The sequence below is a fragment of the Rana temporaria genome, chromosome 7, assembly GCF_905171775.1.
Source record: "Rana temporaria chromosome 7, aRanTem1.1, whole genome shotgun sequence".
NCBI lineage: Eukaryota > Metazoa > Chordata > Amphibia > Anura > Ranidae > Rana > Rana temporaria.
In genome coordinates, this window is record NC_053495.1 from 122,796,770 (window position 1) to 122,940,948 (window position 144,179).

The following is a 144,179-nucleotide window of genomic DNA, read 5'->3' on the forward strand; positions in this document are numbered from 1 at the left end:
CAAATTGGGTAGATACGCTGATTCAGAAACGTACGTGGGCCCGGCGCATTTCTTTACGTCATTTGCGTAAGGCTTTTTCCGGCGTATAGTTACCCCTGCTCTATGAGGCGTACGCAATGTTAAGTATGGACGTCGGGCCAGCGTAAAATTTTTTTGGTTTACGTCGTTTGCATAAGTCATTCGCGAATAGGGTTTTGCGTAAGTTACGTTCACGTCGAAAGCATTGACTATTTGCGGCGTAATTTGGAGCATGCGCACTGGGATACTATCACGGACGGCGCATGCGCCGTTCGTTAAAAACGTCAAAGACGTGGGGTCACGATTAGTTAGCATACAACACGTCCCCTAACAGACAGTTTTGAATTAGGCGGGCTTACGCCGGCCCGTATACGCTACGCCGCAACTTCGGGCGTAAATTGTTTCTGAATACGGGACTTTTCTGTCAAAGTTACGGTGGCGTAGCGTATAGGAGATACACTACGCCCGCCTAAAGGTATCTGAATCTGGCCCCAGAGGTCTTTTTACAATTTGGTACTGCGCTGCTTTATCTGGTAATTGCACGGTCATGCAATGTTGTACCCAAACTAAATTCCACAAATAGAGCTTTCTTTTGATGGTATTTGATTGCCTGCAATTATTTTTTGTGATATAAACGGAAAAAGACCGAAGATTTTGAAAAAAATATATTATATATTATATATATATTTTCTACTTATTGTTATGAGAAAAATATAATAAACTCAATTTTAGTCATACATTTAGGCCAAAATGTATTCAGCCACATGTCTTATGTTAAAAAAAAAAGGTCAATAAGCGTATATTTATTTTTTTGTGCAAAAGTTATAGCGGTACATTTTCTGGAATTTACACAGCTTTTAGTTTATGGCCTTGTACTCACGAGAAGACATGTCCGATGAAACCGGTCCACGGACCGCTTTCATCGGACATGTCTGCCCGGGGACTTCTGTTCGATGGCTGTACACACCATCGAACAGAAGTCCGCGCGTAAACAATACGCGGGGCGTGTCCGCGGTGTCGCCGCGTCGATGACGCGGTGTCGCCGCGACAATGACGTGGTGACGTGGGCGGCCTGCCTTTAAAATGCTTCCACGCATGCGTCGAAGTCATTCGACGCATGCGAGGGATGGCGGGCAGCCGGACATGTACGGTAGGTCTGTACAGACGACCGTACATGTCGGGGGGACAGGTTTCCAGCGGACTGTTTTAAAGCAAGTCCAGGAAACAGTTGTCCGCTGGAAACCTGTCCGATCCGCCCGAAAATGGTCCGCTCGTGCCTACACACGGCCAAACATGTCTGCTGAAACTGGTCCGCGGACCAGTTTCAGTAGACATGTTTGGTCGTGAGTACAGGGCCTAAGACTGCCTATTTAATTTCTTGAGTAAGGATGAGTTGAATACCCCCCCCCCCCGGTTCGGTTCGCACCAGAACATGCGAACAGGCAAGAAATTTGTTCGAACACCAAACAGTTTGGGGTGTTGGCGGCAAATTCGAAAAGCCGCTGAACACCCTTCAAAAGTCTATGGGAGAAATCAAAAGTGCTAATTTTAAAGGTTAATATGCTTGTCACAGCAAAAGTTTTTTCGGGAGTAGTGATTTTAATAATGCAACCCTTCCCGCCGAGCGTACCCACATATGCGTCCTCAGCTTTAGGGGGTTATACCGAGATGTTGCCCGCACCTGCAGACATCATCCCAGTATTATTTTGCAGAGCCAGCGAATGGGCTTTCCAGGGATAACAACCGATGCGGCTAAAAGCCGCTCCGGTTGTTATCCTGGAGGAGCAGGAGGGGACATCCTCCCTCCCGCCACCTCTGCCGCTCTTACTGGGCTTCTCGTCCCACTGGGAGACCCGATGCACGATCTGCTGCCCCCAGTGCCTAGCGAGAGACTGAAATGAAGCCGCGAATGGCTTCGATCCAGTCTCTTCAGTGTAAACACAACGTCACTTCCTGTTTACTCGGCTGCCAATGGCGCTTGTTTTAAAAAAAATACACAGTAATCAGAATCGCTGTTTTCAGCGATCTGAATACTTTGAAGTGCAAAGGAGGGATCGGGGGTCTTTTAGACCCCCGATCCCTCCATAAAGAGTACCTGTCACCACCTATGTTTACATTCCTTGTGACAGCAATAAAAGTGATGCATTTTTTTTTTAACACAATTTTATTTTACAAAATAAATAAAGTAAATAAGAAAATATTTTTTTAAAGTGCCCCCGTCTCCGCGAGCTCGCGCAGTAATTGCATACTGCATATGTAAACAGTGTTCAAATCACACATGTGAGGGAGCACCACGATCATCAGAGCGAGAGCAATAATTCTAGCTGTAGACCTCCTCTGTAACTCTAACCTCGTAACCGTAAAAAAAATTGAAATCGTCGCCTATGGAGATTTTCAGGTACCGTAGTTTGTCACCATTCCACAAGTGCGTGCAATTAGAAAGCGTGACATGTTTGGTATCTATTTACTCAGCATAACTTCATCTTTCACATTATACAAAAAAATTGGGCTAACTTTACTTTTTTTTATTTTTTTTTATTTATGAAAGTGTCTTTTTCCCAAAACACCGCTGCACAAAGACCGTGTGACATAAAATATTGCAACATTCGCCATTTTATTCTCTAGGTTCTCTGCTAATATATATATATATATATATATATATATATATATATATATATATATATATATATATATACAGGAGGGGGCACTCTCTCATCCCCCCTCTTTTCCTGTGGCCTGCCAGGTTGCGTGCTCGGATAAAGGTCTGGTATGGATTTTTGGGGGAACCCCGTGCCATTTTTCTTTTATTTTGGTGCAGGGTTCCTCTTAAAATCCATACCAGACCTGGAGGGCCTGATATGGAATTTGGGGGGACCCCCACGCTTTTTTTTTTGGTTCGGGGTTCCCCCTTAATATTCATACCAGGCCTGGTCTGGACTGCCGTTTTTTGATCTGTATCGCCGGGACCCGACAATTCATGAATAGCCGCAAGTAGTTTTAAATGACTTTTTTTCCTTTAGAAATTACATTTTGTGCAGGGACAGTTCTAAACACGGGAAACGTGCGCCACTTTACAGGCATACTATACACACCCCCAGGTACGGAATTTAAAGAAATATTTAACTTTTATTGTTTCACTTTAAGCATTATTAAAATCACTGCTCCCCAAAAAAATGCCCTTTTTTTAAAACTTTATTTTTGCATTGATACATGTCCCCTGGGGCAGGACCCAGGTCCCCAAACACTTTTTATGACAATAACTTGCATATTAACCTTTAAAATTAACACTTTTGATTTCTCCCATAGACTTTTAAGATGCGTGATGCAGATGCGTGCACCAGGTTGTCCCCGCAATCCTCAGACGCATGTCCCACCACATCATCAAACCTACCCAGGAGCATCTGGGGAATAAGGCAATGGCAGATTTCTATCAAATAACAGGATTCCCACGCACCGTGGGGGCCATTGATTGCACACATGTGGCACTACGGCCCCTCCGTGCCACTGGGGAACATATACTGCAATCGGAAGCACTGGGATTCCATCAACGTACAGGTGATAGCCGATGCCCATTGCCTCATATGGCACGTCCGTGCCAAACACCCAGGGGCCAGCCACGACAGCTACATATACCGTCAAAGCCACATCTCCACACAATTTGAACAGAACGTGTACAGGGACAGCTGGCTGGTTGGTGAGTGACATGGGAGTCAGGCATGACTGTCCGACCCCATGATGCAGACATCACAAGGGCCTCATGCATGACTAACATCCTCCTGTCTTTTCCCTTCCAGGTGACGCGGCATATGCACTTGGGCCCCAAACCACAGGAGAGCAAAACTACAATGATGCACACATACGTACCCGTGCAGTGGTGGAACGCACATTTGGCCTCCTGAAGTCCAGTTTCCAATGCCTGGATAAGTCCGGGGGGACCCTGTTGTATTCCCCAAACTTTGTGTGCCAGATCATCAGAGCATGTTGCATTCTGCACAACTACGCCATGAGAAAGGGCCTGGAGATTGACATATGTGAGGACCTGACCCCCCCAACCACACAGTCCCCCCCAAACCGAGGCTACCCGGTCTACTGAGGGAAGAACAGTCAAGAGTTGCCTCGTGGAACTTATCTTTGCACGTTAAACACACACATTAATCATGGCACAAGGAGAATGCACGCATGCACACCACTGTGGTATCTAGCTCACACACCCCACATCCACATCATATTGGATTAGCCCAAGTCCACCAAGCAGGACTTGGGAGCAGCAACGCCACGGCAAGGCTCCAATTATGTTGCTGACCATTCATACCACATTCACACAACCGAGGGTGACACCCCTTTGCCGTCAGGAGTGTCAACCCCCCCACATTCACACACCAGTCACACTGTAGTTTACACTCCTCACCGTGTGTAGGAACTACAACTTAAAAAATAAAGCTCATACTCTGAGCAGACAAAAAATAATAATAAAGCTCATACTGGATGGAGTTACCCTGGATGGGGTTACCCTGGATGGGGTAGACCGGATGGTCGGGGAGGTGGTTGAGGGTCCAGGGATGGTGGAAACCTCCTCTAAATAGATGGAGTCCTCCGGGTGGAGATCAATGGACTCCTCCACAACAACCTCAAGAGCTGAGGTGTGGGCACTCCCCTCCATCAACATGCCCAGGCTTCCCAGGGGGGCCGACTGAGCCACAGTATGTTCCGGAGATGGTGTGGGTCTAACAACAGCCGACGACGGCCCAGCTCCATCCAGCACATCTGCGGATGACACAAAAAAAACACATGTTGTTGGACCGACACACTTGTCACATGTTCCCTTCCACCCCCTCACATGCTACACACCGAATGGAGGATAAAACACACTTACCTCTCCTCAAATCACGATCAGTGGAGTCGTATCCCTGAACGCCCTCCACCTGCTCCTGCGAAAGACACCTGGCAATGATCTCCTCCTCAGGTGTCAATCGCAAGCAACAGGCTGGTCCTCCTCCCGTGCCACTGGCATGTTTTTTGATTAGGGCCGACTTGTCCCGGACCCGACATCGCATGTCATTCAACTTCTTCTGAATGTCATCCCAACTCCGGGTCTCGTTGCCAATGGCATTAACATCCAGGGCGATCTTTTCCAGAATTTCCCTCCTCTGTGCCTTGGTGGTATTTTTACGTTGGGCACCATGCAGGGAGGCATCGTATTGAGTCAGTGCCGCCAACATAATCTCCATCTCAGCAGGGTTGAAGTTGTGCTTCCTCTTTTTCTCCTTGCCCACTTGAGGAGGTGCCATCTCCAGACCAGACAAAATTACCTTGCTCAGGGGGGAAAAAGCAGATGTAATTTTGCGCCGGACGGGCGCATGTCTGGGCGTATTCATGCGCTCGGCGTAAGCCGGTGGGCCGGCGTATCCCAGGAAGTTGGGCCGGCGTAGTTGTGAGCACAGGGAAGCGATCATACGTCCACGTGACTGCGCATGCTCAATCTATGATACGCCGGGCGTAATCCACTGCTCCACGTTCAGCCCATCATTTGCATAAGGGCACACCCACTTACACTTAGCGGCTTGCGCCTTCAAATTTACGGTACGCCGGCGCAACGTAACGAGCAAGTGCTTGGTGAATACTTTACTAACCTCACAAAATTACATCGGCGTAGCGCATATGAGATACGTTACGCCGGAATAAGGATGCGCCCATCTACCTGAATCTAGCCCAGTATATTATAAGTGTATTACACCCCTATATACTGCACACCAAACAATAGTACACCTATACCAGTCCTTAAAATGACTTTTGGGGACCTGTTAGGTAATGATTTGTGTCACTACAGTCTGTCCCTGCTCCACACAGCACAGCAACCTCTCCCTACACTGACAAACAGCAGAATGTAAAATGGCCACCAGATCAGGTCTATTTATAAGGTAGGGGGTATGTCCATGTGCTGAAATGTCTCAATTGGCTGTCCTGTACCACCTGATGGATGTGTCATGGGTCATAGTTCTTCTCAATGTAAAATGGCGGACCGCCGCAAATATTGCCAGATGTCCGCCTGTTTGGCGAACCGCGAACGAGCAGAGGCGAACTGCCAGGTCATCTCTACTCTTCACTATCTGTCATGCTCAGAAACGTGTAGGCCTCTTCAGTAGTGTACCTTCGATTTGCCATTTTGGGCTCTAAAATTGCTGGTACAACTAGTCAGATTCACAGGTAAAAAAGCACCTACGCTGTCAGCATCTGAGTCAAACGCTACCAAAAAAACTGTTAGCGATCGCAGGGATCAGGCCTGACTCTGCGAACGCTGCAGTTATGTGTTTAGCGTTTTGTAAGTGACAGTGATCGATCGATACTGCACTTGGGTGGGCTGGGGTGGGCTGGGCTGGGCGGAGGGGCAAAACGCAGGTGCTGGCAGGTATCTGGGCTGATCCCGCAAACACTGCATTTTTGGGAACCCTAAACTGCTGGAGACGCTAGTATAGATCTGATCAGATCAGATATTGATCTGTTCAGATACTATACCACTAAGAGCGGTGTATGCTGCGTGCATATGTGTTAGTGCTACTGGCACTAATCTGGCGCTGCCTGGGGAGACGCAGACCCTTTCTGACACTAACACCTTACTGATATCACTCACCGGGCGTTCAGGGGGCTAAACCTTTATTGGGTAATAAACGGCGAGTGCCCTGACACTATAAAAAGCAAACTAACTAACCAGTGTCACCCATAACACTTATACAGTGATCACTGGTGAAAGGGTTAACTAGGGGGTAATCAGGGGGTTAAAACCTTTATTAGGTAATATATGGGGGTAACAAAGAAAGAGTTATTGCACATACCCCAATACCTAACCAAACTAGCTGCGTCTCAAAGATGTCATACAACATCAAACAAATATGGAACAGAAGGGAGTCGCGCTTCTAAGATTGTGAAAAGACATACATTAAGTGTCTAAAAAAATAAATGACACCCTTTAAATGAATTAAAGTGATAACATAAATGTTCACGGCACTATTAATATGACATAATTAACACCAGTGCAGAAAAATGTAATGTAAAGAAATAAAATATGAAAAAATATGATGAAAAGCAAAAAGGTTTAAATAGTCCCAAAATATATTGATGAAAACAGCAGTAAATCCCAAGGTGCAAAAAGAAATCCACAGGCGTAGTGATCAGTAAAGACAGGAGACCTCCACCCACGGGTAACACTGACTCTTACCGCAGGTCAGATTAAAATCAGCATAACATAGATATCCAATTTCCACTGCAGGGCTAGATTCAATCCTTTCCTCTCCCAATGAAGTTTCAATGAAGTATATCCCCACTCAGTAATGGCCCAATAAGGAGTTCATCAATCTCTTTAAAATGTACATGTATCGAGCATAAAAACACAGCCGGCCGGACTGTGGAAAAGCGTGCGTCCCGAACTTCCGGGTCCTCACACGTGCAAACGTAGTGATGTCAGAGCGACTCCTCCCGACGTTTCGTTTCAACAAAGACGTGTTTACGGGGGTACCTGACACTATACCTGACACTATATAAAAACCTGGCAGTGAACCTAAATAATAGCTATCTGGATAACTAGCGTCACCAGTGACACTTATACAGTGATCACTGGTAAAAGTGTTAACTAGGGGACAATAAGGGGGTTAAAACCTTTATTAGGTAGTATATGGGGGTACCTGATGCTATAAAAATGGTGAACCTAAATAACAGGCTAACTAGCGTCACCCGTGACACTAATACGTAGTATTTATTGGAAAATCAAACAATTAAATCAATTACAAAATTTGGCATGATCGGAAACAGGCATGATGTGTTGGTACATATAAATACAGAGTTGCAATTGAGCTTTGGATGGTGTAGTTCGCAGGGCTGTCTCAATGTTTCCGAGAGAATTAACTCTCCTTCTTCAGGGGTATACTGCGACGTTACCATTTACTATATAATGTGTATAAAAAGTGATGAGAATACACTTTATATAAATTGTATATAAACAACAAATTGTGTGTGGAGTAATATATTACGCATACTTACAGCTACAGTGGGCTGTATACTGTACAGGTCTTTCTTGATCATGCAAATTAAAATTAAAAACATGGGTTGACTGCTGGTCCAGGGTGTATCGATGTGGTCAAAACCATAAAGGGATAGTGATGTTGAAAAAAGCCTGAAGAATCAAGCCTGAAGAATTACTCTACACACAATTTGTTGTTTATATACAAATCATATACAGTGTATTCTCATCACTTTTTATACACATTATAGAGTAAATGGTAACGTCGCAGTATTTCCCTGAAGAAGGAGAGTTAATTCTCTCGGAAACGTTGGGACAGCCCTGCGAACTACACCATCCAAAGCTCAATTGCAACTCTGTATTTATATGTACCAACACATCATGCCTGTTTCCGATCATGCCAAATTATGTAATTGATTTAATTGTTTGATTTTCCAATAAATACTACTAGAAATATTATACATTGCTTATTATCTGTGCCTTAAAAGTCCAATCAGGGGTTCTGTTCTCTATTTTTGACTTTGTATGTGGATGTGGCACCTTATAAGACAGACACCGGTAACTTTTCCCTTGTGACACTAATACGGCGATCAGAAAAAAGATTGCTTAGTGACACTGGCGACAGGGGGTTAAACCTTAATTAGGAGGGTACCCTACACCTAGAGGGGCCTAACACTACCTGTCCTGACACTTTTTACAGTCACATACTGTATGACACTGCATGCAGTGATCAGTAAAAAAAATGACCACTGCAATCAGTGACACTGTGACTGGGGGTGCAGGGGGTGATCCGGGGGGTGGGATTTATGTGCCTACGTGTACTGGTGTCAGTGTAGTGTTGGTGCACTTACTATTAGATGTCTTCTTTCCTCTGCGCCGGACGAAAAGACCGCCACGAGGAGAGTGGCATCACTTTCTCTGCTTCTGTTTATATTTACAGAAGCAGAGGAAGAAGCTGATTCGACAGGAGTGATCGCGTGGGGGTGGTCATGAAACGATGGCCGCCCCCTCATCACAGATCACTCCTGGAGGGATACCGAGCGCTGCGGGCACCGTGGGGTCTCGATTATGCCCCCCACCTGCTGGGAGGCAGGGACGTACATATATGCCCTTTTGCCTGCCCGTGCCATTCTATCGATGTATATCGTCATGCGGCGGTCGGCAACTGGTTAAAATGCCCTTTTTATACCCAATTATGTTTCTGACTAGGGATGAGCCAAACACCCCCGGTTTGGTTCGCAGCAGAACATGTGAACAGGCAAAACATTTTTTGAACGCGCAAACACTGTTAAAGTCTATGGGACACTAACATGAAAAATCAAAAGTGCTCATTTTAAAGGTTAATATGCAAGTTATTGTCATAAAAAATTGTTTGGGGACCTGGGGTCCTGCCCCAGGGGACATGTATCAATGCAAATTTTTTTTTTTAAACTGACATTTTTTTGGGAGCAGTGATTTTAATAATGCTTAAAGTAAAACAATAAAAGTGAAATATTCCTTCAAATTTTGTACATGGGAGGTGTCTATAGTATGCCTGTAAAGTAGCGCATGTTTCCAGTGCTAAGAAAAGTCCCTGTACAAAATGACATTTCTAAAGTAAAAAAGTCATTTAAAACTACTCACTGCTATAATGAATTGTCGGGTCCCAGCAATACAGATAAAAGTCATTGAAAAAAATTACATGGATTCCCCCCCAGCCCATTACCAGGCCCTTTGGGTCTGATATGAATATTAAGGGGAACCCCGAACCAAAACAAACAAAAATGCATAGGGATCAGCCCAAATTCCATTACCAGGCCCTGCAGGTCTGGTATGGATTTTAAGGGGAACCCCGCGCCCCAAAAAAATATGGCATGTGGTCCCCCCCCCCCCGAGATGACGCCCCCCTCCTGAACCGTATCAGGCCACATGCCCTCAACATGGGGAGGATGTCCCCATGTTGATGGGGACAAGGGCCTCATCCCCACAACCCTTGCCCGGTGGTTGTGGGGGTCTGCGGGCGGGGGGCTTATCAGAATCTGGAAGCCCCCTTTAACAAAGGGGACCCCCAGATGCAGCCCTCCCCTATGTGAATTGGTAATGGGGTACCCCTACCATTTCACCCAAAAAAGTGCCAAAAAAGGTAAAAACACACACACAGCTTGGGACAAGTCTTTTAATAAAAAAATATATAAATTCCAGCGCTGTAATCCATCTACGACCCGCCGCCACAAACAATACAGCCTCCATAGGAGGCGCCCGGCTGAATGATGCGTCACCCGTCTGACAGGGTTCCCCTTAATTTTCATACCAGACCCAAAGGACATGGTAATGGACTGGGGGGGGGACCAATGTCGTTTTTTTGATGACTTTTATCTGTATTGCCATGAACCGACAATTCATTATAGCCGCGAGTAGTTTTAAAAAAATTTTTTTACCTTTAGAAATGTAATTTTGTGCAGGGACTTTTCTAAGCACGGGAAACATGCGCTACTTTACAAGCGTACTATAGACACCGACCCCCAGGTACAAAATTTAAAGGAATATTTCACTTTTATTGTTGACCCCCTGGACACATTATTCAGCACAGACCAGAGACAGACCATTTGGGCGGGGGGGGACATTAGAACACCTGTCACTGTGGAGACAGCAGAAGAGGAATTTCATCTAACTACACTGTGCCTGTGGTGACTCAAACACCCCCCCCCCACACAAAATCACCAGTGCCATGTGGTAAGAGAATCGGGATGCAGAGATCACTGTAATTACTGTTGGGATGGCCACTGTTCACACTACATGCAGGGAGACTGGGTGAGTTTTTTTGTGACAAAAGTCTCCATGGGTGGAAAGCTGTAAACTTTCAGGAGGATTTGTTTTGCTGATGCAGTGAAGGGTTATGGTGGTATTAGAATCGGAAGAGATGGTGAGTGGGGGTGGGGAGTCTGCAGCCCCATCACAGCTGACAGAAACTCCCAAGCCTGAACACTTGTCTGTCTGTACAAACATCCCCAAATCCTCAGTCCAAATGAAGTCATTTATGACCATTCATGTAACCCTGTGTGTATGTGGTAGAGCTTGGACAACACAGTGTTACATGAATGGTTATCCATTAACTTCACATCATCCAGGTATACAGAGTGCTAGGAGCTGGCTTACAGTATATATATTTATGTACTTTTTATAGCAGATTGTTTTCATTGAGCAGTATTGTTGTATATAGTAGTGGATGAGCTTTATTTGGTTATAGACATCGCTATCTGACCACTTCTAAGCCCTCCACTCCCCCCCCCCCCAGCTTGTATCACCCCCAGACCACTTCATGCAGACTCAGAGCTGCTTCCTTCCCTCAGCTGAGGGACATCATTCCATGGTCACTTTCCTTCCCTTCTCTTCCCAACATCGCTCCCTGGTAACCCCATAAACACTGCAAGAAATCCTTCCCCATACTGCCACCATCATATCCTCCACACCCCTCTTCTGTACATACTGCCCGCATCATACCCACCACAGTCCTCTCCTGTACATACCGCCCCCATCATAACCTCCACACTCCTCTCCTATACATATTGCTCTCATCATACCCTCCACACTCCTCTCCTGTACATACTGCCCCCATCATACCCATCGCACTCCTCTCCTGTACATACTGCCCCCATCATATCCTCCACACTCCTCTCCTTTACATACTGCCCCCATCAAACCCTGTGCATTTAGATGTAGAAGGGAAACTATGTTGACTGTGATGTAAAGGGGAACTTTTGTAATTAACTCCATATGATTAGAAATGTTATTTAATCACAAAATTGCTGTGCATTGCTTTGTACTGTGTGCATTGCATTGTGCATTGTGCTCATACCTAAAGCTAGCCATACATGAATCACAATTTGTCTGGTTCATCAGAAACCAGCTGAATTTTGATCCATGTGTTGCCACTGTGGTTTAACAGAACAAAAGCTGCTTGATCAGTGCTGCAGCGCTGATCTGTGTATTCTGACAGGGAGAGAGCCTACCCACTGTCAGAATATAATGACTCAGCGAGAGGATTCCCCCATCTACAATCAAATGTGTAGACAAGGGAATGGGGTCAGTTTTTTTCTGCCCACTTGAATGGAAAAAAAAAACAAAAAAAACAGATGTATGTATGGCCATCTTAAACCTTAATGCATTTTACATGCATATGCAGTGACAGCAACACTATCTGGTGAGGAGATTCCTAGCAGCAGCTAGGAGTGTACATATGCTGTGGTTTCAACTGGAAGTATACCCCCAGGTGAATCAGTGATGATGTTGCATTTTGGGGTTAAAACAGGTAGTGAGGAGGCAACATATTGGCCGGAATTCACGTAGAGCGGCGTATATTTGAGCGGGCGTAGCGCATCTTATATGCGTTACGTCGACGTAACATAGAGAGGCAAGAACAGTATTCACAAAGCACTTGCTCCCTAAGTTACGGCGGCGTAGCATAAATGGGCCGCCGTAAGCCCGCCTAATTCAAAGTAGCAAGGTAGTGGGCGTGCTGTATTAAAATGAAGCGTGACCCCATGTAAATGAATGGCCGAACGAATGGCGCATGCGCGCGCATGCTCAGAATCACTTTGCATATACTCCCTAAGATACGACGGCTCAATGCCTTTGACGTGAACGTAACCTACGCCCAGCCCCATTCACGTACGACTTACGTAAACGACGTAAAATACGATGCTATTCCCGTGCCCATACCTTAATATGACTTACCCCTGCTTTATGAGGGGTAAACTTTACGCCGGACGTACGCCTTACGTAAACGGCGTAGATTACTGCGACGGGCGTAAGTACGTTCGTGAATTGGCGTATCTTGCTCATTTACATATTCGACGCGTAAATCAATGGAAGTGCCTCTTGCGGCCAGCGTAAATATGCGCCCAAGATACGACGGCGTAGGAGACTTACGTCAGTCGGATGGAGCCAGAATTCAGAAGAAATGGAAGATGGCGGATTCAGGGCTAACTGGTTTCTGGAAACAGTCCTGCTTCCAACGACAACTTTCTTCGCCACTCTGGCCAGAGTGGGTACAGTGTACCTGGATAGGCCTCTCTCACCAGCCTAGCAGCCAGGGTGTCACTCGGAGCTTTAGCAAAGTCCCTGCCACAGACTTTGCCAAAGAGTGGAGATATTCTCGGTCCGAAATCCTTCTCAAACTGCATTTAGCACCCGGATCTCCTTCAAGTAGCTTTAAAAAACAAAGACAGGAAAAGCGCCTCTAAGTCATCTGGTTTAATTGTGATAACAGGTGCAGATATCCAACACTTACATTTAAAATAGCTGGAACCGGGAGAGCCGAGTCTTGCAGCTGTGTATGAGCGCTGTTTAGACAAGCCGCTCGTCTGCTGGATGGTGACGCCAGAGGGACGGTGGCTGACAAGGGTCAAAAAGCTACACAACGCGTTTCAGAGCGTGCGCTGGTCTGTAGAGAGTCCTGCGCGCTCCTTTCTCAAGTTGACACTTGAGAAAGGAGCGCGCAGGACTCTCTACAGACCAGCGCATCGAGTTCTTTTCACAGACTGCAGGCACAGCCCGGCTCCACTTGAAATACCTTCACTTCTACCCTTGTTCCAGCTATTTTAAATGTAAGTGTTGGATATCTGCACCTGTTATCACAATTGAACCAGATGACTTAGGCCCCGTACACACGATAGAATCCATCCGCAGATAAATCCCAGCAAATGGGTTTCTGCGGATAGATCCTATGGTGTGTACACGCCAGCGGATCTGTTTCCGCGGAGAAATCTCCTCTGGGATGGATTCCAGCAGATCGGATATTTGCTGTGCTGCACAACAAATCCATCTGCTGGAATCCATTCCAACGGATGGATCCGCTCGTCTGTACAGACTTACCGGATCCATTCGTCCAAAGGGATTCCCCGCACGCGTCGTAATGATTTGACGCATGCGTGGAATTCCTTATATGACAGCGTTGCGCCCGTCGCCGCGTCATAATCGCGGCGACGGTGCGACACGTCATCGGCAGAGGATTTCCGCGCGGATTTCAATGCGATGGTGTGTACACTCCATCCCATCGAAATCAGCGGAAATCTTTGAGAGGATTTATCCGTGGAAACGGTCCGCTGGACCGTATCTGCGGATAAATCCTCTCGTGTGTACGGGGCCTTAGAGGCGCTTTTCCTGTCTTTGTTTTTTCATGTATGCTCGAGTTGACTTCACTCTTGGAGAGCAGCCCATGGTTATCTGATGAACTTTGCCCAGTGAATACATTTTATTAGCATGGACTCTTGTATTCACATTTATGGACTTTAATATTTAATTTATTAAATGCTGCTGTCATTATATCGTTGTTTTTATTTCTCATGCTGATTATCCTCAATGAACTCCCTGAGCGCTGTAATCCTGTGTTATTCAAGTAGCTTTGGTGACTGATAGGCGACATCATTCTGCCTCTCAGTAATGATGTGTCCCTCGATAAAACAACAGGCCTCTCCTGAGATACCAGCCTTGTGCTTCCCCAGACAGGTTCTTCATCGGTCAGCTTCCTCCCTCGGGATGGACAGCACAGGACCCTTTGCAGGTTGCAGACCCAGTCTACCCCTCCGGGCCCACAATGGTAAATCAGTTGCTCCGGACCAACGTGGTCCCAGAACCAGGAACACTCTAACACACACCCCGACCAGGAGGGCCACACATGGGGGTGGTGGGACGACTGCCCAGGCGGATGGCGGCGGGGACGACAACCCTGAACCAATGGCGTCTGCCCCCTAAATACCTCTTCCCAGCATGCACAGCGAGGCGATCAACCCTCCTGATTGGCTGCCGAGGAGAAGCATCCACATGACCCAGACCCTACTGCTGCCACCTGTTGTCTGGGGGGGTGAGGTTCCCCAGACAACAACCATGGGCACACAGTACAGCCAGAGCTGGAGCAGAGGCCCTACATTTAGCCAAAATAAACATGGTCAGAGGCAACTAACTCTCTGACCCCCCTCTAAATTTACAGCAGCACCTGCTATGAAAGTAGCCAGGCGCTACACATACAATTCTTAAAAAAACTGTTCTGATCCTACAGGAACAGGGGATTAGGATTAAAAGTAATGTACATTATTGCACATATAAATATGCATGTACGTACATACACTCCTGTACACACATATAAACACACATATATACAGTATAAACATACAAACACACACATACAGTACATACAGTGCACACACACACAGTATGCACACACACACACATACATTGTGACAGAGCCGGGCTCTGTGCCTATGGAAAGAAGTTGGAAGAGTTCAGAGTTTGCAAATCTGCTGACAGCAAGACTAGCGAGTATAGATTTTTAAATGGCGAAAACTGCTCTGGCACACAGCCCATATAAAGAGGGGCTGGTGAGAGCAGTGGGTGGTGGAAGGCGGAGTGTGAGCAGCATGCTGCTGCTGCTGTTTGAGGAGGGAAGCTGTCTGCCCTGTGGGAGATGGCAGCCCGTGAAAGGGGGATTCTATGCCCAGGGACTGGGAAAGGCTGGCCAGCGTTGAGAGTCTGGGAGACTAAGGAAGCCAGTGATTCCAGGGGGCTGGAAGGAGTTGAGAAGTCAGTTGGGAGCAAGCACAGGTACTGCTGACAAGAGAGAGCCAGGTGGCTTGGTATGTTTTCATTTATGTCTGAATGAAATTTAAACCCCTGAGTGGGATTCTTGGAAGGACTATTGTTTTGGCCCTTAACTATAATGCCTGTCTGACGTGGACTTACTGCACAAAAATGCATCTATCACTAGTGCTAAGACATCCCCAATATCACAACATACACACACATATAAACACACACAAATAGCCTTTTAAAAATCAGCAGTACTATACATTTCTTCTAACTGCCAGGTACTGCACTGTAGGGGGAGCAAAGAACACACGCTCAAGACAGCTCTCCCTTGCTTTTGCTTTCCTACAGTATGTGAAATCAGTCTAACGGAGCTCTCCAGTGCTGATTTTCAGTTTTGCTGGGATCGGAGAGCTCGGTCTCATACGACCCAGTGTACCGCTGAACCCCTTTGAAAAAGGATGGTGTAAATTGTAATAATATGTTTATTGAGTTGGAATTGGTTCAAATTTATAAAAATAACATTAGTTATTAAAATGTTGGTTGATTTCACGCATTAAAATATAGCAGTTTTATGAAATGGAATGTGGAATTTGGAATCACACTTGGTTTGGAGACCTTAAGACAAGATCAGCAATAATCGGGAGATCCTCCAGTCATTGTACAACCAGCCTGGAATGCAGCTTCTCACAATAAAAAACGGTGGTGTTGTACTGGAACTCATTAGCCTATCTACTCTGCATCCTAGTCCCTAGACAATTCTAATCTGCTATGCAACCTCCAAGTAGCTGTTAGATGCCTAACCTGGCTCTAGGCTATGCTGGTTACTGAGTCATAGGCTAGCTATAGAATCCCAGACCAGAAAGGACTGGCTTAACTTAAACAACAAGAGCTGCAAATAAACTCTATTGCAATAAACAGGTTCACCCACTTACACAAACACAAGGTGACCACTACACATGTTTTCAGGCTTTCCATTTTTTTGCACAGGTGATGTGATCAGTTTTACTGCCTTAGTAATTACCACAGCCTTTTCATCTGAGGGAAATCCTGAAAACATGACCTGTTGAGGCGCCTTGAGGACTGGAGTTGAGAAACACTGGCATAGAGACTTACTACAGATCACATTGACCAACACATCAACACAGACGTAAAAAAAAAATTTTGCAGACTTGGTAATTTCTCTTGTTTACATGCTGAATTGTTTCTGAACCTTATGCCTTTGCTAGAACTACTCCAAGATCCATATTTGAGATGTCCCGACCACCAACTCTTTATAGCATTCCTGTAATGAAACTCCTGACTTAAAAAGGGATCTAATATGAACCAAATACTACAAGTGCTGAATAGAAAAACAAGTACATTTAAAGCTTATGTGATGCCAAAAAGGAAAAAAACAAAACATCATTTTCTACAAAGATACTTATTCATGAACAAATAGGAAGAAAGAATAAACACAAACATGCTGTATTAAGTATGTTACAGTTTGTTTATTAGAAGTATAAAGCATTGTTATAACTTGGCATTGATGTGGATGGCAACAAAGGGATCTTCAGCTAAACTTTTAATTTTGAAATTGGCCAAGCCAGTGTTGCCTACACTGATGCTTATACCCGTGCAACGGTTGTCTTCTTTTTGGCCAGAAATTATGTCACAGTATGTGCCAGATGGAAGTCCAGTGTATAGAGTAACATCCATATCCCTAAAAAAAAATACGATATTAATTGGTTTTAAATAAAATATAACAATTGTATCTATATATACAAGATACGGCCATCACTAAATACATAAAGAAAACACTGTAATACATGTAGAATTTTCTGAAATGCGTTGAAGGGTTGGGAAGAAGAGTTACTCACCAATCGTCATTGTTGAACACAATAAAGCCAGCACTTCCACGTCCGAAAGCAACTTGATTTTGTTCATTATCCCACCAGTTAATAAGAGCTTGGCCATTAACCACATTACGGAAGATGACCATGTTCCTACAGAAAAGGAGATATGTTAATAAATGCTACCAGGTTCTTTAAGGTTTTCCATCCAGTGTCTTGGCATGTTTAAGACTCCTCTAAGCTGTAGAGGAACTTAGGCTATTTGGGTGCCAACTCTAACTTCGGTTTTCTCATTTCCATTTCTTTTTTCTGTTTCCATTTAAAACATTTAGCCAGATTCAGTAAGACTGGCTTAAGTTTGTGCGTGTGTAGCGTATCTCAGATACACTACACCGACCTAACATAGTGAGGCAAGTATATAAAATAATTGAAGCTCCTGCGCTGTATAGGATAAGGGGAAAGGGAAGTGGGAAAAAAAGGGGGAGTGGGCCAAAGGGATGAGTGCAATAATGGTGAACACTGCAGCAAACAAAAGGGGAGTCTGTCCTTTAAAGACAAAAATGGTATATGTAGCAAGTGATGACTGTCTGCGCTGTAATATGGCTTGGCCAAGTGAGTGGATAAAAGGAAAGTGAATGAGAGGGCTGATTGGGCCTGGGGAGTGACAGGTGATGCAGACACAAATAAAATAACCTCGAACGGTATTTGAATAGGTTCAGTCCTAGCTGGACTGTAAAATATGACACAATGTGAGTCTTACAGTGAATAACAAAACACGTGTATGTGAAAATCAAAGCTAAAATTTGCACGTAAAATCCTGGGTAAGTGCAAAACAAAAAGAAAAAGACCACAGTTCCACACTAGAGCTAATGCAGCAGTGAGACAATGGTTAAAGGTGGTAAAAAATTCCACATAAATGGAGATGTGCAGTCCAGACAGATCCAAGAAAACACATGCAGCCCACACCTCAGTGACTCGTGCAGCTTACCTTTCATCTGACATTTAGGCTCAAACACATTACCAGTTTTCCTATTGGGTAGGTGTCTTGCTGCCAGTTCTCAATGGTTGGTTATACATAAGAAAAAAGAGTGATAAAAAAGTTGTAGCCTTTTCCTCCTATTACTCATATAGCTATAGAGAAAGGGGTTCAGTTTGCAAAGTAGCAGGTTAAGTATCCACTTACACAACTTACACAGTGTGTAGGGAAAAAGTGCATATCTCCACGAGTGCCGAACTCGTTTCCTAGTCCTTCTCAATGCCAATGCTTTGCCTCTTTAGCTTGTGTGAAGCCGTCCACTCGTGTCAGGGTGAAGGAGGCAGGGGAAGGAGGGAGGAGAAAATGCACATAGCATAAAACTGTACAGCAACTTTAATAAAAACTAAAAACAGTAAATAAAAAACTCACATGGAGCAGTGAGATGGCGATCGTGTATCCACGAGCACCGCGCTCGTCTGCCGTACGTTCGGTACTGCTCTCGGTTAGTGCTCTGGGACTCAGAGCATTAACCGGGAGCTCCTTCACCCTGACACGAGTGGACGGCTTCACACAAGCTAAAGAGGCAAAGCATTGGCATTGAGAAGGACTAGGAAACGAGTTCGGCACTCGTGGAGATATGCACTTTTTCCCTACACACTGTGTAAGTTGTGTAAGTGGATACTTAACCTGCTACTTTGCAAACTGAACCCCTTTCTCTATAGCTATATGAGTAATAGGAGGATAAGGCTACAACTTTTTTATCACTCTTTTTTCTTATGTATAACCAACCATTGAGAACTGGCAGCAAGACACCTACCCAATAGGAAAACTGGTAATGTGTTTGAGCCTAAATGTCAGCTGAAAGGTAAGCTGCACGAGTCACTGAGGTGTGGGCTGCATGTGTTTTCTTGGATCTGTCTGGACTGCACATCTCCATTTATGCGGATTTTTTTACCACCTTTAACCATTGTCTCACTGCTGCATTAGCTCTAGTGTGGAACTGTGGTCTTTTTCTTTTTGTTTTGCACTTACCCAGGATTTTACGTGCAAATTTTAGCTTTGATTTTCACATACACGTGTTTTGTTATTCACTGTAAGACTCACATTGTGTCATATTTTACAGTCCAGCTAGGACTGAACCTATTCAAATACCGTTCGAGGTTATTTTATTTGTGTCTGCATCACCTGTCACTCCCCAGGCCCAATCAGCCCTCTCATTCACTTTCCTTTTATCCACTCACTTGGCCAAGCCATATTACAGCGCAGACAATCATCACTTGCTACATAGTGAGGCAAGTACTGTATTTACAAAGCACTTGCCTCCTAAGTAACGTTGGCGTAGCGCAAATGGCCCAGCGTAACCCCGCCTAATTCAAAATAGGCAGGTAGGGGGCGTGTTGTATGTTAATGATTCGTGACCCCATGTAAATGAGGGCCGTTGGTAGCATTTGCGCGCATGCTCAGAATCACGTCGCAAATACTTCTTGCTTTCGGCGTGAACGTAACCTACGCCCAGCCCCATTCACGTACGCTTACGCAAACAGCGTAAAATACGACGGCTGTTCCGTCATCTATACCTTGCATGGGCTGCGCCATCTTTTTGGTGGTTTATCTTTACGCCGGAAAAACACCTTACGTAAACAGCGTATCGGGCGCAAGTACATTCGTGAATAGGCGTATCTTGCTCATTTGCATATTCTTGGCGTAAATCCACATACACGCCCCTAGCGGCCAGCGTAAATATGCAGCTAAGATACGACGGCGTAGGAGACTTACGCCGGTCGTATCTTAGCAACATTTAAGCGTATCTCAGTTTGAGAATACGCTTAAAGATACGACGGCGCAGATTCAGACTTACGACGGCGTATCTACTGAATCTGGCTAATTGTTTTCAGTGCAGCTTGTTCACTTTGCAAAGTGAAAATTCACATATTTTTGTGAATATGAATTGTCACTAAGTATGCCACGTGGTTTTGGTATCCTATCTGAGACAAGAATAAAGGGAAACTTTTTTTTCAATTAACCCTTTGCATACTGCTTTACACATATTAAAATACATATATAAGCTGGCAAACTTACATAAAACAAAGAAGCCTATTTCTTCAAATATGACTATTTCCCAAGTTTGTCCGTAGAGGGAATTACCTGTGAGTGATTGGCCGTGGAGGAAGACTGTCTACATCCAGCGGCAATCATTTGCAGGTAAATCGCTCCATGACCAATTATGTGTGATTGGGCATGATTAGCTGTGGGAGTTTTCAGCCTCCCATAACATTCAATAGGGTTGCCTCCCACAGCTAATCACCGGGAACCCCCACTGCGGTCCCTGCATTTAATGACACACAGCCCCATTTTCAATGTGACTGGGACCTCAATCTCATGTCAGTATAAATTTAGATTAGCTTATGATGGCAGACACAGACAGGGGAGTCAGACATAGACAGAGTCCATCTCTGCATGAGTACAGGGCCCCCCAACCCTCTCGTGTGCTATTTGAAATTCCAGCTTTGTCTGTAACAAGCTCACCTCCATCCATTACGTTTTCATTTTCAGGAAACAGTCTTTGCCACCTCAGCTGCCCTCCCCATGGTGCCCTCCACTGGACTCACTCATCCAAACCCAGTGAACAAAAGCAAGGTTTACTTCTATCCTTACAAAGCAATTTTTAAAGTTCATCCTATACCTCCCTTCGTATCCCTCTCCTCTTTTCTTTTTTGTCTATTTTTTCTGAGAAGTGTGGTTTTTTATTGGCATCTTGGGTAGGTGTCACATTTCCTTGATCACTTCTCTGTCTGTCTACCATATTTTCTTTCCAAAGATCTACTATCATCCTTTGTCCTAATGCAATGATCACACACTTCTACTCCGCCATGAAGAAAGTTACCGCTCCAGGCGATGATCCCAACATTCACACCATCCTTGCTTGAGAGATGAAGGGTGCTGGCTCAGCACAGACAATTAATAGAAGAAAAGAGTGGTGGGTGGGCGGGCGCACTCCAGTACAACACCTGTATCCATATTTAGCACTGGTCTCCCAATGAGTGGGCTCTAATATAAATTTAGGGGGTGTCTGAGCCAGTAGTTTGGCTCAGACTTTACTAATTCCATGTAAATTAGCCTCTGGCTGTGGTTATGCTCGGTATACATTTTCCCTTGTTGCCTGTAGGTGGCATTACCACCTCAGGCCCATCTTGGAACTCGGGTAAACCATGGTGTTAAGTGACCCTTGTCGGCAGAAGCCCAGTGCGAGTGGTGCCCCGCTGTGCATGCTGGGAGGGGATACTTAAGGGGCAGATGCTGTTTTTCGGGGTCCTTCGCCTCATGGCCCTCCTGGCGCGAGGTATGTGTGTGTGATTTTAGCCCCGGGACCACGTTGGTCCGAGGCTGTGCTCCTATCGTGTAGGCCCAGCTATGCTGGCTGGGGCCTAAGGCTCTAGAAGGAATCCCAAGCTGTCCATCCAAGTGGGGGAAGCTCTTAACGAAGGAAACCGGGGAGCACCTGCCCTGGAGGAGACCAGGCAAGGCAAGCTGATGTCTCGGGATAGGCCTGGTGATCTTGTTATCTAAAGGGATCCAATAACCAATTTGTCTTACGGTCCGCCGTATCAGCTTAAAGGCTCTTTTGCTGTAAGACAGGAAGTTTGGGACTTAAATCCTGTGGCAGAGGATTCCTGGCTATCCATCTTTTTTTCTTAGACGGTCTGTGGCAGAGACTGTTTCTATACTGTCAGTGCATCATTCCGGCTGCTAGGTCATGTGAGGGGTTCTATCCGGGTGAGCAATACCCACTCAGGAGTGAGTGGCGAACATTGGAACTTTGAATACTTTTTGTGCATTCTGTACCGCGTACCTGAACCTTCCCCTTCTCTCTATACTCTCTACTTCCTTCACATGTTTTATGCAGCAAAAATAAAACAGTTGAAGGTTTTACATCTTGTGTGGACATTGCTACAGACTTTCTTCCCTGGACAACAAACTTAGAGGGAACATGTAAAAAAACCCAAAATCTAAACCAGCAGCTCCTTTAGGGGTAGTTCTACACATGTAAATCGTGATCCATACACCAATAGAGGTACAGGTTACAGATGCAAATAGCTAACACGTTTCATACCCTTAGTGGTGCTTAATCATAGCTGTCTACTCACTCTGATGGCAACACCCTTAAGCTTTTTATCTTCCATTGCACTCCTTGCAACCCATAAAACACCTATTTTCCTCTTTCTAACCACAACCATACCAGTTTCTCGCTCTCCCCATCTTTAACCCTCACCACACACATAAATAGTTGCAGCTACAACCTTGGCAAACAGTAGACATCATAAATCTCAAAAATACATAGTTGTGCTGTTCAGTGGCTGTGGCATAACACTAAATTCCTACAAAATTGCTACATAACTTCCCCCTATATAAATATGCCCTCCAAAAATAGACCTATTTGATCAATCTGTCTCTTTCTGCCAAAACCCTCTCATCCACTCCATACCAACTCTTCTCTACCTTTAATTCTCCACTTCATCCTCATTGTTTCTACCAACTAACTAACTCACTCACTGCCCAGGAGATTGACAATCCTTGCAAAAACAAGATTGATGCAATTCGTGATGGGATCTCCACTGCCAGATATATTTCCCACTTAACATACTATGTTTACCAACACATTTACCACCTTGCTCCTATGTTGTTCTATAATTTGTATTAACCATGAATAGGGATGAGCTTCGACTTAAACATTGGCTGTTCGCCCGTTCGCCGAACAGCGAACAATTTGGGGTGTTCACGGCAAATTCGAAAAGCCGCGGAACACCCTTTAAAAGTCTATGGGAGAAATCTAAAGTGCTAATTTTAAAGGTTAATATGCAAGTTATTGTCTTAAAAAGTGTTTGGGGACCTGGGTTCTGCCCCAGGGGACATCAATGCAAAAAAAGTTTTAAAAGTTGAATTTTTTTCGGGAGCGATGATTTTAATCATGCTTAAAGTGAAACAATAAAAGTGAAATTTTCCTTAAAATTTCATACCTGGGGGGTGTCTATAGTATGCCTGTAAAGTAGCGCATGTTTCCCGTGTTTATAACAGTCTCTGCACAAAATGAAATTTTAAAACGACTTGCGGCTATAATGAATTGTCGGGTCCCAGCAATACAGATAAAAGTAATTGAAAGTCATTGAAAAAAAAAATGTGTGGGGGTCCCCCCGAAATTCCATTACCAGGCCCTTCAGGTCTGGTATAGATATTAAGGGGAACCCTGTGCCAAATTTAAAAAAAGGTGTGGGGTTCCCCCCAAAAATCCATACCAGACCCTTATCCGAGCACGCAACCTGGCAGGCTGCAGGAAAAGAGGGGGGTGGACGAGAGAGCGCCCCCCCACCTGAACTGTTCCAGGCCACATGCCCTCAACATGGAAAGGATGTCCTCATGTTGATGGGGACAAGGGCCTCATCCCCACAACCCTTGCCCGGTGGTTGTGGGGGTTTGTGTGCGAGGAGCTTATCGCAATCTGGAACCGCCTTTAACAAAGGGGACCCCCAGATCCTGGCCCCCCTATGTGGATTGGTAACGGGGTACAGTGCAGCGGGTCTGGGACTGGGATCATAGAAGGATAACGGCGATGGAGTATTTTTTTAATTAAAGGACTTGTCAATACTTGGTGTGTGTTTTTTTTAAATTGTTGACACTTTTTTTGTGAAATGATAGGGGTACAATGTACCCCATTACCAATTCACATGGGGGGCCGGGATCTGGGGGTCCCCTTTGTTAAAGGGGGCTTCCAGATTCCGATAAGCCCACCAGCCGCAGACCCCCACAACCACCGGGCAAGGGTTGTGGAGATGAGGTCCTTGTCCCCATCAACATGGGGACATCCTCCCCATGTTGTGGGCATGTGGCCTGGTACGGTTCAGGAAGGGGGGTGCTCTCTCCTCCCCCCTCTTTTCCTGCGGCCTGTTTAGGTAGAGGTTAGGATTTTGTTGAAGAGCATCATGATAATAGTAATACTAAAATATGTCTAAGTTTGTATTTTTAGTTTTCTTTACTTTTTTTCTGTCAAAAAATTCCATTTCCTGTTTCTATGCTGATGTAAGCTATTTTTGTTAATTTTATATATGTTTCATTTATTTTATATATATATATATATATATATATATATATATATTTATTTTTTTTCATTATGTTGTGTGTTTGTAAGATTTTTAATAAACAAAAAATTTAGGCGGGGGAGTACAATGGTGGGGATTACGCTAGGGGAGTTTACACTGTAGGCGGAAAACACTGGGGGGGGGTTACACTGTTACATTGGGGGAGATTTAAACTGGGGGTGATTATATTGCAGGGAACTAAAATGGGGGGATTTATATGGGGGGAGAATGCTGGGCACTCTTAAAGTCTACCACCCTGCAGGCAACAAAATAATGTAAGGCAAATTAGTAAGAGCAAAAAGAAGTAAAAAAAATACAATTCACTAAAATCTGCATATAGGAGATTCAAGAAAATAGACAGGTACATGTATAAAAATAGACAAAAGGAGGCCAGACACATTATGAGTGCTGCCAAAGTACAGAAAGAGGAAGAAATTGCTAAATATATCAAAGATGGAGACACAACCTTTTTTTAGGTACATCAATGATGGAAGGAAAAAATACAATGGGACCACTAGAATGAAAACTGGTCACAACACCTATATTGAGGGAAACCTGTAAACAATTACTTTGGTTCAGCCTTCACAGAAATAAAATATAATACCGAATAAAAAGTTGGAGGATCATAATAGTTCTAGTAATGACGGTTCACTTTCAGAATTCCTGGAGGCAGCAGAGGAACTCTCGTTGAAAGCGTAATAAAGCATTGGACCCTGATGGTATTCATCCAAGAGTTCTGAGAGAACTTTGAAGTATAGTTGTTGGAACATTAAGGGATGTTTTTATTCAATTTCTTCTAACAGGTTCCTAAAGACTAGGGATGAGCTTCGAGTTCGAGTTGATGTTCGACTCGAACATTGCCTGTTCGCTGAACAGCGAACAATTTGGGGTGTTCGCAGCAAATGCGAAAAGCCGCAGAACACCCTGGAAAAGTCTATGGGAGAAATCTAAAGTGCTAATTTTAAAGGATTTTATGCAAGTTATTGTCATAAAAAGTGTTTGGGGACCTGGGTCCTGCCCCAGGGGACATGTATCAATGCAAAAAAGTTTTTTCGGGAGCAGTGATTTTAATAATGCTTAAAGTGAAACAATAAAAGTGAAATAATTCTTTAAATTCTGTACCTAGGGGAGTGTGTAAAGTATGCCTGTAAAGCGGCGCTTGTTTCCCGTGCTTAGAACTGTCCCTGCACAGAGTGTCATTTCTGGAGGATAAAAAGTCATTTAAAATCACTGCTCCCGAAAAAACTGCAGTTTTTAATACTTTTTTTGCATTGATACATGTCCCCAGGGGCAGGACCCGGTCCCCAAACACTTTTTTGGACAATAACTTGCATATTAGCCTTTAAAATTAGCACTAACGTTCGAGTCCCATAGACTTTAATGGGGTTCTAAGGTTCACACAAACTTTTGGTCTGTTCGCAGGTTCTGGTGCGAACCGAACGGGGGGGGGGGGGGGGTTCGGCTCATCCCTTCTAAAGACTGAAAGATAGCTAATATTGTACCTATCCAAGAAGGGTAGCAGGGTAGAAGCTGGCAATTACAGGCCAGTGAGTTTAAAATCTGTTGTAGTCAAGTTAATGGAATCACTCCTGAAAAAAAGGATTTCACTGAAGACACACAACTTGTTGGACCCAAAGCAGCATAGCATTATTGAGGACAGATTATGTTAGACTAATCTGAATGAATTTTTGACTATAATCACTAATATTGGACATAGCCTTAATTTCAGCAAAGTATTTGATACAGTTCCACATAATCTAATAAAAACATTGTACAATCTAGGTTCAGTGGATATGCAGTTGGCTAAAGGATAGATACCAGAGAGTAGTTGTAAATGGGGTTGATTCAGAACAGAGACCAGATACAAGTCATGTACCACAAGGCTCTGTACAAGGTCCTGTTCTTTTAATCTAAATGTAAGTGATATAACTAAAGGGTTGGTGGGTAACAGTGGTGGCTGGTGCTCAAAATTTTCGGGGGGCGCAAACGAAAAAGATTGCAGCCTCACTGTGCCCATCAAATGCAGCCACTGTGCCATCAATTGTCACCACTGTGCCATGCCATCAAATGCAGTCACTGTGCCATGCCACCAAACTCAGCCACTGTGCCATAAATTGTCACCACTGTGCCATGCCATCAAACGCAGCCACTGTGCCATCAATTATCACCACTGTGCCATACCATCAAATGCAGTCACTATGCCATCAATTCGCAACACTGTGCCATGCCATCAAACGCAGTAACTGTGCCATGCCATCAAACACAGTTACTGTGCCATTCCATCAAACACAGTTACTGTGCCATCAATTGTCACCACTGTGCCATGCCATCAAAAGCAGCCACTGTGCCCCTCAATTGTCGCCATTGTGCCCTTTAATTGTCGCCACTGTGCCATTGTTGCCACTGTGCATGTCACTGTGCCCTTTAATTGTCGCCACTGTGCCCATTGTCGCCACTGTGCCCTTTGTCTCCACTGTGCCCATTGATGCCACTGTGCCCTTTGTCGCCTCTGTGCCCATTGTCGCCGCTGTGCCCTGTAAAATGCACTTACCTTTCTCCTTCCACGTCCCTCTATGTCTTCTCCCGCCTTGGTGACGCTTCAGCCAATCAGGTTACCGATAACCAGAATCGATGAACCTGATTGGCTGAGATGGCCGTCAGTCTTATCCAAGGAACGCACCCCCCATGCGTTCCGAGGATAAGCATCCGGGAGACGAGGGCTGTACTCGGAAAACCTATCAGAGCCGCTGGCTCTGATAGGCACTTCCGCACAGCCAACCAGCTGCCGTTATTCAGGTGGTCGGCACTCAAGGTCTGGCCATCTTAATAGACCAGCGGCAGCTGGCAACAATAACATACATTCATGCAATGCATTATTGTATATTATTTCAGTGGCGATGCGGAGCCAGAGGGGGCGGCGCTCCAGCGCCCTCTATAGACAGACCGCCACTGGTGGGTAAGGTATGTCTTTTTTTGCTGATGACACAAAAGGGAGCAATAGGGTTGATATCCCTGGAGGTGTCTGCAACATGAAACATGATTTTGCACTGCTGGTATAGGTTAAAACAGTGGAAACTGCAGTTCATTGTTTTTAAATGTAAAATAATGCACCTAGGGGAAAAAAATCCTTTAACAGAGTACAATATTGGGGGTGCAGTTTTGGCTATCACTACTGAGGAAAAGGATTTCAGATGACTGAAAAATGTTCAAACAGTGTGGCCAGGTAGAGGGAAAAGAAAATAAAGTTCTAGGATTCATCACTAGAGGTGTCCCAGCGGGAGGAAGGAGGTCTTGGCTTCCCTTTATACATCTTTAGTTGGGCCTCATTTAGCTGGGTCCAGTTTTGAAGACCTCACTTATAAAAAGATATTGCTAGGATAGAACGAGTCCAGAGATGGGTAACAAAAATGTGGAAAGGTCTGAGGGATAAAAACATATCAGGAGAGACTTCAGGAACTTAATTTGTACAGTCTTGAGGAAAGACAGGAAAGGAGAGACATGATTGAAACCTTGAAATACTTCAAAAGGGTGAATAAGGTTCAGAGGCATTAAAAATAGGCACTATCTCCACCAATTTACATTACAGGAGGGACAACAATGAAGGGGCAGCAACACTTGCAAACAAAATTGCCATTTGATATTATTGGATTCTCTATTGATGGCTTCCCAATTGGCATCATATATAATGTACTCTTTGATGAAGGACTTTGGATGTATATAGTAACTACTTTGCTGTGAACAGAGAACGGTACTGTATTTTATAGCTCATCTTTTAGGGGATACATACAAGCAGGGCTGCTGTTAGAAATCACGGGGCCCTGTGCAGCCTACCTGGCAGGGCCCCCCTCAAATATATCAAACCAAGATTTTCAATTAAAATATACTAAAATTATTCTTAGCGGACACAAAGATAACAGAGAAGCTGTGTGAATTAGCCCTTTTTTAAATAGTTTTTTTTTTCTTTTAACCACTTAACCCCCGGACCATATTGCTGCCCAAAGACCAGAGCACTTTTTGCGATTCGGGACTGCGCCACTTTAACTGACAAATGCGCGGTCGTGCGACGTGGCTCCCAAACAAAATTGGCGTCCTTTTTTTTCCACAAATAGAGCTTTCTTTTGGTGGTATTTGATCACCTCTGCGGTTTTTATTTTTTGCGCTATAAACAAAAATAGAGCGACAATTTTGAAAAAAATTAATATTTTTTTACTTTTTGCTATAATAAATATCCCCCAAAAATATATAAAAAAACATTTTTTTTTTCCTCAGTTTAGGCCGATACGTATTCGTCTACATATTTTTCGTAAAAAAAATCGCAATAAGCGTTTATTGATTGGTTTGCGCAAAATTTATAGCGTTTACAAAATAGGGGGTATTTTTATGGTATTTTTATTAATATATTTTTTTACTAGTAATGGCGGCGATCAGCGATTTTTTTTCAGTACTGCGACATTATGGCGGACACTTCTGACACTTTTGACACATTTTTGGGACCATTGGCATTTTTATAGCGATCCGTGCTATAAAAATGCATTGGATTACTATAAAAATGCCACTGGCAGTGAAGGGGTTAACACTAGGGGGCGGGGAAGGGGTTAAGTATGTCCCTGTGTGTTATCTTACTGTGGGGGGGGGGGGGGTGGCCTCACTAGGGGAAACACTGATCCTCTGTTCATACATTGTATGAACAGAAGATCAGCATTTTCCCCCCTGACAGGACCGGGAGCTGTGTGTTTACACACACAGCTCCCGGTCCCCGCTCTGTAACGAGCGATCGCGTGTGCCCGGCGGCGATCGAGCCCGCCGGGCACACGCACGGGAGTCGGGGGCTCAAAGAGCCGCCGTATAGCTATGGGCTCTCGCCCAGGAGAGCCGACCTGCCGCCGTATAATGACGGTGCGCGGTCTGCTAGTGGTTAACAAAAACATTTAAATGTTTTGAAAAAAAATATTTGACAATTTTTATTAAAAAAAAATCTTTTTTTCCCAAGAATTTTATTACATTTTACAAGGGTTTAAAACAATACAGGGTAACAATTTGTTATTGAGACAAGGAAGCTGGCAGCTGTGTCCGTGTCTCTCCCTGCAGCAGCTGAAAGTTGTGGGAGGGAGAGAAACCGGGTTCACATTGGGCATCCTGTATTTGCCCCTCCATCCGACCGCACTGATTCCCTCTGCTGTATGGGCCCCCCTGTGAGCCCGGGCCCCCTACAGGAGGACTGGTGGTCCCCCCCTATCAGCGGCCCTGCATACAAGGATATCTCTGTTCCCCCTGAAGGTTAGGAGGAGACACACCTAAACTCATGTGGTTATTTCATGAATGCTGCTAAAGAAATGTGATGAAAAGCTGGATATATTTGTGCATATAATATAATGCTAAATCTTGTAAAGATCGTGTCTCACTAAAAGAGGCACCTATAAGCCTATCATGTTTTAAATTCTAAAACAAACTTTCTGAGCTAATAAATTTATATAAATTTATAAAAAATATTTATGTTCTTTATTTTTATTTTTCACATTTAGTATGCATTTGTGTTTTGATCCATTAGAGTCCAGCAATCAGGGATTTTCTATGGTTGTTAAATATAGTTAGAATTAGGTACTCTGGGCCAAATCCTCAAAGGAGATACGCAGGCGGAACTGCTGTTCAGCCTGCGTATCCCTGTGCCTATCTTTGGATCTGATCCTCAAAAGGATTTTTCCTAAGATAGGCAGAAGATCTGACATCTGTAAGACACTTACACTGTCAGATCTTAGGATGCAGTACCGCATCCGCCGCTGGGGGCATTTCGAGTCGAAATGCCGCTTTACGTATGCAAATGAGTACTTAGGCAGATCCACAAAGCTTTTTAGCTTTGTGTTTTCTGTGTAAGTTACGTTTTGCATACGTAAAATTAGTTCTGCTTTTACAAAGTGTAAACTAGTAACACCTTGTAAAAACAGAACTTTTTTTCGATCGCCGCGATTTTTTTTTAATTTTTAATTTTTTTTCCCGGCGCGTAACTTTTTTTTTACCCGACGCAACTTTATTGTCCCGTCGCAATCCACAAAGCCCGACGTAACGTAATTTTTCGCGATGCACGTCGGGAAAATGACGTCACACGCATGCGCAGTACGGCCGGCGCGGGAGCGCGCCTCATTTAAATTGTAATCGCCCCCCGGAGAGGAGGACCGCCTTGCGACGGAGGCACTTAAGTTACACGGCCTGAAATTTCTAGGTAAGTGCTTTGTGGATCGGGCACTTAGGTAGAAATTTTAAGGCCGTGTAACTTAACTCGGAAAAGTTAAGTTACGCAAGTTTTCTGAGGATTTGGCCCACTGAATCTAGGGAAGTTGAGTTGCCATTAAGCAATCCTATACAATAATAAGAATAATAACAACAACAAAAATATTAATAATAATAATAATAATACAACTTTCCATTAAAGGGCTGTGCAAATGTAGTAACTTACTTTATCTGACGCCACCTGTGTTCACAAACCCAGCCACTGCCACATGTTGTATCTTCATTAATTGTGACAGCCATGATTGACCCATTATTGTAGCTTGGTGGCCCAACCCAATCATTAGTATCCTGCAGATAAAACAGCATCATCATGTTTTATTTTTCTTACCTATGGATTGCATTAAAAAAAAAAAAACAATTGCAAAGGAGATAAAACACAACTGTTCTGATGGTAGCCAGATGTATTTTACTTTCATTTCACTAAAAGAAAGAAAGACAAAATAAAACTGGTTATATTAAATGACAACCTTTCCTTACACTAGTTTTGAATATTCAGCACATTGAAGTCTGTCATCGAAGTTTATCATAATTGAAAAAGGTTTACAAAGTTTTGGAACTCTGTAGTAGACACTTGTGTGAGTTAATCAAGTGACAACACAAACTAGCTTCTACTCAAATGGAGAAAAAAAGGTCAGTACAGCTTGAGGAATAAGACTTGAGCGGGGCTCAAATGGAAGCTAAATTTCCATTAAGAACCAGGATAAAAAGAATGAAAAGAAAAAGAAAATGAATAAAAACTAAAACATTTTGCATTTCAGTGGAAGAAGAGAGTGATGTAGATAATCAAATTATAAAAGGTTTACCTTTCCATTTACAAAGTTTCTTGTCCAGCGAAAGCTTGACATGATTTGTGTAAAGCCATAAGGGTGTGCCAACATGAACCCAGTTGCCATTTTGTATAAGCTAGTTTCCGGGGGGGGAAATAAATAAATAAATAATTATTAATGAAATTCGTTTTTGCATCTAATGAAGTAAGGCATTTATCAAGAAACAGTCACTTCAGTTGTGTAGTCCAAATCTATACTTCTATCCATGCATTAGGAACAATTGATGTCATTACAGGCAGCATGAAAATAAGACATGGAATCATCATAACCGATTCCCTGGGCACATGTGTTCTCAGAAGTATGACAATGTTTTACTTTGGCAGAGGTCTGCTAAACTGGCTTCCTAGCACAGAGGAAACTAACCATTTTATATAAAGTCTTGTAACTGTAAAAGAACCATATGGGTCTGACTTTGGGTCCTTTGCATGATGTCCACTTTTTACCCCCAGTTTTTCTATGGAATCCCCACTGATTTCTCTGACACCCAGGGGAGATTTCTCTGGAATACTGCTGGGGAAATATTATTTTGTTAACTGCAAGTATGAGTACTAACACTGTGGTGATGTCCTGGATCTTCAAGGGCTTAAAAGATCCAAATAAGTGCTATGTTCTGTTTACTACTTTGAATTATTTTGTCTCTGCAGTGCTCTTTATCTCCTTTGCTGGTATGGGATACAGTGAAAGCCTTTTTTGCAAGGCAAAGTTATTAAAGGGGGCTATAAAGGATTTTTTTCCCTAAATAGCTTCCTTTACCTCAGTGCAGTCCTCCTTCACTTACCTCATCCTTTGATTTTGCTTTTAAATGTCCTTATTTCTTCTGAGAAATGCTCACTTTCTGTTCTTCTGTCTGTAACTCCACACAGTAATGCAAGGCTTTCTCCCTGGTGTGGAGAAAGCTTCTTGAGGGGGGAAGGGGCGAGCAGGCAAGTCAGGACACACTCTTCTTTGCAGATAGAGAAAGGAGTTGTGTGTTAGTGGGCGTCCTGACACTCCTCCTCGCCCCTCCCCCTCAAGAGGCTTTCTCCACACCAGGAAGAAAGCCTCGCATTACAATGTTGAGTTACAGACAGAAGAACAGGAAGTGAGGATTTCTCAGAAGAAATAAGGACATTTAAAAGCAAAATTGAAGGATGAGGTAAGTGAAGGAGGACTGCACTAAGGTAAAGGAAGCTATTTAGGGAAAAAATAATACCTTTACAACCCCTTTAAGGAAATTAGCACATATAGAAAAAAATCCAAGGGATAACGGGAGAGACCATTGATGGACGAGGTTCTGAGGGCTGAATCTAAATTTATTAGTGACCCCCCCTCTAGCTAATTCTCTAAATTGGAAAGACAAGCAGAAACTTTCTAAACATATGTCCATTAAAAAAGTGAAAACATTTAGATTTTTTACACAGCAAAGATATTATGAAGAGGGGAAAGACCTTCTCAGAACCCAGAGCTGAACCTACAAACTCTGCTGGGTCTAGCAGGATCTCTTCTTGCTGAATCACTTGAGATGCTGGACATCTCCTTGCCTGATTTCTTGTTTTCCTTGAACCTTGGAACCTTTGCACCTCCCATGAACTTCCTATTTAAGCCGTGCCTTTGCAATTCCTGTGTCCCAGATTATTGTGTTCTTTGCAGCCAATATTTTGCTCTTGTTGCTCCTATTGCCATCCGTAACTTTGCTATTACCCGTTACCGACCTTTGGTTTGTTTCTTGACTACGCTCCTGCTTGATTCCAACTTTAAACCACGTTACCAACCTTTGGCTTTTTCCTTAACAACGCTTCCGCTTGATCCCAACCTGCAACCACTTGCTACTAACTTTTGGCTTGTTTAGTGACTATGTTTCTGCTTGATGCCTACCTGCTTTTTCTGGTACTGGCCCCCCGGTTTACTCTCCTCCTGGTGAGGCAATTCTTAGGACCAGGACCTGGTACTAACACACAGCAAAACCAATCTCCACAATCAGGTGCTTGTGGGTGAGCCCATATCATCCGGGTAATCTGCTTGTATATTTATCCTACTGGTTTGTGAAAGCCTTTCTACTGCTACTGGTCTCTGAACCTGACCTCTGATTATGACAGACCTCCATATTTTGTTAGTGCTATCTCGACATCAGAGGGCACAGTTTCTCACGACCCCTAGATATTCGGGCAACTTTTCAGTCTTTCTACCAAAGCCTGTACAAATCTAAATTACGCTATACCCATGGGTGTCCACAGGTAGGAGCAAGGGGGGTCAAGTGCCTCCCCTGAAATCAGGGATCGGATGGGGGTGCGGGCAGCTCATATCCAGGTGACACCCACCAGTGGGGTGACACTATCAAGGTGATTTCAAGCCCCCCCATCAGTGTAGTGTGACTGTGGGCTCTTTCCCCTGCTCAGACCAGCAAAGAACTTGGCAGCACTGTGACAGGAGAAAGGCGAGCTGCGGGCTATCAGAGGTTTCCCCTGCTCGCCCTCCCCCTTCTCCTGTCAGGGAGAAGAGATGGCCGCTTTCACTAGCTTCCCAGGCCAGCTTCCTGCCCGCTCCATTCCTTCCCTAGTGGCCATAACTGAGAGCCAATCAAAGGAGACTAGGAGAGGAGAGCATCATGGGACATGTAGTCCCGAAGATTGGCCCCATTTTCCACAGGGTGGAATGCTACAGCTTGATCAAGAGAGAGATTGAGAGACTGCAGCCTGGAAAAAAGCTGAGGGAGTGAGTGCTACAGGACAAAGAAAGAGGAGTGTGCTGGGCAGAAGCCAGAGATAGAGTCACGCTGCCCAGCACCCTCAAAGAGAGAGTCACGCTGCCCAGCACCCTCAAAGAGAGAGTCACGCTGCCCAGCGCCACCAGAGAGAGAGCCATGCTGCCCAGCGCCACCAGAGAGAGAGCCACGCTGCCTAGTGCCACCAGAGAAAGCTGCACTGCTCAGCACCACCAGAGAGAGAAAGACTGAGCCACTGCCAGGGTACATACATGCTACACTACTGACCAGAGTCACCCCCGGGAACCCAGAGTGAGCGATCGTCCAGCCGGAGAGATCACTTCTGTAGTTTCACTGGGTTTGGTAGGAGGGCCCGTCGGCCATTATTCATTACTTATCCTAGGGATTGTACTACGCCTGCAGTCTCTGACCATGATAATGTGATAATGACATTATCGAAAAGGGGCGGCGCATGGGTGACCCTAAAATGATGCCCCCCTGAAAAAAGTTCTCAGGATGCCCATGGCTATACCCCTACTACACTTAAACTGTTACTAAACCCAGGACCCCACATTCACTATATCTGGTCTCCTACAGTACACAGAACATGGAAAAGCAATTATTTTAGTAATTACTAAACCCAGGACCCCATATTTACTACATCTGGTCTCCCACAGTACACAGAAATGCAATTTTTTAGTAATTATAAACTGCTAAGTACCTTTTCTCATCAGCAGTATGTAGCAGCCTTGTGACTTCTATCAGTGTCTGGTTAAAACTTGTATGAGGAGTATTCATTTCATTTTTTTCCTGTGAGGCTGCAGGGTCACTGACCCTCTGCCTGGACAACTGCTGATTGGCCCTGTGCTGATCACATGCACCCTCCCAAAAAAAAAAAACTGAGCATATGCAGAGTGACTCCAAAGGCTCTGTTCTAATAGGAGATGAATTGGGGTCCGTGGCAAAAGGGGAGGATCAGAGAAGAGAAGAGAGGATCAAACAGCCTTTTTACACAATGCAGTTGTTGAATGAGGCCTATGAGAATCACTTGTTACCACATTCTATGAATGAGGCAATAATCATAGTTCTTCCCAAACCAGGCAAAAACACACTGCATCCAGATTTTTATCATCCGATATCCTTTTTTACATCCAATATTACATTTTTATCAAGGGTACTTGTGAACAAATTAGCAACAGTAATTCAGATAATGGTACACACAGATCAGTCAGGTTTCATCCCAATTAGATCTACTGCTGTTAATCTTCACAGAATGTTTCTAAATGGTCAAATTCACACTGATAATTCAGGTTTGGGTGGAAGGCAGTGCTGGACTGGTGCCACTGGAGGCTGTCTAGCAGCAGATTACTGTGTGGAGGGTATAGAGGGAATTGCTTCCAATGAGTTATATCCCAATTGTAGATGGTAGGTGAAAGACTACATTGGGGTCTAGGGCTGCTACCTTTCTGATAATGACAATAGGGGCGTTATCACAGGGAACACTTGGGCGATTGGAGAGGAGCACCCGATGTCCAAGAAAAGTCTCACTTGATGATTTTTTATAGTTTATTGATGATAAAAGTAAACAGGTAGAGTCAACATGTTTCGGGGGAATTACATCCCCCTTCTTCGGGGCTGTATTTCTTGGGGAATGGTTAGACTCTGAGAGGGTTAAATATATATTTGATCAGCAGCTCTGCACTATGCGGGGGTTGTGAATCAGAGACAGGCTGAAGCAGATGTATGTATTTACACTAGGGTTCAAGTTAAACATGAGTTCGACTCGAACAATGTCTGTTCGCCAGCGAACAATTTGGGGTGTTTGCGGCAAATTCAAAAGCCACGGAACACCCTGAAAAAGTATATGGGAGAATTCTAAAGTGCTAATTTTAAAGGTTAATTTTCAAGTTATTGTCCTAAAAAGTGTTTGGGGACCTGGGTCCTGCCCCAGGGGACATGTATCAATGCAAAAGTTTAAAAAACTGAAGTTTTTTTCTGAAGCAGTGATTTTAATAATCCCTAAAGTGAAACAATAAAAGTAAAATATTCCTTTAAATTTCGTACCTGTGGGGTGTCTAAAGTATGCATGTAAAAGTAGCGTATGTTTCCCGTGCTTAGAATTGTCCCTGCACAAAGTGTCATTTCTGAAGGAAAAAAAGTAATTTAAAACTTGTCAGTCCCGGCAATACAGAGAAAAGTAATTGAATTTTTTTTTTTTCAATGACTTGTCTCTGTATTGCCGGGACCGACAATTCATTAATAGTGGGAGTAGTTTTAAATATTTTTTTTTTCATTAAAAAATGACATTTTATGCAGGGAACCAAAATTAAAAAAATAAATAAAATGTGTGGGGGTCCCCCCAAATTCCATATCAGGCTCTTCAGGTCTGGTATGGATATTAAGGGGAACCCCACGTAATTAAAAAAAAAATACGTGGGGTTCCCTTAAGGCAGGGGTCTCCAAACTTTCTAGACAAAGGGGCAGTTTACTGTCCTACAGACTTTGGCCATTGGAATTAGAAAAAGTCCCAACATCTATGGGAAAAAAACAATGCCCCATCTTTGTGTCAGTGGGAGGAATTTTGCCCCATTGTTGGTTATATTGGACGCCGTTGTCAATGTCATTGGGAGAAATTGTGTTCCATTGTTAGTGTTATTGGGAGGAATTGTGCTTGTTCATTGTGTCAGTGGGGGAATTTACGCCCACTCATTCTTGTCAGTGGGAAGAATTATGCTCCATTATTGGTATTAGGGGATGAATTATTGCTTCAAGGGCCAGATAAAAGCAAGCAAAGAGCCACATCTGTCCCCCGGGCCGCAGTTTGGAGACCACTGCCTTAAGGGACAATAACTTCCATATAAAGCTTTAAAATTAGCACTTTTGATTTTTCATGTTCGTGTCTCATAGACTTTGACGGTGTTCATGTGTTCGAACAAATTCTTTGCCTGTTGAACCGAACGGGAGGGTGTTCGGCTCATCCCTAATTGATACATGTATACAGTGTATACACAAAAGTTAGTGTTGCTGAGCAAGCATTCCCCAAAGACTAGCCATAAAAAATCTTCCAAAAGAGCTTCTATGGTTTTACATTCAAACATTAACCACTTAAGCCCCGGACCAGTTGGCTGGCCAATGACCAGAGCACTTTTTGCAATTCGGCACTGCGTCGCTTTAACTGACAATTGCATGATCGTGCGATGTGGCTCCCAAACAAAATTTCACGTCCTTTTTTTCCCCAAAATATAGATTTCTTTTGGTGGTATAAACAAAAATAGAGCGACAATTTGGAAAAAAAAACAATATTTTTTACTTTTACTAAAACATTTTTTTCCCTCAGTTTAGGCCGATATGTATTCTTCTACATATTTTTGGTAAAAAAACAATCACAATAAGTGTGTATTGATTGGTTTGCGCAAAAGTTATAGCGAATAGGGGATTTTTTTTGGCATTTTTAATAAGGTTTTTTTTTACTAGTAATGGTGGCGATCAGTGATTTTTTATAGTGACTGCGAAATTATGGCGGACACATCGGACACTGTTGACGCCATTTTGGGACCATTGTCATTGATACAGCGATCAGTGCTATAAAAATGCACTGGTTACAGTAAAAATGACACTAGCAGTGAAGGGGTTAACCAGCAGGGGGAACTGAAGGATTTAAGTATGTCCTAGGGAGTGCTTCTAACTGTAGGGGGAATGGGCTGTGTGTGACACGACACTGATCACCACTCCTGATTACAGAGAGCTGTGATCAGTGTCCTGTCACTAAGAAGAATGGGGAAATGCTTGTACATCAGCAATTCCCCGTTCTTCCTCTCCGTGAGACGATCGCGGGTATTCCCGCGGTTGGACTCACGTAGCTCGCAGCGGGCGCGCCCACAATGCCGCATGTTAAAGGGGACATATATATACGTCAATCTGCCCACAGGAGGCTTTGTGTCGATGTATATATGCGTGAGCCGGTCGTTAAGCTGTTAAAGGAATAATACATGTAGAATCCCAAAATTAGTAATTAAGCTTATTACTGAAAATGAGTCACAGTAATTGTCAACTAGTAATTAATCTACAGGGTTGACAGTTAAATGTAATCATATAAACTACATTTAGTTATTTTCAATTTGACAGGGTTTTAGAAAAGTCTCTAGCTTTTGAGTATTTCATTGAAATGAGAAAAAAAAGTAAGAAAAGAGAAAAAACAGGCGGGGATCACCTTTTCAAGTTTGCAATCAGAAAGTTTTTAGGGTTATCTATTTTTTATAGAATGTGAGGTACGTTGTTGAAACATCTTACATATGATATAATTCATTCCAATTGTATCCACAAATCAAAGGGCATTACCCTGTAACCGGTACCCCAGGTATTAACAGGTACCAAAGGTATTTACAGGTACCCCAGGTATTAACACGTATGCTTTACCGAGCATCCCAGAAGGTAAGGATAGAGGCTCCTCCTCCACCATGTCCTCTCTGGTTGTCATGATTATCAACAAACACCAAGGCTCTGTCACTAGGTATAAATCCCCAGCCTTCTCCCCAGTTCCTGTATAAAGAAAAAAAAAAGAAACATTGTATACAATATATCTTGCAAGAAATACTTTGTGCGCACATTGTTTCCTGTCATACGCTTACTTCAAATAAGCTAGCTTTTCCCCATCCCATCTGCGGAACACTTTTCCAAGTTTGGCCCCGTATTTGAACTCTGTGATACGTCCAATGTTGATGTAGTCACTTGCTGAGATACCTTCTCCACCCAGATCAATCACCTGCAAGACAACCTTATTAGTTTTGAGACATTTGCCCCACATAAACTTCTGTTTCCACACTCTATCCCGAAACATGACATGATGAAAATGCTTTAAAGCGGGGGTTCACCCTAAAAAAAAAAAAAATTGTTCTACCATGTCATCCAGCATACTAGCGCGAGCTACAGTATGCCTTTATTTTATTTTTTTGCGCTGTACTCACAGTTTAATCCCGTAGTTAAGTTTCAGACTCCCCGTGAGGAGTAGGCGTTCCTATGCAGAGGGGAACATGATTGACGGCCGGCTTTGGCGCGTCACGCTTCCCGAAAATAGCCGAAATAGGACTTGGCTCTTCACGGCGCCTGCGCAGTCAGCTCCTAGTCTGTGCGCAGGCACCGTATAGCGCCGTGAAGAGCCGAGTCCTACTCCGGCTATTTTCGGGAAGCGTGACGCGCCATAGCCGGCCGTCAATCATGTTCCCCTCTGCATAGGAACGCCCATTCCCCGCGGGGAGTCTGAAACTTAACTACGGGATTAAACTGTGAGTACGACGCAAAAAAATTAAATAAAGGCATACTGTAGCTCACGCTAGTATGCTGGATTTTATGGTAGAAACTTGTTATTTAGGGTGAACCACCGCTTTAAGTAGAAATTTCATGAGAAAAGTTTACTGCCCATCAGGTAATTCCAATCCCCTTCCGCATCCTGTGCAAAAATTGCTAGGTGTTTACAAAAAAATCATTCTTAGAAGATTCAGGATCCTCGGCTTTCCCAGGAGGCTGCAGTGAGGTTTGATGACATCACTGGCACATAAAGGCAAGAAATCTGAATTTAAAGGAAAGACATTTGTTGACAATTCTATTTAAAGTATAACTAAAGGCAAAAGATATTTTTTTTGTTTTAGCGTAGAGATGGATTATAACACCTGTCAGTTTTTATTGCTGTCTGTGCCCCAGACAAGGAAATTCATCCTCTCTAATGTTCCTGTTTACCATTATCATTGAAAGTGAAAGTAAAAGAAAATCCTGAAGTTTGAGTTATCCCCAGAAAAGTATTAGAAGGGAAATTTTCCAATGGGGACACTAGTTAGCTCTGGTGACTAAGGGGGTCCCCAAGGAATTCCCTTTAATTTGCAGGGATTTTCTCTCATGGGACAGGAAGTGAAAGGAAAAGTCTGCAATGGGAAACAGATGGATGGAGAAAAAAAGGGTTTGTAACCCTCCCTTATGCAATCCAAAATGAAAAACAAAAGAAGAAAATTGTATCCTACATACCGTAATTTTTTTGCCTGGTGCCTATCCATGGCAGCATACATATGATAGTAGCTCCGCCTACTTCCCCCCACAGAACCAATGCATAGCTATAAAAAGTTAACACCCACACGACAGCCTATTCCCTGTACATTGCTAGGAATGAACTGGGTGGGTTTAGTATGCGGACATGGCTAGGCACCAGAAAAATAAAATTATGGTAAGTAGGATACAATTTTCTGTTTTCCTGGTGCCTCCATGGCAGCATACGTATGATAGATCAATAACTAGCTATCAGGGTGAGAAACTTCAGCAAGAAAGTGAGTAAGCTACTGGCTTCCTGCCAAAGACAGGTGAGGACTATTAAGCCCATCAGTAGTGCTGAAAGAATGTGCCATAAAAGAACTGTCTGCCATGTCGGCTGACATCTTACTACGGGATATGTAAGCATATGCCCACAGGCTTTTGATGCCATGACAACAGCAAAGCTGTGAACATCCTGCAGCTCAAAGAGCTTCCCCAATAATTATTATACCAGAAGCTGGCTTCAGATAAGGGTGGATGTCTGCCTGATAGAAAAAACGAATTGAGCACCATCCGCACCAACATTCAAATCCCCAGGACAGGCCCCCGGTGCGCACCCCCTCTCAAGGGGACACGCCCCCAAAGTCTGCGTCAAAATTCACAGTGCAGACAGAAATAGGACAACAGACAGCACCTAAATACTCCCGCAGCAAGTGTGTTAATCTGGCTACAATCACCCCAAGCCCCTGGTAGAACACAGGGAAAGTGAGGATAGAAGCCTAGGTGGCAGCCTTACCAATCTGTTAAACTGTTATCTGTAGCCAAAAGCTCAAGATGCACTCATAGCTTAGAGTGCATCTTGTCAGTACAGGACGGAACCTGAACCCTAGGCCATGGAGTTGGTTAATGGTCTGCTGAGTCAACTTGACATGATGGAGCTAGAAATCAAAGCATCAGTACAGGATCCATCTTGAAACACAAAAGAGGAACGTAAAGGCTGAGAGATACATTTTCCATCCCGACCACATCCAACCAAGAGACATAAACTTCTGTTGGGTGAACTGGATGCAGATCAAGGGACTAAATAGGAACTACATAAGGATGTCCTGTTTGAGGAGACAGATATAAACTAACCAGGGCAAAATGGAGAACTGGTTTCTAGTAACCTTGTCTTATGTTAAACCTGTGAAAGGTTCCATGCCAGACAAGGTCACCAGCATTGAACAGTCACCTCCCCAAGTGAAGGCTATGAGTAAACTACACATGGGCAGCAGCATTAACAGCCAAATGCTAGCCTAGGACCAGCTGCAGAAGAGGACTTGTCTAGCGAAGAGACTTTGGGAGAAAGTCCTGAGGCTTACACCAAGATAAGCAAATCATCACATTTCTAGCAACAGATTTAACATGAAGTGGTAGGCCCCAGCATTTAGTATCAAGGGATTTCTAGACTCCGTGATGCTCGGTCTCAGAATTTGAGCTTCAATTTTCAGCGGTGAAAGGCAGTTTGAAGCTAGATGGTAAAAAACATTCCTTAGGAACAGATGATCCTGATCCAGTAGATCCCTCGGAGCAACTGTCCAGTGCCCCTTTTAGGTTGCAGTACCACATCTGCCTCAACTATCAACCTGAAACACTGGAATTCTTTCCATTCCAAACATGCAAGACAAATAAGGGAAGGAAGTCAGAGTAGCATCCTACCAGAGGACCACTGCAACTGAGCAAAAACTGCCTAGCCTTTAGTTTGACTTCAGGGGGTCCCATAGTCAACCTCTGAAGTTGCCTACCTGGGACACACCTCCAGAAATAGCTCCAGGGGTAGAAATAAATCTCACAGGTTTAGGCACTGCTGTCAGATGCAGTCTGCCGACCAAGATGTATACCTAGAATGCTCATGACTGACAAGGCTGGAGCCTGACTTTTTGCCAGGGATACCAATCTAGCCTTTTGCAACTGAAAACTCGGAATCCACCTGAAAATTGAAGTACACCACCTTTATGGCATTGTCTGCTTGTATCCAGATTATATAAAACAACCCAGAAATTCTGGATGTTACCTTGGAAAAGACAATGCCAAAGGGTCAAGGTCTCATCCCCAGAATGATTCCCTGTCTGAGGTGTCTTTCCACTGCCATTCCTTAAAACAATAAGAGAAGACTTCCTTGTTCTAGAGCCAGACCCCTGGGTCTCAGCAATAGGGAAATCACCTGAGCAAAGACTGAGTCAACTTGTCCCTCAAAGAACAGAGGCCTGTAAAAGCCTGGGGTGAAACCAGGCCAAATGAATTGCCTCACATGAGGCTTCCCTCAGTTCTAGTCTTCTCCTACAAAAGTGGAGATCCAGATCGCTCCTGGTACAGCTTGAATCTGAGACTAGACTGTGTAAAATTATCAATGAGAAAAAGCACTCTGCCCTGAGCTGTGAGTAGCGCCACCCAGACATTCCCAAAATGAGTTGGTTCCTGTGACAATCTCTGAACCTCCAAATCCAAATTTCTGGAATATCTGGAGGACCATGTCAGGTTGCTTAATAGCGCCTGCACCAATAATTATCAATCTAAGGATCTCTCTATTTCAAGAAGGCATTGAGGCTAGTACTACCATCCAAAAACATGAGGTGCTGACCAATAGACAAGGAACAGGATCCCAGAATAGTAGTGCATGGGTCCAAAAGCAAGGCGCAGAAATGCTTAAGGGATGGGAACATTAATTTTCTTTGATGCCTGCCAAGCCAGAAAGTGTCCCAGGCGAAGGGAGGCAATGCAAATTATATATTTTTTTTATGGAAACTCGCATCTGAACCCAGCCCCTTTACAGTCTCTGGATCAAAGTTGCATCAAAAAGTCACATCAAGGTAGTGCAGGAACCCCTTTAAAGTCACTGCAACTTTAAATCACATTGATTGGAACGGGTGCCATTGAAACCAATGGGCTGTGATCTGTCATGTGACCCTGTGTCCACCAGTGGAAACTGAGCCCAAAGCTTTAGGTTGCATACCAGATAATTTGGATAGTGAACCTGTTACCACAATTGGGGCAGACACACCTTGACCCAGAAAACATTCAGAGGATATGCAGAGACCGCAAATGGAGAAGAGACGCTTATTAACCACTTCAATTCCAGGCACCCCCCCCCCCCCCTTCCTGCCCAAGCCAATTTTCAGCGATGTCACTTTTTAAATGACAATTGAGCGGTCATGCTACACTGGACCACAACAACATTTTTACCATTTTGTTCCCACAAATAGAGCGTTCTTTTGGTGGTATTCGATCACCTCTGCATTTTTATTATTGCTAAACAAATGAAAAAAGACCGAACATTTTGAAAAAAATTATGTTATACAATTTTGTAAATGAGTACGTTTTCTCCTTCACTGATGGGCACTGATGAGGCTGCACTGACAGGCACTGATAAGGCACCAATTAGATGGCACTGATGGGCACTGATGATGGGCATTGATAGGCAGCACTGATTGGCACTGATAGGCAGCACTGATAGGTGGCACTGATATGCAGCACTGATAGGCATTGATAGGTGGCACTGGTGGGCACTGATAGGTGACACATGGGCACTGAAAGGCTGCACTGATGGGTACTTATGGGTGGCACTGGCAGGCATTGCTGATGGGCACTTATTGGCATCTGTCTGGGCACTGATTGGCATATCCCTGGTGGTCAAGGGTGGCATACCTTGTGGGCGTTCTTTGTGGGCAACCCTGGTGATCCTGGCAGCATCCCTGGTGGTCCTGGGCAGGCATCCGCGGCGGGGCTGCACTGATAAACAATCAGCTCTCCTCTACTCGCGTCTGTCAGACACGAGTGAGCTGATAAATGGTACTTCCTGTTTACACTGTAATCAGCCATGATTGGACACGGCTGATCACATGGTAAAGAGCCTCCGTCAGAGGCTCTTTGTTGAGATTGGTGATGCGATGTGTCAGACAGACACGGTGCACCACTGATCGCCTAAGTGCATGCTCCATTGGGCGCGCAATCACGGCTTATCCTGCTGGAGGTCATATGAACCATGTGGATCTTTGTTATGCAGTGAGCTTATAGTTCAGGGAAGCTGGAACACTGGCATTTATTCAAATTCCTATTATAGTTATACACTAGTGTCAGATATGACTTTTATTGGTTATTGTTTATGAAGCCCACATTGAAACATGCACCAAAAAAATCAGTTCTCTACCAATTTCTGATTTCTAATTTGGCTCTGTGAGCTACCCTTCTACAGTATATGAAGAAGATATGACTACAACATAGAATTGTGTGCACCAAACACAAGGGAATAATATTGATACATATAAGTAGAGCTGTAAGTTAGAAAGGCCACAATTTTGTGTTTGCAATGGACTGTGCCATGAGTGAAAATGAAGGATGACGATTTTTAAGGATGCAGTACATGTTTGCTTTTGTAGCTCCCATACTTCTTTAAAGGTACATGTTTCAACCCTTTTTAATATGTGCACTTAATAATAGATACATTTGCAACTGGTAGACACAGCAGTGCTTTCTGCTAAACGTACTTCCTGGTAGATAAACGGTTGAGTGCCATCTGGGAACCATTTAGTGTTCAAGTTGTTCAGCTTCCTGGAAACTGCAAGAATGTCTCCAGGCCACATGTGCTTAGCTGCATCCAGCCTGAACCCAGCTACTCCAATGTCAATCAGACGATTTAAGTAATCTGCAATCTTTGTCCGAACATATTCTTTTTCCATTGCTAAGTCCAGTAGGCTCACCAGCTGACAGTCTCTCACCTGTGTATGCAAGAATTCAGAGAGAAATGTATGTTTACTAAGCTTACTGTGTTATAATTGAAGTTTTATTTAAAAAATATACTTTATAATTTTACATACACAATGTAAATTAACTGAACAGTATGTTGTTCATACGTACTAGTTGTACATTCATCAACAAAATCTAAAACAGAAGCAGAATTAACCTTCCTGTATTTATCATATCACAATTCAAGTTAGTTTTAAATAGATTTTTCCACCTCTATGTTGTCAGATATAGGAGAGTGATTTACAAAATTACTTCCAACTAGCAATGTGCAGAACAAAAAAATTGGTTTTGTTTTGTCTTTGGATGGATTTGTTAAAGCGGTGGTTCACCCACACTAACAACATTTTAGCATTAAATTAGGCATAGTAGCGCGAGCTACAGTATGCCTGTATTGATTTTTTTAGCCCGGTACTCACTGTGCAATCGAATATAGAAGATTCCGACTCCCCGTGGGGAATGGGCGTTCCTATCAAGAGGGAGGATGATTGACGGCCGGCTATGGCACGTCACGCTCCCCGAAGATAGCCGGAACAGGTCTCGGCTCTTCACAGCGCTATACCGCGCCTGCGCACAGACTATGCGCAGGCGCCATGAAGCGCCAAGTCCTATTTCGGCTATTTCCGGAGAAGCCTGACGTGCCATAGCCGGCCGTCAATCATCCTCCCTCTTGATAGGAACGCCCATTCTCCGCAGGGAGTCGGAATCTTCTATATACGATTGCACAGTGAGTACCGGGCTAAAAAAATCAATACAGGCATACTGTAGCTCGCGCTACTATGCCTAATTTAATGCTATAAAAAAAAAATGTTTTATTAGGGTGAACCACCGCTTTAAGTAAAAAAATGTGTTTAGCTGCATTCTTTATGTTAGAATCATTTGTTTTCATAATTATTATTTTTTTTTGTTTTCATTTTCAATTTGATTATAATTTTTGGGCTAGATTCAGCAACGATTTACGCCGGCGTATCCATAGATACGCCACGTAAATTCAAAGCTGCACCGGCGTATCTTCTTTCTGAAAGCAAGATACACCGGGCTAGATTCAGGTAGCTGCACCCCTTCTTACGGCGGCGCAGCGTTTCGTATTTACGCTACGCCGCCGCAACTTACAGGAGCAAGTGCAGTATTCACAAAGCACTTGCTCTGTAAGTTGCGGCGGCGTAGTGTAAATGGGGCTGGGGGGCGTGTTTTATGCCAATATGTGATGACCTGACGTGATTGACGTGCTTTACGAACGGCGCATGTGCCGTCCGTGTACATATCCCAGTGTGCATTGCTCCAAATGACGTCGCAAGGACGTCATTGGTTTCGACGTGAACGTAAATTACGTCCAGCCCTATTCGCGAACGACTTACGCAAACGACGCAAAAAAATCAAATTTCGAAGCGGGAACGACGTCCATACTTAACATTGGCTACGCCACCTAATAGCAGGAGCAACGTTACGCCGAAAAAGCCTAAGGCCCCATACACACGATAGAATTTATCCGCGAATACGGTCCAGCGGACCGTTTCCGCGGATAAATCCTCTCGAGGATTTCTGCAGATTTTAATGCGATGGAGTGTACTCACCATCGCATTGAAATCCGCGCCGAAATCCTCTGGCGATGACGTGTCGCGCCGTCGCCGCGATTATGACGCGGCGACGTACGCGACGCTGTCATATAAGGAATTCCACGCATGCGTCGAATCATTACGACGCATGCGGGGGATCCCTTCGGACGGATGGATCCGGTGAGTCTGTACAGACCAGCGGATCCATCCGTTGGGATGGACTCCAGCAGATGGATATGTTCTGCATGTCAGCAAATATTCGATCTGCTGGAATCCATCCCAGGGGAGATATATCCGCGGAAAAAGATCCGCTGGCGTGTACACACCATAGGATCTATCCGCTGAAACCCATTTGCTGGGATTTATCTGCGGATGGATTCTATGGTGTGTACGGGGCCTTACGCAGACGACGTAAAAAACTACCGCCGGGCGCACGTATGTTTGTGAATCAGCGTAACTAGGTAATTTGCATACTCTACGCCGAAAACGACAGAAGCGCCACCTAGCGGCCAGCGTGAGAATGCACCCTAAGATACGACGGCGTAAGAGACTGAAAAAGCATTCGATAGAATGCATTGGGAATATATATCAAAAACCTTAACTAAATTCGGCTTTAACAATTTTAATCCACTCAGCAATCATGGCATTATATACCCAGCCCAACGCAAAAGTCTACACTTCAGGTATCTTATCTAGAAACTTCCCATTAACTAATGGAACCAGACAGGGCTGCTCCCTATCCCCTATAATTTTTGCCTTAGCTATAGAACCCCTAGCAGAATACATTCGATCATCCCCGAACGTCAGAGGTGTTCCGATTGGCCAAGACGTGCACAAACTAGGACTATTCGCAGACGATATCATATTGACGCTGACAGAACCTGATATATCTCTGCCTACAATACACGCAATACTAGAAAAATTCAAAGATGTCTCATACTATAAAATCAATCAGGAAAAATGCTTTATCCTCCCTATGAACATACCAGACTCGAGAATCAACTCTCTACGCACAACAAATAAATACAATTGGGACAACAAATCGATAACATACCTAGGGATCCAACTCACATTTCCTCCAACCAAAATGTATGATGCCAATTTCCCCACACTTTTAGGCCAAATATCCCGTGACTTATCGCATATTCAAAAAACCAACTTATCCTGGGTTGGTAAAATAGCCGCTTTCAAGATGCAAACTTTACCTAAAATTTTATATCTCTTTAGATGCCTCCCCATACCAATTCCTGCCAAGTTCTTTAAACAACTAGACAGCAAACTTAGACAATTTATCTGGAACAAAAAAAAAAAAACCCAGAGTTGCTTTCTCGATCCTTACTACTAAAAAGAATTCCGGTGGAATGGGCCTCCCAGACATTAGAAATTATTATTTTGCTTCTATCTTAGATCAGATGAAACATTGGTTTAACCCAACAAATGACAAATTATGGGTAAACATTGAACGTCTAGCCACACACAATTTTGATCTCCCTTCTCTCGCAATAGCTAGCACCATTATCCCCAAAATAACAATCCTCAACCTAATAAGCATTAAAACTACTTTATTCTCTCAAAAAACAGACATGTAGAGAAAAGGGCTAAATTACATCTTCCCACAGAAGTCATTAATTATTGCAGAATCAGATTCTCTGTAAACGAGTGGATCAGTAATGGATATAATCTATACCAGAACCTACCCCCTAATGTTAAGAACATCATCGAGACTAAGGCCCCGTACACACGATAGAATCCATCCGCAGATAAATCCCAGCAAATGGGTTTCTGCGGATAGATCCTATGGTGTGTACACGCCAGCGGATCTGTTTCCGCGGAGAAATCTCCTCTGGGATGGATTCCAGCAGATCGGATATTTGCTGTGATGCACAACAAATCCATCTGCTGGAATCCATTCCAACGGATGGATCCGCTCGTCTGTACAGACTTACCGGATCCATTCGTCCAAAGGGATTCCCCGCACGCGTCGTAATGATTTGACGCATGCGTGGAATTCCTTATATGACAGCGTCGCGCCCGTCGCCGCGTCATAATCGCGGCGACGGCGCGACACGTCATCGCCAGAGGATTTCCGCGCGGATTTCAATGCGATGGTGTGTACACTCCATCGCATCGAAATCTGCGGAAATCTTTGAGAGGATTTATCCGTGGAAACGGTCCGCTGGACCGTATCTGCGGATAAATCCTCTCGTGTGTATGGGGCCTTAGATTGGTAAGTGTGCCCGACTGAAAGATTTCTCTCCCAGTAATTTGATCGAAAATCCCTTTGAACCTTTGGGAATTCCTCTCTCCTCAGAAAAATGATAACAAGAAAAGGTATATCTTTCTTTTACGATGTGTTATCCTCCCAACTGTTTACCAAAAACACAAATATGCTGAAATGGGAAAAGGATCTGGACCAGATTTTTTCCCAACTCAGCATTTCAAAAGCATTTCAAACAATAAGTAAGTCATCCTCTTCCATTGAACACTGGGATAATGCCCAAAAAATAATTAATAGATGGTACTTAACACCATAAAATTTATCCAAAATTTATCCAACAGCATCCGACATCTGTTGGAAATGTAACGAGCAAAGGGGAAACCTCCTGCACACGCTTTGGAGTTGCAAGACTCTAAAAAGTTTTTGGAACTCTATCTCATCCTTTATCGCCAATCTTACGGGTAACCTTACCAAGCTTACTCCTACCAACGCATTATTAGGTATAGATCTAGACAAATACCCCACTTTGTATAGGACTATTGTCTTACATATTTTGATAGCCTCAACAATTACAGTGGCCTCTCTATGGAAATCCGCAGACGCCCCAAACCTACCAATGGTCATCACCAGATTAAACACCCAAGCTCAATTAGAACTATTATTAGCCTATAAGAATGATTCTATAATCCCCTATCGTAGAAAATGGAAAATGTGGTTAACCCACCCGAAAGCTTCCAAATATTTAAAAGATTCCTTACTGTAATAATCTTCCTATAGTCTGAAGAATAACAGTATAAAATACTGAATCTTTGGTATAGATAATGACTAACGGCAGCCTTTATTTCAGTTTTCTCCATCCCTTCTCCCCCTCCTTTATTTGTCTTTACTTTAGCTGTATAGGTGTACCACTGATCATCTTGGTGACCTCCCAGTCCTACAGTTTGTACCCAATTGGGGTAGGCTGGCCTAGGTCGCCGAGTACCATATTCTTTTTCTGTTAAATGTTTGCCTGTACATGGTGATTATACTACTTAAGTTGTATATTGAATGCAACTACATCAAGTGTTGTAAATTGATAAACCCAATAAAAATTTATTGATAAAAAAAAATAAAATGCATTATTAATTATCCAATTATTCAAGTGGTCAAAAGATTGCTACTTAAGAAGCCAGGCCTCAATATGGTAATAAATCAGCTGGTAGAAACCAGGACATGACCCTCCTGCTCTCCATCAAATCCGGCCAATTCGTAACCAAGCCTCGATTATATATAATGCGCTCCAAACCTCCTTTTGAAAAGTAAATACATTACAAAATGAGACATGGATGTCAATAGAATCCAAACTTCGTTTTGAAGCTGCATGCAATCAGGGCAGCAAAAACTCATTTTGAAAAACAAGATGATAAGCTAGCTAAAAGCTAAGACTCATAATGATAATGATTCATTAGCGTAAGTATGGTTGAAAACCGGCTCGATGTTACGGATAGCAGGAGGGTCATGTCCTGGTTTTTATTAGTTGATTTATTACCATATCCATGCCTGGCTTCTTAAAGTGGATGTAAACCTGATTCATGAAATTTGAGCTGGGCTCATATATCTGCAGTGTTTTCTTATCTCATTTCAAAGCACCATAGTCCCTTAGCTGTCCGTTCTTTTGTTATCAGCCTGAAAACTTCTGACAAATTCTCAGTCACATGTGATAAAAGCAGCCAGAGTTTTGTATCAGGGAGGATGCTTAGCAGAGTGCTGAACGATTCAATGAACAGTGCTGAAAGTCTCTACCTATGTAGAGATGGGGTGTGTGCCTTTCCTCCAATCAGCTGTCTTGGCTGTATGCCCAGGCTTCACTGCAGTGCTAACCAGGAAGAGAAAATCTCCTAACAGGATTTGAACTTTCTAAAGAGTATATAAAGCTGAAGACAGCAGATATACATGTAAAACGTATGTAAGGAGATTTGTTTCATCCCTGCGTATCATCTGAGACTGTTCACTTCACTGGGTATATGTGAGGGTTTACATCCACTTTAAGCAGCCATCTTTTCACCACCGATTAGATAAATGCCAATGCATTTTAAGTCCTCCCCTGCTGGATACATATAAACACAACGTGGCTAATAACGACACATACATGCCCCAGATGATGTTAGCTGTGACAAAACATATAGGGCGGAGCCTACATACGTGCCATCTCTATGCTTGTCCTATATACACAAAATATCTCCATGCATTTTTTTTGCCTTGGATCGATTCATTATGCTTATTTTCTCAAATTTGATGTGAGTATTTTTAATCCCTTTACATATATGTTTATCACCATTAGCTCTGCATATGTTATGTTTTAGTTGTATTGCCTATATCTGACTGTTTTTGCTAGTGGCTTTTTTTGTCAGAGTGGTTTCTTCCCAACTTCACTAGAAGAAAAGTCAATATTTGAATACCAATTGGCTTTAAAACAGCATCAATTCCTTTAGGTACACGTGCACAATGTTTTTGAAGGAAATCAGAAATGGTCAGCAATATGTTTACATTTCAAATTTGTTTTCAAATTCCAACCAAATTTAGTTTGTTATAATTTATATTGGATTTGTGTTAATACATTTCTATTGTGATTCAGAAATTTGGATACATCCGAATTCCTGAATATCTAAAAATTTACAGAATTTCAAATCAGAACGAAACAAACTGCACATGTCTACTTCCAACTGTTTGCTTTTAAAAGCAAACAGATTAATCTCCCACTGGCTTCTTATTCCTGTTGGGTAATCTGAAATTAGGGAACATACTGTCAACACGTCCTCCTTTGAAAGAACCAAACAACCAAACTCATAGTTCTCATTATATCCCTAATGATGACTCAAAGTAGCATAAGTAAAACTGTACTTTACCTGATTAGCATCGTTGTAGTTCTCAACGCCACCACTCTCACTTTTACACTTTTTATCATTAAAGTCTGCACTAGAGTAAGGTACAGCTGGAAATTCCCTGTTATTTGTATGATATGCACTGCCACAAATAGATGAATTTCCTTTTCCAGCTCCAGATCCACACATATGGTTTATAACAGCATCAGCATAGATATAAACCTACAAAAAGAAAAATACACATAGAGACAAATAAATAAAACACAGTCTGACAAGTCTAATGGAAGGCTTGTGATCTTTATAAGACATATTTGCTACTTCCATTTGCCCAATACTTGGACTCTCTAATAGAGATGAGCCCGATGAGTCGAACATCGGGTGTTCACCCGTTTGCCGAATTTAGAACATTATGGGGCATTTGCGGGAATTAAGCACCCACGGAATGCCCCACAATGCACTGTGAGATCGTCAATGCACTGCGAAATCGCAGTGCATTGACGGCTGCAGATTTTGGGGACCCCAAAAGCACCCTCTCCATGTTGAGGGCATGTGGCCTGGTATGGTTCAGAAGGGGGGGCAATCTCTCATCCCCCCTTTTCCTGCGGCCTGCCAGGTTGCGTGCTCAGATAAGGGTCTGGTATGAATTTTGGGGGGGGGCCCCAACATGCCATTTTTTTATTTGGGCGCGGAGTTCCCCATAATATACATGCCAGAACTGGATTTTGGGGGGACCCCCACGCCATTTAAAAAAAAATCTTGCCGCGGGGCTCCCTTAATATTCATACCAGACCCAAAAGGCCTGGTAATGTACTGGGGGGGGGTGACTCACACTTTTTTTCCAATGATTTTTATCTATATTGCCGGGATCCGACAATATATTACAGCCGCGAGCAGTTTGAAATGACATTTTTTCCATTAGAAATGTAATTTTGCTGTGGTACTGTTATGAACGAAAAGATGCGCTACTTTGCAGTATGTACAATATTTAAAGGAACATTTCATTTTTATTGTTTCACATTAAGCATTATTAGCTTGTTTTGGACTGGCTCACATACTTTTACTGCTGCAGAATGGCTCTCCTGGGCAAAATCTCATACAGGTATGGCTTTGCCCAGAAGAGCCGCCAGAGGGTGCTCGCGCATGCCCTCTGCACAGCATGGGGACCCAATGAACATTTGTTGCCGGCCACGCATGATCGCATGCATGGGGATTTTTGTGTGTAAACACACAAATCCCTGTGCTGTCAGGGGAGAGGAGACAGATCGTGAGTTCCTACTAAGTAGGAACAACGATTTGTCTCCTCCTCTCGTCAGTCCTATCCCCATGCAATTAGAACCCGCTGAGGGAACACATATTTAACCCCTTGATCGCCCCCTAGTGTTAACCCCTTCGCTGCCAGTGACATTTACACAGTAATCAGTGCATATTTATAGCACTGATCTCTGTTAAAATGTCAATGGTCCCAAAAATGTGTCAACATTGTCGATCTGTCCGTCACAATGTAGCAATACCGCTAAAAATAGCAGATCACCGCCCTTACTAGCAAGAAAAAAATAATAATAAAAATGCCATAAATCTTTCCCTTAGTTTGTAGATGCTATAACTTTTGCGCAAACCAATCAATATACGCTTATTGCGTTTTTTTACCAAAAATATGTAGAATACATATTGGTCTAAACTCATGAAGAAATTTTTATTTTAAATCTGCGGGATATTTATTATAGCAAAAAGTAAAAAGAAATTTTGTTCAAAATTGTCACTCTATTTTTTTTTATAGCACAGAAAATAAAAACCACAGAGGTGATCAAATACCACCAAAAGAAAGCTCTATTTGTGGGAAAAAAGGACGCTAATTTTGTTTGGGTACAGCATTGCATGACCGTGCAATTGTCAGTTAAAGTGATGCAGTGCCAAATTGTAAAAAGTACGCTGGTCAGGAAGAGGGTAAAATCTTCCGGGGGCTGAAGCGGTTAAAATCACTGCTCCTGAAAAAAATGTCAGTTTTTTAAACTTTGTTTTGCATTGATACATGTCCCCTGGGGCAGGACCCAGATCCCCAAACACTTTTTATGACAATAACTTGCATATAGGCCTTTAAAATTAGCACTTTTGATTTTTCACATTCTTGTCCCATAGACTTAACGGTATTCGCATGTTCGCAAAAAAATAATGTCTGTTCGCATGTTCTGCTGCGCACCGAACCAGGGGGTGTTCAGCTCATCCCTATTCTTTAATTGAATGTCTCCAGAACATTAAATGTGTATTAGTAATATTTAAGAAAAAAATATTGCGCTTGTTAACAGTGAAAAAGAAAAAAGGGGGAAAGCAGCGATCAAAAAGTGTTATACTACACTATCAAATATGCAAAAAAAAGGGAAGAGATCGCGCTAAGTAAGTGATAAGTGAACAAAAAGTGACATAAAGTTCAATGAATAAATGTCCCGCCACAGAGGCAAGTAAATAAATTCTCCCAGGTGATAAACTCAATCCACAAGGAAAAGTGCTGGACAGAAAGATCCTCCACCAACGATATAAAAGCCTCTTACCGAATAGAATTGATCTCTGGTTTAAGAGAGATCAAACTGCGCATAAGAGGCATGAATGGATATCCCATAGGCAGCAATGGACAGCAACAGCGGTGAAATCCTAGTGAGTAATCTTTACAGATGCATCTCTCGATGGGTCATCCAGGGATATAAGAAAGCAAAAAGACTCCACATAGCGTAATAACGTCTTGGTTTAATGTCGAAATCAATAAAATAACACTTACATGTCAATGTAGGCAAACAAATAAAATTTGAGCCGGCCCGCTCGATACACAGCCTGTATCAGGTAAACAGTACGCGGTGACGTCAGCACGCCGCCTTTTTTGCATATTAGTAATATTGCTAATGTTTCATGCACAGGTGCTGATCACTCTTCAACAGTCACACCCTGTTCTAGTCATCACATTTAACTTGAAGACGTGTTTGCATATGCTAGATGTGGAGCTTGTCTCAGAACAGTTAGAAACTGAATGGTGAAATCACATTAGCATGTATCTAAATCAGAAATGAGTACCTGGTTGTTTGCCACCCTGCCCCTTAGAACACCACATTTAAAATCAAATAGAATATAGAAGTTCATACCCCCACATTGTTGCATCTGGTGACCATGTCTCTAAATTGCTGCTCATCCCCAGAACGTGTACAGATCTTATAGCTGACTGGTTGGTATCTTTCCCACCATGGTCTATCGGGGTTTTTGACGATAATGTTCTCACTAGGAGGAGAAATCTAAAAAAAAAAAAAAAACAAGTTAAGAAATACAGATGGCATTAAAATCAAGAACTATGATAAGAAATTGGTTATGTGTAGGACTTGGTTACAGTTCTCTGGGGCATTTCAGTCTGTCCCCGTTTGGACTTACCGATATTACCGCCTCATGCTGTACACAAACTATAATGCCGGGTACAGACGAGCAAACATGTACGATGAAACCGGTCCGTCGGACCGTTTTCACCGTACATGTCTGCCCGGGGATTTCTGTATGGTGGCTGTACTCACCATCATACCGAAATCCGCGCGTAAACAATACGCGGGGCGTGTCCGCGCCGTCGCCGTGGCGACGTGGGCGGCCCTGCCAGTTCAATGCTTCCACGCATGTGTCGAAGTCATTCGACGCATGCGAGGGATGGCGGGCGCTCGGACATGTACGGTAGGTCTGTACAGACGACCGAACATGTCCGAGCGGGCAGGATTTCAGCGGGCTGTTTTAAAACAAGCCCAGAAATATTTGCCCACTGGAAAAAGGCCCGGCAGGCAAATGTTTGCTGGAATCCTGCCCGCTTGGGCCTACACACGACCGAACATGTCTGCTGAAACTGGTCCGTGGACCAGTTTCAGCAGACATGTTCGGTCGTGTGTACGGCCCATTACAGGTAGATATCAGTACACCTGTTGGTGTTTTAGTTTTTTGTCTTGAGGCCAGGTTCACACTGGTCCGACAAATGCTCCGACATTGGGAGCTCATGTCGCATGACGTGTGAAAATCACTGTTTCCCTATGAGAGCCGTCTTAACTGGTCCGACACAAGTCGGTCCGACTTTGAAAATGCTCCCTGTACTACTTTGGTCCGACTTTGATCCTACTTAAGCCTATTGAATATCATTGAAGTCGGATCAAAGTAGGATCCTTGGGCCATATTCTCCTAGATTTCCCGCGGGCGGCGCGTAAGCCATTTACACTCTGCCGCCCCAACCTACAGGAGCAAGTGCTGTATTCCCCAAACACTTGCTCCGTAGTTTGGGGCGGCGGAGTGTAAATGGCCCAGCATAGCCACGCGTATCTCCAAGGGGGCGGCTTCTATTTAAATTAAGCGCGCCCCCGATTCTAACGAACTGCGCATGCGCCGGGCTTAAAATAGGCCAGTGCGCATGCGCCAGTTCTCGGCGTAAAACGTCAATGACGCCGACGTGTGCGTCATTGACGTAAAGTCGTATTCAAGAACGACTTAGGGAAACGACGTAGCCGACGGAAAAACACGACGAGGACCCGACGCCATACTTAACATGGCTTACGCGGGACTTGCGTAAACTTACCCCTCATATAGCAGGGGTAAGTTTACGCTTACGCAAACGACGTTAGCGACGGTTACGCGACGCAAATTCGTTCGGGAATCGGCGTATCAGGCTCATTTGCATAAACAAATAGACCTGAACGTAAACGCCATCTAGCGGCGGACGGAGTAATTACATTTAAGATCCGACAGTGTAAGTGACTTACACATGGCGGATCTTAAGTGTATCTATGCGAAAATGATTCTAAGAATCAGTCGCATAGATACACGGGCCAAAAAAGAGAGATACGATGGAGTATCCTGAGATGCTCCATCGTATCCTTACTCAGAATATGGCCCCTTGTCCTTACCATCCGACTTTTGACATCCGACATGTGATTACAGCAGCAGTAAAAGGAATTTATCTCACTCTGGGATTGTTTTGATTGGTCAAAGAACAAGTCAGACTATTACAAAGTCGGATCAAAGTAGTATCCTGTTCATAAAAGTCGGATGGATGCAGGACCAATGTAGGACCAATGTAGAACCGATGTCGCAGAGCAAAGTACGATGAAAGTTGTACTACTGTTGTGCAGTATAGTGTGAACCCAGCCTTAGGCCCCATACACACGATAGAATCCATCCGCTGAAAAATCCCAGCGAATGGGTTTCAGCGGATAGATCCTATGGTGTGTACACTCCAGCGGATCTGTTTCCGCGGATATTTATCCCCTGGGATGGATTTCCAGCGGATAAATATTTGATGACATGCTATCCGCTGGTCTGTATAGACTCACCGGATCCATCCGTCCGAAGGGATCCCCCGCATGCATCGTAATGATTCGACGCATGCGTGGAATTCCTTTTATGACAGCGTCGCGCACGTCGCCGCGTCATAATCGCGGTGACGGCGCGACACGTCATCGCCAGAGGATTTCAGCGCGGATTTCTATTCGATGGTGAGTACACTCCATCGCATGGAAATCCGCGCAAATCCTCGAGAGGATTTATCCGTGGAAACGGTCCGCTGGACCGTATCCGCGGATAAATCCTCTCGTGTGTATGGGGCCTTGGGCTGGGTTCACACTTGTCCGACAAAAGCTCCGACATTGGGAGCTTGTGTCGCATGACGTGTGAAAATCAATGTTTCCCTTTGGGAGCCGTCTGGTCTGACACAAGTCGGTCCGAATTTGAAAATGCTCCCTGTACTACTTTGGTCTGACTTTGATCTTACTTCAGCCCATTGAATGTCATTGAAGTCGGATCAAAGTAGGAGCCTTGTCCTTACCTCCTGACTTTTGACATCCTACATGGTGATTACAGAAGCAATAAAAATAATTTATCTCAATCTGGGATTGTTTTGATTGGTCAAAGAACAAGTCACAACAAAAACCTGGGGAATGCCCAGGGAAAAACCAAGCCTACTTACCGACCAGCTAGCAGACAACCAATTAACCTGTCTAACACTATGCGTTAAAAACAGGGGTCTAGTCCGCACGCATTTGCCAACGCATGCGTGAGCCACAGAGCCGCGCCAAGGCACCCTGTAATATCTGTGGTCCTAACACTAAACAATGAGTGTCCCCACAGTGGAGGCACATGCATTTTGATGGATAGATAGGGGCAGGTGGACTGAAGGGGAGCCAAAGAACAAGTCAGACTATCACAAAGTCGGATCAAAGTAGTATGCTGATCAAGAAAGTCGAATGGATGTAGGACCAATGTAGGATCAATGTAGGACCAATGTCGCAGAGCAAAGTAGGATGAAAGTTGTGTAGTGTAGTGTGAACCCAGCCTCAAGGCTATTAAACTGCCAAATTCTGGCATCTTTTGCTATTTAAGCCACCTTAATTGCAAAAATATTACATCAATATTCCTCCTTTTTTACAGATGGTACTTAATATTTGGGGAATCATACCTATTTCAAGGGGCTTCCGGGCAGTTTCTTCCTTTTGAAAGAACCATACGGTAAGCTTGTTCTAAGGTGGTGACATTATTCATTCATCTTGGTGTGTTACATTAAAAAGCTTATTTGAATTTTGGTATATTATTATCTTTAGAGCTATCCGTTGCATCCCCATTCTCTTCCCATTAGTGTCTAAAGCCCTGTACACACGATCCGTTTGTCTGATGAAAAACGGACCGATTTCATCGGAAAATCGATTGTGTGTGGGCCCCATCGGTTTGTTTACCATCGGTGAAAAAAAAATAGAACATGTTTTAAAATGTTCCTATGGATAATAAACCAATAGAAAAAAACGATCGTCTGTGTGGAACTCCATCGGAGAAAAATCCACGCATGCTCAGAATCAAGTCGACGCATGCTCGGAAGCATTGAACTTCATTTTTCTCAGCACTTAGTAGTGTTTTAACGTCACCGCGTTGGACACGATCGGATTTTTGACTGATGGTGTGTAGGCAAGACTGATGAAAGTCAGCTTCATCGGATATCCGACGAAAAAATCCATCGGATTAGATTTCATCAGATATCCGATCATGTGTACAGGGCAAAACACTTGGCCTGTATTTTGTGGCACTCCAGGACATTGGGGTTCTAAATTTCCCCTCTTATATTGCCATCATAAGAAGGGTGATATGTAGCCAGGCTCTGTGATGTGAATCAGGGCAGCTGGTTTCAATCCAAATTAAAGCACAATTTATTGGTGAGTATGTACATACTGTATAAACATAAATGATGTCTCTTTATTTATATGTAAAGGTGAATAATCTGTCTGTTCACTTCACTGTACAGATTAATTTTGTATTCTAATTAAAGTTTACTTACTCTCTTTAAAGACTCCTTAAGAAGCGATATATTTGAAATTGCGAAACATGTAGAGCTCTCTTTTAAAGCTTTAGAGCCCTTTCACACTGAAAACGCCTATAGCGGAGCGTTAAAATAGCGGTAAAACACTGCTATTTTACCGCGATTTAACCATGTTTTACCGCGTTTTCAACTCATTTCAATGGAGAGGGGCGTTTTTGGAGCGTTTTAATAGCCCTATTTTTACCGCAAAAATGCGGCAAAAAACGCACCATTGTGAAAGGGCTCTTAAGGATCCATCTGGTTCAGTCCAGGAATCATTACTCTACCCAGCGTGGGATCTGTGTTAATGTTACAGATCCCCAAACAAGCTCTGAGGCTATTGAGTACAATCTCTGGAAGACTAGTTGGCCTTTTTCTATGTATAGTGTTATTATGTTTTATAGATGCATCAATGTGTTTATTTATGTATTATTAAAATAATTTTTTATCTAAGGCCTCGTCCGCTCGGAGATTTCTGTCTGATGGTTGTACACAACATCAAACAGAAATCCGCGCGGACACGATACGCGGTGACATGGCCGCGCCGTCGCCACGACGATGACGCGGCGACGTGCGCGGCCCTGGAAGTTCAATGCTTCCACGCATGCGTCGAATCACTTCGACGCTTGCGAGGGCTTTTGGCCGATTGGACATGTCCGGCGAGTCTGTACAGACGACCGAATATGTCCGACGGACAGGCTTCCAGCGGACATGTTTCTTAGCATGCTAAGAAACATTTGTCCGCTGGAAACCTCTCCGATCCGCCGGAAAATTGTCCGGTCGGAAGTACAGACGACCGAACATGTCCGCTGAAACTTGTCAGCAGACCAGTTTCAGCGGACATGTTCGGTCGTGTGTACAGGGCCTTACTTCAATGTGCCTATAAAGTCCATCTTTCTTTGGAAAAAGTGTTACCATAATACTTTTTTCTTTAACCCATATATTTCAGGATGTGGCACTTATTTTCTAAAGGGTGTTTGATTACCACCCTAGGGCAATTGTAATCAATCTAAAATCAAAAAGAAATTGGTTATGTTTGCTGATGCTTTCATGTTACAGGGTTATAGCAACATTTTCAGAATTCAGATCCCTATTGGTACCATGCAATGTGTCCCGATTCCTACAGACAGCACACAAGGCACAAACACTGTGGGAAAGTGTTAAAAAAACAAAGAAAAGTGGCACACAACCATGTTTTACCTTTCAAAATAAATAGGATTATGTTGGTAATGCACTAGGTCAGTGTGCTATTTTCTTTGTTGCTGTTTCCAGTGCTTGTAAGGATGCCAACAAGTCCTGTGAATTAAGCAAGACCATTGGCATCACACGCACAGGTTGGGCAAGCAGATAAAGAGAGAGAGATTTACACATTCTTAGCACCACAACAAGTGACCTTTAAACCCCTTCCTACTCAGGCCAATTTTCAGCTTTCAGCACTGTCACACTTTGAATGACAATCGCACAGCCATGCAGCACTGTACCCATATGACATTTTTATAATTTTTTCCCACAAAAATAGAGATTTCTTTTGGTGGTATTTAATCATCACTGGGTTTTTCATTTTTTGCTAAACAAATGAAAAAAAAAACACCAAAAATTTTGAATGGTACAATATTTTGCAAACAGGCAATTTTTCTCCTCCACTGATATGTGCTGGTGAAGCAGCACTGATGGGGCACACTGATAGGCTGCATTGATAGGCACTGATGATGCAACACTGGTGGGCACTAATGAAGCTGCATTGATATGCAGCACTGATGGGCACTGATAGGCGGCACTGATAGGTGACATTGATGGGCACTGATTGGTAGCATTTATGGGCACTGATTGGCAGCACTGATGGGCACTGTTAGGGCTGTACTGATAATCAGGACACGTGCCGATTACCGGCTTTCTCCTCATGCAGTGACAGCGTGAGGAAATTATTGCAGATAACTCGCAAATGTGTATACATCATGATCAGCTGTGTCTGAAAACACACGTGGGTGGGGGCAGTTCTGGGAGGATGTCAACAGGCATCAAAATAGCAAAAACTTCTGGCAACACAATTGCTTCTTCTTGAATCTTTATTGAGCACTAACAGCAGTGCGACATCTAGAACGCTAACATGTTTCGGCCTGAGCCTTCCTCATAGCATACAGATTTACAATAAAATCAAGTTTATATAGAACAGATATGCATTCCTCCAGAAAAGGGGGCAGTACAATCCAATTTAAAATAATTAACAATTAAAATCATGTGAGGTTGGCAGAACCAGAGAAAAAAGGGAGGGGAAAAATGGAAACACGGACTGAATTTTTTTTCCCCTTCTCTTGCAAATTTGTACATGGGTTGGTGGGAGGAGATTTTCCTCTTCTCCCAACGTAACCCATATGGAGAATTCATCGATTGGTATTGTCACTTTCTAGATGATTTGATATTCGTATGGAAGGGGCCAGCCCATATATTGAACTTATTTTTGGCTATCTCAATGTCAATCATCTGAATTTGGACTTCACCCACACTTCAGATACGGTCAGTATTGAATATCTGGATTTGACTTTGGTGGGATGTGTGGATAGTGGAGTGGTCTCTACCTACAGGAAACAATGTGCAGGTAACTCACTCCTGTTGGCATCGAGTTGTCACCCAGCGAATACGTCATTGCCAACAGGCAAGCGAGAAATTGTTCCTCTCATAAGGATTTTGCTAAAGAATGTAACATTGTTTCCAGTAGGTTGAGAGAACGGGGATATAGCAGACATTTGATAGATAGAGGCAGAAGGTTGGCAGAAAATATTGTGGTGATCTGATTGGGAATTCCTCTTCCATCAGTAAGACCACTTACTCGCAACAATACAACCAGATTGTCTATCATTAAACACTGCCTCCCTGTCTTATATGCGGACAAAACGTTGCATGATATTTTAACCGGTTAAGACCCGGACCAATATGCAGGTTAAGGACCTTGCCCCTTTTTGCGATTCGGCACTGCGTTGCTTTAATTGACAATTGTGCGGTCGTGCGACGTGGCTCCCAAACAAAATTGGAATCCTTTTTTTCCCACAAATAGAGCTTTCTTTTGGTGATATTTGATCACCTCTGCGGTTTTTATATATATATGTTTTTATATATATAAACAAAAATAGAGCGACAATTTTGAAAAAAAATTCAATATTTTTTGCTATAATAAATATCCACAAAAAAGATATAAAAAAAAACATTTTTTTCCTCAGTTTAGGCCGATAGGTATTCTTCTACCTATTTTTGGTAAAAAAAAAAAAATCGCAATAAGCGTTTATCGATTGGTTTGCGCAAAATTTATAGCGTTTACAAAATAGGGGATAGTTTTATGGCATTTGTATTAATATTTTTTTTTTACTACTAATGGCGGCGATCAGCGTTTTTTTTTTCATGACTGCGACATTATGGCGGACACTTTTGACACATTTTTGGAACCATTGTCATTTTCACAGCGAAAAGTGCTATACAAATGCACTGATAACTGTGAAAATGACAATTGCAGTGAAGGTGTTAACCACTAGGGGGCGCTGTAGGAGTTAAGTGTGACCTCATGTGTGTTTCTTACTGTAGGGGGGCGGGGCTGGACGTGTGACGTCAGTGATCGTCGTTCCCTATATTAGGGAACAGACGATCACTAAAATTGCCACAGAGAAGAACGGAGAAGGTTTGTTTACACTCACCCCTCCCTGTTCTTCACCTCCTGTGACCCAATCGTGGGACACCCGCGGCGATCGGGTCCATGGGTCCCACGGGCGCAGTTATGGAGCTCCGGAGGGGACCTATATACGTCAATGTGCCCAGCCGTGCCATTCTGCCAATGTATATCATCGTGCGGCGGTTCTTAAGTGGCTAAGACAGGGATGCAGTTTTTCTAGTAGGAAAGCTCCTACTTTAGTTACTATGCTTTCTCCCTTCCTATTTCGTTCCACTCTCCCTTCCATTTCATGGTTGGGTCCTATCCCTGTGGTTATAAGACCTGTACAGTGTAAAAGACACAGAACAAGCAAGTCTGTTTTTCCTTTTTCAACAGGTAGAACATATCAATATCATATTAAAAGTTTTATAAATTGTAATTCAAAGATAATTGTCTACCTAATTGAATGCAGTACTTTTAGAGTACAGGAAAACATTTTTTTTTTCAAATTAAGCATCCAGACATTCCTCTTTTCACTTCCTCATTGTTCGTTTTTGCTCAGAAGTTGCTCTATTTCTTCTCTGTTTTGTTCACTTCCTGCTTGTCTGATTTTACTGACCCCCGTGTAGGGAGGCTTTACTGCGGTGGTCAGTAACGTGCTCACCCCCTCCTGGGAACTACATCATGTGACAGGATGCTCTCTACGTGTTAGAGGCTTCAAGGAGGTGTGAATTACTGGGAGTGCCGCAATTCATACTGGGAAATGTAGTTCTTACATGAACGAGCGATGCAAACCAGGAAGTGAATGAGAGAACAGAAACTAGAAAGCCGGAGGTGATATAGATGAAGGAATTTAATAGGTATTTACTCGTTTTTTAACAGAATCATTACACTATTCTGTCTGTCTACCTTACAGACATTAGTTTTAGGCAAACAATTTTTTTCCTTTACAACTCCTTTAAGCAGGAGGTGAGGTGGATACACAGATTGAATACTCGATTTCCTAGTGGAATGAACAGTAGAATGGATGTGAATTTGCTTTTAAAACAATACAATTTGATTCCACAATGGGTTCCTTTTTTCCCCTAGAGTTTTCAGTCAGTGTTTCCATTTCTCCCTCCCCTTTTTCTCTGGTTCTGCCAACCTCACATGATTTTAATTGTTAATTTATTTTAAATTGGATTGTACTGCCCCCTTTTCTATATAAACTTGATTTTATTGTAAATCTGTATGCTATGAGTAAGGCTCCAGACGAAACATGTTAGCGTTCTAGATGTCGCACTGCTGTTAGTGCTCAATAAAGATTTAAGAAGAAACATTCAAGTTGCCGGCATTTTTTGCTATTTTGATGTTTATGGGACACAACAAGCCTGAGCAGTTATTCAGCTCATCATTCTACAATCATGCGGTAGAGTTTTAGGTGAGTTTTCGTCTACGATGTGAATATACACCTTTCCAGAACTGGACAGCCACACTGTAGTCGTAATTCATCTATAGTACAGTCGGCAAGAGGTCAAAGAAACATTAGGAAATTGGGTACATTGGCTGAAATGTCATTGCAGGAAAAGAAAGTTTCGGTTTTTGAAAAACTAGGCTGAGTTGGATGGACTATCATCTTTATATATGAAAGGGATGGGTTTTATACTAATTCAGAATTTCACTTAGCTAACTAACTCACTAAAAATGTAATTGCCTAGCAGTTAAAATATACAGCCCTTGCTGAAATAGTCACCAATGGCTCCTGCTGCTGCATGTCCCCTGTGAGATGAGAGAGGGGAGAAGAACTCCTGCAGATGGGCTCAGCAATAGATCGAGTGTCCAAAGGGGGGGGAGCTGAGCAACTTTTGAATGTTTTTTTCTACATTAATGCAGAGAATGCATCGAGGGAAAAAAACCTTTTGCCTTTATAACCACTTTAATGTCTGCTTTCCACAATATTGAAGACTGCCCATCGCTGGAGAAGAGGGGAAGGGTAAGAGGACCAGCTCTGCCCCAACCACCCCAAAGCACCTTGTCCCCATGTTTAAGGGCTCCTTAACGACAACCCTGGTTGGCGGTTGGCGGGGGTCTACGGGCAGGGGGCTTATTGGAATCTGGAAGTCCCCTTTAACAAGGAGGCCCCTCAGATCCCAGCCCCCTTTCTATATGAATGAGTTTTTGACAATGTTCCCTGTTCCCTGATGTAGATTTATCGTCAGTGACGACGTTGATGTCACCGCCGAACCCGAAATGCTCTGCCGTCAACTAAGGAAAACCACTGAATGCCTGGTTTGCAATTTTACAGTTCTTACCATCACCTGGTTGCACCACCCCTTTGTGGCGTCACCAACTCAGCATGCAAGCAGCGGTGCCACCAGGTGACGTCGCCAGGTGTCTCTGCCCCTTACCTATATAAGAATTATCAAACGGCAAGCCAGGCATTTGCCTTAGTTGATGGCGGAGCATTTTTTTCCTTTTTTTGGGGGTTGGCGGTGGCGGGGGTTAGCAGTGGCGTTGGCGGCAGGGGCATGATTGATGATAGAGCTACATCAGGGGACATTGTTTTTTTGTTTTTTAAATAAAGGTATTGTCAAAAACTGTCTCTGTGTTTTTATTTTTTGGGCACTTTTTTGGTGAATAGGTTAGATTGTACTATGTACCCCATACTTATTCACATAAGGGGGTGGGATCTGGGGGCCCCTGTTTTTTAATCGGGGCTTTCAGATTCTGATAAGACCCCCTCAACCACTGTACAGGGTTTTCAGGAAGAGGCCATTAACATGGGGAAAAGGTGCTTAGGTGTGGGGGAGAGGCAGAGCCCCCCTGCCCCAAAGTATTCCCCCCCATGTGGCCTGGTATGAGCAAGTGCCTCCCTTTCCTGCCTTTCCAGCTGTGTGCTTGGATAAGTGTCTGGTATGGACTTTGGGGAGGACCCCACGCCGTTTTTTGTTCACTTTTTTATTGGCAGAAATGTTTTTTTTTTATTAAGCTGTCAGCGGGGAAGCCAATTGGAGTCAATTGTTAAGGATGTTTCCTGGCCCTGCTCCTTAACAAACAACTATTCACTGCGCCCTGATTGGGCAAAGGTTTGCTCAATCAGGACTTAGAATGCACTGTGCAGTGCACAGTGAATTGCAGGGCGTTTGGTGGCGGTGTTCGCCGAGTCATTTCACTGTGACCGGTTACAGTGAATACTTAAGTGGCCCTCGCTCTTCAAAAGGTTGAGCACCCCTGGTTTATAGCGGTGTTTCTACTAAAATAAAAATATTAAAAGTCAGCAGCTACAAATACTGCAGCTGCTGACTTTTAATAATCGAACACTTACCTGTCCCAGAGTCCAGTAATGCGGGGAACAAAGCACCTCTCATCTCCCCCTCCTCTCTGCGGTGCCGGCATCACTACTGTGGGCGCTCGGCTGTGACTTCACAGCCGGGCACGCACTGTGCATGCACGAGCAGCGCTGTGCACCGTGATTGGCCAAGCAATCATCTGGGACCTGTGAGTGTCCCAGATGATTGCCGAGAGGGAGGGGGAGAGGTGACCTTCCTTCCAGTGCTGCGGAGCCCCAGGAGGAAGTTCCATTTTTGGGTGGAACTCCGCTTTAAGGTTATTATTCAACATCTCAAGACTGGAGCTCTGAGGTATGTGAGGGGTTCACAAATGTGTTTCTATCATGCAAGATGCTTTATAAATATCTACTTTACACATTGCTCTTCAGACTAGCACTTACAGCTAAATGTCTCTAAGGGAGGCCTAGAAGACCGCACAAATGAATCCTGTTCTCCAATGGATTACAGAAAAATTAGGCATAAAAGGAATCATTTGCTCTAAATTTTCCGAGATTTTCTTTTTCGTAACTTTGTGTTTGTTCTATGGCTGAAATACTGACATAAAGCAAACAAGCTAGGACATGTTACACTTTGTCATCTGATGATTTATGCAATCCTTTTTCCAGTAAAATTCGATAATAAAGTATTTATTTGCAGGTGTGTTAGGTTCATTGGGATATGTGACTCAAAGATTCATTGGGATATGTGACTCATTTTGTCTGTACAGGGAATTCTAACTCTTTAGTGCAGGGGTGCCCAAACTTTTTTCAAAGAGGGCCAGATTTGATGAAGTGAACATGTGTAAGTGCCGACCATTTTGCCTGACATTCTTTGAACCATTAAAATTCGGTCTAAGTGTGTTTGTCCAAGCAACTAATACACCGCCCAACAAGAATTCTCTTTCCTTTGTGGCTGTGTGTGGTGAAGAGATGAGCTCAGGTGTGTTATTTGGATATACCGTATTTATCGACGTATAACACGCACCTTCACTTTAGGAAGGACATTTTAGGGGAAAACATGTAAATAAAGAACTGTGAAGCAAAATAAGGGTCATTGCCCATCAATGCAGCCTAATCAGTGCCCATCTGCAGCCTCGCCATTGCCTGAACGCAGCCTCTCCATTGCCATGAATGCAGGCTGATCAATGCCCATCTGCAGCCTCGGGGGGGCGGGACGAGCGCCAACAGATTACATACAGGAGAATCTCCTGTTTACACAGCAGCCTCTCTAATACAATGTCCCGCCTCCTATGATAGACAGAGGAGTCGTCCAATGGCATCCCAGGAGACAGAACTTCATATTACAGATGCCACTGAGTAAACAGTAGATTCTTCTGTATGTAATTTGACAGCACTCGTTCCCCCTCTCCCTGTCCCCTCCGAGGCAGCGCCGACAAATACAGTATATATCCAAATTACCAGGGGGGCCACATTAAACTGGAACGGGGGCCGCAATTGGCCCCCGGGCCGGACTTTGGACATGCCTGCTTTAGTGTGTCTATTGCTTGAAAGACAAAATCTCATTTACAATAGCTTTCTATAGCTTTGCCTTTCTGGCAGCAGATCACTAAGTTAGTGTTCTATGGCTGATACCAATGAGCAATAGATTACTATTATATGTGATCTATTGCTGCAGAAGGATATGTAAGGGGCTGGATCAGGCACCTCCCCTTCTCACCCACAAATAAAATAAAGTTTCAGTATAAATCAGCTTTAAGTGGTTGTAAATGCGCAAGGTTTTTCACCTTCATGCATTCTATGCACAAAGGAAAAAAACCTTCTGTGTGCAGCAGCCACCCTACCTTTATGCCGCGTACACACGATCATTTTTCAGCATGAAAAAAAACATTGTTTTTCAGCATGTCCAAAAAACAATGTTTTTCCAACTTCATCATTAAAAACGATGTTGCCCACACACCATCGTTTTTGAAAAATGATGAACAAAGCGCGGTGACGTACAATGCTTACGACGGCACTCTAAAGGGGAAGTTCTATTTGCCTTTGGGCTGCTTTTAGCTGATTCCTTGTTAGTAAAAGCACTTTGCACTTTTTTGTCTGTTACAGCGTGATGAATGAATGAATGAATGAAAAATTTATATAGCGCGGCACATGCGAACTGAATCGCTTCTGGGCGCTAGTTGTTTGTGTCTCATGCCTTCAGAAAAGCAGGGTTTTGATCTGCCTTCTGAAAGACAGGTGGTTTTGCTCCAACCGAATGCTGGTTGGTAAAGCATTCCAAAGCCTGGGGCCCTGGAAAGCAAACCTTCTTTCTCCTTTGGACTTGTATTTGGTTTTAGGAACCTTGACCAGATTTTGGTCGGTGGATCGCAGAATGCGGTTGCAATTGTGCGTTTTGATCTTGTCGCATAGATATCTAGGAGCCTTCCCATGGATGCACTTATGTGTCAGGCAGAGTGCTTTGAATGCAATTCTGTCTTTCACTGGCAACCAGTGAAGGGATCTCAGTGAAGGTGAGATTGATTCCAAAGATTTTTTCCCAGTCACCAGTCTAGCGGCCGTATTCTGTACGACTTGAAGACGAGCGATTTGGTACTTGGGGAGCCCGAGGTAAAGGGCATTTGCATAGTCCAGTCTGGAATTCACGATTGTTCCCACCACGACTGCTATGTCTTCTTTGGGAATAAATGGAATAAGTCTGCGTAGTAGGCGCATCAAATGGTGCGTCCCGCTGACTACTGACCCTATTTGTGCGTCCATTGTCATGAAGGTGTCAAACGTGACTCCTAGACTTTTGACTTTGGAGCTAGGGGAGATGGTCTGACCCAGGATGGGCGAAGGTGTCCAGTTTGTTGTCGGTTGTCTCTTCCGACTGGCATTGAACATAAAGAGTTCTGTTTTAGCGCTATTGAGTTTGAGATAGCTCTTAGTCATCCAGTTTTCTATTGAAGAGAGACATTTCTCTAATCTGAGATGATGATCCTTTTTTTGGCAGATGCGAAAATACAACTGCGTGTCGTCTGCATAAGAGTGATAGAGTAGTTCTTGGCTACTGATAATATCAAAGAGAGGACGAAGATAGATATTAAACAGCACCGGTGATAGGGGGGATCCTTGGGGGACCCCACATGGCACCGTGCGTTTTTCTGACGTGAAAGATCCCAGTTTCACTGTTTGTGATCGGTTTCCGAGAAAAGAGGAGAACCATGGTAAGGCATCTTCTGAGACTCCGGCGACTTCTGTTAGTCGTCTCAGTAGCAATTTATGGTCTACTGTGTCAAAGGCTGCGCTTAGGTCCAGCAGAACCAGGAGACACGATTCTCCTTCGTCTGCGGCCTCGAGCGCATCGTCCCATATTTTCAGTAAGGCCGTTTCTGTCCCGTGTCCGGGACGGAACCCGGATTGAAATGGATCGAGTAGGTTGTGGGTATCCAGATGCTGTTGCAGCTGATTTACCACCACTTTCTCCATTATCTTGGACAGAGCATTTAGACCTGTTATGGGACGGCGGTGAGTTGGGTCCATAGGATCCAAATTAGGTTTTTTTAAGATCGGCAGGATTGTGCCCTCTTTCAGCAGGGAAGGCACTATGCCTTCCTTAAATGACTGATTTATAAGCTGTGTGATTGGAGGCGCCAGGATGTCGGCACATTCCTTCAGTAGCTTGGTGGGAATGATGTCATTGGGTGCTGTGCTGTTGCGCAGCGCACCAATGAATTTTTTAGTGGTATCAATGGAGATGGGTTCCAAAGTGAACTTAGTTGATTGTAGAGGCGTTCCGTCGGTGTTTTGATTGAAGAGGGGGCTGAGTGGAGTATTGTTTTGCCGAATACTTACCCGAATTTTTTCAATTTTGTTGATGAAGAAATCCGATAGTTCATTGCAGAACTCTTGGGTGTCTGAAGTGGGGACTTCAAGACATCCCGGATTCATGGTCTGGGTGACCATCCTGAAGAGTTCGTGTGGGCGATTCATTGCGCTGTTAATCACCATGGAAAAGTGAAGTTTTTTGGCTTTGAAAATTTCCTTGTGATATCGTGTAGTTACTGCTTTGTAGAAGTTGAGGCGGTCTTCTGAAGGACTTCTTATCCAGGCGGCTTCCGCCCTTCTGCGCTCTTGCTTCAATAGCGACAGCTGGTTATTGAACCAGCTGGACTTTTTTGCCCGGCTGCGGACTTTGCGCTTTGGTGCTGCTAAGTCGGCTGACTGTAGCAGAGCTGCATTTATGGCATCCAATGTATCTGAGGCTGCTAGCTGAGGAGGAATAGCCCCAATTCGGTTTTCCAGGGTAGATCTGAAGAGTTCCCAGTGGAGCTTCCTCTGAGATCTAGCCCAGTGTATTGTCACCGGCTTGGGTGCTTTCATGACTAGTGGAATTCTGGGAATTATGAAGCTAATTGCATGGTGGTCTGTCCATGGCAAAGGTTCATTACCCAAAATGTTTATTTTCAGATTTTGTCTGAAAATTAGGTCGAGAGTGTGACCTGAAGCATGCGTGGGTCCGCATATAAGTTGCTGAAGTCCTAACCCTTCCAGGTGGTCGATGCAGGCCTCCGCGATGGGATCCTGTGAGGAGTTGGCCCACAAATTGAAATCCCCGAGCAGCAAAAGATGATTGCTGTTAAGGGAGTAAGTGGATATGAACTCCGTTAATGCTGAAATCAACTGCGATTTGGGCCCAGGGGGCCTATAGCAGAGGAGAATGTGAACGGTCTCCTGAGAGTGAGCTTGAAGTTGAAGCGTAAGGGTTTCCATAAAAGGTAGAGGATTTTGAAGGACCGGTTTAGTGATTGCAATATGAGACTTATGAATCACCGCCAGGCCTCCTCCTCTTTGCCCTATTCTATTTTCCGTTAGGATGCGATAATTTGCTGGTACCAGTTCTCCGAGAATGGTGTTGCAATCGTCTGACAGCCAACTTTCTGTAATAAAGAGGCAGTCTAGATTGTTTTGTAGTAAGAAATCATGGATTTCTGATCGGTGTTTAACTGCTGATCTAGTGTTAAGCAACGCACATGATATGTGCTTGAGCTGTGTTGAATGGTTGAAATTTTTGATGATCGATCGTCGATCGACTCTCAAAAGTTGATCTGATTTTAAGGCTTTTTTGGTGACGGCAGGTAATATTGTTGCGAATTGTCTCAGACCCCAAATGGTTTCCGCAGAGTATCGCAATTTAACCATTGTTGCCAGTCACCGTGGGCGGGGGTGCGGGTGTTCGGTGAGAGAGGATTCGCAGAATCCTCGCTCTCAGCAATCCTTGGTCCAGAGGAAGGCAAAAAAAGCCCTGGGCAAGCTGGCCAATGTGCTGCGGCAGGGAAAAAAAATTCCTTCCTGATCCCTAAAGGCGATCGGCTCAAGCCCTGGATCAAAGACTGCTGAACTTAATGAGGGGAAAAAAAAGGGGGGGGGGATGCTGGGTGTCACTGTTGCTGGGGTGCACCAAGATGGCCGCCAGGCAAAGACACAGGACCCAGGCTGGGGGGGCAACCAGGTTGGTAAGAAAATGATTCCACCGATCTGGTTGCTAAGCAGGGGGGTGGAGGGGACCTCTGGGGGTGCAGGGGCGATAATCAGAAAGACCTGCACTATTGGTGGCAGGCGCAGGGAGAAACGGTCGTAGCGCCGGTAGGCCGCGGCTGAAGCCGCGGACTTTCCTGAGGCGCGGCGGCCGCGGAAAGTAGCAGGCTGGCGCGGGCGTGTAAAAAACGCCGCAAAGCGCCGAAAATACACCCAGGTGGGGTGTCTAGGGGCCACCACAATCGTGGGTGGCCGTGCGAGTGGGGATGCCGAGCCAAAGAGGGAATAGAGAGCCGCAGTGAGGGGTCTGAGTGACGGCTGCCCTGAGAAGGACGGCCGTCAGTGGTTCCCCAGGATGGTAGGCCCTGAGAGGCAGGGTCTTACCTGCGGCGAATGAAGGAGTCCACGAGGAGAGAAAGAGAGCTGGATTCCTGGTTCCTAGTAGCTGTTCCCTGTGCAGCACAGGTAATGGAAATCTGCCTAGTAGCTGACTGCCAGGTCTGGGTGGGAGCAGGCTCGTAACGGAAGGTCCGAAGCACCCTACTCCACCTCTGACTCTGACTGACTGACTGACTGACTGACTGACTGACTGATGGGTGGATGATGGACAGGTGATTGGGGGGTGATGAATGTGCTTACTCAATTATAAATGGTAGTTTTACCAGAACGAGCGCTCCCATCTCATAACTCGCTTCTGAGCATGCGCGGGTTTAAAATGTCGTTTTAGCCCACACACGATCATTTTTTACAACCCGAAAAACGACATTTTAAAAAACGACGTTAAAAAATGCAGCATGTTCGAATTTTTTTTTTTTTTTCATTTTTCAGAAGCCGAAAAACAATGTGAAGCCCACACACGATCATTTTAAATTACGTTTTTAAAAACAACGTTTTTTTTCATGACGAAAAACGACCGTGTGTACGCGGCATCATTCTTGCCTGAGCCCTCTCTTAATGCAACAATGTCCACAAGAGCCTTGGCTCTCCTGGGACTCACACTCCTGATTGGCTATTGGCAGCAGTGGGAGCCATTGGCTTTCGCTGCTGTCAATCACAGCCAGTGAGCCAATCAGGAGACAGAGGGGGTGGAGCCAAGCCACTTTGCTATTTGTTAATGGACAAACAGAGCCGCGGCTCAGGAGCAGATCCTGCTTGGGTGTGCCCACAGCAAGCTGCTTTCTGTGGGTGCACCCGGCAGGAGGGAGGAGCCAGGAGCACTGGTAGGGGACACGAAAAGAGGAGGATCCGGGATGCTCTGTACAAAACCATTACACAGAGCAGGTAAGTATAATGTTTGTTATTTTAGAAAAAAAAAACAAGACTTTATTATCCCTGTAAGACATTCCAGATGCATTAAACAAAAGGCGATGGAAAAGCCTGTCCTCTGCCAGCATACTGCATTGGGGTTCAGGCAGTTTTTGAAATACTGTACTTGCACGTTACAGTCTTATGCGACGTACACACAATCGGTTCATCCGATAAAAATGAACCAATGGATTTTTTCATCAGATATCCGATGAAGCTGACTTTCATCAGTCTTGCCTACACACCATCAGTTAAAAATCCATTTGTGTCAGAACGCGGTGACGTAAAACACAACGACCGTTTTCATCAGACGAACCGATCGTGTGTACAGGGCATTAAAAGCTTCTAAAATACACCCCCAAACTTTTTTTTTTTGCAAACATGTTAAACTGCACATTTTAGGCCAGAACATTACCTAAAACCTCACATGTGTTTTTTAGAAGGTAGAGACCCAATGAAAAATAAAATGAAAATATTTGTGCTACTGTTTATCAAGTTTATAGATAACAAATATGTCAACTTGTTAAGCCCTAAAATTGCAGGCGCCAGTGAGATAAAAAATCTAAAATACCCAAAGCGGTCCATAGGCAACACTTTTAAAGCCTTTACAGATCATCATTTTAGAGTGAAAAGTGAATGATGGCCCTAGAATTATTTATCCCATTCCGATGTGTCTGCTAATACCAAATTTGTACAGCACACTTTTTGTTTTGCTACGCATGAGCACTAACATGCTCATTTGTGCTTGTACAGTATGTGTGTCTTTGTGAGGGTGGGGGGGATATTTAAATTTTTTGGGGGTCTTTTTTTAAAATATACTATACTATAATTTGTTTAACTTTAACCCTACCATAATAGTGTAGGTGACAGGTTTTCTTTAGGATGATTTGGGGGAATATCAGACCACTAATGTCACCCCTGCCCTCTGTTAAAGCTGTCCAACCACAAACTGTGTTCCCACGGCTTTTACCCCAGTCAGAGTGGCTGGGGTTTGACAGGTCTAAACCCCAAATTGCTCACAGCTGGGCACTTTTTGGTTTAGACCACCCAGGGGAGAAACACAGATCAATGCTGACTAAACTCCTACCGTTCTCCATCCTGACACTTGCCATGGAGGTCCCAGGCACTCAGGAGGGGCATGCAAGCCCAAAATACATGGTAGGGAATGTTAGATGGATGGGGATGGGAAGGGGCACAGTTATAGAACTGATTAGGTGGCTTTATAGCCACCTGAATCACTTCTACTACAAAGCCAACAGCTCACTGTAAAAAAGTAAACAAATCTCAACTGCTCTAGTGGCCAGGAGTTTGTGTCAGTGGTGCTGCCACCATAACCCTTAGATTGATGGCAGGAAAAGGGTTAAAAGATGATGCTGTAGACTTTGTACACCATTTGATGTCTGTGCAAATGTTAATGAAAACAATATTTTCAATAGAAATACACAAAAATTATTATTAGTACACAAACAAAACCTCAAAAGTGCATGTTAAATATAGAAGATAAACCTGTACTGTTTGTGCTAGGAGTGGGGGTTTGGGAACGGGGGGACTTGTGCTGGGAGGTGTTGTGCTACAAGGGGGGATTTGGATAGGGTTTGTAATAGGAGAAGGAATTTGGGGGGTTGCTGGGGGCTTTTGTGCTAGGAGGGGGCATGGGAGTGGAGTTTGCGCTAGGAGTGGGGATTTGGGAACAAGGGGGTTTGTACTGGGGGAGTGGGGGTTGTGCTAGGAGAGGGCATTTGGGGGGTTTTGTGCTAATAGAGGGCATTTGGGGGGGTTTGTGCTAAGAGGGGGATCTGTGTTGGGGGGATTGGGGTGGGGTTTGTTCTAGGACTAGGGATTTAGGAACAGGGGAGTTTGTGCTTTGGATATGCTAGGAGGGGGAATTTGGAGGGGGTTTGTAAAATGAGAAGGAATTTGGGGGGGGATGAGCTAGGTGGTGGAATTGGAGTGGGGTTTGCACTAGGAGTGGGGAGTTGTAAAAAAAAGAAGTGCATGCTTTGGTGCACCTTCTGGTTTGAAGGAGCCCACAGGGATTGTGCACAGTTCTAAAGGGTGCCTTGACAAACAAAAGGCTGAAAAACACTGATATAGAGGATAGAGTAAGGGAGGGTTATAACCCCTTTCAGTTTTTATTTTGTTGCCATCTGTGTCCAATTGGGGAGATGTCTTTTCATTTCCAGTGCCCCTCTGTACTTGTTCAGATGATAACCCAAAATTTGGTAGTTCACTCTCTGATAACGCCTAACCAGCAGAGAAGGTGATTCTCCTTCTCTCGACCCCAAAGACCCAAACCACGGTCGCCCTATAACAGGCTTGAATGTCTTCTCCAAGGTAATGGAGAAGGAAGTTGTACAACAGCTACAACATCCTTTAGACACCCACAAATTACTCGATCCGTTTCAATCGGGTTTCCGTCCTGGTGACGGAACAGAAACAGCACTGCTCAAAATATGGGATGATGCTCTCGAGGCAGCAGACGAAGGAGAATCTTGTCTTCTGGCACTGTTGGACCTAAGCGCAGCTTTTGATACGGTAGACCACAAATTATTACTGACTCGGCTAGCTGAAGTAGCCAGAGTCGCGGAATGTGATTTATCTTGGTTCTCCTCCTTCTTGGAAAACCGATCACAAATAGTGAAACTTGGTCCTTTCACTTCTGAAAAACGCATGGTGTCATGCGGAGTCCCTCAGGGATCCCCTTTGTCGCCTGTTCTGTTCAATATCTATCTCCGCCCTCTTTTTGAAATCATCAGTAACCAGAAGTTACTTTACCACTCTTATGCAGATGACACACAACTGTATTTTCGCATCTGCAACAAAAAGGATCATTATCTCGGACTAGAGAAATGCCTTACTTTGATAGAAAATTGGATGAAGAAGAGTTGTCTTAAACTCAACGGTTCGAAAACAGAATTTCTCCTGTTTCACGCCAATCAAAAGAATCATCCCGCAACAACATGGACACCCCCACCCATTCTGGGTAAAACGATCACCCCTAGCACCAAAGTCAAAAGTCTCTGAGTCATTTTCGACACCTACATGACAATGGATGCACAAATAAGGGTCAGTAGTCAGCGGATCGCACCATCTGCTGCGCCTACTACGCAGACTCACTCCCTTTATCCCAAAAGAAGACATAGCAGTCGTGGTGGGAACAATTATCAACTCCAGACTTGACTATGCAAATGCCCTCTATCTCGGACTCCCTAAATAACAAATCACTCGTCTGCAAGTCGTTCAAAATACGGCCGCTCGACTTGTGACTGCGAAAAAACCATGGGAATCAATCTCACCTTCACTGAGATCCCTTCATTGGTTGCCCGTAAAAGACAGAATCACTTTCAAGGCACTCTGTCTAACGCATAAGTGTGTTCAAGGAAATGCCCCCCAATATCTATGCGATAAACTAAAAGCTCACAACCCCAATCGCGTTCTGCGATCCACCAACCAAAATCTACTCCAGATACCCGAAGCCAGATACAAGTCCAAAGGAGAACGAAGATTTGCAGTCCAAGGACCTAGACTATGGAACACTCTACCAACCAGCATCCGACTGGAGGTGAACTACTTGGCCTTCAGAAGAAAAATCAAAACCCATCTCTTCTGAGGGCAAAAAAGTTTACTCAGGGAATGCATACTAAGCGTCCAGAGGCGATTCAGTTTGCATGTGTTGCGCTATATAAGTTTCTCACTCTCTCACTCACTCACTCACTCATTCTCCCTAATGGGGGCACAGACAGCAGTAAAAAAAAACTGACAGATGTTCTAATCCTTCTTATTTTTATCAAAAATAAAAATAAAAGTTTTGCCTTCAGTTACACTTTCAATAACAAAAATGTGTATATTTAAACTGAAGCTTTTTGCAAAACAGGTAAAATAGATGTGTAAAACTGCGAATAAGTGATGCAAGCTAAAAATAAACGCCTTCCTGCTTCCTCTATTTAAAGGCAGGTTTCATACTATTGTATTGCCGTAATGTTCCGTAATATATGTTTTGAGCTCCCTATAACCTACATTCTGTGCTTTGTGGTAAGCTGTTAAAAAAACATATGTCCAATTTTTATTGGTGTGCTTGCCATTTAATAAAAATGTGATGCCTTTTAAGAAGTAAACCTTGATGGGTTTTAATTCCTCTTAATTCCCCTGCAAAGTAAAAGCAAAATGGGCTAGTATGCATTGCATACTAGCCCATTATGTGGCACTTACCTGCAAATGAAGACCACAATGTCCCCGCTGGTGAAAGCATCCATCTTTGCCCCTCAACCATTCTTGCCTATGGGCAGTAAACAGCTCCTGGACCTCCAAGGCAACAAAAATACACAGCCTGTTTACACTGCACAAGCAAACATGCCCATGTGCATGAACCCTAAATACAAATGCAAGAATGTGCTGCAAAAAAACATGCAATACCAATTCAGATAAACTAATAAATAGTCACCCATTACCTGAATACCGCCAAATCCATTAGGTCCTAGGTATCGCTCACATTCCACAGCAATGTCCTCCCATCGCCACTCAAACAAGTGGACAATACTTGTTCTGCCACACTTCACATTAGGATTAAACTGAGCAGCACAGATTTCAGCTAGCACCCAAACCAACACAACACTCAGCCACATCCTCATCGTACACTGATGATCTATTACATCATACCCCCAGGTACTATTCTAATTATTTACAAAGTGCTGAATGAGGCATAAAAGGCAGAACGCCCAATATTTAACCCTTGTCTGTCCCTGGGAATGGCATCATGCCAAGTGAACTTCCAAGTAATCTGTGCCACAGCCTGCTTCTATACTGGTGCTATAAAACATAGTTCACCTTAGTTCCTGCAGCATGTGCACATGAAATTCAGCTGACCTACTGGAAATGTTGCTGTGCCTAGACAAGGTACTAAGGAAAATAATGTGTATACTGTACTGTAGTTCAACCATAGCTCTCTAACTGTCTCTGATTTCGGGGAACTGTCCCTGATTTGGAACAAAGTCCCTCTGTCCCTTTTTTCTCCTCATTTGTTCCTCAATGTGGTCCGATTTATATACCGTATTTATCGGCATATAACACACACAGGCGTATAACACGCATCTTCATTTTAAGAGGGAAGTTTCAGGAAAAAAAACGTACATTTTAAATAAAGAACTTTGAAGCAAAATAAGGATCAGTGCCCATCAATGCAGCTTGATCAATGCCCTTCTGTAGCCTCACAATTGCCCATCAATGCAGAGAAGAAACTGGGTTTGGGACTTTAAATGAAGCACACTGCTGAATTCAATGGATAGACTGATGTATACATATTTATTGAGTTACAAAGGGGTATAGCAGACACATGATAAAAGTCGATAGATAAAATATTTATGAGTCTCAGCATGTAAGGTCTGGTCAGTGCAAAATAGTACCTAATATTTACAGTAAAGCATACATGGTAATGTATCGCAATGATAGGTTACACTGAATGTCTACAGACACTACACTGTTGCAAAGAATACATCTCATGGTAGTAATGTCATAATCATAGATTTAATGTCTGGAAACCGATTCTGTAATGGTAGCAAAGTCAACAAAATAACAGTAATAGCTGAGCCATTGAAATAATATACAGGTACAAATGATAAACCTATACTATGACATCTCATTATGAAGAATCTCTATGCGTTTCGTAGCTTGTACCACTCGTCAGGAGCAGAAATAGAGTATAGGGATGTCTATAATAAAATAAATAGCCAAAATGATACATTGGTAATGGATAACATAATGGTAGCATCTTATGTATTATGCATAAAAGAAAGAGGGGGAGCAAAAAGATCCCAAACACTCTTACCTATTTGTAGCATGGTAAAATAGCAATGGATTAAGTAGGTTGGTATAGATAGTAAGAGAAGGCTATGGGCGATATCCTCCCCGGGAACTAAGGCGGCTGACACCAGGGACACGGCAGCAGAACCGAGAGACAATAATAGGGATAGTGGGATAGCCCATCAATGCAGCTTGATCAATGCCCATCTGTAGCCTCACAATTGCCCATGAATGCAGCTTGATTAATGCCCATCTACAGCCTCCCCATTGCCATGAATGCAGCCTGATCAATGCCCATCTCAGGGAGGGGGACGGCATGAGCGCTGTCAGATTACATACAGCGAGAATCTCCTGTTTACTCAGTGGCCTCTATAATAATACAAAATCCCGCCTCCTGGACCGGCTTCTATGATAGACAGAACACTGGTCCAATGCTGGCCCAGGAGACGGGACTTCCTATTACAGTGGCCGCTGAGTAAAAAGGAGATTCTCGCTGTATGTAATCTGAAGTCGCTCGTCCCACCCCCTCCCCGCTCTCTCCAAGGCAGCCCAAATTGCAGTATCAGCGTATAACACGCACACACTATTTGCAACCGATTTGCAGGGTGAAAAAGTGAGTGTTATACGCCAATAAATACAGCAGTTGTATATAAAAATTATCTGTTTTTTTATTACTTTATTATAGGGCACTAGCAAACTGTTCCTTTGTTGTTTAGCTAATAAAAAATGGTTTGGTTTAACCACTTAGTAAAAAAGGATACCGCGCTTAGGATCAATGTAAGGATTAATATGGTAGCAGAGAGGGTAGAACAATAATAATAATAAATAAAAATAAAATAACGGACTGCAGCCCCCCGATAAATAATCCCAGAGGGGATACAGAGATAATATGTGAAAGTAAGGGGGTGGTGGCGCTGTCTCAACAATAGGCTATACGTACCAAATAAATGATACAATATGAACTTAATAAGTGATCCAGATCATAAGCATAGATCAAATGATGAATAAGTCTATTCAATAAAGGTGCCTATAATGAACATCAATAAACTGATTAGGAAAAATATATATGGTAAAGATAAGTGCAAGTGACTCTAAGCCCCCATTCACACCTAGGCGTTTTGTCGCCTGTAGTGTGACGCCACAGCAGCCCCGAGATGCTGGAGGGATGAAAACACATTGCCCTCTATGGAGATGGTTCACATCTCCACGCCGAACGCCGTACGCCTGAAAAAAAGTCCCGGACCTTTTTTTCAGGCGGCTTTCGGCGTTCGGCATAGGAGATGTGAACCATCTCCATAGAGGGGGTGAGGCTGCATTCACAATCGCAGCGTTTTGTCGCCGCAAATCGCGGTACAAAACGCTGCAATTTGTCGCCGCAATTCGCGGGACAAAACGCAGCGATTTTGTATGCCTAGGTGTGAATGCAGCCTTAAAATAGTAGTGTCCATAGAGTGACACTCGATCAGTCATATGTACTGTGCAAATATAGCAATATGTGGCACAAAAGTGCACTGTGACATTGAATCTGTCAGAGGTAATGTGCAAAGAAAGCAGTAGTGGCAAAAAGTGCACTATGAGAAAATTTACCAAAATCAGTATTAATACCAAAAAGAAGTGAATAAATAATAAAAAAAAATCCTCAATTGATAAATTATATAAAAAATTCAGTGCTATGATATGAGTGACCCCCTAACTGGACCAACAGTTAGGAGTAGTGGTTCAATGAGATACAAATAAACAATTAATTGGTGATCCAAACCATGTTAAATATATAATGTCCAGTAAATAACATGAATTAAAAATGAATTAAAAATAATTAATCAGCAGTCCGCATAAAGTTGATCAGATGTCAGCCAGAATAAGGTAGTTCATTCGAAGGTGCAACTAGATTGGGTGGGTGATCAAAATATGCATTTGTGATGATTCACGCAGTGGTTTCGGTGCTCCCCCTCCTGGGTCCCCACTCACCAGAGACACTCACCCCTGCAGGGGTAGAGTGCATATGTGTGTAATCTCCAGCTGCTCCCCAGCTCGGCTCTCCCCTCCTTGGGCTCTCTGGATGGGTTCTCTCGTCCAAATGGCACAGGTCCTTTAGTAATCCAAAGTCCTCCAGGAGAAAAAACAGTCTCGCATTGCGTAGTACGTTTTTTTAAAAAAGGGGGTATTTTATTAGCACTGCCACTATTGATAGCGTGCACAAATAGCAGAGTAATACAAAAATAAGGATAAATACAAAGTGGAACCAGTAGCTCTGTATAAAAAGTAAAGAATAAATCAAATAAAAACAAACAAATGGGCAGCTATCTGTACGATAGTAAGCCTCCCAATGCTGCACTTAAAAAACGGTACGATTGTCAGCACCAGCCTGGGAACGGCGTGCGTTCTACTGACAGTCAGCTGGTTAACCCGGAAGTGCGTGTGGGTGTGCGTGTATCCGCTTTACGCACGTTTCGTTAGATTATGTCTTCTGAAGCGGGCCCTTATATGTATATGTAAGTAACAAACCCTCATATACTTTTTTGTTTACCCAGTGTTTATGTGAGGATTTTTTTTAAATATATAAATGCACTTGTTGATAAATTATCCAATAGTGTTTTTTAGTCTGCAAAGGTATCCACAACTCTATTACGGATTCACCAGAAGTGTATGTTATGTCTCAAGACGACAGTTTTAACCAAAAAAATATATGTAAATATAAGATTAAAAACACATAAAAAATACATGAAAAACGGGCGATTTACTATATGGATCCCCTGCCCTTTTTTTAACAGTCCCAGTGAATAACCAAGTGCTCCAAAACAATAAATATTCGTCCTGTGGGGTATACAAATCCAACGTGATTTCACCACCTCTGTGATAATCCCATCACCTTCAGAAATGGCCACTCACCAGATCCTGCTTAATTAGTGCCTTTGGTTCATTCCCAGGATAACCAATCCTATTTTCCGCCAAATCAGCTGTCACTTTTCTTGGATGTATTATTATGGCCTCTCTTTCTCTACAAACGCTCATAGGAAAGACATGGCCATCATAGTGTAGTAGGTAAAAAAATGTATTGGTTTAAAAATGACAAAAATGACAAAAATATTGCACTCACATTTTCATGTGCCTCTATGCCGACACCAAGCTTCTCCAGCCGTGTATTCGAAATTCGGGGATAAAAGGTACGTTTCTCTATCGCATTTTCCCCCAGGCCTTTCCTGCGAACGGCGTGTTGTCTCGTGGGTTCCAACAACACGCCATTCGCAGGAAAGGCCTGGGGGGGAACGTGATAGAGAAACGTACCTTTTATCGCCAAATTTTGCATACACGACTGGAGAAGCTTGGTGCCGGCATAGAGGCACATGAAAATGTGAGTGCAATATTTTTGTAATTTTTAAATCAATACATTCTTTTACCTACTACAGTATGATGGCCATGTCTTTCCTATGAGCGTTTGTAGAGAAAGAGAGGCCATAATAATACATCCATGAAAAGTGACAGCTGCGTTGGCGGAAAATAGGATTGGTTATCCTGGGAATGAACCAAAGGCACTAATTAAGCAGGATCTGGTGAGTTGCCATTTCTGAAGGTGATGGGATTATCACAGAGGTGGTGAAATCACGTTGGATTTGAATACCCCACAGGATGAATATTTATTGTTTTGGAGCACTTGGTTATTCACTGGGACTGTTAAAACAAAGGGCAGGGGATCCATATAGTAAATCCCCGTTTTTCATGTGTTTTTTATGTGTTTTTAATCTTATATTTACATATATTTTTTGGGTTAAAACTGTGGTCTTGAGACATAACATACACTTCTGGTGAATCCGTAATAGAGTTGTGGATACCTTTGCGGACTAAAAAAACACTATTGGATAATTTATCAACAAGTGCATTTATATATTTTTAAAAATCCTCACATAAACACTGGGTAAACAAAAAAGTATATGAGGGTTTGTTACTTACATATACATATTTGTTGGTGGGTGTTGTCATTTATTAATAAACTTATAGCATATATAGTTTCACACAGAGGAGCACAGCCTTGTGGAGGCACAAGGGGACACCCATAGGTGTTAAATAGATTTGCACATTATATATAAGGTGCTGCTGAACTAGGCCACCAGTTAGGGTAGCTCAATCCTTATACTATACTATTCACATTTTTGGGCGAGCCGACACAGAGTGACTTGCACCCTTAGATTGCAGTAAACCATACAATATAGAACGTATCTTTAAATATAAATATTTTTTCATTTGCGCCAGTAACATCCATCCCACACACTTTGAAATGGTTTGCTTTGCTGCGGAAGTGACTTGCAAGAGGAGTTTAAATTGTGGGTGGGTCACTTCCGGAGGCTTTTTATTAAGTAGGGCTGGGGCTGGGTTAAGGTCCAGTGGCCCTTTGAACAATGTGGAAAGAACATGGAAAACTTCAGTCCAGAATGTTTGGGCCAGTGGGCAGGTCCGCCAGATGTGGAGATGTGTACCGGCATCTGGGCAGTCTCCTTTGGGAGGGTAGGCGGGGTGAAATTTGGCAATTCGGGCAGGGACCAGATACCAGCGAATAATAGGATTTTTAAATACAGCTTACCTGTAAAATCCTTTTCTTGGGAATACATCACGGGACACAGAGCCTTAATTACTTAATGGGTTATGTAGTCACCACAGGTGATTGGACACTGGCAAACCCAATTAAAATTGAGTTCCTCCCCTATATAATCCCTCCCAAATGGAGAGTACCTCAGTTTTGTAGCAAAGCAATAAGTGTCCCACGTTTAACTCCAAAGAGGGGCTGGAGCTCTGTGTCCTGTGATGTATTCCCAAGAAAAAGATTTTACATGATTAAAAAATCATATTTTCTTGCTCATACATCACGGGACACAGAGCCTTAATTACTTAATGGGATGTCCCATAGCAATGCTTAAATTGAGAGGAGGGAGACACAGATCAGAAATAAAGACCGCCATTGGGCCAGAGGATCTATACTGCTGCGATGCTGCAGTGAATTATGGGCAGTAAAACGCCACTTGAATTTGGCGCGAACGGCCCAAAATGTTCGTAATTTGACGAACGATCGAACATATGATGTTCGAGTCGAACATGAGTTCGACTTGAATATGAAGCTCATCCCTACTCCAAAGAGTAACTACATACTGTAGCAGGACCGATCTATGTGTAGGTGTGGTCTCGCAGGTGGGCTCGCAATGTGGTCTGGAGCATAATTGCGTAGACAACAAAGGTACATAACCCTGAGGATATCATCCACCAGGTTAGTCACCGGCCGTGAAGGATACATTTCCAAAAGATGGGCTGCGTCCACAAGGGGACGATAAAATATATTCGCTAAACCAATCACTGTGTAGTGAAGTGGGTAGCATTAGATGGTGTGGCTGTGGCATGGCACATCAGGTAAAACTGGTGCTCTAGGTATAACTAAACTGTTAATTTCCCTCAAGTCCTGTATAAAGCGGTAAGAACCATCGGCTTTCTTTACAGGGTTTTATAGAGGTGTTGTAGGGTGATATCCAGTACCCCCTCTTCTAGAAATGTATAAACTATAAATTTTTTGACTATGCCTCAGAACAGGGTGTTATAAGCATCACCACAATCACTCACTAATACACAGATTAGGCTTAATAAGTGTTTAAAGTGTTATGTTCCTTTAAGATGCGATGTTTATAAAAACTCAGAAATGTTTTGGCCAAATGCCAATATTTTGCACAGAGATACCCTAATATGTGGCTGTTAATGTGCAAAAATCAATTTTCTCAAAATAAACTTCCTGTTAAGAAATATACCTATTTGGCATCTTTCCAACTGTTTTTATTGGACCCCACCCCTAATCCCAGTGTGGCTTTATAGGGTGTACATTGGATGAGTCCTACATACAGTCAGCTCATCCTGTCTCTTTTCCTTGTCCCCTGTCTCACTTGGGTGTCCTGTTCTGTCAGGACGGGGGGGGGGGATTCTACTGGGCTGTGGCTTGCACCTGAGGACTGAGGGAAGTTTGGACTTGGCATCCTTCCTCTCCCATCTGCTCTGACCCTAGTGTGTTCAAGTCAGTGCTCTGCCATTTCCAACCCATCTCTTTCCATAAAGATATATATGTGTGTAGCGGGGTATCACCCTTTTTGATGTGAAATAAAAGACTACCATTGCTGATCGTGAAGGATCTCATCTCCCTCTTGTGGCCAAGATGGGTTAGAGCCACCTGTTGTTTACATTTTGTTCTGCTACCGCAGAGAATGTTGGGGAATTGAATTCAGGAGGAGAAGAGACTCCATCTGCCCTGGTCTGTAATAAAAACTACATCACCCAGAGAGCAGCTGTACAACCCCAAGATGCTTTGCCTTTCACGCCGCCTGCTGGGGGAGGTAATTTAAGGGGGAGGACGTGTTTGGCGCACTCTCCTAGGACCGCCTCTTCAACCCAGGAGGACACTGCCAGAAGTGTCTCCACGGGGAGTAGGCCGCGGCTGAGGCCTACATACGCCCGGGTGGAGCGCCTTTGAGAAGAGGAGACGGAACCTCTGTTGGAGTGATCAGACAGGTTTCCAGTATCCCTGCGACCTGTCTGAGAACCGGAGGCTGCCGGCTAACAGGGCTGTGACTGAAGATCGGGGACGGAGTGCCGCAGAATGACAAGGCCTGAACCGATTGGGTGAGACGGGCACTTGCCCAAGAGTACTGGCTGTCTTGCAGGAGGGTGGATTGCTGATATCCACTTTTGCAGTTTGACTGTTCAGGAAACTTTCACCAGTTTACTATTTCCCTTTTGGACTATAAATTGCTCTTTGCGCACCAATGCAGTGCACAAACTATTAGTATAAATTATATTGAGGTTTGGCCTGGCCCGCCAAACCATATTGATTAGCTATAGCTATAATACTCAAAGACTATCTATTTAGTGTTGCATATTGTTGATATGAATTTTATTACTCGTTGATCGAGTAATTGGTTCCATTACATTGTATAGCATTGTAGAAAGACAGAGAGCTGGGTGAGGCTTGGCAAGGGGGCATTTCAATGTGTATGTTTTGTTGAAGGGGTTCCCCTTGCTGTGTGCTTACACAGGTCTGTATGATATTGTAGTTCAGCTCACACCTATGTGTTATTATTGTTACTGATCCTGCAGGTCTTTTCAGTTTATTACTGTTTTACTCATGTTCCTTTGTTTCCATCTCAAGTAAAGTATTACTTTGGTTATCTTGAAGTCTGTGTGCAGCCTATCTTTCATACTGCAGGATCCCTTCCATTTAAGGTAACCTTTAATTTGCATAATCTGTTGTTGTGTAACAGGATATTGTGCTTCCTCACAAGTTACTGGGGTCCACAACGCCCATATTACCAGTTGTGTCAAGGGAGGGTTTTGAGCCACTTTAAGTGGTTGATCACAGAGCGTAGACCCAAAAACAAACCAGCAGCTCCTCCGGGGGTAGTGCTACATATTGTGAGGGTGGGACTCTGTGCTATGTGAAAGGTTGGTGGTTTACGCCATATTCTGGAGAGAAAGACGCACTAATTGCACAGCTGTGTGTTCAGCTATTTAGTTCTGAACTGACTATGGCTCAGGGCCCCACCCACAGACAGGAAGTCTGTCCCGGGAATCAGGGGCATTCCCAAATCCCTCTGAGTGGAGTCAGAGGCTGTGTGCATGTCTGCAGCAGGCAGATGTGATTAATGATTGAGCAGCAAGACGCTGATAGGAGTAAGCTAGGTGTGTGCTTAACTCTGGGAAACTGTTCGTTCTGGGGAACAGAACTGGGGCCTAGGCTAAACGCCTGAAACAGCCTGGCAGATGGCAAGTGTGACAGCCAGGATGCTAAACTGTTAATTTGGCAAGATACAGGAATGGTGGAACCCCCTGCGAGGGCTGCTATTGTATTTTTGAACTTTTGTGCTTTTAAATAAAAGTGGGCTACCAGGCCCTTAAAAACTCAGTTCTGGATTGGCATACTCACTGGAAAACGCATCTATCGCTGGAGTCTAATAACCCCAATCTTACATATGGTGGAGGTATTGCTTCGGGCAGTTTTGGAAGAGTTCCAGATCCTCGAAAACCAAACAGTGAGTAGAAAGAAACTGTGTGTTTTGCAGCAATGCTGTGATGAGCAGCCAATGTGAACTGAAAGTCAAAAGTTTTCTGCTGTGAACTGCTGTTAGCTGTGTGTGGCAGCCAGGCGAACTGCATTGCACAGGAGTTCAATTGATGGACTGTGTTGCGTACAGGTGGTGTACCTGTGGAAGTGAGCTCAGCGTGGCCTGAGAAGATGTATCCACTTGGGAAGGCCCAGTGAGTGGATGGTTCAAGCGGAACCGCAAAGAGTGAAGTCTGCATGTGAAAGTGTGCTGTTTGCAAGTCTTGGAGACAATACGCCAAAGTTTTCCTGTGTTTAAAAAGGAACTGTGTTGAAAAAAACATTGCCCTGTTCGCAGCGATGGGGAGGTCAAAGCGCAAACAGAAAGCAATGCTGTCAGAATTGAGAGACAGAACCTTATGGCTGGAGGGGTTGTTACCGACAGAACAAGCACCAGACTGCAAGATGCACCTGGCTGCGCTAAACCAAATCAAAGGGAAAGTGCATGCTGTTGCCCCTGGCAACGCTGGTGTAGGCCGGCCAGCTATTAATGTGAAAATTGTTGAGAGCCAGGTGCGCTGTTTGCAGTGCAGTGAGTGGGGGCATGAAGTTTCCAAATGCCCTTTGTCCCAGGCTTCAGAAAAGCAAAGGTATGAGAAGCCTGCTCTGAGTGTAAAGAGTGAGCAGATGGGTGTAGTTGCCCATAGCAACACCTATGATGTCAGGTCAGTGGACCACAAGACAAGGATATTGCCTACAGAGGATCGTGGCAAGTTTAAAGCTATGTCGCTTCATGGAGAGAGAAGTCTACGTGTGTGGGAGAGCCAGCAACGTGCAGCTGGGAGAGCACCGTTTCCGTTAGCAACGGGAGAAAATGTGTCAATGGGAAAGAGGAGCTACAAGGAAGAGGTATATCATCATCCCCATAAAGATGCCAGTGAAATTCTGCGTGTTGGGAGAGGGCTATCTCCCTTAGCAACAGGAGAAAGTCGTCAAACACCATGCCTGGAATGTGGTCAGCTGGGGCACGGCATATTTTCTTGCCTTAGATTCTGGGGTGAAGCTTGAGGTAATGTTGCTGAGCAGAACTCTTTGTCAGTGGGCCAAGATTCCATTTCAGATATGTTTGCAGTCACCCCTGGCAACAGGGAGTTTTCTGTTGTGTCTGCAGGGGGTGCTAAACAGTGGCAGATGCCTGCTGTGATTTGACCCTGTGGCCACCAGGGGGAGTTGGCCAGTAACTATGCAACTGAGAGACAGCACCCTCAAATGAAGATAGATTTATCTGCTACGGAATATGGTAAGACTATTGCAGTTTGTGATCCAAGTGAAGTAGCAGTGTGTCCAGTGAGGAGATCTGCAGACGGTGTAAAAATGGACTTGCTGCAGTGTGTTACCCAGATCAGTGGGAAGACACAGGTTAAAACCCTCCTTGCAGCAAGGTCAAAGTCTGAAAAGGACATATGGACTCTGTGTACACCTAAGGTAATCCAGCAGAGTGCTGGGAGAGATGTGTTAGGGGTGACCAAAACAGTTGGTGTGCCATGTTCCCTAGCGATAGAGACAGGTGCTGCAGAGTTGCCAAGGGAAACCGCCAAGGAGCCTGTGATAGTGACGCAAGTGGTTTCCCAGGACAACTGTGAAGCCGCCCTAGTGGGAAAAATAATTCCTTTGGAGAGGAAGGGTGATATGTTGAGTGGCATGCAGGATGCCATGCATTCTGATAAAAAACAATCTGATAGATTATAAAACTGCTATGTTTATTTATGCTGATGATGAAGATATTGCTGATGATACATGTGCTTATGGTGATGTGATGCTTAATGAGGTAGGGGTGATCGCTAAGCAGGATATGCGATTCCCCTTAGCAACCGTATATAAGGCTGCAGAGGTGTCCTTAGAAACCTCCAGGAAGCTCTGTGTGTTGGAGCCAGAGGTTGCCTGGGACAACTGTGGTGCCGCTCTGATGGATAAGAGGGTACTTGACCTTGGTGATGAGGAAAATGGTAAAACTCAAATGTTTAAAATTACTTGTAGTGATAATGGGTTACTGCGGTCTGTCACTGCTGGCAGAAAAGGTCCTCATTAGTTTAATGAAGCGCCACCCGAGCAAAGTGGTGAAGTTATGTTATTGCAGCCCGCTATGTTTAAAAATGTGTTTGCAGTGGGTAACAGTGAAGTGTACACAATTTCTGCTGTGCTAAAGGGAGAGACTGCAGGGCCGGTAGACACAGGTGCGTTGGCATGTGCAGAAGTTAACCCTCTCCAGTTGAAAGGATCTGAAAAGGGCGCATACATAGCAGAGGTTATGTCCACAGCAAAAGAGATGAGGAATGTTGAGCTTCAGGTTGATGGGGTAATGGATAGCGATTTGGAGTCGCTCAGTGTTGCTGAAAGTGAGAGGATGAGTGTGACACATGCGATTTGCAGTGCTCATGGGGAGCCGCAAGTTTTATCAGTTGCCTTTGAGGTAGAGGTTTCTTTAAAGGAGTTCTCTAAGCTAAAACTTTTAACCCCCGCTGTGCCCGGGCTGTAAAACTATACAAAATAAACCTTCACTCACCTGCCTACGATCCCCGTTGTTCCGTTATCGCCGCCCGTGCTCCGGTTCCTGTCAGCTTCCTCTTCCTGCGGGTTGGTGACTCACCGTGCGCTCAGCCTATCAGCGGCCGCAGCAATGTCCCGCCGCGGCCGCTGATAGGCTGAGCGCACGGTGAGTCACCGACCCGCAGGAAGAGGAAGCTGACAGGAACCGGAGCACGGGCGGCGATAACGGAACAACGGGGGATCGTAGGCAGGTAAGTGAAAGTTTATTTTGTATAGTTTTACAGCCCGGGCACAGCGGGGGTTAAAAGTTTTAGCTTAGAGAACTCCTTTAAGTGACTCAGCCTCTCACACTTTAGCAAATGAGACCCTCCACATCGTTAGTAAAGGAAAAGTTCCTAGAGTTCTGTGTTTAGATGCGGCATGTCTAGAAATAACTGAGATGTTGTTGCAATTGGTGAAAACCTTTCCAATGTACACCTGCATGTATCCACAGCAGAGGGGCGACGTGGTACTGCGTAGTACCAATCGGTGGACACAGGTGGTACAGGCGGTGTTAATCAGTGTTGATGACAATTGGTTGCTGTACTGTTGGTTAATTTTGTGCAAAGTTGTCTCACAGTTCTCTTCGAGAGTGCTTCCAGCGGCGGTTGTGTCCAGAAGGCGCTCAGGAGAATTGTTAGAGAAATCAGAAATAATAGACAAAGTGGAAGTCTCTCCGTATGCTTATGCAGTGGGGTGTATTCCTACTGGTGCAGTCCGAGGTACGACTGAGCAGTGGTTGGTACATGGCGCGCGTACTGTCTCACCCTATAGACCTCATGTAAAGGAAGGCCTCGGAATGGACGTGGCAGTAGTGGGAATCCAGTCCATCACTCGCAGAGAGGTGCAGTTTGAGGTACCTGGAGACACTTTGACAGGAAATAACAGTAATGGTAACTGTAACGAAAAAGTGTATGAGAAGCACTGTAGAGCACTATTGGACAGCTCAGAGGTATTGGTTGAGGTACCAAGGGACACAGAAATGGTTTAAGAGACTGGTGTGGGAAAATGTGAGTTGGTAGGACAATTGCTATTGGAGTGTTGGACAACATGGGGCGATGTGAAACTGTGGGACTGTCCCATAGGGAGTAACTGCTTGCCTGTAGGTGGTCCCTCCATAGACACTGTCCTAGCAAACAAGGGGACAAGAGGTGCCAATGACAATGTTGAGTTGAATGACCCCTTGTGGAACATTGCTAGTGAGGTTAAACAGAAGGATGTGGTGTTTATCTCAGATGGTTTGGTTGCCAAAGGTAACCACATGGGGGTTAGTGAACCTGAGAAACAAATGTTGGTTAATGTTGCGTCAGGTAGTGAGAGCAGTCAGTCCCTGACAGATTTCGTGGAAGTGGGTCCCCAACAGTCCCAGGAGAGTAGGTCTGTGGGAGGAAAAAGGGTCCTGAGGCCAGAAGGTAGAAGGAATAGAGAGATTAGTGGGAGCCCACGGTCCAGGAAGAAGTGCTGGTGGAAGCACACCCGGAAGAAGATGTGGGTGGAGTGGCACTTTAGAGAAAAGGTTGTGCAGGTTAGGACTCCTGTTGCTGATAGTTGGCACAGGGGCGCCCTGGTGAAGTGTTGGTGGCAACATACCCGAAAAACATGGGCCTACGCAGCCAATGGCTGGCACGGAGGTGTCACATTTGTGGTGGGTGGTCTATGTGTTCCTCCCTCCGGTTCGAAACAGGAGGGGAGGATATGTGAGGGTGGGACTCTGTGCTATGTGAACGGTTGGTGGTTTACACCATATTCTGGAGAGAAAGACGCACTAATTGCACAGCTGTGTGTTCAGCTATTTAGTTCTGGCTCAGGGCCCCATCCACAGACAGGAAGTCTGTCCCGGGAATGAGGTGGATTCCCAAATCCCTCTGAGTGGAGTCAGAGGCTGTGTGCATGTCTGCAGCAGGCAGATGTGATTAATGATTGAGCAGCAAGACGCTAATAGGAGTAAGCTTTTACCTTCAGCTTGTTTAATTAAGCTATGACAATAAAACTAGAAGCTTATTTGTTACCATGCACAGCTGCACTAGATTATGAGTGTGCTAGTTTTATTAAATCTTTCTCAGTGTGTGGTTGGTTTCAGCTTGGCTAGAGCCATCTAACATGTCTCTGTGCTGAATATGTTTGTTTTCTTTAGCCCTCGTTCAGACTGAGGGCGGGTTTGAAATTTAGCTGAACTTGCACCATTTCAAACTCGTATTTCAAGCGGACTTTGGAGGTGATTTGACCAACATCTGTGCAGGTTCATGCACAGATGTCTTTTGAAATCACACCCGAAGTCACCAAAAGTAGTGCAGAAACTACATTTGGGAATCGGTGTGGCTCCACAAAGTTAGCGTTGCAGCGATTCAGACGGTGCCATTTTCGGCAACAGGCTCCGATTTGGCATGTGATTTGACGTATCAAATCGCATGCCAAATTAGCCCAATGTGAACGTGGGCTAAAGGTATATTGGCACTGCTCAATCACATGCTCTAAATATATACACATTTATCATAAACGGACATAGACATAAGTTCCAATTATAATTACTAAATGCTTATATAATATTAATACCTAAAAGCAAACAACAGAAAACTACAAGATCTACAACAACTGTCACTTCACTTTGTGTTACCAGCAGCAATAATGTGTGATGTTTTAATCATTAACTGTTTCATATTGATCCAACTTAAGTCCAACCATTATCTGTGTTGACAAGGTTAAAACATTAATAGTAGATGAACGTAAGTTACATTAACCCAAGGCCTTATAACAAAGGTGGTCTGTAAAAAATATTTTTCCCACAGCCTCAGGAAGACTTCATTAGGCAGGGGCTCATTTCAGAATGGCTCAGCCGTAGTAAAAGCTCTGAGGGCAATAAATCTACACAACCAAGGTATCTGAACAAATTCTTTAAACTACACATATAAATCAAGGGGAGTCTGTAATAGGGTGACCACATTTTTAAACTACCATTCAGGGACACTCCCCCTTCCCAAAAATCAGCTTGTGCTGTAACGAATCACAGCACAGTTATTGGACACAAGAGGTGGGATTTATGATTTCTCCAATCACAAGCAGGGGGCAGGAATTGTACTCCTCCAGGCATTCCCGGCCAGGACAAGTACTGTCAGTGAGTAAACGGTGATGTGGCAGCCATTTTTGGGAGCATCAGATTGACCCGGGGGGGGGGGGCGGGGGCTTTTGGCTGTTTTAGTCTCATTCCGGGACACTGCATTGTCCTGGAATGAAGATGCCCAGGACAGACCGCAAAATGCGGGACTGTCCCGGGCAATTCGGGACACGTGGTCACCCTAGTCTGTAACTATCTGTAACTATCATATACAGTTGTGCTCATAAATTGAAGCAAGTTTTCATTTTTTTGACCGAAGGATAACTGACCGTTGGGGCCCACACACGATCGGTTTGGACCGATCGTGTGTACGCGGCCTAAGTGTCACTGGTTCCTGCAGTGTCAAAAGTGTCTGTGTCCTATTGACCACTGCAATATTGCAGTCCTGCTATAAATCGCTGATTTCCTCCAGTACTAGTGTAAAAATAAGAAAATATAATATAAATTCCAGTATACAGTTGTGCTCAAAAGCTTACACACCCTGGCAGAATTTATGATTTCTTGGCCATTTTTCAGAGAATATGAAGCTAGTACCATTTCCTGCAGATCCTTTGACAATTATTTTGCTTTCCCCATGACTCAGAATCCAGAAACGTCAGTGCAGCACTGGATGAAAGATGCAAGGGTCTGTCAGGAGTCCAGAAACTCATTGACCTTTTATACACACACACTAATTACAAGCAAACAGATCACAGGTAAGGATGGTTTCCTTTAATAGCCATTCAAACCCCTTTGTGTAAACGTGTGTGCATGTTATTAGGCCAAAATCACCAGGGTATGTAAACTTTTAACCAGGTTCACTTGGGTAGTTTCTGTTGATATTATGATTTAAAAAGAGTAAACACAGTTGATTTATAATAAATGGCTTCAGCCAAACACTAACCATGAGTGATAAATGTTTTTGTGTTATCATTCATATTCTCTGAAAAATGGACAATAAATCATAAATGATGCCAGGGTGTGTAAACTTATGAGCACAACTGTAAATCAAGGGGAGTCTGTAATGATCAATAATCCTAAATATTTCTAGATTGCAGACTTTGCCTCAACAGCCTCAATACTGGGGACCCCTCAGTTTCCCAGGCCCAATTGCAGTCAAATTGACTGCTTTTTCTATAGCTGTACCAATGAATGTAAACAAATTACCATTACCATTTTAATATTAGTATATTTAATATTAGTATCATAGTATAGTTACTAACAGAAATAGAACATGCACTATCTACTTATTTTTTTTTAGACCCCTTTCACGCTGGAGGTGTTTTTCAGGCGCTTTAGCGCAAAAAATAGCGCCTGTAAAGCGCCTGAAAAAAAGCCTCATCTGCAATCCCAGTGTGAAAGCCAGAGTGCTTTCACACTGGGGCGCTGCACTGGCAGGATGTCAAAAAAAGTCCTGCAGGGGGCGTGGCCAGGCAGCGGATGTAGCCGGACGCAACCTAAGCGAGCTCCGCCGAAAATCCTTGCTACTATCCTGTAAAAGGCAACTTTACCTATCCCTGAGCACACCGGAGGAATCCTCAGCTCCCGAGGAACAAATACTTACCTCTCCCGGCGAAATCGTCCCACGATGTCACACAGCAGACGCCAACTAGTGAACAAGCCGGCGGAAATGATGGCTCAACATGGCGCGCATGCAGGCCGCAGCGCGAAAGAGAAGCACCGCGAGGCGGCCGAGAAATTGTTCTCCCAGCCACTGCTAACGGAACCCGTGGCATCCTCCAGCTCTCCGGATGATTCGGCAGGCGGTGGGTCGGAAACGGATGACACTGTCCCCCTGGAAGAAGCGGTTCAGGCCGGACTCACGTGGGACACAGTGAGTACTCCAAATCAGGCTCCAACTAGGCCGCAGGGCCGGGAGAGCCCTGTAGTTGAAGGGGAACCCACATTAAGAGACATATTCACAGCAGTAACATCATGCAATGTGTCCCTAGCGGCATTAACCACGGAGGTGAAGGGGATGAAGTCTGAAATTTCATTCCTCAGGCAAGATGCCCAAAAAATCAGGGAAAGAACCTCTGCTTTGGAGGAACGGGTGAGCACCATAGAAGATGACATGGGGCCCATGCAGAGAGACCTTGCCTATAACAATCATCTGGTAGATCAACATTCTGCCCGTTTGGAGGAATTAGAGAACAGAATGAGGAGGAATAATGTGAGGGCCATAGGCCTCCCGGAAAAGATAGAAGGGAAAAATCCTGTGGAGTTCATTGAGAAATGGCTGATCGAAGCGTTTGGGCGAGAGGCATTTTCCCCTATGTTCACTGTGGAACGTGCTCACAGGGTTCCCTCCAGACCCCCGCAGCCAGGAGCACCTCCAAGACCTTTTTTATTTAAATTCCTGCACTACAGGGATAGAGATGCCACGCTATACAATGCCAGAATTAACCCGACGGCCCTGAAGTTTGATAATACTAGGGTTTCTTTATTTCCGGATTTCTCTGCCGAATTACAAAAGAAAAGAAGCAAGTTCATTGATGTAAAACGTCGCCTAAGAGCTCTCGATTTAAAATATGCCATGTTGTACCCAGCCCGCTTAAGAGTGGAAGTCTTTGGCTCAGTTAAATTTTTTGATTCCCCTGCCAATGCAGCACAGTGGCTGGATCGTGAGGAGCAGGCAATTAAAGAAGCCAGAGGGAGACGGCCAGCAGACTGAGATGGCTCAGATTATGGATCTGGTGCAGCACACATGCACACTTGCCTTTGTTCTAGGTTGCCTATAGATAGGTGATGACTGTTCGCTTGGTTTGCTAAGGACCAATGTTTAGCTGTTGAGAAGCACCAGGACTGTTTGGTTGCTTCCACTGTTGCCCCCGAGAGGGTTGTTATTGGCCCTTGCCAGCCTAATATCTGAGTGGTGTCAATCAGACTAACTACACCTTATATGTCTCAGTTAAGTGGAGGCCTCTCCGCATCGTACACACTGAAACCATCTATTTGTTTTGTTTTTCTCTCCATGATTTTTTTTTTTCTTTGGTCTTTGTCCCTGTCATCTCTGACCAGCTACCACCTTGACCATAACCCAGGATGCTTTCTACCTACTGACTGCCTGCCCTACTACTATAATGCAATTTTAGTCTTTAATGTGCTACTCGATGTCAGTATGCTCCATAACTTTGCTCCAATGCTTTACTCGTATGCTGTTCTTGAACATATTCTCCTGATGTTACCCAAAATTGCAAGCCATGTCGAATGTCGTTAGATACCTGTCTTGGAATGTGCGGGGTCTTAATAGCTCTGTTAAGCGCATAGAAGTGCTACGCACTATCAAGAGATTAGGTGCGGAGGTGATATGCTTACAGGAGACTCACTTCCCCTCGGGTTCTACCCCGAAACTGGCGAGTAGGCAATTTTGCTACCAATACCATTCAACTCACACGGTTTACTCAAGGGGAGTGAGTGTCCTGATCCGTAGAGGATCCCAATTCACGTGTATAGATACCAAAATAGACCCAGAGGGTAGATATGTCTTTTTATACGGTTCTTTTTATGGAGTTAGATGTGTGTTGGCAGGAATGTATATCCCCCCCCCCCGTTTTCCTCTACTATACTGAAAACTCTAGCTAATTTTATATCCAGTCTCCCTGGTGTCCCAGTTATGGTCCTAGGAGACTTTAATAACTTGATGGATTACGGTCTGGACAGACTTAGACACACCATGGATATGGAGGAGGCGGGTAGGAGGGGCCCCACCCCTTTTGCACGGCTAATGGGCGAACTAGGCCTGACTGACATCTGGAGGATGCGCAACCCTGAGTCCAAAACATACTCATGCAAGTCAGCCTCAGTGGGTGGGTTATCCAGAATTGACATGGGCTTTGGCAATGGTCTTCTGCTTCCTAAGGTGAGGGACTCAGAATACCACCCGAGACACACCTCCGACCACTCTCCATTCACAATAGACTTGGGGTTGGGTGAGATAAGAGACAGAAGTCTCTGGAAACTTAACCCATTTTGGTTATCGCTCTTCCCAGAGCCAGATCCAATAGCACCACTCCTTACGGAATTCTTCCAGGTAAACTTGAACACAGCAGATATCCACATTGTGTGGGATGCGGCTAAAGCCTTTTTACGGGGACAATTTATTAGAACTATTAACCACATCAAAACCGACACTAAAGAATGGGAGAAGAGGGTACTGACAGATGCAGGAAATGCAGAAATAGACTATATTGCAGACCCCTTTAATGATGATTTTAAAAGAAAATGGTTGGCTTCCCAGACCCTGCTCAAGGATCTCTCGTTTCAATTGGCCGAAAACAAGAGGTTCTTTCTGCAACAGAAGCATTTTGAGGAAGGTGAGAACACAGGCCACTTACTGGCGATGTTGGCCAGATCACAGCAGCCTTCCTCCCACATCGCAGCTGTTGCTGATGCAGGGGGAACGCTATACCATTCCACTCGTTCTATTACAAATTGTTTCAGAGAGTTCTTCCAAAGTTTTTACTCATCAAAGGTCAACCCCACTCCGGAACAGTTGAGCTTGTTCCTGGACAAGTGCCAATTACCACAGCTCCCTAGGTCTGAGGTAGTATTGCTTAATGCTCCCATCACTAGTGAGGAACTTCTAGAGGCACTGGCGCAAGCACATAATGGGCGGGCGCCGGGAGCCGACGGACTTCCCTCGGAGATATATAGCAGATACTCTGACCAGATTATCCCCATCCTATTGAAAACTTACAACGCAGCATTCGAAACGGGAGTACTGCCACCGTCTATGAATGAGGCCTTGATTGTGGTCCTGCTGAAGCCGGGGAAGGACCCTCTTTCCCCGGATTCATACAGGCCCATCTCCTTGCTGACGTTCGATATCAAACTTTTGGCTAGAGTCCTGGCCACTAGGCTCTCTAAATGCATTCACCTCATAGTTCATAGGGACCAGTCCGGCTTCATTCCAGCCAGATCCACAGCACAGAATCTACGAAGATTATTCCTAAACATACAAATCCCGGTAGATAACCCAGGCAATAGAGCCATATTCTCCCTTGACGCCTCAAAGGCATTTGATAGTGTTGAATGGCCTTATCTCTGGGAGACACTGAGTAGATTTGGGGTAGGTCCATCTTTTTTAAAATGGGTGAAACTGCTATATAGTTCCCCAACAGCAAGAATGAGGATTAATGGTGAGGTGTCTGACTCGTTCCGTCTCTTCAGGGGCACACGGCAGGGGTGCCCTTTGTCACCCCTGCTGTTTGCCCTAGCTCTTGAACCCTTGGCTATACACATGAGATCTTCGCCTAACATCACAGGATTCATTAGAGGGAATAGACGAGATATCATCTCATTATTTGCAGACGACACGCTAATATATTTGCGAGATACTCAGGAATCTCTGAAGAATGTGATGACATTGATCGCGGACTTTTGAGAACTATCAGGGTTCAGTATCAACTGGAACAAATCAGTGCTTATGCCTCTAGACCCCCTGACTGACCGACTACCTGACTGTGCTAGAGACATTTTAGTGGTAAACGAATTTAAATATTTGGGCATACAGATCACACCAGAACCTGCCCAATACCTTTCTCTTAACCTAGCTCCCCTACTCCTTAAATTTAGACAAAAATGCACAGCCTGGAAGAAACTCCCGTTGTCAGTAGCGGGCAGAGCAAACCTGGTAAAGATGGTGTGGGCCCCTCAGCTCCTGTATGTTTTCCACAATGCTCCAGTTTGGATCCCACATAAATGGTTCGCCCAGATTGACGCACAGTTTAGAGATCTGATCTGGGGGGGAAAGGTAGCATGCATAAAACTTACAACACTACAGTTAGCCAAAGACCAAGGCGGCCTGGCCGTCCCTCATGCCCGCCTCTATTTCATAGCATCTCAAATTCAACATTTGGGACATTGGGGGGAGGTAGACTCAGGAGACCCTGTACGAGCCCCACTGATTCCTTCAGAGTCAATGCTCCCAGCGGTCTCCCACCTGGAGGCAGGATTTACACACTTAGACCAAACTCTACCCACGATAGTGTTACTTAATACCCTGTGGAAATACATTCGATCTAGTCTAGGTGTCAGGGGGGTATGCTTATATACCCCAATCTGGAAAAACTCCTACTTCAGGGAAATCTTCAAGCTAGAGGGTTTTGGGACCCGGGCCAATATAGGAATCCGGTATATTGCACAATTATTTGTGGGCCAGACCCTCAAGTCCTTTATTAATTTGTGGGAGGAGTTTGGACTGGACAGAACACAGTTCTATAGGTACCTCCAATTGAGACATGCTATTCAAAGGGAAGTCAGACTTTCCCCCATGTCACTAATACAACACCCTCTACATAATGATGTACTTTTTAATAAGGACAAGAAAGGCATGATATCCCAAGTTTACTCCAGGTTGCTGAATACTACCCATGACGCGTCTACGCTACCATGTAAAAGGGGGTGGGTCACTGACTTGGGCCCCATTGACGGTGACACCTGGGAGTTGTGCCTGACCTCAGCTCCGTTGGTCTCGGTGTCCGTACAACATAGACTATCACACTTATTTTTGCTACACAGAGTATACAGAACCCCTGCTCGCCTACACAAATGGGGCGTGCGGGATTCCCCCATATGCCCCAAGTGCAATACACAAGAAGGTGATTTGTTACATATGTTATGGAAGTGCCCCAAGCTTTTCAGGTACTGGCGGTATGTTATAGACACTATATCTCAGGCGTATGACTTTTCGTTGCCTCATGACCCAGTGATCTGCTTACTGGGAGCCCTTGAGGTACCAACACTATCCCCTAACGGACACACTGCGGTATTGCGGTTGCTTTATGCGGCACGAAGGGCCATAGCTCGACATTGGATTACCCCCAGGATACCATCGGAGGGACAATGGGTTAAAATGGTAAACAGTTCTCTGATAAGAGAAAAGATCACATACCAGCATAGAAATGCCCTTAAAAAATTCTACTCAATGTGGCAACCCTGGTTAGATGTGCCAGGGTTGGGACCTAGCGAACTGATTATGGAGAGACTACTGCAGGGTTAATTTGCTGCTAAATGGAAATGGGTAGAGAGCCTGATGTTGGGGTAAACGTGGACTTATTTGAAGATGGTGGTGTGACTGGGTGTGGAGAGGCAGAAAAAGTATAAGGTGAACGTTCACATGTTTATATGTTAAATGCAGAGAAATCTCTCACTTTTATATTTATTTTTATATATTTTTTCTTTTTTTTATTCTCCCTTTTATTATGGTTGTTATAAACTCCCGATACAATGGATACAGGGGCTGATACTAAGAAACTAGTCCCAAGGATACAGGCCTAACATAGATGTAATATGTATAGATCAATCCCATCGAAGAGAGGGAGGGGTAGTTATAAACTATTGACCGTCATATTATGTAGTGAGTATATTAATATTCATTTTTCTCTGTACCCTCGCGAATATTTTTTCACAATGTTTGTATACATCCTACCTGTACTGTATGATTATGATGTATCAATAAAAAACAACTTTTGATTAAAAAAAAAAAAAGTCCTGCAAGCAGCTTCTTTGAGGCGCTTTATAATTTCTGGTTGATAACTGAGCTACTGAGAGGACAAAGAATTGGAAAGTTATAAAGACAAGCATCATACTACAAACTCTCTTGAAGATTTGAAAATAATGTATCATCTCTCTATATATATATATATATATATATAATTTCAATCAACAAACATATAAGAACAATACATACTGGCCCGGATTCAGAAAAGAGATACGACGCCGTATCTCCTGATACGCCGTCGTATCTCTGAGTGGGGTCGGTCGTATCTATGCGCCTGATTCAGAGAATCAGTTACGCATAGATATCCCTAAGATCCGAAAGGTGTAAGTCTCTTACAATGTAATGATTTACAAATCTCATAAGCCCATAATTTATTGAGAAAAAAAAATAGAAAACATATCAAATGTTTAACCTGAGAAAATGTACCATTTTAAGAAAAAAATAAGGTAATTTTGAAATTGATGGGAGTAACAAGTATCAACAAAGTTGGGACAGGACCATGTTTACCACAGTGTAGAATCCATTCTTCTTTTACACTGTACGGCCCAGATTCACAGAGAGCAGGCGCACATTACGCCGCCGTAGAGTAACCAATGTACGCCACGCCAATGCAGCGCAGAGAGGCAAGCAATGCATTCAGCAAGCTATTGCTCCCAACACTAGGTCAGCGTAGTGTAGGTTTCGAGGGCGCAGGCCGCCGTAGGTGGAAGTGGGCGTGACCCATGCAAATGAGGCGTGACCCCATGCAAATGATGGGCCGAGCGCCAGACAGATACGTATCACGAACTGCGCATGCGCCGTGACGTGGACGCATCCCCCTTTGCCTGCTCACAACCACATCGGATCACTGCGTACGGCGTGAACATAACCTACGCCCAGCCAGACACACGTCCAATGTAAAATACGCCAGCTTGTGTTCCCTGGTGCAGACCTTTGCATGTCTGCTGCTGGGTTGCACCTCCTTTATGGGGAATAACTTCACACCGGACGTACAACTTACGCGCACCTCGCGTAGCCTGAGTCGGGCGCACGCAGGTTCGTGAATCGCCGTATTTGCCTCATTTGCATGTTTGAATAGCTAATCAATGAAAGCGGCACCATGCTCCCAGCCTAAATGTACGCCCACCCTACGCCGGCGTAAGTAAGATACGTCGGCGGGGTGTAGCCTGGTTTTAGGCGCATATCTGTTTGTGGGTCTGGCGCACAGATACGACAGCGCACATTTGTACTTACGTCGGCGTAACTTGTTATTTGTCGGCGTAAGTGCTTTGTGAATCTGGGCCTATATGTCTGGGAACCGAGGAGACCAGTTTGGGCTTGTTCATACTTGACTAAGTAGTATATTGGAAATCTTTTAATACACATTGTATGTGGTTCATATTTTTTGATCATAATACACTATAGGGGAGATTTACTAAAACTGAAAGTTCAAAATCTCGTGCAGCTCTGCATAGAAACCAATCGGCTTCCAAGATGTATTGTCAAAGCTTAATTGAACAAGCTGAAGTTAGAAGCTGATTGGCTGCCATGCAGAGCTGCACCAGATTGTGAGTGCACAAGTTTTAGTAAATCTATGTGTATTTATTTATTTTCCTCTCAGGGGTTTGATATGTTTTAGAATGATCATAGATTGTGTAATCTATACCAGCCTTACACACATGCACATGGTTTGCGTACAGATGTGGGTATTAATAATACATGTACTAACCAGTTAATATGTACATTAGTCAACATAGTCATCCTTCCTTGCAGTTAAAGTGGAGTTCCATCCATTTATAAGTCGGCAGCTACAAAAAGTGTAGCTGCTGACTTTTAATAATCAGACACCTACCTGTTCATTTTTTTTTTCCTATTACAAGGAATGTAAACATCCCTTGTAATAGGAAATGTATGTGACAGGTCCTCTTTATGGAGAGATGCAGGGGCAAAAAGACCCTGCATCTCTCCTCCAGGCTGGAAAGCAGGAGATCTCATGATTAGTGCTGCTTACTAGCCGCAATCGCAGCATTGTTTACTTACAGGTACCCGGGCGTGACGTCATCACATCGCGCCCGGGCCATCTGGTCACCAGTCATCTCTATGCTTCCTGCCTGCGCCAGACTATTCTTTCTCCGGGCCCCCGATGGCATGGGAGAAGCACCGGATGGCGGCGGGAGGGGAGATCCCATCTGTGGACGTCAAATGACTATCGGCGGGTATTGAAGTGGTTAAAGTGCAAGTTCCATTTTTGGGTGGAGCTCCGCTTTAAACAATTCAATACAGGGCATTTTAACCCCTTCCTGCCCAGGCCAATTTTCAGCTTTCAGCGCTGTAACATTTTGAATGACAATTGCACGGTCATGCAACGCTGTACCCAAATGTAATTGTTATTTTTTTCCACACAAATAGAGCTTTCTTTTGGTGGTATTTGATCACTTCTGCAGTTAAAATTTTTGCGCTATAAACAAAAAAAGAGCAACAATTTTGAAGAAAAATGCAAATATTTTTAACTTTTTGCTATAATAACTATTCCAAATTCTTTTTAAAAAAAAATATTTTTTTCCTCAGTTTAGGCCGATATGTATTCTTCTACATATTTTTGGTAAAAAAAATTGCAATAAGCATAAATTGATTGGTTTGCACAAAAGTTATAGCACCTACAAAATAGGTTATTGATTTATAGCATTTTTTTTTTTTTTTTTTACTAGTAATGGCAGTGATCAGCGATTTTTATCATGACTGTGACATTGCGGCGGACAGATCGGACACTTTTGACACTATTTTGGGACAATTGAAATCTATATAGTGACCAGAGCTAAAAACAGTTAAGATATTTGCCAGTACACCACGGAACGACGAAAATAGCGTCCAAGCGGATGATTTATTGCATGATCACAACACAAAGAGCTAAAAATAGCCACTAATTACTGTATAAATGTCACTGACACGGAAGGAATTAACACTAGGGAGCGATCAAGGAGTTAAATGTGTTACCTAGGGAGCGATTCTAAATGTGGAGCTGACTGGGGAACGAGACGGATCGGTGTTCCGATATACTAAGAACAAACGATCCGTCTCCTCTCCCCTGACAGGACATGGATCTGTGTGTTTACACACACAGATCCACATTCCTGCTCTGTCACGAGTGCCCAGCAAAAAAAATTATAAACAGATGAACTAGTCCAAAAGTGACAATTAAATGTGGGATATAACACAAACAAAATGGAGAAGAAAAAATTGCGCTAATTATAGTCCAAGAAATTAGAAAAACATGTGGTTGATCCAGTGCTTTCACAGGTAGTTTAATTAATCGATAAAAACACCAAGTGGTTGAATCACAGACAAGTGCACGGTCACCTCACAAACACTCTGCTTACCAGATAGTAAGCCAAGTAAGCAGATGACTTTAACCCAGCCCAGGCCTTTATATTTTGCAAGAAGACACAGAACTGATGTATGGATGTTGATGAACCTCACAAACCACCTATCACAGGTTATGTTGGCTCCACAAGTGGTAATTATATATTAACCCAAAAAGGAAAGAATATATACCATAGCGTAATATTGTCAGATTTAATCGATAAACAATAAATATGGTTGCACTTACAGTGTTAAAAACAAAGATTGCATGAATAAAAAACACGTGGTGAATACATCACAGACAAGTGCACCACCACCTCACAGAGAACCTGCTTACCAGATAGTAAGACAAAGGATGCAGATAGCTCAAGCCCAGGTCTTTCCTTAACTGGAAAAAAGAACGGAACTAGTGGATTGATGAAAGGAACCTCCCGGTGAACAACCACAAACTCTGTATGTCCTGTAGGTATTGTTCAACATCAGCCCAAAGAGAGGATAAAATAGACTGTAACGGTCACCACCGTTTACGACCTTCCATCAACCCATGACAGCTTATTCCGACACACAGACAACCAGCAGACACGATCCATATCAATTCCCCAGAAAATGAGACTGACCACTCTATTCTCTGCTTCAAAATGTATGAACACGGGGAGAGCGCATGCGCGGGCTGCAGGAGCGGATGCATCCCTAGACCGCTCCGCACACCCCCGGCACTTTGAGCGAGATTTAGCAGCTCCCCAGCCCAGCTTACCCTCGGACGTGGTCGGCGACACCTGGGGCTCACTACGGAGACCCGCTCCATGTCCATCCGGTCGGCGGGGAGGACCGGCGAATCACGCTGCCAGCCTCGTGGGTCCGGGAAGGAATCCAAGATGGCGACCGCAACGAGCGCCATGCAGTCAGATGGACGGAGGACACAGGGAACTGAGGGGAAGCCCCCAGCTTCAGGGAGTAACAGTGTGCCTCCTCCAGCCAAGAACCCTCTGTTTACAGGTGAGCTGACTGACCCTCCCTGTGTTTCCACCAGCCCTGCCAAATCCTATTCGCAGGCCCTGTCTTCTCCAAGCCCTGCTTCCCATGCTTCCTCAGCTCTGGATAGAGACATGGCAGATATATTTCTTAGCCAGGCCAGTGAAGAAATAGACAATGACAGGATGCAACCCAGTAGCCAGGACACTGATGTTGATAGCCCTGGAGGGTCCGTGGCTCTTTTGCCTGCACCGCTCCCATATTCTCCAGATACCATTCTTCTGGCACGTTTTGCAGACATGTTACAAAGAGAGTTGGGAAAAGCTACCACTAAACTGGCTGCAGATATAAAGCAAGATTTTCAGGAGCTTGGCTGTCGTTTAGATAGCATTGAATCCAAAGTTGATGACACTGTTCACAAAGTGGCGCAGAATTCTAATATGATTACTGAACTTTATGATCGCTTGGAAGATGCTTACGCTAAAATCGACGACCTTGAAAATCGCGCCAGGCGATATAATTTTCGTATCCGCGGTTTACCAGAAACGATTAAAGATCTACCCTCTGTCGCTTACTTTTTAATGCAATCTGCTATCCCTGATATTGACGAACTCCACACGGAAATTGATCGTATTCATAGAGCTCTTGTCCCTCCGAAACAAGATGGTCCTCCCAGGGATGTGATTGTGAAGCCTCACTTCTTCAGGGTCAAAGAAGCGGTCATGAGGTACGCCAGAGAGCACCCGGATCTGGAATTTGAAGGTTGCAAGCTTCAGATTTTTGCGGATATTTACCAAGCTACCATTCAAAAACGAAGAGCGTTTAAACCTTTGCTTTCCCCTTTGGTGCAACGTAATATTCGCTATCGCTGGAACTATCCTTTTCGCTTGCAATTCACCTTTAATAACAGATCACATTCTTTTTCCACATTTGCTGAAGGTGAAAAAATCATGCTGAAACTGGGATTTATCTCCCATGACCCATCGTCTCAGAACCAAGCAAGATCCGGCGGTCCTCCGCTTTCGCCGCTTTGGTCCTCCCCGACATCACGGAAATCTGCGACTTCTCGCCGAGTCAATTGAGAATTTTCTAACTGACACCAGTTACTCTTTTTTTTTTTTTTTGATTTTTTCTTGTTGGTGGGGCGGCGGCTTCTCAGTGGTCCCTTTGCGGGACATTAGCTGCTGCCTATGTTTTTGCTCCTATTTTGGGTGTCATTGAACTTGGTGTGGGGGTTGGGGGGTAATATTACCTGTTTGTTTTATACATGTGTCGGGGGGTGGCTATGCTCTCTCCCGATTTGTTGGACTCTTCCCATTGGTTACCTTTGGTGGAGACTCCTACATTTCCAGAACTGGAGTTCTGGACTATTTGGTTACATTGTTTGTGTTGTATATTGTCTAAAAATCACTTTATGCTACACCTCTTGATACTAGGCTTCTTTAAGCCCTTGTGTCATTTTTCTCTCTTTTTTTATTTACTTTCTCTACTTTTAACCTTTTTTTCCTTTTATCTTCTGAGGGTCAGCCGGAATCTCGTCAGGATTTTCGTGTTTGTACATTGGTGGGTGAGTCTGGTGGTTACAGCTGTTTTTTTCCATAGCCATGTCTAAGTTCGCTGATTCCATTGGAACCATACGACTGCTTTCACATAATGTTCAAGGGCTGGGTTCACCGTCTAAACGCATCAAATTGTTTAACTACTATAGGTCTATAGGGGCAGATATTGTAGCCCTTCAGGAAACACATTTCCTTCCTTCCTTTACTCCCCGGTATATGCATAGAAATTATCCTGTTTGTTATTTTGCTAATGCTACAGAGAAAAAACGAGGGGTAGCGCTCTGTTTGTCTAGTAGGCTGTCATTTACTGAATCTAAAATACTACGGGACAAAGAGGGGAGATATTTGCTGGTGAAAGGGCACTTGGGGGAGAATTTAGTGACGATCCTAGTTTATTATGCTCCTAACACGAACCAGGTCGCCTTTTTTAATTCTTTATTTCGTTCTTTGGCCTCTGAATTTGAAGGTGACGTTATTATAGCTGGTGATTCTAATTTGGCGCTGGACCACATGTTGGACAGGTCTCATCACCCTCAACTTCGATCCCCTTCTAATCAGAGCCGTAAATTTGCCCAGCTGTTGCACCATTATGATTTTATTGATGCTTGGAGGGAGGCCAATCCTACCACTCGAGACTACTCCCATTTCTCCAGGGCCCACAACCGTTATTCGCGTATCGATCATGTTTTTCTCCCCTCGGGTTTACTGCCTAAACTGGTTTCAGCTAAAATAATTGCGACGCCGTTGTCTGATCACGATCCGATTGTATTGGTGTTCGCTAACTTATCTGTCAGATTAGCTAAATCCCATTGGAGATTGAATGAATCAATGCTTAGTGATGAGTCTTCTTGTTTAGAAATCCTCTCTCATTTGAAAATGTATTTCGACATCAATCGGGCGGAAGATACCACTCCTGCCATTAATTGGGCGGCCCATAAGGCTTCCATACAGGGTTTTTTGATTCAGTTATCATCCAGACTTAAAAAAACTCGTGATGAGGTAATCCGGGTTAAGACTGCGGAATACGAAGAATTAGCGACTCAACACAAACGCTCCCCACACCCTGACCTATTGGTTAGACTTGAACAGGCACGTACGGAACTTAATATTTGTCTCACCACTAAAGCAGAAAAACAGTTGCGATGGACTAATCATAAATTTTTTACTTGGCGGGATCGACAGGGTTCGTTGTTGGCGCGTAAACTTTCCCCTAAACATGCCCACGTAGCTCTTCCAAAAATTAGACTCTCAAATGGCGATCTTTCCCAACATCCCAATAAAGTTCTTCAGGAATTTCAAAAATTTTACGCTAAATTATACAACCCAACCCAGGACCACACTCCTGTCCCCATTGAAGATTTTTTGCACACCTTATCACTGCCATCCCTCACTGAATCCCATAGAGAACTTATGGACCAACCCATTACCTGCGAGGAAATACAGAATACTATTAAAGTACTGTCCTTACATAAATCTCCGGGCCCTGATGGCCTCTCTAATATTTATTATAAAAAAATTTCTGAACAGTTGGCTCCTCATATGGTTCTCTACTTTAATTTTTTGCGGGATGGCGGAACAGTTCCTTTAGATGACAATAGGGCGTACATTAGTGTTATCCCCAAACCACATAAAGATTCTACAGACATTCTTAATTATCGGCCCATTTCCTTAATTAATTGCGATCTTAAAATCCTGACAAAACTTTTAGCCATAAGGCTTGGTTCTTTTTTAGAGCAATATGTCCACAAGGATCAATCTGGATTTATAACCGGGCGTCAGACGCTGGATCAGATTCGTCGCTCCATAGCATTGATCTCTGCAGTGCGCTCTAAATGGGATGCCCCTGTGTCGAGGGAATTATTACTTCTATCTTTGGACCTTCACAAGGCCTTTGATAGTTTAAATTGGGACTATTTATTTACTACTCTGGAAGCATTTGGATTCGGTTCCACCTTTATTTTATTACTTAAACAACTCTATAGTAATCCGTCGGCCCAGGTTTCTGTTCGGGGTTATAAATCGGCATCATTTCCTATCCGACGTGGGACGAGACAGGGCTGCCCGCTCTCCCCTTTATTGTTTGCCTTGGCGATTGAGCCCCTAGCTGTATCGATCCGATCCCATCCTGATATACATGGCATTTGTTGTGGGCAGCGGGAACATAAATGTTCCCTGTTCGCCGACGACATTCTTATGTATGTCACAAATCCTCAATTGACCTTACCTAATCTTTTGACCCTGCTTCATCGGTTCTCTCGGATTTCGGGACTCTCTTTAAATACCCAAAAGACTATGGCCCTCAATATTTCTTTACCCACCGCGACGGTCTCAACCTTAAAGACTCTATATGAATTTCAATGGACACAAAAATCGCTGCCATACTTAGGTGTTCAGTTGACACCCTCGATCGATACTCTTTATCGAGCCAACTATCCCCCGCTTTTCAGTCGACTTCGGGAGGATCTTCGGCGATGGGCAGATTATCCCTTGTCCTGGTTCGGTAGAATCAATTCTATTAGGATGACGTTTTTACCCAAGTTACTTTATTATTTTAGGACTTTGCCAATTGCGGTTCCGAGGAGAGATCTACAACGATTGCAATCAGAAGTTTCCCGTTTTGTTTGGAACAATAAGAAACCGCGAATGAATAAATTGACTCTATGTGTCTCGAAACAATCTGGTGGGCTTGGCCTCCCTAACTTACAGGCCTATCAGGCGGCTCAAATAACTCAGCTTTCCTACACAACGGCTAAAGGATCTACACCCCTTTGGGTCTCTATTGAGGCTCTTTCATGTCACTCCTTTGCTATAGGCTCTTTAATGTGGCTTCCTGGCCACCTTCGCCCTCCGATATTGTGCCCTACCCTGTCCCATTCATTGGCAATCTGGGATGGAGTAAGACATCGCAAACCCTTGTCCTCCCCTAATACTCCATTAGCCCCAATTTTCTTTAACCCCGAATTTTCTCCTGGAATGACTCCAATGCTGTTTCTGTGGTGGCTAAATAAGGGGCTTCTTAGGATAGGCGATTATCTTGACGGAGATCAACCGCACTCGTTACAATATCTTACAGATACATGCCAGATGCCTTCTAGTGAACTATTTAGATATAACCAGATTATTTCTTTTATACGATCCAAACTTAATCAGTTGGCTGGACCCATGGTTCTTACAAATTTTGAATTATCTTGCCAAACTAAGGGCCTTCTACGGGGAAGGATATCTACAGTATACACTATCCTTACTGACCCGGATGCCAAGCTCCCTTACATGAAACAATGGGAACGGGATTTGAATACCACGTTGGAATTATCAGATTGGCAAGATATTGCCTTCGCTCTATCCAAAATTTCCATTAACACTACATTAATTGAAGCAAATTATAAGACACTTCTACGTTGGTATTTGGTCCCGACCAGAGTTGCTAAGATGCACCCGTCCGCATCGCCCAATTGCTTCAGGCGTTGTGGACAGATGGGTACAATGCTTCATGTTTGGTGGCAGTGCCCCGTGGTAATGAAGTTTTGGATTCGTATATTTAACTTAATTTACTCGGTAACGGGTGTTAATATACGTCGATCCCCGCAACCAGCGCTTTTTCATAAATTACCCAGTGAGGTTCCCAAAAAATCAATGACGTTAATCACGTATATGTTTTTGGCAGCAAGAATAACTATTGCTAGATATTGGAAGCAGTCGGTGGTTCCTCTTGATTACGTGAAGAATAAACTTAATTGGATCATGGTTAACGACAGACTCACCTGTGTCCTTCGCGATTCTACTAAGAAATTCGATGTAACGTGGGATCCGTGGATACGTTACTTATCTCCATCATAAAATGTCTCCGGCTGACCCTCTTCTCTTCTCTTCTCCTCTTACTTTCTCCCTTTCTTTGTTTTCCTTTTCTTTTTTTTTTTTTTCTTTCCTTTCTCTCTTTCCTCTTAAAAAAAAAAAAAAACGTTTAATGTTGAATTGGCTATTGTTGTTATTGTTGTCAACTGTGGGATGCATTAATGGACCTTCTGTCTCTAGGTTAATATGATGTAGGTGGAAGTATATGGAGGGGTTTCCCTTTTTTTTTTTTTTTTTTTCTCTCCCCCTTCTTTACCTTTCCTTGTCCTTCCCTATCTTTCCCTACCCTTCCCAATCCCTCCCCTCCTTTTTCTTCCTTCTCCTCTTCCTCCTCTGTTCTTTATATACATCTTGCTCCTGGTATGAATCATTTTTGTGATTCTGGGGTAGTGTTGGCTTCCTGGGACAACCACTAGTTGGACCCTAGGGAGTCGAGAATATGGCTCATTAGCTTTATTCGTATTTTCCTTTTTTTTTGTTTTTTTTTTCATTTTTATTACCACTCAGTGAATGATTTCACGGCGGAAGAGGGAAGGGATACGATTTAAAGGGAACATTGTGTTGTTTTTTTCTTTGGTTATCTTTATGTCATATAGATATATTAACGAGCTTTCCTGCTAACTGCATTTTATATTGAGTCTCTCTATTTTTTTGTTTTTTTTGTTTTGCTGCCTATAGGTTTTAGGCTTATGACTCTTTGTATGAATAATATAATCTGATAGAGCTCGATTGTTCTTTTCATATTTGTTACCTATGTCTGAGGCAACATTGTTCATTTTCAATAAAAAATATTGAAAGACAAAATGTATGAACACTTTTAATGGTGAGCTCTCAAGTTTATATACAGTTTTCAAGGCATGTTTCAGTGATCACAGGAACAAACTCTCCACCCACCCATCACACCCTGGGGGGCTTCAATACACCTTCAGATGGCTAATTGCTAAACATTCCAGACTTCTCGGCGCCGGTCTATAATTATCATGACCTAATCACTGCACATGAGAAGTCACGTTCCTTCATTAACAGAATTCAAACAAAACACCATCACACAATGAATTCCCCTCAATCCACATCTTTAGACAGACGGTCTGTCTCCGACAGGGGTATTCACACCTGAGCATCAATAGGCTTTAAACTGTGTTATCACACAATGAAAGGCCTTTCAAGAGCCAGCCTCATTTAATGTCAAGAGTCGACACAGAGAGATGAGTCATAGAATAAACCAACACTTTGCAATATCTCCTGCAATATGAGCTATCAGTAATGTCCCCTGTCCTATAATTTAGGATATAATTTCTCAGTCACCCTATGGCCCTATCAGACATAAGATGATCCTAGACATAAGACTCCTTGGTGACGCCGGTACAGGAGTACCCCTCATCCTTCCAAAGTCTCTGTTTGTCATGGGTCATTCTGTTACATAGACCATAGCGTGATACTCTCTAATTATTGGTTTAATGAATAATATAAAAAGTTGCACTTACAAAATCAAAATAAAATCTTACATCAAATTTTGAAGCTGGCTGGCTACAATACAAGCTCCAATCCTCCTCAACGAGATGGCGTGGCGACGTCAGCACTTTACTTCCTCGGACGCGTTTCATCATAGCTAACATTATTAATAGGGAACGGGCAGCGTGGTAACTCACCACCTTAAATACTACCACATCTCGGTCTGAATCCCGGATATAAAAAACACTGTCACCATATTGGATATGGGCAGCCCTATATAACATGGTAAACCCTGCCAGACATCACTAAGTTGTATACTGTATTTGTAGGTCCATCAGTACTCCGTTCTAATGCTGATGTAACCACAGATGGCATAATTGTCTGGTGCACAGCACTACTAAGATCGTGTAATGAGCATCAATATGCGTTTTATTTTAATAACCTCCATGATCCTTGATAAGACTACATCCAATTGTTTATTTTGATATCAACAACAAAATGGCACTGAACTGGAAGGAAGGTGGTGACATTTCCAGTGATAGGTAACATAATCATGGCCCCTACCACAGACAGTTAGTTGCCCCTGAAGATGCAAAATACATCTGTTGAAGCATGCAGAGTGACGTCACGCTGCCTCATCGGAGGTCTGAGTGGCAGCGGTCGATGTAAGTGTCATCAGCTCTGTTTTTACATGCTTTAATGGATGTGACTGCATACCTCCCAACTTTTTGAGATGGGAATGAGGGACACCTATTAGCAAAAGCATGCAGGCATAGAACACACCCCATGGCATTCCCTATTAAAGGAGATTTGTACAAAAAAATCAAGATTGGTTAAACCCACAAGTGCTTTTTTTACCACTTCTATTCCTTCATCTTGGCTTTTGGAATTTACAAATGCAGCAATTTGGAAATTAGATGAAAGGTTTAGCGCTGGAAAACACCTTTTGATAAATTAAAAAGTGAATTTTATATACATCTATATAGATCAGACCAAAATGAGGAGGAAAGAGGGACAGAGGGACATTGCTCCAAATCAGGGACAGTCCCTCTAAATCAGTGGTTCTCAACTCCGGTCCTCGGGACCCACTTACAGGCCAGATTTTAAATATTACCATGATATCACCTGTATAACTGTATTTCAGTTATTTTGAAAACGTTTCAGTTATTTTGAAAACGTGACCTGTTAGTGGATCCCGAGGACCGGAGTTGAGAACCACTGCTCTAAATCATGGACAGTTGGGAGCTATGTGACTGTTTTTTTACTTGCTCTTGTTGCTGTTCCATATTAAAGTAATAAAATATGTGCAAGCAATTAATTTGCCTCGTACACCAATGGGAGTGTGACAGTTGTAAACATAGTTTAAAGCCCAAAGCAACAGACAGTCTTTTTAAATGTTGCAATGTAATTGGTTCAGGTCACATAGTCACAACTGTCAGGGCACGAGCCAATAGAAGTTATTTAAATTTAAATTTCAGTCAGCGCTCAACAGGAGAAGAAAACATTTGCCACCCTCCCTCCCTTGTTGTGGTCCTTGTTGTGTGCCATCCGTCCTTTTCTGTAATTGAAAGGGGACAGTTCTTTAGTGAAAATAGTTATAACTCGAGCTGTAATGAGTTCTCATATATGAATTTAAGATGTGTGTAAATTATATAATAATTTTGGTTTGGTGTGAAAATATTTGGTGAGAAAACATCAAGTGTGTGTGTGTTATGAAATTGGATTAAAATATAATAATTTATTGCCAATAATAAAGGGCCGTGGCCAATTTCAATCCATTAAAGTATTGTCTAATGTTTTTTATTGTCAATAATTATATTATTGAAGGGTATTATATGGATGAAGTACTGTCTATGATCTCATTACCATACTATATGGCGTTTTTTGTCTGTTTAATGCCTATGTGTATACCAGAGAGGATGGAAGTAGGAATGGCGCTGGCTTTTAAGATGCAGTGCTGATGTGGTAAATTGTGTTACAGGCGCCTGTACTTAATAGTGAAAAACACAGTGACATATAATCAAATACAGGTAAATTGGTGCATTTGAATAAAACCGAATTTTGAAATCTTAGTACGGAAAGTAAAGGAAAATGCTGGTGATATCCAAAATGTGTGTGTAAATAGCAATGCGATTATGTGAAAATAGATGAATTAGATTGCTTGAGCAGCTGTGATAAAAACGCAAAAAAAATATAATAAAATAGTGCACCTTAATAAAATCCTTGTGCTACAAACAGGCCCGTCGCTACAAAGCAGGCAAACCAAGCAATTGCTTGGGGCCCCGATCTGGCGTGGGGCCCCAAGCAGGGCCCTTGTCGCGCTTCCTATATTCTGCAGCCGCCTGAGCGCTCTATAGAGAGCCTCGAGTCATCACTTCCCCTTCTCTGTAGCGTGTCCGAGCTCCTCTTCCTTCCTCCTGTCAGTCCGGACTCCGGCCACATACCACGTGGTACAGGAGATTCAGTTTCCTGTTCCCTGCTGGACTGACAGGAAGTGCACACTGAGTACTCACTTCCTTTCAGTCCGGCCGGGAACAGGAAACGAAATCTCATGCCACGCGGTACGGACCTGGTAGGGAGGGGGGGCCCCGGGGGGGGCGTAAAAATAACATAGGGAGGGGGGGGGGGGGAGTGAAAAGAACTGGGGGGGCTTTGCAGGAGAGGGGGGGGGTGGGGGCCCTCCATGTCCATTTTGCTTGGGGCCCCCAAATTCCTTCAAACGGCCCTGGCTACAAAGGCTAGTGATATCCACTCCAAAGGTGTGAGAAATGACAAAGAAAAAATTAATTAAGTGCCAATAATTATAAATGCAAAATGAAAAAGAGCTTCATGCTGTTGTGAACGTCTAGTTCTATGCTTCACACAGTGATCCACTCCTATCTGTGCTCCTATATGAACCGCACTCACCATATTTGTGCCCCCTCTTGGGGTTTGCAGCATTCACAGTGTATGCCACTCTGGCAAAGGCACATCCTGCTGTGGTCCTGGTGATGCTCTCAGTGTTTATCCCATATACAGGAAAAAAAGAAGAAGGAAGGGGTCCCAAGATAGTGTAGTACTGTTTAAAAATTCAGCTTTTATTGGTAAAAAACAAATGGGTACTCACAATTTTGTTGAAATGACAGAGCATTACTTTAGCAAGCAGAAAACGGAAGTGTTGTGGCGCTCTGTCGGATCGCTCGACCAGTTTCGTCGACCTGACTTCATCTGGAGCATCCTGAACGCCAAAATCACTTCTACCTTTATAGCAAAATACTGCGTCCTGTGTTACGGCGGCCATATTTGGTAGGTTCCCAGGACAGGAGCCCAGGACAAGGAGCCCGTGTGCTCTAGTGACCTATGTCTTGTACTACGGTGGCCGTTTTTGTTGTGATCTGGGGACAAGAGACCATCCCCTAGTTGATACACATGGTGGCCATTTTTGGTTAGATACTGGGGACCGAAGCCCGGGTGTTATAATAGATGTAAATATTCGGTGAAATGATATAAACAGACTCAGTGGCGGCTGGTGACATTTTAGGATGGGGGGCGCAAGACCCCGCCCCTCCACATTTGGTCCCTCCCACTTCTCATAAGCCAAACCCCCTATAGAATACCCCCACTCTGTCCCCTATATTCCACTTGCTTCCACTCAGTGTCAGGAGTATACAGCTCAGCATCACAGCACAGAGTATATAGCCCCAGTATCACAAATCGTGGTATATAGCGCAGCCTTACAGATTGGTGCAAACAAACTAAAAAATGACACTGTTAGTTATGAAGCACTCTAAATGGGCATGAGATTATCAGAGACTGCGGACATACTGCATGAGATTACCAGAGACTGCGGACATACTGCATGAGATTACCAGAGACTGCGGACATACTGCATAAGATTACCAGAGACTGCGGACATACTGCACAAGATTACCAGAGACTGCGGACATACTGCACAAGATTACCAGATACTGCGGACATACTGCACAAGATTACCAGAGACTGCGGACATATTGCACAAGATTACCAGAGACTGCAGACATACTGCATTACTTGTCCTGCGACTTGGGACTTCAACGTTGCATGACAAATCGTACCCAATGATTTCCAATGAGAACCGTTCATATCTGTGCGACTTCAAGTCACAGTGACTTCAAAGTAGTCCCTGCATTACTTTGGTCACACTGTGATGCAACTTGAGGTCCATAGACCTCCAGAATACACAGGCATTGCTTTAAGTCGCATCAAACTTTCAGACTGTGTTAGCCTGAAAGTCGCAAGATTCTGCTACAATTTTTTGCTGCGATTTTGCAGCGACTTGAAGCAATGCCTGTGTATTCTGGAGGTCTATGGACCTCAAGTCACATCAAAGTGGCACAAAAGTAATGCAGGGACTACTTCGAAGTTGCTGTGACTTGAAGTTGCACAGATATGAACGGTTCTCATCAGGTCCGACTTATCCTGCAACTTTCCAGTCCCAAGTCGCTATTTCCACCAATTAAATATAAAAAACATTTGAATAACCGAAGGGTCGGTGGGATTTCCCTTCCTGCCGCTATTTCCACCAATTAAATAAAAACAAAAAAAACATTTGAATAAGCCGCTATATTCGCCCAATGTAATTTTTTTTTTTTTAACAAGCCCGGGGGGGGGGGGGGGGGGGGGGTCCGTTCTGACCACTATTTCCACCGTTACGGCCGGTATTTTCACCCAATGTTAAATAAAAATATATTTTTTAACAAATCGGGTGGGGGAGGGGGTCCGTTTTACACGCTATTACATATTAACACACTTTGAATAAGCAGGGGGTTCACGACCTGTTACTGCAGGCATGGCAGGCAGCATAACTCAGCTAACCTGTTCAACAGTTCTAGGCGCACTGAGCTCGAGAGTCCCAACGTCACTTCCTGTTCTTCCTGTGATGTCGGGACTAGCACAGAGATGTGCACGAGCCACAACAATACAGTCCATCGCGCCGGAGAGCGCCACAAAGGCATTTTTTTTGCTGCCAATGTAGCGCCTCGTCTGCAATCTCGTGATTGCACAGATGTGGCGATACCCACACTGCACTGTGCCTGGCACCCGGCGCTCGGACACAGTGCACCTAACGACCTTTTTTGGAATTTTCTTTTCCTTAAATGGACATGTTTAAATAAAAAAATATAATTTTTTTTTCTTTTTTTTTTACTGACTGGGGAGGGGGGGGGGGGGGGGGGGCGCCCGGGCACCCTCTATGGACGGGCCACCACTGAACAGACTGCAATATAAATCCACTTACTATGCTTTTTTTATCCACACAGGTTGCAGTGTATTGATGTTTGCAAATGCAACTATTAAAATTTATGATACTTTAAAAACACAGATTTGACATGTAAAATATGATAAGAATATATGTTTTAAAAATGTTTAAACGAGAACTAAATTTTTATAATGACATTTTACTGTGAGGAACAGATTGGGGCTAAAACTAAGGAATTACATTAAAGTGCTGCTATCGCATTGGATGGGGCAGTAGTTAAATTACAAAAATATGCACCTTAGATCCGACGGCGTACTAAGACGTACGCCAGTCGGATCTAGCCCAGCTTCAGGCGTATCTTGTTTTGTGGATACAAAACAAAGATATGCCGGAGCAAACTAGAAGTTACGCGGCGTATCAATAGATACGCCAGTGTAAACGCTTTGTGGATCTGGCCCACTATGTTTATTGAATCCCATTTTAATGTTTAAAATATGTAATTCGGATCCTGACATGCAGCTCCTTAGTTGTTCTTCCGACATATTGTTTCTGACATGGGCACTCTGAGGCCAGGTACAGACGAGCAAACATGTACGATGAAACCGGTCCGTCGGCCTGTTTTCACCGTACATGTCTGCCCGGGGATTTCTGTATAGTGGCTGTACTCACCATCATACAGAAATCCGCGCGTAAACAATACGCGGGGCGTGTCCGCGCCGTCGACGCGACGATGACGCGGTGACGTGGGCGGCCCTGCCAGTTCAATGCTTCCACGCATGCGTCAAAGTCATTCGACGCATGCGAGGGATGGCGGGCGCTCGGACATGTACGGTAGGTCTGTACAGACGACCGAACATGTCCGAGCGGGCAGGATTTCAGCGGGGTGTTTTAAAACAAGTCCAGAAATATTTGCCCGCTGGAAAAAGGCCTGGCGGGCAAATGTTTGCTGGAATCCTGCCCGCTCGGGCCTACACACGACCGAACATGTCTGCTGAAACTGGTCCGCGGACCAGTTTCAGCAGACATGTTCAGTCGTGTGTACGGCCCATGAGACATACGTTACATGCGTGCTGTTGCATGTTATTAGTTCCTTTATATTGTAACTAGATCCATTTGCCGTGGAGATAAAATGTTATTTTTTCTTATTGGTCTTTTTACTCTCCCTGCATGGGAGACATGTCCCGCACTTATGGAAGCCTTTCAGATTTTTTAAAATCTTAATCTGTTTCGGAGGATCCAGGGCATTGTGTACAAGACGGTTTCTAAGGCTAGGGGCCTTTCTGTAGATAAAATAATTTTTTTTTGGTATTATGGTCTTTAAAACTTTATCTGATTGGGGAATGGGCCAGTACTTTTTTATTATGTTTTCTAGGGCTTTGTTTTGTATGTTATATCCTGTTAGGAAGACCATATCCATATGTTTTTGTTTTTTATTCTTTTTTGGTATCTCCATTGTCATACGTTCTCTATCTATACATTTTACTTTTTCTTTTAGTGCTACCATCTCTTTTTTGTTGTAGCCTTTTTCTACAAATGTGTTTATAATGGAATTTGCTTGAATTTCATAGTCTTTAGCATTGCTGCAGTTTCTGTCGACTCGCATCACCTGCCTTTTCAGGATATTAGTTATCCATTGTCTATGATGGCAACTGTTGGTTGGGATGTATCCATTCCTGTCTGTTTTTTTTTTTTAAAAGGTCCTTGTTTTAATACATCTGTTCTCCTTAAATAGTTGCAAGTCTAGATAATCACTTGTCTCTTTGTTCCAAGTACCAGAAAACGTGCTTCCATAGGCATTATGATTAATTTCATTAAACAAATTTTGTAATTCTTCTTCTGTGCCCCTCCAGATAATCATAATGTCATCAATAATGTCATCTTCGGTACATTTTGAGATTGGCCCTTTGCACACTATACATTTGTTCTTTCTCCCAGTGGTTTAAGAATATGTTGGCCACACTGGGGGCATACTTAGCCCCCATTGCTACGCCCTTAGTTTGGGTGAAGTACTCACCCTTGTTCCAAAAATAGTTATTGCTCATGGCTAGCCTCAGCCCTTCAATAATGTACCCTATCTGTTCTTCTTTCATATTGGTCTGGTTGTGTAAGGCCCACTCTATGCTTTGTATCCCATCCTCCTGTACTATGTTAGTGTATAATGTAGTTCACATCGATTGTGACTATTATGTAATTTTCTGTTACCTCCACATTTTTCAATTCATTAATTAGTTGTCTACTGTCCTTTAAATAGGATTTTCCTTCTTTCACTAGTGGTTGCAGGAACCCGTCTATATATGCCCCTAATCTTGAAAATAGCGAAACGATGCTGCTTATTATGGGCCTTTCTGGTGGTTTATTCTGATCCTTATGGATTTTGGGAACATATTATATAACTGGTGTTTTTGACATCTCTGGAGTGAGGAACCTTGCCTCTTTCTTTGTAAGAATGCCAACATCTTCTCCTTTTTTGACTCTTCTTTGGGATTCACTTTTAGTTTTTTGTACGTGTCATGTATATTCAGAAGCCTGGTCATTTCTGTTTCGTAATCCTGTTTATTTAAAATTACCAGTTATTGTCGGTGGGTCTGATAATTATATTCTTCCTTTTTTCAATTTCCTTGATGGTCTTCCAAATGTTATTCCGTTTGGACTTGTTTACTTTTAATTTCCTAATATCCTCTTCCACCATTTTCTTAAAAACTGTTAGGCTTTCATTTTGCTGTGTTTTTGGGTTAAACGTTGAGTTATTTCTCAGGTTTGAGTGCTGATAAGTTCTAACGCTAATTCCCTGTCTGGTTTCCTAATTTTAAAATTTAAAAAAACTGTCTTTATATTCACTTTTCATACAAATTTTTGTAGGTCAATATACGTTTCAAACTTATCTAGTTCCTTGTCTGGAGCATATTTTAATCCTAAGTCTAAAACTTTAAGTTCTTCTTCACTAAAAATTACTTCACTGAGATTAAAAATGCCTCCCCCTAATATTCGCGTCTTCTTTTTCTTGACGCCCCCTCGGTTTCCTCTTTGCCATCTCTGGGGTCTGTATGTCTGTTCTCTCCTCTCCTCTCATTCATTCTCTCCTTGTTCCCAGATGTTCGTTCCTCTTCCCATATTTCTGGTCACTCTTGGATTCCATCCTTAATGCCCTCCTTGTGTCCCTATGGTGTATACCAGCCCTCAAAAAGTGTCATTCATTAATTAAAAAATATATATTATCATTTAAAGCAGAGCTCCACCCAAACGTGGAACTTCCACTTTGAGGAATCCTGACCCCCTGATGTGCCACATTTGGCATGTCATTTTCTTTTTGTGGGGGGGGGGGTGCCTAGTTTTGACAGGTACCCAGCTCCCACTTCTTCTTGGGCCGCTAGGCAGCCCATCCCTCCCTGCATTCTTCTGAGACACGTCACAGGTCAGGAACTGTTATTTTTATTTTTGCACTTTACTTCTCTTGATGAGATGGTTATCCAGCTGATGCATACACAGAAGAGCTATTGTTTTGCATTATATTAACGAGCTTTATAAAAAAAAATTTTATCTAGAAATATTTATCATAATTTATTTTCACATATTTCACTATGTTAATATTTGACATTTACACTGCAGCAATTTGTATATTTATATCTTAGAGAACAGTGAGTCCTACCCCCCCTCAGGGCCCATGTGCACCCACCGCACACATGGAAGATACGCCACTGGGTTACAGTGATAGGAAGTTATAGGAAATATTTCCAAGGACAGGGAAAGCAACAGAAAACAGTAGCAGAGAGGGGGGGGAGGTTTGATCTAGTTGACAGTTTGCTTGTTTTTTTTTTTTTGTTTTTTTTTTCTACTTGTTCCATCAGTTCTTGTCATTGAGAAAAAGTTGACAAAAGGCCAGAAGTTTGGCTTCAACATACATTTTAACATGTATTCTCACTATGTATTTGAAATTAAAATGTATTTATAGACACATTTATTTTGGTTTTGAATACAGAATACATGTATTCTTGTTTTTAGCTGTTGCCTTACCAGAAAATCATATTTCACAACTAAAAAATGCCAAGGATGTCAGTCACTGTCTGAATATTTTTATTGGTGCTAGGTTAAATGATAACAATTACAGCTTAGCATTCACATGAATAGCAATAAATGGATCTTCAGCTGAGCTGCTGATTGTGAAGCGGGCAGAGCCAGAGCTGCTCACGGTGACCTGTACACCAGTACAGCGGGTGCCTTCTTTCTGTCCAGAGATTACATCACAATATGTGCCAGCAGGAAGTCCAGTGTTCAGAGTAGAATCCATGTTCCTGCAAGAATAAGGCAATGATTAAATAATATAAGGTATAGGTAACTCTCAGGTATTGTCACCCACTGTTTTTTGTTTTAATCTCCTTGTCAAGATCTTACTGTCATAGTTCCTTGTCCTGTTTTCAGTCACTTTAGAAATTTGCACCTTGGTGAATTTCCATAACAGTTAGTTTATTACTTCCATCTAAATTCAAGTAAAACCCCAAGAAGCAGAGGGTAGGTAGGTTAGGTAGTTTACCTCTCCAGTGTCCACCAAAACATGTAACCTTATGATTATGGATAATAATGATAAAATCTGAAGCCAGACATAGTTGTTTTCATCATTATCACAAGTGTCTATAAATATATCTATTTGACTGTTTTCTTGCAATAGATCAATGCATGTAGTTTTATTTTTACCCAACAGTAGGGATGAGCTTCGAGTTCGACTCGAACAATGCCTGTTCGCCAAACAATTTGGGGCGTTCGCGGCAAATTTGAAAAGCCGCGGAACACCCTGTAAAGGTCTATGGGAGAAATCTAAAGTGCTAATTTTAAAGGCTTATATGCAAGTTATTGTCATAAAAAGTGTTTGGGGACCTGGGTCCTGCCCCAGGGGACATGTATCAATGCAAAAAAAAGTTTTAAAATTTTTTTTTTTTTTTTTATAATTGAATTTTCTCTTTATTGCCGCGAGTGATTTTAAATTACTTTTTTCCTTCAGAAATTAAATTTTGTGCAGGGACAGTTCTAAGCACGGGTAACAAGCGCTGCTTTACAGGCATACTTTATACCCCCAGGTACGAAATTTAAAGGAATATTTCACTTTTATTGTTTCACTTTCAGCATTATTAAAATCACTGCTCCCGGAAAAACAGTTGTTTTTAAAACTTTTTTGCATTGATACATGTCTCTCGGGCAGGGCCCGGGTCCCCAAACACTTTTTAGGACAATAACTTGTATATTAGCCTTTAAAATTAGCACTTTAGATTTCAAACATTCGCGTTCCATAGACTTTAATGGGGTTCTAAAGTTCACACAAACTTTTGGTCTGTTCGCAGGTTCTGGTGCGAACCGAACGGGGGGGAGGGGGGTGTTCGGCTCATCCCTACCCAACAGTGGCACTCAAGCACACAAGCCCAGTATTATCCATTGGCACACTATTGCAGCCAAAGCATTTGGTCAGTAGAAACAGTATGGGCAAGGGGTATGGCAGAGCTCTGAAGCTGAAGCAAAGTCGGTCCCTGTTGAACCGGTCAAATTTCAGTCCAATCCTACCTGCAATAAGTCAGCCTAAAATAGTAATGTGTCAATAGACGTGTGTGTGGGTGAGACACTCAGTGGTAAGCACCCGCAGTACATAGAAATGTTGAAAAATTGCCAGCTTATAACCAGGCTAACAATACTAAACCTGATTCAGTCACTTGTTGGCACACAGCTGTGTGCCTGCATATCATTACTTTTAGCATCTTTCAGTATTCTCAAAGTGACAGACTCTCAAAACTATATTTGATGTCACTAAAGAGGTTTAAATTGTTTTCTTGGCTACTCATAGGATAACTGCTGTTTGTAACTAATATTAAAATCACTTACGAGCTCTCATTGTTAAAAACAATGAATCCTCTATTGCCACGGCCAAAAGCAATTTGATTTCCTCCATTGTCCCACCAGTTAGTTAATGATTGGCCATCAACTGTGTTACGGAAGATTACCATGTTCCTAAAAGCAAAAGAAAAAAAATAGAAAAAGGTACTATACATAGAAATTTACTTCATATCACATTAATCTGTCAAATGCTGGATTTATTTTCAAATTTGCATGTTAATGTACACCTATAATCTGGTAGCTGGAGGTTCTGAATGTAAACTAAATGCGGAGTACACAGGGCTAATGCCGCGTACACACGATCGGTCAAACCGATCAGAACGGTCTGATGGACCACTTTCATCGGACCAAACCAATCGTGTGTGGGCCCCATCAGTTATTTATCCATAGGTTAAAAAAAAAGCAATCTTGTTTTAAATTTAACCGATGGATACCTAACCAATAGAAAAAAAACTATCGTTTGTAGGCACGTCCATCGGTTAAAAATCCACGCATGCTCAGAATCAAGTCCACGCATGCTCGGAAGCATTGAACTTCGTTTTTTCAGCACGTCGTTGTGTTTTACGTCACAGCGTTCTGACACGATCGTTTTTTTAACCGATGGTGTGTAGGCGCGACTGACCATCAGTCAGCTTCATCGGTTAACCAATAAAAACGGTCCATCAGACCGTTTTCATCGGATGGACCGATCGTGTGTACAGGGCATTAAGGCTGACCATAGACTATTTGAATCTTGGCCGGTTCCAGATGAACAAGGTGCTTTGGGGTGGGGGGGGGCAGAGCTTGCCCCCTAGCTTTTTCCTGGCATGCATGCTCGGATAAGGGTCTGGCCTAAATTTTGGTGGGGACCCCCACACTGTATGTTTATTTATTTTTTAATATTGGCATGGTTTCCCTTATAATTCATACATGACCCGAAGGGCCTGATATGGATTGGGGGGAGGACTCTGCGCCGTTCTTTTTCTGACTTTTCTATTGCTAAAACAGTCAATTATTTTTTGCACAAATCAAAATTTGAATTGTTTCAAACATTTGGAATTTGAAAATGAATAAACAAAATTAAATAAAATTAAGCAAAATTTAAATTCTGAAACAAAGCAACATAATGAGATTTCTAACATAACAAATCTATCTGAAACAAAACAGAAGTGCCCTTCATTCTGCATTCCTGTGGGCTGAAGTCTGCTGTCGGCTGATGTCACAGGGCCAGTCCAGGCTCTGCAGAGATCCCAACAATAATGTCTGAATCTGCCCAGATGCCTGACTGGCAGCTAGCTCAGCCTGAGACAGCTGCTCCCACACCCTCCACAGCCTGGTGCTTCAGTAAGCGCTGGAGGGGAAGAGCACAGAGCTGGTGACTACTAGACTTTGATCACTCAGTTCTAGGTGTAGAACTGTCATAGCTGTCGATAGCTGCCACATCAGACCAATTGATGGAGCAGCCATCTAGGAGAGTATGTATGTTTTTATTTTTACATCCCACATTTCTCTTTTAACTCACTTAATCTGGCGCCATCTGTGCTCACAGACCCAATCATTGCCACAGGTTGTGTCAGCATTAATAGTAACTGGCTTAGTTGATCCATCAGAGTTGCTTGGAGGTCCAATCCAGTCATTGACATCCTGGAGAGTAAACAGAACCAGTCAGGTGTAGTCTATAGTCAATTTGCTGCTTCATACTTAGTTAAAGACATACAATGATAGGATGATTTGAAGCAGGGAAAGAAGGATCATAAGAATTTGAGTTCTTGAAAATGTTCTTTACCTTTCCATTGACAAAGTTTCTTGTCCAACGATAACTAGACATGACACGTGTGAGACCATAGGGGTGTGCCAACATAAAGGCAACTCCAATTTTGTACAGGCTGTAGAAATTAGAAATAGAACAGGTTTGTGCACATAAAACCATGTATGAATCATTTTATTATTTGTGTTTACAGTAAATCCTTACCGAGATTCCCAGAAGGTAAGGATGGAAGCACCTCCAGCACCATGTCCTCTCTGGTTATCATGGTTGTCAACAAACACCAGGGCTCTGTTGGAAGGCATGAGACCCCATCCTTCACCCCAGTTCCTATAGGGCAAAATAGTGACAGGTAATATCCTTTATACAGTTCATGTTCACCACAAAAGAAGCTTTTACTGCAATGAGTAGAATATCATACTTGGGACAATTTTAGACATGAGTCAATTACCTACAAGCATGGCTTTGGAGTGTGAGAGGAAACCCACACAGGCACAGTGAGAACATGTAAACTCCATGTAGATAATGTCCTGGACGGTAATTAAACTGGGGACCTCTGTGCTGCAAGGCAGGGGTGCTAACCACTAGGCCGCTGTGTAGCCCAAATAGATGCATCTCTACTCACTTCAGGTATGACATCTTCTGTCCGTTCCACTTGCGAACCACATCGCCAAGCTTGGCTCCATATTTGAACTCAGTCACACGGCCATTTCCATAGTATTCACTAGCTGAAATAGCTTCCCCACCCAGATCAATAACCTATCAGAAACACAAAAACATAATTCATGTCAACGATCACGTTGTTTCATTATTCATGCCATGTCAGGTCAAAATGAAAATTAAAGATATTAAATGAAGTGTCACACTCTATTTATAGGTGATAGTGTTAGACTTAAAAGTGTATGTGAACCCTAACAATGAAACTCTCTTACTTGCTACCTTTCCGTCTGTTAATTACACCACTCAAACCATGTAGTTATATCTGTTCAGTATCTGTTCTGTTGTCCTGTTACTTGTGCCTGTGTTATCTTAAGGAGACCATTGAGCCCTCCTAGTTGTTATGTTGGGCTACAGAATGATTAGTCTTTATGTTGTGGAGATCAGGGAGTAGGTGGGTCTGAGTAGCTTAAAAAAAGAAAACTGAGCACAGCTGACACTGCTCAGTCTTCAAAAATGCTGTGTGTTGTCAGATCACAACAGGAATTGGAAACTATCATGTTACACGTGCATTGATTTTTGCTGGCCTTTAAATAATTCTGTCTTTTTCTCACTCCATAGCTAGGGGATGCTCTATGTAGTTAAATCCACCCTTCTTCTTCATACTTTAGTATTCATTCATCACACATGCTGTATTCTGCTGGAGCTAGACACACTATGAGTTTTGTGACCTATCTGATGTTCATCTGTGAAGATCTGCAAAGTTTTCGATTAAAGCTTTCTACGATCTGCAGGATGTCATTTGGATCGAGTCACTGTAAGATAAACTATTTCACTGCAACTGGATCAGTTATATAGGTCAAACTGTCAGTGCTTAGATGGCTTAAGCAGAACAGGAGCCGCCTGCATTTCTGCCAGATCATCATGTTTTTTTTTTCTGTACTTGCAGGGTGTTTAACGGGATAAAGATTTATTTATTTACATAGCACTGGAAAATTATGAAGCATTTTACAAACATATTGTACATTCACATCAGTCCATGCCCTCAAGGATCTTACAATCGAAGGTCCATAGCTCACATTCATACATACACACACTAGGGACAATTTAGAAGACCCAATTAACCTTCTAGCATATCCTTGGAGAATGGAAGGAAACCAGAGTAGTGCAGCTAGGCAGATGTGCTAACCACTGAACTACCGCTGTGCTTAAATAATAAGGAATTGTCCAAGTTTTGCATAGGGCAAAGGTGCAGCGCGTCCTTGTCGTGGGACATTACAGGGCTCAGGTAAGTAAATCAAGGGGCTGGGGGTCCAGTAATTGTCAGATGTTTTTTCACCTTAATGCATAGGATGTTGAACAATAATTATCTATAGTGGTCACTATTTATAGGTGCATTACTTTGATTTTGTATAAATATGCTTTGTTAGCGCTGTACTTATTTATATAATTGATGCATAGACACATGATAATAAAGTTAATTTTATCAAATAGAAACTACTTTTGTTTAAAAATATAATTTTTTTTATGTTTTTCAGCTTTTAATGTGTGGTTATGTGACTGTACGGCATTCCTTTTTGTCCTCTTCCAGCTATCCGGGGGCAGGTTAGTTTTGAAAGCTTGCGGGCAGTTCGCTATGTCACTCAAAGTTCACTGCGCTACATAAGAGTGGCACTGCGTTACAGAAAATGTCTGTGATTGGCAGGGGCGTGGCAAGCTAATCAGACCATGGAAGAAACAGGCATGCAGTTTGTTGGTTTGGCATCCCGTACTTCCCAAAAACAAGCCCTGGGATGCAAACTGGTCATGCAAACATCAATCTGCTACTGTGCTTTTCGTAGTCAGTTTGCAAAAGGGAAGAAAGAGGACTGTCAGAATCAACCAGGTATTTATTTGGAATAGAATGAATAAAACAGTAATAGACTACTATGAAAGGGACATATACTGTATAGACAAGCACTTGTAGATGCAAAGAAATGTTTAAGGCTCTGTTTACACTATTGCGACCCGAAAGTCGTGTGATTTTGATGTGACTGGAAACTATGCCTGTGTATTCTTGAGGTCTATGGACCTTAAGTCGCATCAAAGTGGGACCAACGTAGTGCAGGGACTACTTTGAAGTCGCTGAAACTTGAAGTCGCACAGATATGAACGGTACTCATTGGAAATTACGGAGAACCGTGACTTGTCATGCGACTTTTCAGTTCCAATTTGCATAAGTCGCACTAGTGGAAACCGAGTCTAGATAGATAGATTTTAATGTAAGGATATTTTTTTTTTCTGCTTGAATTTATTTCCCATTCTATTTAAATGAAGAATTGTGAATACACCAAGGGGTCTACTTATAAAACATTTGTGTAATCTGAAAGAAACTTCACTGTATGTTTTCTAATCGATTCATTCCTGTGTCATCAGCTTCAACTAATAACCAAAATGCAGTATAGTTTTCTGAAATCCCTCAATAAGAAAATGTACTGCATTTTGGCCATTAGATAGAGTTGATGATACAGAAATTAATCTATTAGAAAAAGTAAAGGGACATTTTGTTCATCTCATATGTCATATGGCCAACAAATTATTATTATTTTTTTTAAAGACCCCCAAGTATAAACTTTATTTTATGCGTTAATTGCGAACTGGGCAGATATATTTGTTAAATTATAATAATAAATAACATCCAAGTTGCCTTGTTTACTTAATTTGATGAATTTAGTTGCTATAGATTGCTTGCTCTGAGTTATTAACAATTGCACATGTTAATGGTCTCTTAATAAATTTTAGCACTTTGTTCTCTTTGAATCCAGAAAAAAATCATAATTTTTACACAAATATCATTTCCCTCATATATTTACCAGTGCAAACTATTCACAATGTATTAAACACCTAAACCATTACCCAAAGAAACAAATATCATTAGATTGTTAAACAACAGACAAATTCATACCTCCTGGAAGATTAAAGGACGGGTGCCACTTGAGAACCACTGAGTGTTCAGGTTGCTCAATCTGCTCATAATGTTAGAAATGTCTCCAGGCCACATGTGTTTGGAAGCATCCAGTCTGAAGCCAGCTACACCAATGCTGATAAGGTTATTTAGGAAGGCAGCAATTTTTCCACGGACATAATCCTTCTCCAGTGCCAAGTCCAATAGGCCTACAAGTCTGCAGTTTCTCACCTGTTGAAGTGGTATACATGTGAAGTAAAAAAAAAAGTCATCAAATCTGTAACAAAAATAATAAATATATATATACTGTATGTGTGTGTGTGTGTGAGTAGAGGATGCCAGGGATGTGTCTTAGCTAAGATGTATGTGTCTAATTTGTTTGGGTTGCGGTACTTTAAAGGGGTGACATATTAAAGGATGACGTACTGAAGGATTCTCACCTATTCAGGGTGGGGAGTTCCAGGGCAATCTGGCATAAGGGGAAGACTGACTTGCAGTTTCCCCAGAATTGTTAAGGGCTCTTTCACACTAGCGGACCGTTCGTCCGCTCATTACAAGTCCGTTAACGGACTTGTAATGAATCCCTATGGGATCGCGTCCGTTAGCGGATGGAGCATCCGCTAGCGTCCGCGTCCGTCGGGATCCGCTTTTCCGAACGGAAGAAACCCTATTTTTCTTCCGTTCGGCGGAACGGATCGGATGCAGACGGACAGACGGTCCGTCTGCACCCGATCCCCCATAGGGGAGAGCGAAGCAGAGACAGGGCGGTCCCTGAACTGTGTGCGGGGACCGCCCTATCAGCCGACAGCTCAGCGGGGATCCCCGCTGAGCTTTGGCGGACACACGGAGCGGACCCAGAAACGGTCCGCTCCGTGTGAAAGAGCCCTTAGTCCTTATTTAGAGGCTTGGAGAGATTTTTGTATTGAAAAGAGCCCACAACCCTGACTACTGGTACTGTAGCCCTAAAATTGTTAACCAGCCTGTGCAAGAGAGCTGAAAAGGGCAGAAAGCTGCCAGCAGGCGTCCATGAGGTACGATGTGGAATAGGACAAAGTTGTGAGAGGGCTGCTGATTAGCTAATATGCTTTCTGAGCCTTGTGACCTTTCTGAAACCCTGGAGCAGCCAGGGACTCTGCACCCTGCTGGGGGACAGTTTTATGCTGGTGAGCCAAAGTTTTGTTTTGTATATGAGAAGTTTCTGAACGGTTTTGTTTGTTTTATGCCAAAGAAAGCTGGTTTTGGTTGCCTTTTGGAAAGTTAAACCCTGTGTTGTTTTTTACCAATACAAGTAGCTGTTCATCCGGGCCCCCAACATATCACAATATATGTACAAATGTTATCAATTATTATAAATGTCTATGTAAATAAAACATTTGGCACAGTATATGAGCTGTAATACAATACTTCAAACAAGGACTGGTTAAATTATTCCATGAATAGGGCATATCTAGCGCAACACATATCTTCTTTCTATGGGGTGCAGTCATATAAGAGATTGTGTGGTTAGATTTTTTGGAGCTTTTACAAATCTCCTTAATCCATTTCTAAAACGTTTTGCAGATGCCTGCCAAGTTGCTGCTGGTGCTGGATAAAGAACACATTTGTATACAACAAATCAATCACTGCTGTGAATTGAGCATCCTAAGCTACGTTGGATAAGCAAGCAGCTGAAAAAAAAAATTGTAGTCAGTTCCAAATGCTGCTAAGAATGAATTGCTTTCTTACCAAGAGATGAAAGAAAAAATCCTGGATTGCCGCACTCCTCAAAAAACGATGTCTTTATTCAAAACATGAAAAAGCAACAAAAATTCAAATGGAAAAAACAGCCAAAATTCATGCAGTCAAACAAGAAGTGGATTAGGAAAAAAGAGCGGACATGTTTCGCATCCTGTGATGCTTACTCGTAGCATTGTTTTTTGAGGAGTGCGGCGATCCAGGATTTTTCTTTCATCTCATGGTAATTGAGCACAGCCAGCACCCTCTTGGTTTGTTGGGACGGAAGCAATGGGGATTGATTGTTTTTAGAGCGGTATACTTTTCTTCACTACTGCTTTCTTACCAAGAAACAAATTGTTTGAATCTGCGACAACTGGGAGCTGTGGTGGCTCAACGCGATTGGCACTGCGCTGACAAGCCATTCACCTCTGCAGCTAGGGGTTCGGATCCCGGTCTCGGCTACATGTGAATTGAGTTTGGTGGTCTCGGCCCGGCTCCCGGTCGGTGTGCTATGCAAGGTAAGCCTGCGCTTAGTACGCCCACCCCCCTCCCACAAAAACCACCACACTTACACGCACTCGAAATTGGGTTAACATGCACGCACTTTGACCACGCGGTCTCTAAAAAAGAGAGGCGAAGGACTAATGGGGCTGGTTGAGCGGACTAGATCCTCTCACTCCCTTATAGGGAGTCCCTCTGCCCCGTTGGGCTTCAAAGAGGAGCAGGTAGGGCGGGCTGTGTGGGAGGACCCCCTCACGCACCCGCCATTGCCACCCGGGGCATGGAGAAAGATGGCAGATTGCCTCTGGGGGAGGCCTACCTACTCCCAACTCCTGCAGTCCGGCTCCTCTCTCGAGTACACGCACAAAAATACACTTTAAAAAAAGAAAAAAAGAATCTGCGACAACTGCTAAGTCATCCTTCTGCAGAATACCATTCACTTTTTTTTCTAACGCAAAAAACGCTAATTGAAAAGATTTCAAGGTGTGGAAATGTGTTTAAAATTGCAAAAAATAAAACAGCTTATAGCCTTTAAAATATCAGTGAAAACACAATATTGTACCTGATTAACATCTCCGTAGTTCTGGATTTCTCCATTACTTGTATAACACTTGTTGTCATTGAAATCCAAAGAAGAATAAGGTACTCCAGAGAATTCTTTGGTTCCAGTATTGAAATAGCTTCCACAAGTTGAATGTGTTCCCGCACCACCAGATGATCCACACATGTGGTTAATGACGGCATCAACATAGATATAAACCTAAAACGTAATACATGTCCAGTTATTATCCTGATCTATCTTGTTTGTTTGTTTTTATAAATCGGTATTTTTTAATATTAAATATGAACGCATTTGAATAAAGTGGAATATGCCACACTTGTAATATTCGGTCTTATATAAGATTATTTCTATAGGCAAAACTTTTTTCATTTTTGATGAAAACTCTTGTCAGTGTATTTTTCGTAAACGGTGTCCCTTTGCAGGGATTTCCCTTCACTTCCTGTCCCATAGCTAAACAGGAAGTCCTGGCAAATTAAGAAAACTCCTTGGAGACTCCCAGGTCACCAGAACTAGCATCCACATTGGAAGATTTTTCACTCTATTACTTTTCTAGGGACAGCTCAAAAACAGGAAAAAATAGAGAGGGTGAATCTCCCTAATGGGGGCGCAGACAGCAAAAAAAACAAAAAAACTGACTGGTGTTCTAATCCCTCTCCAACCTAACCAAAACCCTCTTTTTTTTATAACAAACATGCCACACTTACCTCCACGGTGCAGTTGGTTTTGCACAGAGTGGCCCAAATTCTCCTCTTCTGGGGTCCCTCAGAGGTGCTCGTGGCTCCTTTTCTACTCGAGTGCCCTATCGGAGAAGCAGTCGCCTTCGGGACACCCGTGCAGGTGCACTTCTGTGTCCTGTATCTATTGATACAGAAAGCAGGACCCCCCCCGGCGTCTGCATCATTGTATTTGACTGACGGCAGCGGGAGCCAATGGCTGCGCTGCTATCAATCTATCCATTAAAGGGGTTTAAAGCCTTGTGTTTTTTCACCTTAATGCATCCTATGCATTACGGTGAAAAAACACCTTGCAATCTGGGGCCCCCCAGCCCCACCGTCTTACTTACCTAAGCCACGAAACTCCTGGGCTCGTTCCCGCAATGGTTTCCCTCTGCTTGAGGCGGCTCGTCATTGGAGATTGATAGCAGCACAGCCAAAATCCCAATAAAATACGTTTACGTGAAAAAAAAATGGAAAATTTCAAGGGGTTTGAATTCTTTTTCAAGGTACTGTAATAAAGTGCATACCTCTCAACCTTCTGAGATGCAAAATAGGGACACACCCCTGGCCACTCTCCCATTATATGAAGAATTAAAGTGGTTGTAAGGTAAAGTGTTTACCTTAACCACTTCCAGACCTTAGGTGTTTTTCAGATTTGGTGTTTGCAAGACTAAAACAGTTTTTTCTGCTAGAAAATTACTTAAAACCCCCAAACATTATATATATTTTTTTCTAACACCCTAGAGAATAAAATAGTGGTCATTGCAATACTTTTTGTCACACCGTATTTGCGCAGCGGTCTTACAAGCGCACTTTTTTTGGAAAAAAAATCACTTTTTTTAATTCAAAAATAAGACAACAATAAATTTGGCCCAATTTTTTTATATATTGTGAAAGATAATGTTACACCGAGTAAAATGATACCCAACATGTCACGCTTAAAATTTGCGCCCGCTCGTGGCATGGCGTCAAACTTTTACCCTTAAAAATCTCGATAGGCGATGTTTAAAAAATTCTAGAGATTGCATTTTTTGAGCTACAGAGTAGGCCTAGGGCTAGAATTATTGCTCTCGCTCTAACGATCGCGGCGATACCTCACTTGTGTGATTTGAACACCGTTTTCATATGCGGGCGCTACTCGCGTATGCGTTCGCTTCTGCGCGCGAGCTCGTCGGGACGGGGCGCTTTAAAAACTTTTGTTTTCTTATTTATTTTTATTTATTTTAATACTTTTTACATTGAAAAAAAAAATAATTGATCACTTTTATTCCTATTACAAGGAATGTAAACATCCCTTGTAATAGAAAAAAGCATGACAGGTCCTCTTAAATATGAGATCTGGGGTCAAAAAGACCTCAGATCTCATATTTGGGCTTAAATGCAAAAAAAAAAAAAAAAAAAAAACTTTGGAAATGTAATTTTTTCAAATGACAAAAAAAAAAAAATTGTCTCTTTAAGAGGCTGGGCGGGACTGACGTTTTGACGTCACTTCCGCCCAGCAGAGCTATGGGGACGGGCGAAGGAGATTTTTCCTTCAGTCTCGTCCCCGCTCAGCTGCCGAACGGTCCCGATCGCCTCCGCCGCTACCGACGGCTCCGGTAAGCGGCGGAGGGCGCGGGAGAGCGGCGGGAGGGGGGGCCCCTTTCCCGCCACCGATAACAGCGATCTCGCGGCGAATCCGCCACGGAGACCGCCGTTATCGTTTACCAGACCGCGCACACTAAAGATTGATACCTCGGTTGTGGCAGCAGCTGCTGCCGTTACCGAGATATCAATCTTTAAAAAATGGACGTACATCGTCGTGCGCAGGTCTGGAAGTGGTTAAAGGGGTTGTAAAGGTACAATTTTTTTTTTCTAAATAGCCTCCTTCACTTTAGTGCAGTCCTCCTTCACTTACCTCATCCTTCGATTTTGCTTTTAAGTGTCCATATTTCTTCTGAGAAATGTTCACTTCCTGTTCTTCTGTCTGTAACTACACACAGTAATGCAAGGCTTTCTCCCTGGTGTGGAGTGTCGTGCTCGCCCCCTCCCTTGGACTACAGGAGAGTCAGGACGCCCACTAACACACAGCTCCTTTCTCTATCTGCAACATAGAGAGTGTCCTTACTCTCCTGTAGTCCAAGGGAGGGGGTGAGCATGACACTCCACACCAGGGAGAAAGCCTTGCATTACTGTGTGTAGTTACAGACAGAAGAACAGGAAGTGAGGATTTCTCAGAAGAAATAAGGACATTTAAAAGCAAAATCGAAGGATGAGGTAAGTGAAGGAGGACTGCACTAAGGAAAAGGAAGCTATTTAGGTAAAAAAAAAAATTGTACCTTTACAACCCCTTTAATGCATTCTCTACATTAAGGTAAAAAAAAAACGTTCAAAATGTGCTCCACCCAGCGCGGCAGCGCCCCCTTAAACACTTACCTGAGCCTGATCTCAATCCAGAGAGTCGGCAGCAGTAAAAGCTGGGAGCGAGCATGCACAAGTGCCCCCAAAACAAGCAGTTTGCTATGGGGGCACTCAGCAAGGGGAAGGGGCCCAGAGCCCTGGTGGGGGATCCGACAATAGGAGGAGGATTGGGGCTGCTCTGTGCAAAAAAACACTACACAGAGCAGGTAAGTATATTTTATTATAAAATGTTTTCCCTAACAATCACTTTTACAAATGTAATAATTTAAAAGTTGGGTGAAAGAATTAGCACAGTAAAACACGTTTGATAATTAAATAGTAAATTTGTCTAGAGGTGTATACATCAGACCAAAAAGAGGGACAACTGTGGAGGAAGAGAGGGATAGAGAGACTTTGTTCCAAAAATGGGACAGTTTCTCCAAATCAGGGACATTTAGGAACTATGTAAGTATCTACTATACTATTTGTTCTCAATGGAACAGACAGGATCAACCTTTGCATTTGTAGGAAAAAAGATTGCTGTACAACGGAAGCATCCACAGAGTTTAACCCATTTGAGATTTTTTTCTATCTAAAGGAAATTACATTTCCAGAGCAGAAGGGGTGATCGTTCCATGATTGGATAGCTTTACCAATATTTTCTCCAACAAAGAGCACTTCTGCCTATTACGGTATTCAAGCATTACCCCAACACTGTCCATTATACTAAGTAATGCTGGCATTGTGTGTCAGTAGTCTAATGAAAGGCGTAGATATGCTGATTTTATGTTATTTATTTCTGTAAACAGCAAAAGGCCTCATTTAAGCAGGTGATTTTGAACCTCTTAGTAGAAAACTAAAATAATATATTTGTTTGTACATTCATTTAGGCTCCATTCACACTTGTGTGACTGGTCATGCGACCTTGGACACATAAAGTTGCAGTCCAATGTTTTCAATAGCACCCATTCAGATCAGTGCGACTTAGAAAAAGGTGCCTGCATTACTTTGATGGCACTTTTGATGCGACTTAGTGCCAGCGAGTGTAAAGTTGGATTAAAGTTGCACTCAAAGTCGCATTAAAGTTGCGCTCCAAAGTCACACTGGAAATCGGCAACTTTGAAGTCGGGCAAGTAAGAGGCTTATGCCCTATACACACAATCAGACCTGTGTCCGACCAAACTCGCATCGGAATTCCGACTGAATTCCATTGGCGGAAAAGAGAACATGTTCTCTATGTAAACTCCGATGGAATTCCTCTGAATATCTAATGGAAAAACTCAGGTGGGCATACACACGGTCGGAATTTCGGATGGAAAAAAGTCTGTCTGACTTTTTCCATCGGAAATTCCGATCGTGTGTACGAGGCATTAGAGAGCTGTGTACCAGCACAGAGTTAGAAAGGATGTTTTTCCTTCAAACAGGGGCATGAGCTGTGGTCCACTGAGCATTTTTCCTTTTTTTGTTTCCTGTTTTTTTTGTTACCTACCCTTATATTTTTCAGGGTCTAGCTTTCATATGATCACTCAAGTTTCTGCTTTTTATATGACAAAATGTGATTTTGTAAAGCTTTGTGTACTCATTCCTATTGTCATATGTCTTATTTTATTTTTCTTCTGTATTTGTACTGCAATTTACCTTAAAAAAATCTACTAATCAAAAAGAGTTCTTAAGAAAAAAAATACACCTGGTAGGCAAGTCATGGAAAGCTATGCAGATATTTAAATGCCTATTGCTATCCTGGAAATCATACATTAAAAACAAAAAACATGCGGTATACAATGTGTGTATAATAAATAGAAGGAAATGATAAGAGTCATACCCCAACATTGTTACATCTGGTCACCATGTCTCTGAACTGGGCCTCAGTACCGGATCTGGAGCAGATTTTGTAGCTGATTGGCTGGTATCTCTCATACCAGGGTCTCCAGGGATTGTTAATAATGATATTCTCATTTGGTGGGGAGATCTGGGGGTACAAAAGTAATTACAGTCAGTAAATGTGATGGTTTTAGAGTTTTATGAATAAACAGACAATACATGTGCGTGTGTGTATTTATTTCTAAATTCCATTTAGACAAGCATGCCTTCCTGAGCCTCAGTGATGAAGCGGACTCAGAGAGGCATGCTGACAGATATCCATGTGTAGAGCTCTAAGAACTGGAACGAGAGAGCCTGAGGAGCTGACTGGTATACCTCTATTCTGGAGGGAGAATGGTGCCAGGGAGACATATTGAGGCTCTTCTGCTGCTCTGCTACCCAGCCAAGTTCTTCCTGTGCTAGCGCCTGCATGCTGCAAACCACAGGAGCCAAGTACCTGTCCTTCACTCCAGTATCTGTAGAGACCCCATCGGTACCAATCTACGGTTCTCTACTCCCAGTCACAGTGCTTGCAGCTCTGCCAGTTATATTCTTAAGCCTGCCAGTAAAGCCCTGTACACACGATCGGTTTGTCTGATGAAAATTAACCATTTTCATCGGACAAACCGATCGTGTGTGGGCCCCATCAGTTTGTTTTCCATCTGCCCTACACCTACATTGTGACCAACAGAGGACATTTCTTCACTACCGCTTCTAATAATTGTGAGTGTGCTCACTATTTCATATTTCAGTTGTTCCTACTATTCCTAGGGACAGGTGTTTTGTTTTCTATATGTTTACGTTCTTTTGGGCCTTTCTTCTCCAGTGTTGTTCACCTAAGGCTCCTAGATCAATCAAAAGATTTTTTTTACTATACACTAAACTTGGGTTTTTGCCCTCCGCAACAGTCCCAGTTTCTCATGCGGCCTCCTGGAAAAATACATTTTCCACCCCTGCGTTATAGGTTTGAACAAAGTTGCTTGAAGACTTCTGAAAGCTCTGCATAATTTTTGCAAAAATTTGTTGTACACACTACTCCTGCACAAGTGTATGCTCATTTGAAGGACTTAGCCATAAAACCAGATTAGGATGCACCTACCTGTACACCACCAAATCCATTGGGAGCCAAGTATTTCTCACATTCTGCAGCAATATCTGAGCCACGATGGCATCACTCCCGTTATGGCCACGGCACAGTGCTCTGAAAGTATGGCACGGGTATGCCGTACCATCACCGGCTTCCAAAAGAGCAGATATCTTCTAGACGCATGTTTAGGAGATACTGTATATTTATTTTATCTACAGGTATGCTTTATTATAAGCTTACCTGTAGGTAAAAATCACAAAGCGGACTTTACTACCGCTTTAATGATTGGGTTGAGGTTTGTACATGCCTGTTAGACTCTCGCTATTGGAACAGTGATTAAAGCATACTTTTGTATGTACAAGGACTGCGGCATATGTGTGCCAAGCATACAGATTTTATTTACCCATGCCCCATTAAGGCCCCTCCTACTGCTAATGCAATTTGGCAATTGTCTTATGTGTGGCCATATTCCTCTCCTCTTGCTGTCCAAGAATGCCCTGGGTCTTTTACAATTCTAGAAAGACCCCTTCTTTTTTTAGGCTTGAACATTTCTGAAAGCTCTACATAAGCTTTGAAAAGCTTGCTATACACACTACTCCTGCACAAGCACATGCTCATTCGAACAAGGACTTAGCCATAGAAGCCAATTAGGATGCACTTACCTGTATACCACCAAATCCATTAGGAGCCAAGTATCTTTCACATTCTGCAGCAATATCTACCCAGCGCCATTCAAACAAGTGGACCATAGAAGTCCTGCCAGACCTAAAATTTGAATTGTATTGGGCGCAGCTAAGCCCCACAAATACAAAGAGCAGTAGGAGCTTCATCTTGGACTCTACGGTAGCTAGGCTTCCTTTTTTTTCCACTTTATATACTTGAGTTATCTTCAAAGCCTGACGTAGAGTGAACATGTCAATACACTCCCAGATGTGGCAGGTGAATGCATACAAAAAATTCTCACTGTTACATAACATTTTTTAACGTTTAAAAATGCTGTTATCTTAAACATGCTTACTTATTATAGATGTTTTGTGTACCAATAAATCATGCACTCTACATTTTAGGTACAAGGATGCACTTATATAATGGGCTGTCTGGGTTCATGCATTAGATATGTTGCTACCATTTCCTTACCCTGGTGCAGAACTTTTATTAAGTAATATATTTTATATTATAATATTATATATTTTAATATTATTGGCTAGTTTACATTATTGTCAGGCATAGGCATTTGGTGAGCATTGGATAAGCTGTGAGAACACTTCCCAAACACGTTCTTCTGTTTTTATCACCGCTGGGAATGTATCAGTTGTACATGGTGGCAAAAGTATGAGGCATTTGCCCTAATACCAATGCTTTACAGATTCTATTTAAAAGCCTTTTAAACCCATATGTCTATGCTAAGCATTTGCAGTGTGTTAGGTGGACATCATGGCCATTGCTAGCCTTGCATATCTAGCTTGGTGCCCAGAATTGTGATGTTATACGCGCCTGAATTTTTCACAGGTTTTCACATTTCAGTGCCACTTGCACTGCTGCTGCCAGCTTGCTCCACCTCTCAAAACATCAGATACCATGGTAGTTCATTGCCAAGGAAGGCTTCCTCCTAAGCTTCTTCTTGACTTTGACGTGCAGTGTCACATATTACAGCTTAGGGGAGCACTTATGCCATTGCTGAGGTTTTTACATGCCTTTTAGGCTCTCGCTTGTGGAACTGTGATTAAAACATACTTTTTGTATATACAAGGACTATGGCACACATGTGCCAAGCATACATGTTTTATTTACCCATAACCCATTAGGCTCCCTTCCACTGTTAGTGCAATTTGGCCAAACCCACCATTCAGCACTGTCCTATGTGTTGCCATATTCCTCTCCATTGCTCACCAAGAATGCCCCAGGTCTTTCACAATCCTAGAAACATCCCTTGAAGGTGTCGATTCGATTTTCTTTGCCCCAGGACAGTGCTTTTTATGAAGTGGTAGATATTTTTCAGCATTACAAGCTACATACTCACTGTGGGTAAGATCATACATGCCGCTGCGTTTCACCCAGAGCTCTATGCTTGTACATTGCCTAGCTATAATAACTCTTAAACAAAGGAGGAGGCATGGTGGGATGTTTGCAAGTAGGTAGAACATAATTGGGAGTCTCTGTCAAAAAGGCCAAGGAACATAAACCTATGTTTTATCCTTTTTGTTTAATAATTTTCATAAAACCCAGTAAAATCATGATAGGGAAGGCATAATTTATTAAACCATATGTATACATATAAATTTCCTGTTTTCTTGTTTAATTTTTATTTTATTTATAAGAATAAGAACAATATATACACGTGCCGGCCACTTTATTAAGTACACCTGTTCAATTGCTTGGTAACACAAATATTAATGCATTTAGGCATCTAGACGTGGTGAAGACAACTTGCTGAAGTTCAAACTAAGCAACAGAATAGGGAAGAAAGGGGATTTAAAGTGGTAGTAAACTCTGTACTACTACTTTCACCTACAGGTAAGCCTATAATAAGGCTTACCTGTAGGTATAAAGAATATCTCCTAAACCTGTACGGTTTAGGAGATATTCCCCTCGCAATGCACCGCTGACTGCAGTGGCGCATTTGCAGCGGGGATCTTCGGCTAACGGCCAACAGCCGCCGGACCTTGCTGGAAAGAAATATCCCGCGCGCATGCGCGGGAGTGACGTCATCGCTGCTCCAGCCAATCACAGCGCTGGAGCGGCGATACCCGGAAGACACACCGAGGCAAGATGACATCTCCCTCGGCGTGGACCAGGTAAGTTCCCCACACCTCGTTCCAAGGTAAGTATTTCATAATGAGCTAGTATGCGGTGCATACTAGCTCATTATGGCTTTTGCTTTTCAGGTATGGAAAAAAAAACCCAGCAGCGGCTTTACTACAGCTTTAAGTGACTTTGAACATGGCATGGTTGTTGGTGGAAGACAGGCTGGTCTGAGTATTTCAGAAACTGCTGATCTACTGGGATTTTCGTGCATCTCTAGGGTTTACAGAGAATGGTCCAAAAAAAGAGAAAATATTCAGTGAGCCGCAGTTGCGTAGACAAAAGGGCCTGGTTGATGTCAGAGGAGAATAGGCAGACTGGTTCTAGATGATAGAAAGGCAACAGTAACTCAGATTACCACTCGTTACAACAAAGGTATGCAGAATACCATATCACAATAGTAGAAGATACTGCAGCAGAAGACCACACCAAGTGCCACTCCTGTCAGCTAAGAACATACTGAGGCTACAATTTGCACAGGCCCAGCAAAATTAGACAATAGAAGATTGGAAAAACGTTGCCTGGTCTGATGAGTCTCGATTTAATCTGTGACATTCAGATGTAAGGTCAGAATTTGTCGAAAACAACATGAAAGCATGGAACCATCCTGCCTTGTATCACCAGTTCAGGCTGCTGGTGGTGGTGGTGATTTTATAATGGTTTTGGGGGACATTTTCTTGACAGTTTGGGCCCCTTAGTACAAATTGAGCATTGTTTAAATGCCACAGCCTACCTGAGTATTGTTGCTGACCACGTCCATCCCTTTATGACTACAGTGTACCCATCTTCTAATGGCTTCTTCCAGCAGAATAATGAACCATGTCACAAATCATCTCAAACTTGCTAGATCTATTAATTACAGATAGCAGAGATCTGGTCACAGATGTCGAGATACAGGACAACTTGGGAACCAGCGATCACAGGATAATTACATTCAGCATAAATCATAGAAAAAGAAGGCACAAAGGTAGTACAAAAACACTAAACTTCAAAAGAGCCAACTTTTCTAAACTGTGCTTAATACCACAAGACATTAAATAGGATAAAATCCTAGAAATATTGAACACTAAGGAAAAATGGGAGTGCTTTAGGAGCATATTAAATAAAGATATCATCCAATGTATTCCAACTAAAGATCTTCCCCAAGAAGTATGATGTTATATGTGACTGCAGTAGGGGCTACCAACGACAGCGTTGGGGACCGTCCTCCCACAATGGAGCCGAGAGGGATGCCAATGGCGTAGACCCTATAACCAAAGTCAATAGATTTTAGATTGCAGACGTCAGTGTCCTCTGAAGGTACAGAGTAAATGTCCCCTAAATTGTTAAGAGTGTAAACTAGGGTTACCCATATCAGTGTGGCTGTCCCCTCAAGTACAAGGTCTTAGGTACTAACAAATCCAGGCAGCTGATGGCTAATTAGGATGCAGAAGGTGGACAGTCATTGTAGGCAGGCAATAGGAATGGACCAGAGATGGGAGTTCCAGGTGGCTTTTTAAAAAAGCAGGCGCAGCAGCAGGACAATGTTTCTTCTGCGCTAAATGACAGGAAAAAGTGTCTACAGCTCCCCACTTAGCAGTTAATTTCAACGCTTAGTACCTCAGCATGAACTCATTCTGCTGTTAAACCAAAGCATCCAACAGTGGAAATAATGGGGTACCTGCTGATGCTCAGTCCAATCCAGTCTTATCAGCAGAACAAGTTCTTATAGTCAGGGTAAGCACTCAGGCAATCCCAATGGCTCTGGACCTGAAAAGCACTCCATGGCTTACATTTACCAGTACAGAGTCTGTAAAAAACATGTTGGCATGCTGAATAGAGGAAAGGTTTTCCTGGTCTGCATATTTTGTGTTCAATTTTCCTGCAGGCAGCAATATAACCTGACTGCCTGTGTCCCTCAAAGGACACAAAGGAAACATTTGTTGTAAATGTTGTAAAGCCCTTGGAGGGTAGGATTTACATTTCCCCTTCTCCCAGCTAGCCTTAGTTTTGTTGCAATGGGGGAGATCATAGCACAGAGGGGGGGGGGGTTAATGTGCTCTGCATTGTACTTCAGGAAACTCTAGGTAAACTCTTACAGAATGCACCACATCCAGACAGTGGAAAGAAATTTCCTTAGGATGTTTTGGAACATGAGATGAGGAAGGAATGACAATATCCTAATCCAGGTGGAAGGCAGAGACCACCTTTGGGAGGAAAGAAATCATGGGCCTCAACACAACTTTGTCCCTGTCTAACACCAAGAAATGTTCCTTGCAGTACAAGGTTGCGAAGAGAGTCATGAGCAAAGTCAGACAAGAGAATATCCCCCTAAAGCAGTGGTTCTCAACTCCTGTCCTCAGGACCCACTAACAGGGCAGGTTTGCAAGATAACGGAAATACACCACAGGTGATATAATTTGCTGCTCAGTTATTGCAGAATTCTAGTCTGCATCGCGCAAAGGTAAATACTTAAAATCTGGCCTGTTAGAGGGTCCCGGGCACAGGAGTTGAGAACCACGGCCTATAAACGGTTTATATTGACAGCGCTGAGCGGGTGGAAAATGGGAATGTACAGATAGGCATCCTGGATGTCTATTGAGTCCAGAAATGCCCCTGGAAGGAGGGAGGCAAAGACCAGCCTGGCATTTTTCAGATGAAACTTGTAAAAATATAAAAAAAGGTTGATTGTTTAAGGAAGAATAAGACAACTCATGTGACCAGATGTGTAATTGCCATCATCCCTGTGATAACAGGAAAGTTTTAAAAACCTTGAGTTTGGGATTTTTAAGGCAATAAAAAAAAAAAAAAAAAACCTTAGAAAGAAATTATATACATAAGAAAATGTATTTTAACATATAGATAAATAGAAAAGTTCAACATGTTGCATAATTATACAAATTAAAAACATTGCATGATGGATTGTATTGAGTTGGAAGTGGTATTTCCCAACTACTTGCTGAACTACCACCAGTGAAAACTGTATGGTGAGGAGTCGAGGGATAACTAACACTTTTCGAATAATGCATAAGCAAAATCTTCATCAGGGATTTATACCACTTCTGAAAAGACAAAATATTACATTTTAGAACTCATGTAGGTACCATATATACCGTAGTACATATTTTCAAGTACTGCAATCATATTACATGAACACGTACGTTCTAGATACATGTTTAGATAACTTTTGGCAAAAGCATTCCCCATATCCCGGTGGAAAAAAGTCCAAGATTTCCCTTCAGGACTGCTGAATGTAATCCAAAAATATGGCGCTCAAAGCAAAGAGGGACACCAGAGACTATTTAAAGACAGATAGAAGATAATTAATCCAATGGGCGATATGTTGAAACATACATCACCCACACTAAAGCTCCATCTATTGGGATATATATATATATATATATATATATATAAACATCCCTCTAGGGAGCAAAGTTGCAAACCCTAAACTTCAAAGTTGCTACTCACTGTTAGGAGCAGTTTGCTTGTGAAATCCAAGTATTCCCAGGTAGTAGAACTTCCACCGCATATACTGGAGCAGCTCCACCGGTTTTGACTCCTCCTGATGTAATGTGGAGGAGAGGAATAGCACCAGCTGCAGTCCCCAGCATCTCCATTTACTGTGCAGGCGCGCCACAATGACGTCAAACGTATCACCGCCGCGTCATATCCGGTCTATCGGATAACAATATCCGGAGGCCCTATTAGAGGCCATATTGGAGACAAAAACCCGCTGACACAAAACATCATCTGGTGATTGTTTCTTTCTGGTTATATTGGTAATCCAAATAGCCCAACTATAGAATATAAGAGCCTTTGTGTGGCGGGTAAAGGGTTGAGAGCTTGCAAAAAAAAAAAAAAAAAAAAAGGGGGGGGGGGGACATAATTCCCACCAAATAAGAAATGCCTTTGCCATTACAAACTACAAAATTAATTATAATATATACCATTCCCTCAATAAGCTGTTGCATATATTCCAATCCCAATGGGGTGAAAAAATAACAAAAAATAAAGAGGGAAGGAACAACCATTACAAAAAAAAGGGGAAAGAGAAAAGAAACCCAAAAGGTGTGGCATCAATATTTCAGCTCCCAAAGTATGGGGACGACAAAATCCCACTAAGTGACTAGGAGGAAGAAAAGCCATTTCCAATATTTTCTACAGAAATCCCACCCATGGGGAAGAAATGGATGTAGATTAAAATTGAAAAGATTGAAAATATGAACAACACCCCTCACTTTGAACCATAATATATAAATGGGGGACCATGATCCCAATATGTTCATTGGGTCATCCTGCCAAGGGGTCTCATCAGTTAATTTTTTTTCCTGAACTAAAATCATCCAGAAAGGGCCTGAAGCTCTTTGCCTCATTGAGACCTGGAGGAGTTGTAGCTTTAAGATATCTGACCCAGCGCATTTCACGCTGGAGCAGAATCTTGTTCCAGTCACCTCCCCTGGCAGGATTATGTATTCTGCCCAAAACTGTAAAGTTAAAAGAGCACTCTGGCCCATATTCTCTCTAAAAATCCGCAGGCTGCGCTTAAGGCACTTACACTCCGCTGTCCCAACTTACAGGTGCAAGTGTTGTATTCCCCAAACACTTGCTCCGTAAGTTGGGACGGCGGAGTGTAAATGCCCCGGTGTAGCCTGGCGGATCTCCAAGGGGGCGGCTTGTATTCAAATTAAGCGCGCCCCCGATTCTAATGAACTACGCATGCGCCGGGCTTCAAAAAGCCCAGTACGCATGCTCCAGTTCTCGGCGGAAAACGTCAATGACGCCGACGTGTGCGTCATTGACGTAAAGTCGTATTCAAGAACGGAAACGACGTACCCGACGAAAAAACACGACGCGGACCCGACGCCATCCGTAACATGGCCTACGTGGGACTTGCGGAAACTTACTCCTCATATAGCAGGAGTAAGTTTCCGCTTACGCAAACGACGTTAGCGACGGTTACGCAGCGCAAACTCGTTCGGGAATCGGCGTAGAAGGATCATTTGCATACACAAATGAGTCCTTCACGTAAATGCCATCTAGCGGCGGCCGGCGTCATTACATTTAAGATCCGCCAGTGTAAGTGACTTACAGATGGCGGATCTTAAATGTATC

The 144,179-nt window shown here is 43.3% G+C and overlaps 2 protein-coding genes across 2 annotated transcripts; both read right to left on the reverse strand.

Moving 5' to 3' along the window:
* Positions 1 to 17,067: 17,067 nt before the first annotated feature.
* Positions 17,068 to 77,478, reverse strand: LOC120945608 (pancreatic alpha-amylase-like). Its single transcript, XM_040359908.1, has 10 exons — positions 77,267 to 77,478; positions 54,878 to 55,024; positions 51,774 to 51,971; positions 44,859 to 45,089; positions 38,949 to 39,082; positions 38,737 to 38,859; positions 31,617 to 31,716; positions 30,980 to 31,101; positions 17,449 to 17,574; positions 17,068 to 17,291 (listed from the first exon to the last, which is right to left on the reverse strand). The coding sequence occupies exons 1-10, from the start codon at positions 77,444 to 77,446 to the stop codon at positions 17,102 to 17,104; spliced, it is 1,551 nt and encodes a 516-aa protein (XP_040215842.1). The 5' UTR covers positions 77,447 to 77,478; the 3' UTR covers positions 17,068 to 17,101.
* A 42,818-nt stretch (positions 77,479 to 120,296) lies between these two features.
* On the reverse strand, positions 120,297 to 137,143 carry LOC120945609 (pancreatic alpha-amylase-like). Its single transcript, XM_040359909.1, has 10 exons — positions 136,949 to 137,143; positions 135,162 to 135,308; positions 130,245 to 130,442; positions 127,466 to 127,696; positions 124,490 to 124,623; positions 124,072 to 124,194; positions 123,886 to 123,985; positions 123,622 to 123,743; positions 122,109 to 122,234; positions 120,297 to 120,535 (listed from the first exon to the last, which is right to left on the reverse strand). Exons 1-10 carry the CDS (start codon positions 137,114 to 137,116, stop codon positions 120,346 to 120,348), a joined length of 1,539 nt encoding a protein of 512 aa, XP_040215843.1. The 5' UTR covers positions 137,117 to 137,143; the 3' UTR covers positions 120,297 to 120,345.
* Between the last annotated feature and the right edge of the window lie 7,036 nt (positions 137,144 to 144,179).

What these genes read in the sequence shown, in the direction of transcription:
- LOC120945608 (XM_040359908.1), bottom strand. Translation starts at nt 77,446, where the DNA reads ATGAGGATGTGGCTGAGTGTTGTGTTGGTTTGGGTGCTAGCTGAAATC. An exon ending in CACAGGTGGCGTCAGATAAA is followed by an intron (nt 17,575 to 30,979) that starts GTAAGTTACTAC and finishes CCTTTTCTGTAG; the next exon opens with GAACATGGTCATCTTCCGTA. An exon ending in GTGTTCAACAATGACGATTG is followed by an intron (nt 17,292 to 17,448) that starts GTGAGTAACTCT and finishes ATTTTTTTTTAG; the next exon opens with GGATATGGATGTTACTCTAT.
- LOC120945609 (XM_040359909.1), bottom strand. Translation starts at nt 137,116, where the DNA reads ATGAAGCTCCTACTGCTCTTTGTATTTGTGGGGCTTAGCTGCGCCCAA. An exon ending in CTTACCTTCTGGGAATCTCG is followed by an intron (nt 123,986 to 124,071) that starts GTAAGGATTTAC and finishes TAATTTCTACAG; the next exon opens with CCTGTACAAAATTGGAGTTG. An exon ending in GTTTTTAACAATGAGAGCTC is followed by an intron (nt 120,536 to 122,108) that starts GTAAGTGATTTT and finishes TTATTCTTGCAG; the next exon opens with GAACATGGATTCTACTCTGA.